The 121,896-nt window shown below is 49.3% G+C and overlaps 8 protein-coding genes and 2 non-coding genes across 32 annotated transcripts in view; 4 read left to right on the top strand and 6 right to left on the bottom strand.

The window, feature by feature from the left end:
• Window positions 1-1,211: 1,211 nt before the first annotated feature.
• Window positions 1,212-34,173, bottom strand: VAMP1 (vesicle associated membrane protein 1). Of its 9 annotated transcripts, none has more exons than XM_041410929.1 (6): window positions 34,117-34,173; window positions 33,329-33,488; window positions 32,353-32,511; window positions 32,053-32,104; window positions 28,918-29,023; window positions 24,548-27,837 (listed from the first exon to the last, which is right to left on the bottom strand). In XM_041410929.1, coding segments are annotated over exons 1-5 (468 nt in total). In that variant the 5' UTR covers window positions 34,119-34,173; the 3' UTR covers window positions 24,548-27,837; window positions 28,918-28,928. The 9 variants fall into 9 exon arrangements, with proteins under 9 accessions (XP_041266861.1, XP_041266867.1, XP_041266864.1 ...); XM_041410935.1 differs by lacking the exons at window positions 24,548-27,837; window positions 28,918-29,023 and adding exons at window positions 29,393-31,063; window positions 31,471-31,496; XM_041410927.1 differs by lacking the exons at window positions 24,548-27,837; window positions 28,918-29,023 and adding an exon at window positions 1,212-1,754.
• SCNN1A (sodium channel epithelial 1 subunit alpha) lies at window positions 16,752-24,178 on the top strand. Of its 2 annotated transcripts, none has more exons than XM_041410925.1 (13): window positions 16,752-17,102; window positions 17,689-18,059; window positions 18,457-18,712; window positions 19,567-19,751; window positions 20,521-20,621; window positions 21,298-21,461; window positions 21,769-21,867; window positions 22,029-22,146; window positions 22,380-22,458; window positions 22,779-22,836; window positions 22,964-23,019; window positions 23,554-23,629; window positions 23,852-24,178. In XM_041410925.1, the coding sequence occupies exons 1-13, from the start codon at window positions 16,767-16,769 to the stop codon at window positions 24,176-24,178; spliced, it is 2,226 nt and encodes a 741-aa protein (XP_041266859.1). In that variant the 5' UTR covers window positions 16,752-16,766. The 2 variants fall into 2 exon arrangements, with proteins under 2 accessions (XP_041266859.1, XP_041266860.1); XM_041410926.1 differs by lacking the exon at window positions 16,752-17,102 and adding an exon at window positions 17,275-17,435.
• A 2,250-nt stretch (window positions 34,174-36,423) lies between the features above and the next one.
• On the bottom strand, window positions 36,424-37,419 carry MRPL51 (mitochondrial ribosomal protein L51). The gene is made up of 2 exons (XM_041410887.1): window positions 36,858-37,419; window positions 36,424-36,694 (listed from the first exon to the last, which is right to left on the bottom strand). Exons 1-2 carry the CDS (start codon window positions 37,417-37,419, stop codon window positions 36,498-36,500), a joined length of 759 nt encoding a protein of 252 aa, XP_041266821.1. The 3' UTR covers window positions 36,424-36,497.
• NCAPD2 (non-SMC condensin I complex subunit D2) lies at window positions 37,386-61,126 on the top strand. 2 transcript variants are annotated; one of them, XM_041410883.1, is made up of 31 exons: window positions 37,386-37,519; window positions 37,612-37,687; window positions 37,785-37,843; window positions 38,287-38,468; window positions 38,935-39,074; window positions 39,391-39,518; window positions 39,599-39,722; window positions 39,804-39,951; window positions 40,625-40,822; window positions 41,330-41,464; window positions 42,023-42,107; window positions 42,705-42,879; window positions 43,086-43,207; window positions 44,151-44,360; window positions 46,349-46,523; window positions 48,026-48,110; window positions 48,246-48,379; window positions 49,357-49,489; window positions 51,006-51,090; window positions 51,195-51,356; window positions 51,599-51,810; window positions 53,476-53,587; window positions 53,899-54,022; window positions 54,222-54,377; window positions 54,587-54,764; window positions 55,804-55,898; window positions 57,930-58,010; window positions 59,994-60,180; window positions 60,408-60,534; window positions 60,667-60,825; window positions 60,993-61,126. In XM_041410883.1, the coding sequence occupies exons 1-31, from the start codon at window positions 37,396-37,398 to the stop codon at window positions 61,073-61,075; spliced, it is 4,194 nt and encodes a 1,397-aa protein (XP_041266817.1). In that variant the 5' UTR covers window positions 37,386-37,395; the 3' UTR covers window positions 61,076-61,126. The 2 variants fall into 2 exon arrangements, with proteins under 2 accessions (XP_041266817.1, XP_041266816.1); XM_041410882.1 differs by having other exon boundaries at window positions 42,702-42,879.
• On the top strand, window positions 37,890-38,212 carry LOC121339375. Its single transcript, XR_005953173.1, has one exon. It is a non-coding gene; the product is annotated as a small nucleolar RNA U85 (small nucleolar RNA).
• A 7,708-nt stretch (window positions 61,127-68,834) lies between the features above and the next one.
• Window positions 68,835-73,997, top strand: GAPDH (glyceraldehyde-3-phosphate dehydrogenase). 3 transcript variants are annotated; one of them, XM_041410886.1, is made up of 13 exons: window positions 68,835-68,871; window positions 69,914-70,452; window positions 70,856-70,899; window positions 71,401-71,500; window positions 71,636-71,742; window positions 71,828-71,918; window positions 72,087-72,202; window positions 72,319-72,400; window positions 72,546-72,697; window positions 72,799-72,877; window positions 73,107-73,190; window positions 73,342-73,439; window positions 73,694-73,997. In XM_041410886.1, exons 1-13 carry the CDS (start codon window positions 68,850-68,852, stop codon window positions 73,761-73,763), a joined length of 1,584 nt encoding a protein of 527 aa, XP_041266820.1. In that variant the 5' UTR covers window positions 68,835-68,849; the 3' UTR covers window positions 73,764-73,997. The 3 variants fall into 3 exon arrangements, with proteins under 3 accessions (XP_041266820.1, XP_041266819.1, XP_041266818.1); XM_041410885.1 differs by lacking the exon at window positions 68,835-68,871 and adding an exon at window positions 69,616-69,796; XM_041410884.1 differs by lacking the exon at window positions 68,835-68,871 and having other exon boundaries at window positions 69,853-70,452.
• An 11,336-nt stretch (window positions 73,998-85,333) lies between these two features.
• IFFO1 (intermediate filament family orphan 1) lies at window positions 85,334-95,624 on the bottom strand. Of its 8 annotated transcripts, XM_041410903.1 has the most exons (10): window positions 94,927-95,624; window positions 90,053-90,113; window positions 89,873-89,968; window positions 89,493-89,633; window positions 88,978-89,040; window positions 88,400-88,560; window positions 87,806-87,926; window positions 87,019-87,114; window positions 86,705-86,835; window positions 85,334-86,103 (listed from the first exon to the last, which is right to left on the bottom strand). In XM_041410903.1, exons 1-10 carry the CDS (start codon window positions 95,607-95,609, stop codon window positions 86,001-86,003), a joined length of 1,656 nt encoding a protein of 551 aa, XP_041266837.1. In that variant the 5' UTR covers window positions 95,610-95,624; the 3' UTR covers window positions 85,334-86,000. The 8 variants fall into 8 exon arrangements, with proteins under 8 accessions (XP_041266837.1, XP_041266831.1, XP_041266832.1 ...); XM_041410897.1 differs by having other exon boundaries at window positions 89,873-90,113; XM_041410898.1 differs by having other exon boundaries at window positions 87,019-87,111; window positions 89,873-90,113.
• A 6,552-nt stretch (window positions 95,625-102,176) lies between these two features.
• On the bottom strand, window positions 102,177-108,127 carry NOP2 (NOP2 nucleolar protein). The gene is made up of 16 exons (XM_041411052.1): window positions 108,014-108,127; window positions 107,894-107,939; window positions 107,733-107,818; window positions 106,387-106,649; window positions 106,052-106,095; window positions 105,766-105,938; window positions 104,788-104,987; window positions 104,596-104,685; window positions 104,429-104,516; window positions 104,193-104,333; window positions 103,885-104,024; window positions 103,532-103,621; window positions 103,139-103,261; window positions 102,955-103,052; window positions 102,727-102,857; window positions 102,177-102,619 (listed from the first exon to the last, which is right to left on the bottom strand). Exons 1-16 carry the CDS (start codon window positions 108,117-108,119, stop codon window positions 102,360-102,362), a joined length of 2,079 nt encoding a protein of 692 aa, XP_041266986.1. The 5' UTR covers window positions 108,120-108,127; the 3' UTR covers window positions 102,177-102,359.
• Window positions 108,128-108,596: 469 nt separating this feature from the next.
• The window catches only part of CHD4 (chromodomain helicase DNA binding protein 4), a 21,461-nt gene continuing 8,161 nt past the window's right edge, over window positions 108,597-121,896 (bottom strand). Inside the window, exons 15-40 of one of the 4 annotated variants that reach the window (XM_041410836.1) lie at window positions 121,424-121,615; window positions 121,136-121,336; window positions 120,050-120,187; window positions 118,012-118,133; window positions 117,728-117,901; window positions 117,287-117,428; window positions 116,695-116,826; window positions 116,464-116,581; window positions 116,127-116,251; window positions 115,597-115,834; window positions 115,304-115,476; window positions 114,959-115,139; window positions 114,772-114,882; window positions 114,518-114,606; window positions 114,299-114,432; window positions 113,664-113,808; window positions 113,305-113,470; window positions 112,837-112,946; window positions 112,487-112,619; window positions 112,262-112,339; window positions 112,009-112,146; window positions 111,806-111,914; window positions 111,343-111,475; window positions 109,554-109,749; window positions 109,277-109,452; window positions 108,597-109,165 (exon numbers count right to left, since the gene is read on the bottom strand). In XM_041410836.1, the coding sequence (XP_041266770.1) occupies window positions 109,148-109,165; window positions 109,277-109,452; window positions 109,554-109,749; window positions 111,343-111,475; window positions 111,806-111,914; window positions 112,009-112,146; window positions 112,262-112,339; window positions 112,487-112,619; window positions 112,837-112,946; window positions 113,305-113,470; window positions 113,664-113,808; window positions 114,299-114,432; window positions 114,518-114,606; window positions 114,772-114,882; window positions 114,959-115,139; window positions 115,304-115,476; window positions 115,597-115,834; window positions 116,127-116,251; window positions 116,464-116,581; window positions 116,695-116,826; window positions 117,287-117,428; window positions 117,728-117,901; window positions 118,012-118,133; window positions 120,050-120,187; window positions 121,136-121,336; window positions 121,424-121,615 (3,672 nt within the window). In that variant the 3' untranslated portion in view covers window positions 108,597-109,147. The remainder of the gene's footprint in view (window positions 109,166-109,276; window positions 109,453-109,553; window positions 109,750-111,342; window positions 111,476-111,805; window positions 111,915-112,008; window positions 112,147-112,261; window positions 112,340-112,486; window positions 112,620-112,836; window positions 112,947-113,304; window positions 113,471-113,663; window positions 113,809-114,298; window positions 114,433-114,517; window positions 114,607-114,771; window positions 114,883-114,958; window positions 115,140-115,303; window positions 115,477-115,596; window positions 115,835-116,126; window positions 116,252-116,463; window positions 116,582-116,694; window positions 116,827-117,286; window positions 117,429-117,727; window positions 117,902-118,011; window positions 118,134-120,049; window positions 120,188-121,135; window positions 121,337-121,423; window positions 121,616-121,896) is intronic. The other 3 variants (XM_041410837.1, XM_041410838.1, XM_041410839.1) reach the window with 3 other exon arrangements.
• LOC121339374 lies at window positions 113,139-113,277 on the bottom strand. The gene has a single exon (XR_005953172.1).

Here is a 121,896-nt window from a genome sequence, read left to right as displayed (position 1 = left end):
GGGAGGGCAGCCTGGACAGCCTCAGCTCTGTGCTGCATGGCTGTCTTACAGGGAACAGGCACACACTTTTCTTTTTCTCTTGTTTCAGAGAAAAATACATCGCATACAGGTGTGTTTGTATGCCTGCATACATGCATGTATGATGTGGAAATGCAGGTACAGGCATGTATGTGTACATGTTGTAAGTAGATATACAACATGTATGTAGATGTGTACCTGTAGATGTATAGAAGTACATTACAAGGCATTAACCAAGATCTTTATGTATTTATGCATTTCATGGGTGAAGCTGAGCATATATGTAGGCAAAAATTGGTATTTCAAAATGGTAAGTCCTCAAGCAGGGGAAGTTATGGGTTAAACTGATGGCAAATCAAGCAATCAAAAAAAGAGGACTCCCCAGGTGAAAGCTGCAATAAAATTTTTATTTTCATTTCACTGCTGGGAATTTACAAGATGAAGAAGATCTGTGTCTCTGTAGTTGTGAAAAAAAAGACAGACACAATGCAGCCCTTTAGCCCTTTTCTGACCTAACAGGGAATTTGAAGGTTAACACTTAGAAATCTTGTATAAAACCAACAGGGGGGGAAAAAAAGCAGAAGGAAAGGGTATGGAAAGAAGGTACATGGCACACAATAAAAGTGAGAATTTATGAAGCATACAAGGTGATAAGGAGCGTTCAAAATAATCTGGAAAAACTGGATTGCTGCAAGTGCTAACGGCACTTGGAAGCAGCTTTTTTCAAAATATATTGAAAACTAAGAAAAAGCACTGAGAGCCTAGGCTCTTACTGGGGGTCTACAGGTAAAACTGTTGATAGTGGTGACTTTTGATGGAGGCTTCTTGATACAGAAAAGTTAGTCATTTGCATACAAAAATAAATGGATTTGTGTATTCACACTATAAGAGGATCATAAAAATCTTCTTCATCTTTCTGCAAACTAAGGAAATTTTAACAGCATCTATCAAGCATAAGTATTTTCACATCAGTATTTGAAGCAAATTTGCTTCTCAAAATCATAGAAGTATTTGACTGAGGAGGCATCTGGCCCAATGGAGTTTTGTATACTAGAGAAATTTAAAAGTCCTGGTGTACTAGAGAAATCCCAAGGTCTTGGAAAAACATGTGCCAGTGTCCAGAGACATAAAGTGAGATGACACCTGACTGTTAGATGGTTCTGTTTTAATAATCATAGGTAAGAGAGGGTGAAGTTATTACAAGTTAGCTAGCAGATGCTCCAACAATTAAAATAATTTTCATAATTTAGTATTAAAAAAAAAAAAGTTGTGAGAAACAAACCTGACTTCATTCTTTGACAAAATAATACATTTGGTTGATGAAATCACTGGTGCAAACAAATCAAGAAACTTGTAAATTCTGAAGAAAAAAAAAGGATAGCATCTGTATACATCACAATTTGCATTACATGGATTAATTAGCAGCTAACAGGCAGAACTTCATTGTCCAAAAAGAAGCACCAATCACTGCTGAAAATGTGTGTCTCTCTGCAAGAACTGTGCTGTTCAATAATTGCAACAGGAGATACAACTGTAAAAATCATTGTTGATAAAATTCGCAAATATCAAGGTCAGTAGCTAAAGGAGATGGAGTCCTTCAGATGTGCACGAGTCACCTGGCCAGGTGAACATCCACAGCCAAGACAGGATGCTCAGGGGTGTTAGTGGAGTCTCTTCAGGTCCTGCACCACCACGGTCCCTCAATTCAATCCTCGAATCCCTCTGAGTTGTCTGACCTGTGGGAACACCTAAGAGTGACCAGGGGCACAGTGCAGCTGCTGGTGGAAGCGGTTTTTGCTCATATCCTTTCCTCTTCACTTTTGGTGCTGCTGTTCTGGCTCAGGACTCACGGGAGCTTCGTGGATGGCCCGCTGGGCTCGGACAGCCCCGGACACCCCCAGGTGGGAGGTGACCGCTGGCTGCTGTGCAGACAGCGAGGAAGGACAAGCTGCCAAGAGCAGGAGCCTCGCTGGCAGCCACTGGAGAAGCCACGGTCACCTGTGACCGACAGTGCAGAGCTGAAAGCCCAGCAGAGGCTGAAGCTGCAGCACCCACCCACACAGCAGCCGCCCACACGGCTCTTCATTATCCTGAAAGCCTGGAGAGGGTCCAGAGCAAAATGACAGGAGCAATCGGGAAGGTCAGACAATGCCTGACAGGGGACACTCTCTGAGCCATTGCTCTGGTCTAGCTAAATCAGCATCTCTCAGTCACAGCACAGAAAACACAGAGTGCTGGTTGGTGGCACCGTCACCTGCACGGCAAGGCACGGTGAGAATCAACCACAGCCAGTTTTGTGCAGGCACGCTCAGAGCAGAGTAAGACATCACACCCCCAGCAGTGAGGATGACTCTCCTAGCTAGCAGTCAGCCAAAGGGGTACACTGTCTTTCAAGGTATTCAAATAAAGGTCAGGATAATTTTTTCGAGCTGTCCTTTCATAACAACAGTAAAATTTTTAAAAAATTAATTACATCATTGAAAAGAGGCACTGGGTAAAATTCCAAGGCCTGTATTACACCGGAAATGAGAGCTGGCAGTTTGTCTGCCTTTTTGGCCCATAAACTGACTTGGAAGGAAGGAAAAATAATGGAGATATGGAAGAAATGCATTAGGAGTGGCCGTATTCCTCATAAGGAGAAATATACCATGGCATTTGATTTTGTTTGACTACCTGCTCTCTGATACTCCCCACTGCAATTACTGTATCCCTGAAGGTCTCAAGCTGGATTTAAATCACAAAAACAAGTGAAGTAGATACTCTGAAGCAGAAAAAAGTAATACTCACTGATAAACAAGGTGACCTTGTGCTTAACAGCAATATTCATTTAATTTTAAATATAAAACACTTATTACATAAAATGTCACTGAGACTAAGAGTGCATCAAATATAAAGTTGATTGCATTAAGAAGACAGGGATAAATAATATTAGTCCTTCTGCTTCTCTGGGAGACAGCCACGCTGCCTTCCAAGGTCAAATGTGCCGTGGCCAAGTGCCACATGGCATCACTGCCTGGCCACGTGGATCATGGGGCAGGAATCTGGTCATCATCTGATTAGCTGCTGGGCACACCAGCCCATTGTAAGGCACACTGTGTCAATGCAAATAAATATTAAATGTAGGCCTTTAAAACTAACTCCTTAGTAGAATTGTTGGATATAGGATACAAAATTTTATACATGTTTTGTCAACCTGCAAAACAAAAGATTAAGTTCTTTGCACTCAAGCCAACAAAGATTACTTGGAGGCTGTGGCTGCATTGTTTTGTGGATATGGACAAGCCAGAACATCTAAGGTGGTATTAAAAGAGTAGATATTTTTCAAAGAGTAAAGCAAAGCTCAAGATTATATTTTCCCCATAGGTTCCATGTGTTTGATTATGCCTCTGCTCATTCAATTTTAGTCAGCAAAATATATTCAGCAGTTTAACTACATTGGTTTAGAAGCACTTTATGAACAGAACTGAAGCTCAGCTGCCTCCAAGAAAGCATACACTGAGCAGAGGTAAATAATTTAAATAAACTGTGTTTGCTTCAACCTCACATTATATCACAACCACACATTCTGCAGTGCTTCCAAAGCCGTGGGCAGCACAGCTATGGCAGCACAGGCACCGAGTTCAGCCAAAGCCCTTTTCTGGAACTTGGCAGACACAAGAAGAAACAGGAGAGGCCACTCCCAGCCCTCCAGGTCAGTGTGCTGGCCCCCACCAGCCACGCACCTGCCACCTCTGTGACACTGGAATTCAGTGTACGTGCACCACAGGAAAGACAGGGCTCACCAAGGATTGCTTTTTAAGCCATAGAGATGTCACTCCAGAAACACCTGAGAGTGCTGGATGGAGCTCTGAGCAACATGGCCCAGTGAAAGGTGACCCTGCCCAATGGGTTGGGACTTTAAGGTCCCTGACAACCCAAACCATTCTCTGATTCTTGGCATCTCTGAAAATGCCAGAAGCCTTGAGAGTTGTGCTCACCCTCACATGTAACTGCGGTGAACATGCCAAGTTCACCGCAGACCAGACTGCAAAGAACCCTTTATTGGGTCTGAAGGGTTACAAGGATACAACTCCCTGAAGAGAACAGAATTCTGACCAAAGACATGTCCTCACTAGTGCTGTGTGCTTGCTTCTCCTAGTGACACCAATCTTCTGCATTGAACACTTTCTCTGACGTGTCCTTCACCTGGACTTCAGTAACATGAGCAGTGACAAGCTACAATGGACAACAAAGTGCCTGTAACATTTCATATTCTCTGCCTCTCAAAAAACCCACAGACAAACAGAAACCACAGACCAAAAAAAAAAAAAAAAAAAAAAAAAAAAAGAAAAGGATCAGTCTTTTTATTTCTCAAGGCCTCCAGCTCTGAATTGTGTCCCGGACAAAACACAGGACTCATGCTTCCCTCCAGAGCATGATATATAACATTAAGTCAGTCCAGCTCCCACCCACTGCAAAAACATGCTGCTCCTCCAAGGTCAGTTGAAAATTCCACTTCTCCCAGCACACCCAGGTGGGTTCCCATGCTTTTCCTTCAATGAGAGATGAGCAGATGCTGAAAAATGGCAGATATTCTCTCCGGATTAAAAATTAACCAAGAAGTTCAAAAAGCCTGTCTGGAGTGGAGAGGGCTGATTTCAGGTTCCAGGAGCAGCAGCAGTTGGCAGCAGCCCCTGGTGAGGAGAGACAGCAGAGCAATGGGGAACATCCTCACCCATGTCCTCAGGAAGATTGCAGCATTGGGAGCTCCTTCTTCTGAGTCAGGAAAGGAGAAAGGAGAGGAAAGAGACACAAACACATCCCTCTGTCACTGCTGCTGTCCCCTTCACCAGGAGCTGGGTCAAAGCCCCTGGACCACCACATCTCTTTTGTCCTGCAGCGAGAGCCAACCACTCCACAAGTCCTGTCAGGCTCCAGTACCACAGGCAGCATTCATCCAAGCATGCATCCAAACCTTCAGGAGTGGACCAGAGCACACATACTGTCAAGTTGGCAGAGGACAGTATGGATGTCCTGCTGGGGACATAAGCACCATGGAGTAGTGTGCCAGGCTGCTCCAGACTCTCAGTCTCTAGCTGTACTAATCTCTCACTTTTTTATTCATCTGGAGCCCAAACAAGCCCCAGAAACTGTTCCACCACCTGCCCCTGGCCAAACTGGGGCATCACATTCGGCCCTCTCCCCTCCTGAGGCACCACGCTGGGGGTGGACACTGGCTTACACACTGCTCGGAGCAGTTTCAGCCATTTTACTCCAGAGATCCTTTAAGACTCTTGGACAAGTGCCATTGCTCCCAGCAAGTTGTTACTGTTTGCTTTGTCAGTGTGTAGAACAGCCTTTTCCGGCAGCCGCTTCAGTTTCAGACACGTTGGCTGGCAAACTCCACCCTGCTGAAGAATGGGTTCTGCCACCCTGATCTCATCACTCAGCGCTTCACACAGGCTGCAGAGGTGTCTGGGATGGCCTTATCTCCCCTGGGCACTCCCTGCACAGCCTGATCACTGTTTTGCCCTTCAGAACATCTGGCAGGTGCCTGATGCGTTTCAAGAGAGATCTGTTAGTTTTGATTCCTTTTCCTAGCTGTTCCTTGTTTGACCCAGCTTACTGCCTTTCTATATGCAACATTGCAATGTTTCTCTAGTTTTCCAGTTGTGGACAACCCCAGATGCTTTTTGGAACTTCCCTTACCCAGTGGACAATTGTTTCTGTAGCCCACAAGCAAGTGTTCTCCCCATTTTTCAGCCCATGAGCATGCCCAGTGACTGAGGATGGCAAAATGTGGCAGGATTGAACTCAGGTGGTGAAAATGTGAAAGGGGTGACACTTTTGGACACGCAGCAGAAAACAGCTGGGGCATCAGTGCTGTTATAGGTCATCAGTGCTGGGCGCTGGAATGTCAGAGAGAGGGTGAGAGAGGAGTAAGAGGGAACAGCAACCCTGCACCAGCAGGTAGTGGTGTGGTGACAAGAGGAGGCAAAAGGGCTCAGGGACAAATGAAGGGCAGTGGCAGGGGGCTCTGTGGGGTGGTAACACTGATTTCCCACCATATCCAGGTGCAGCTTGCAGAGAAGGAGGGCACAACTTTCTTCTCTTTTTGAGTTAGTTCACTACTGTTCTTGCCATTCAGCTCCCTCTCCTTCCCTTGTTTTCAATCCTACTTTTTGTAATTTTCTTTTCCATTTTTAAAACAGTTCTGAACCCTGTGTTCATTTAGTATTGGTTTCTTTACAAATTTCTGGTTTTTCCTTCTTTAATATTTCTGTACATACCTAAATCATCCTCATAGACCCATCCTCCCATGAAATACCATCAACATTTTATTAAGTCCTTAGCATGAGAGATCAATTCCCTCAGCTGATAAACATGCACATCCTCATACCAGGAGCAAATATTTTGAGATGCTTTACTGGCAGGGGATATGAAAGACAAAAAGCCTGAGACCCCTTGAAGTGGACCATTTTTCAAGGTACAGAGGAAGATTCTTTCTCTAAAAAAACAACCTATGTGTCTCACTTAATGCAAATCCCTTCCCAACCCCAAAATTCACCAAGGTGTACAAATGTCTCAGTACATGAGATGTACCTGAGGCAGCTGAAATCTTGATAGAGTTAAAAGAAGAAATGACAGAATGGAAGAGTGATTATAATGAAGAAATGTCACTCTTCTCACTATCACTAGAAGACAACACCAAAGAGTATCTTGTTACCTAATGCTTCACTTGAATTTATCAAGCTACAGCTTGAACAAAATTTAGGTTCTTTGCCTCCTGGGCCATTCCAGACCTTTCAGACCATTTCCAGACCATTGCGTCACTGCTGGCCTGAGATCTTGCAAGGGAAGACATAAAACCTCTCAAGCAGAAGAATGAATTGAACATTGGAACAAATAAAAGGGAGACTGGAAAATGGGGGTGATGCCTTCTGCTCCTCCTTTTGAGAAGGGTGTGGTGGGAGGGGCTCCCTTGGGCCATTTGGCTATGAAATCTGGCCTTGCCCAGAAAAGAATCAGGATTTACAGATTGACTTTTCTTCTTAAGGGCTTAATTACATTTGGATTCCCTTTTCAAGGGTATAGGTTTTGGCTTGTATTCCAGAGGAGAGATCACCATCAGCAGAGCCGAGAAGCAGAAGCAACATGAAACCACTGGGATGGGAGTGCCTGGGGAGGGCATTTGGAGAATCACATGAGGCAGTGTCAAAAATCAAGCTGAACATAAGCAAGGCTGTCCTGTACCCAGCTCTGGTAAAGCTGCAGGCAGGCAGCAGGGAGTACCTGTGTCCACCAAGCTGTGCAGAGGCAGCTGCTGCCTCGGGCTCGCAGGGGACCAGCCCCAGCCCTGCCATCTCTGCTGGCTGGGGAGCAGCAGCTGCCGGATGAAAAACTGGTCTGAGGTGGCTCCTTCTGCCTCTGATCTCCAGGAACAGGCAGGAGAGATCAGGAAAGGGGTGGGGACAGAGAGCCAAGGAGTCAGGTGGCTGTGATAATGGTTATATTGTTCGGGCTGGAATGAGGAAATTGAAGATTTCACCTGGGGAGAGCAGGGGAGGGTGGGGGGACGTCAAAGAGGCTCCATCTTGATTGCCCACTTATTAATTGCCCCTCAGGACAAGGCAGATGCAGAACCAGTCCTATAGGTTTGCTGGCTGCTGTTCCAGCCTGGACTGTCCACCCAGCTTCCAGATGTGCGTTAGCTTAGCTGCGCCACTGGGTGGGAATTTTGATCTGGCCATTCCCACACTTGGTCCCATAGCAGCAGGACTGGAGTGAGATCGGTGTCTGGGAAGCTGTGGATCTGGCTGGGACATCCTCCATGAGAGGATGTGCAGCAGAGGTAGAGTTTGGTGACTCTGATTCTCTCGTGCAGGGTCACAAGTAATGAAGATGGCAGCTGGCTTGGACACAGAGTTGTGTGGCTAAAGAGTCTGGGTCGCTGGGCTTCTTCAGCACCCTGCCTCATACACCATTTCCAAGAAACAATATCCCTTACCCTGAAATATATATGACAGATGGGAGTCAGCTACATTTTTCAGAAGCTAATTCAGGTTTGCCAGATAAGTCTTCTGGGGTCCACTCACCTTGACTTCATTCTCCTAGGAAGAGAGACTGGGTTCCCTCCACCCAGTCTCCAGCAGGACTTTCTCAGTCCTACAATATTTTATTTTCATGATTCTGCCCAGTAGTCTCCCGTCTTTCATGCTGAAAGGTACAGATAACACACAGAGCTTCAATTTTCCCCTGGGGCTCCCTTTTGCTTCACCAGAGTGGTTCTCTGCAGCCAAGCTGATCCTACAAGGTACAAATGCACTGAGAATCAGCCTCCTGGGGACATGAAAGAGAGGAATTGTGTACATGGACATGCTCTTGCTGCTTATTTGGGACAGACACCACTGCTGCCTGGCAAGTTACATCAGTAGCAAGAGAGAAGGCATTCAACACCCCGGTAGAGTGGTCTGCAAATCCCTGATGGCTTTTTAACACTGACCCTCTTTGGAAATCACCACCTCTGCCCCCAGGGAGCCCCTGCACCCCTAGGGAAACACCTCCCTGCTGAAGACAGCAGCCTTTGGATGTGCAGCCTCACATCCACCCATCTTTGCCACCTACTGTGCTGGGGCTTCTTTGGCCAAACAAACTTACAGCAACATCCATGATGCTATTCCTTGACTATTCAGATCACTAGTTTTAATGCAGAAAAAATATAAGCAGTGCAGGTCATCCAGAAATAATCCCAAAATAATCACTGGCTTTTGCTTTGTTGCAGAAGGAAAGTACAATTGAATTTACAGATATATGAAAGAATTAAATGGATCAAAGGTCTTACAAGCAGCTCAAAAACATGTATAATTTGTTACACTTGGAATCCATACCAGAAAGGGAAAGATTTTTCTTTGGGTTTTTTGTTTTTTGGTTGTTTTTTGTTTTGTTTTTTTTTTTTTTTTTCCCATGACAGCAGGGACAGTAGCAGTGTGTAGAAAACAAGCTTGTTCTATTTTAAAATGTTATGTGCACTACAGATCATTATCAAATTCCTACCTGGGCAGATAATCTACGTAGCTGGTAAGGAAACATTTCAAATTTGGTGCCATAAAGAGTGATTCATGTTTACTCAAAGGTTGTTCAGTAGCAATAAAAAGCAATCATGCATTCAGAGCTTGTGAAGATGAAATATACAGAAGCACTGCCCAGAACAACAGGGCGCTTCCCATTTCACAAGAAAAGGAACTAGTGACAAGGATCTTCTCAGCATAAAGCTCCTTGGATTTAAAATGTTGTTAGAGGTGGAGCAAATATGATGAACAAAAACTTCCAAAGATGATTTGTAGTGCCTGATGGAAGATCTTTCATTCTGTTGCAAGACTTGGGATTTCAGAAGACAAATTATCCCATAATTGCTGAGCCTGAATAGCAGTGAGGGTAATAACCATCACTGTCAAAACCAGTTCCATCAGGTGTGACTCACCTTGATAGGTCAATACCTCTGGATGGAAATATCCAGAAAGTTGTGGATGGGCAAAATGCTCAGAAGACTCTTGTGTGAGGAAAGCTTGAGGGAGGGGTGAACCCAATCACCCAAATGATCAACAGGAGTTGCTTTTGCAAACTGCACCAATAACTCCTTACCACTGACTTCTGTTTCAGTGCGGTGTGCCTGAGGAAAATGGTACCATTTATGACCGACAAGCTGGGTCAGAAAATGGTCACTTCTGTGATCTACTTCATGTACACACTACGAAAAAAAAATAAATAAACCAGCACAAAAACTGGGAAGATGCAAGTAACAATTGAAAAAACCCAAGCCTGAAGAGTTAGCAAATTCTGATCTTCTTCTGATGGAGACTGAGACTGGCAGCCGAGCTGGCAACAGGAGACTTGTCTGCATTGACTCTAAAGTATTTGAGGAATCAAGTGATAATTGTGTTTGTAGCAATGTTAAAGATAAATTTTTGGTCCCTTTGTGCATTGGCAGTCGATCTGCAGCACACCTGTGCGACCATGGGGACACAGGCACTTTTACAGAGCCACGGCCAAAGGTGATATTCGCACGGCTGGAAGTCACCTCAGGGCTGGTACCTGCTCCAAGGTGTGCCCCAGCAGCAGATAACGCACAGCAGCCAAGCAGCACACCGGGGGGACAAAGAGGGAAAGGGGAATTGCTCAGAGCACAGCTGTCACGGCCACTGGAAATGGTCAAAGGGCCAGTAAATGACTTTTCAGTTCTTAAAAAACCCCAAACAACACATGGGTAAAGTCTTCTGAAAAATAGATTTAGATGTGTATGTGTACGGAGAGATGCACAGATACATGGGCATTATCATTATCTGCTATTCTTGTCCAAATCTGGTCAAAGGCCAAAAGTTCTCCCAAACAACATGGTGATGGAAATTGTCAGCTATGACAAAATGCTGGGAAAATTGTTTTAGACTGTAATTTGAATACAGCAAATCAGTCCAGATGTCTGAGGTCTTAATTATTCCTCACCTCAAAAGAAAACAAAAAATGTAAGTTACCTTTGTCTCAAACCAACAAAGAGGACCATATTTCTGAAGTAATTTGCAAAGATCAGTTGAAGACAATTTAAAGTCCTTTTACATACTATGGAAATCAGAGAATGCCTACAGGTCACCAAATTTGTCTGTAGTTGCTAGGTGGGTCCTGTTAACTTAAATGAGTATAAAAGATACTCATTCATAAAAGGCATTTTCAGGGGCAAAATAACTTTTGTTACTCCAGTTACTCTGGAGTAACTTTTGTTACTCCAGAGTCACACACACAATTCCACTAAGAGAGGTGGTACTGGAAGATTAGTCCATTAGTGTAACAGTAATTTCAGGAAATTGTGATAATAAAAGTCACACAAGTTTCTCTCTGTGAAGCGACTGGATTAGAGCTCCATAGGTTCCACTGGCAATTGTAAGCAGCAATGCTGCATAATTCCCAGTCTCCAGGTCTGTCTGAGCACATGAAACGTGCAAGTGGCACCAGCCAGAAGAGCTCACATTCCTCCTCTAAGTGACATTTCCTGCTGGCACTGCCCAAGATGGGGCACTAACGGTGGACACAAGACTGACGCTGAAGATGGTGGCAAGCATCAAAAGCCCACTTTATTGCAAAAAAACCATACTTTTCTGGCAGTTAGCTGGTTATCAGTTTACACAGTTTTAAGGCACAACAAGCCCAAGTCAGCCAATCACCATACACCACGATGTGGACATGCAGCAGTCTCTGCAGCATGTGTCTCCCACATTCCCATACCCCTATTCCAGGTGAGTCCCTCTCCCACAGTCCTCTTCTACTTAGCCGAAGTAGCAGGCCTGAGCCATGATTTCACAAGGGCAACAAGGCCCTTATTTCATCAGGCTTCAACTAAACAATTCCCCCTTTTCTGTTTTCTATGCAAAGGGTTTGTGTACCCTGACGTTAAAACAGTTTGCACTTGTAAGGCCATTACCTTATTAAGAGTATTATTGGTCATCTGCTGGACACAGGATAAGATACATGGAATACAGATCACAATCAATAAAAACCCATTGAATACAACCATGCCACTGATAAAGAGACTCACAGTATAGAAGAACAAAAGGATAATGTCCAAGATCTCCTAGGAAGTGGCAATAAATGGCTACTGTTCTAAAGTTCATATGGTTGGAGTTCAGGGGCCATGCTGTTTAGGCAGGAGGAAGTCCATTAGCTGGAAATGTTGACTTTGACATCACTGCCTGTCTGGAAGCCTGGAACAGGGAATGACTGCAGAAGGTTAGTAGGAACACAACAGCATGACGATGACATAAGGCCTCTGTTGGCAGGCGGCCCCTGTAAGTCTCCAGACACAGCCATGATTTGGCACTCCTGCCTTGGCCAAAGAGCTGGATGCTGATTAGGTCACTTTTCTTGTCACTGGGCCTCATCCTCTGGGAGGCAATCAATGTTTGTCCAGACGAGCAGGCAGCCACCTTCGACCTGTTGGAATGGAACACATGCACACCTTCTCCCCTAGGTTAGTAAATCAGCTGGGCCTTGCCGTTGCACACCCAACTGGGAATCTTTAAGTAGAAGCTTTTAGAAATTTGTTCTATACATGTAAATCCTCAGAGCAGTATCGCTCTGCTGGGGACTAAATTTGATGATTTATTTTCAAAACTTCTAGTGTAAATATTGCATTATCTAAATGTTCTTGAAGAGCCGTATGCCTTTTTTGGGTTTTTATTTTTTTGCAACATGCACGTTTCCCACTATGAACATGAAGGCAACATGAAAGTAAAACAATACACACGGTAAAGCAACAAACTCACACTAAGCAGACATAGGCAAGGAAATACACTAAATCAGTAGCACACGAGAGAGAGGATGGTAATTAAAAATGATACATTATCAATTCCTTAAATACCATACTATCACCCAGAGGTTGCAACAGCTGACAAGCCTCATTTTTAGCGAGGACATGGAGAGCCATTCCCAGGTAAGGTTTCCAAGTTCACTTTAAAAGAAGTGTCCTGAGTCCAAATGGGCAAATCAAAGTGACTGGAGTATTTTTTTCATGCAAAAAACACCTGGCTTTGTCAGAGTGCTGCCCGACCAGGTAGAGCCATGGCTTGGCCACAGCCAAGGCCTTAACTGGAAGGGTTTCCTTAACATACCTTAAAAACAAGCCTCTCCTTAACAGCAGCTAGGAAAATTTCCTAAAATGGTGGATGTTTTGCAAATAGTTATACAAAGATATGTTAAAGCTCGTAAAGCAGCTAGCTTTGTCATTTAAACTCAGTTAAACAGTATCTTATGGACAATACCTGTCATAAGAATTCAGTGAATTCATGTTATGACATTAAAACAGAATAAAAGTTAAAGAAAGAAACTACTAAACTGCTTACAACTAAGAGCAGTCATAATCTGGAGTTGTTACTCATTCTTCAGTGTTACCTATGGAAGATAAAACAGCAGCGATGGTTAAAAATAATTATGTCAATTAATCAGTGTGAAACATTTACACTCACAAAATCCTTGATGAAATTAAGGATTTAAGAAACCGTTTCTTCACATATTTTACACAACTTATTATCTTATATTTTTAACAGGTGGCTACTAATGTTTCATCAGTTATTTCAGTTGGTTTTATCTTATCTCTATAACAAAATAACTGTATCTTGTAATTCAAATGAGCAGACATTAACAGAAATTAATCTTAACAGAAATTAGCAGACCTTAAATTTAACAGAATCTTAACCTGCCAGAACTTAAATATAACAGAACCTCAAACTTACAACATGCAAGCAAACAATTGCTTCGTAACTGAAATAGCAGTAACATGGATTTACTGGAGAGATTATAAAGGTGTGCCAAATATGTTGTGATTTTATGCATTCATAGAGAAGATTTGTCTGGTGTAAGTAACTCTTTGCTAGAGTTTTGGTTTTTGTTTTTGTTTTGTTTTGTTTTTAGAGTGCAGCTTTACTCAGAAAAATGACAACAGTGTAGTTTTTGGCAAATTGCCCTGCAAACCTGCAGCTTTTTGAGATTGCCTGTACAATAGATTTGAGCTTGGCCTTATAAAGGTCAATGGGGTATAAATATTCAAGGCTAAAACAATAAGAACTTAGTTATATAATGCCATGAGTTTTACACAAGTAACTTGGTTACTTTAGTGGGTGTGTAAGACTGATAAACTGTTTTGATACCAAAAGATTCACAATAAAATTACCTTGTTAAAGCTGCGAGGTAAAAAGCAAGTGAACTGGCAAAGCTGGGGTAAGTTTGTCTGCCTTTGCAGAGGAATTTCACATTGTAATTATAACTAAGTCTCGAAGAGCTACTGCAGATAAAGTTCAAGGTTTGCCTGGAATGTGAGCAAAAGAATGTCTAATTTACGACTTGTGCCAACTGCAGTCTTGAAAGTTAATTGCTGTTCCGTTAACATCGACCTAAAATATTTGCAAGGAGGGATCCCCGAATTTTCTAAGAAGGCACTGTATCTTACAAATATGAACCTTCTTGTCCACAAACTGAAATATTATCCATTTGCAAATATTTTTCCAGGTATGTAAGTTTTTAATTACCATGGTAATAGCTAACACCATTATAAATTGGCAAAGAATCAGTGTAAATTCAGTTCAATCAGACCTCAAATCAAAATTCCTGAAAAGGGAGCACACACTCCACAGGGCAAGATGCACCAATCATGCAAAATGCAGGGCCTGATGCTAATGTGGGGCTGCACCATGGGCAGGGGGATCAACCCATTCCCAGATTCTTGTCCTGGATCCATACCCAGAGTCATTATCTGTATCTGTCTAGGATTCCCTGCTGCAGCTGCACACAGGAGTTTTTAACATCAAGGTTTCTCTCATCTAGGAAAAAGGTACATGGTTTTCTAACCTGTAATAAAAGCTGCTCCAATGTGGAGAAATGACTGTAATATCAGTAAGGGTCTGGCTTGCCAAGCCACTGTCCATCCTGTCTTTGCAACTTAGCATCCCGGTGCTTTGGGGCTTTGTTGTCGGCCCCAGACCTCTTCCTCACAGTAATCCTACCTCCTGTCGTTTGTAGGCAGAGGAAGCTAGAACAAGTTTTGGAAGGGGGGGTATTAAACAGAGGAGCTCTCATGAGTTGGGCAGCGACGACAGCAGCAGCAACCGCTGCCTCTCTATCGACTTTTAATTGCAGCAATGAGTCCCAAATCAAGTCCCACATCGTTAGCCGTCTTCTGGCTATTCCATCCCCCTTTGTAGCTGCTTCCCATAACACTTGCCCTGCTTCCTCTCATGTTTTGACAAAAAAGGCAGTCTGTACATCAGTCTGCACATCCACTCTTACCCATTTCTCTTGCACCAAATGAGCAAAGTGCATAGCGCCCGCTTCTCATATTTAATACCTCTCTTGTGTAATATTCACAAAAGAATGCTCAAAACAGATTTTCCTTCTGTTGATATTTGAGCCCCCATGTCTCTGATCACAGTTGCTCACCTGGAGTCAGGTGTGTCTCTGCTTTCTTAAATCATCCAGACTTTCAGGCTCTCAGGTCCGCCTGTTTTGCTTGACTGAGCTCCATCGCTGGCTGCTCTCAGGTCCACAGCCCTGACCCTAACACGTCCAGGGTCACCATTTAGTGGTGGACACAAAACGGACGCTGAAGATGGTATCAAGCAGCAAAAGCCCACTTTATTGCAAAAAACAGACTTTTCTAGCAGTTAGCTGGTTATCAGTTTACACAGTTTTAAGGCACAACAAGCCCAAGTCAGCCAATCACCATACACCACGATGTGGACATGCAGCAGTCTCTGCAGCACGACTCTCACATCTCCATATCCCTATTCCAGGTGAGTCCCTCTCCCACAGTCCTCTTCTACTTAGCCGAAGTAGCAGGCCTGAGCCATGACTTCACAAGGGCAACAAGACCCTTATTTCATCAGGCTTCATCTATATACAACAGGGTATGGACCTGCACGGATGGTCGGCCCAACCCAGGATACTTCTAATCATGGAATGGTTTGGGTTGGAAGGCACCTTAAAGGTCATCCAGTTCCAACCCCCTTGCCACGGGCAGGGACATCTTCCACTAGATCAGGTTGCTCAAAGCCCCGTCCAGCCCGGCCTTGAACGCTTCCAGGGATGTGGCATCTACAGTTTGTCCGGGAAACCTGTTCCAGTGCCTCGCCAATCTCACAGTGAAAAATTTCTCCCCAACATCTGATCTAAACCTATCCTCTTTCAGTTTGAAGGCATTCCGCCTTGTCCTATCACGACATGTCCTGATAAACAGTCCCTTCCCAGGTCTCCCACAGCCCTGTTAGATACTGGAAGGCTGCAGCAAGCTTTCTCTCCAGGCCTCACTTCTCCAACTGAACACCCCCAACTCTCTCCCTGCAGCCTGCCTTCACAGGAGAGGTGCTCCAGCCCTCTGATCATCTTCGTGGCCTCCTCTGGACTCTATCCAAAAGGACCATGTCCTTCCTGAGCTGGGGGCCCCAGAAGTGGATGCAGAGGAAGCTGCATTTTAATAAGCATTTGACAATATTAGTCCATTCACCTCACACCACCCACTTTTTGCAAGTTTTATCTTGATGAAAGTTCAAAATCAATTTACTGGAGATACAATTAAGTTTAGATCTGCAGGGGGAAACGACGCTTTTGTTTGGCATTGCTCTTTGTCACGGGACAGAGCTAGCGGAACGCTGCAAATTGTGGCTGTAGGTTTATAACAAGCACCTGTCACAAGGCTGTTTCTGGCACGCTGACACTTAACTGCTGGCCTCAAAAGTGTACTGCTTGCCATTTTCAAGCATGGGATTTTGCAATATGAAGAGGTGAAAGTGGCTGAGTATTTTGAGTCACTAACCAAACCACAGCTAACTCAACAAGGATCAAAATTCAGTAACCAAAGACTCCGAACAAGGACTTATCTGAAGGAGGTAACCAGAAAGAGAAGAAATAAGTGAAAACTTCAGAGACAGCCAGTTTAAAAGAAAATCATTGGGAGAAAAGATTGGTAAAGGAGTTTCACAGTTTTAATGATGGGAAAGTGTTTGGGACTTTTGGTCACATTTTGCTAAAGGTGCTCATTTCCGTGGTCCAAGGAAACACTGGAAGGTTTTGGGTAATGCCGGGAGGCCTTGATTTCCCGGGCACAGCTCAGCGAAACAAGTTCCCACTCATGGTTGGGCCAGGCAGCTACGGACACAAAAGATTTCTTTAGTTAAGGCACCAGCAAAGGCGATGCGGTAACTGAGGTGTATCACTGACTTCTCTGTCCCAGCTTCATGCCCCTCGCAGATCTCACCCCAAACTTTGCCCTTGGAAAGCACAATTTGGCGGTGACAGCCAGGCCCTCTCCGCCGGTCGGTGGCAGGGCAGGGTGCCGGCGGGGACGGACCGTGGGGCTTCCCGGCCGGCCGGCGCTGCCCGCCTCGGGGACCAGCGCTGCCAACTTTCTTTCTGCATCGCCTGGGCTCGCTGGGACGCCGCGTCCCCGCCGGAGGGGATGGGAGGAGGAGGCTGGGGCTGTTCGGCGGCCGTACCTGGCGGGGCCGGGCTCCCCTCGGGGCCGGGGGGCCCCGCTGCCCCGGGAGCGCCTTGACCCCGCCGGCACCGCCAAGGTCACCGCCCCGACGTGTCCCCCGTCCCCCGGCCGCCGCTGCCCCGCCGCCGACACTTGAGAGTTTAAAGAGGCTTTTCTTCCCCGGGAGCGGCGCCTGAGGGAAGGGGAAGGGGCAGGAGGGGGCAGGCAGGAGGGACAGGCGGGAGGGGCGGGGAGAGGCTGGCAGGGCAGGAGCCGGGCGGGGTGCTGGCTCCAACTGGAAAGGAACCGGTCCCAGCCCAGCCGGGGAGGCTGCGGGAGAGCCGGCAGCGCTGGGCAGAGCACGCCGGCCCCGGTCCCGGCCCCGGTCCCGGCCCGAGCAGCGCCGCCCGCCATGGGCACCGCGCCCCCCGTCAGTGCCGCGGCCCCCGGGGCGGGCGGGGGAGCAGCCGCGGGAGGGACCGGGGGTCTTGGCGCGGGAGGATCGAGCCCGCGTCAAATGTGGGACGGGAGGACTCGGAGGGGGACCTGCAGCCTGGGTGGGGGTCAGGGAGGAGAGGGTGAGAGCAGCGGGGCTTGGGGAGGATGGTGATGGTTTGCGCAGCGGGCATGGCTTCCCGGAGCCACAGTCCTGCTGGGAGACTAATTCTGAGTTTGTGCTGTAGAGTGGGTCTGTGAAGGCAGGGAAGATGCCAGAAGGAGAGAAAATGGGACAATGTAAGCAAGAAGAGGAGCAGCAACAGAAAGAGGAGCAGGAGGGTCTGATCGAATTCTACAGTTCCTACCAGGAGCTATTCCAGTTCTTCTGCAGCAACACGACCATCCACGGGGCTATCCGCCTGGTGTGCTCCAAAAAGAATAAGATGAAGACAGCCTTCTGGTCCGTCCTCTTCTTTCTCACCTTCGGCTTAATGTACTGGCAGTTCGGGATCCTCTACAGGGAGTACTTCAGCTACCCTGTCAACCTCAACCTCAACCTGAACTCCGACAGGCTGACTTTCCCGGCCGTGACGCTGTGCACCCTCAATCCGTACAGGTAAGAAATAGACTCGCAGAGATGTTGACTGCCTTGACTTTGATGGGTGCAGGATAAAGGCACCTACTCTGGTTCTCCTTGTGGTCCTCGAGTGCCCGCTGTTGTCGCTGTGCCGGTGGGAAGGATGCTTGTCAGAGGCCTTTGCTGCTGCTGCGGGCACTCACAGTAAGGCGTGAGAGCTTAGGCAGCTCTGCTTGCTGGTGTACAGCAGGCTGCGATATAAACTGCCACAGGGCTAGAGCAGATTTACTTCTCTCCTGCAAGATAGCCTCCAGCAAGTGGTTAGATTTACAGCTGTGGCAGGAATCACCCCAGCAAACTCTGCTGCCTGTCTTATTCAGAGCTGTTTGTGTGCATCCAGCCCTAAAGCTGCTGCTCTTCTGTCCCCCCTGTACAGATACAGCGCCATCCGTAAGCAGCTGGATAAGCTGGACCAAATCACCCAGCAGACACTGCTAGACCTCTATGACTACAACATGTCTCTGCCACAGGAAGACTGGTCCACATCGTCCTCACAAAAGCGTAGCTCAAGGAGCCTGCTTCATCACGTCCAGCGCCATCCTTTGCGGAGGCAGAAGCGGGACAACATAGTCAACTTGCCAGAGAACAGTCCCTCAGTGGACAAGAATGACTGGAAAATTGGCTTTGTTCTGGTGAGATCTCTAGGTACCCCATGCCCTACCCACTCCAATCTGCCTGGCTACTTTTGTCTTGTTAGAACCTTGGCCATGCCTTTCCTTATGTAGAAGTCTGATTAATCTCCACTGGTTTTTGCTAATGACAGATGAAGGTAGAGCTGAACCCTTTGCTCCATACAATCCTGCTCCCCAAATTCTATCCATGTTCATGCAGGCCCCAGGGGACATGTCCAAGTCAGTGTACATCTCTTCCCAAGAGCAGGAAAACTTTGTCCTTGCTGAGGGTACATCAGCCTTGCAGTTGCCTTTGAGAGCAGTTTATCAGCATCAGCTGCTGCATTGCCCAGTAATAGCTAAGGAGAATGTATTTGATGGTCCTGGGCCACCTGAAAGGTGATCACGGTTGCAATTGCTCCTAGCTAGCAGCTTCCTCGCCCTAGGGTATCTGTGTTTGCATTTAAAAAGGCACTGAAGGACTGAAGCTAATCGCTCAGCAGTTAACTGGGGTTCCCACAGGATCACAAAAGTTTTTCTGGACACACCCTGAAGGAAGGGCTCCCCATGCAAGAATTTAAAGCTCTTGGTTTTATACCAGGTAGAATTTATGTGCATATTACCCTGTACACCTTGCTGCCTCCTGGGTCTTACTCAGCCTCGCTTATTCATCTGGCGTTGCCCTTCCACCCAGGAGCTGCGCTGGGTTTTTTTCCATCTGATCACCTGTTGGTCACACTCAGGAATCCTGGAACTCTTCACTTCCTCGGTCATCCGCCTGTGCTGAGGGAGCACAGCTTATCCACGGGCAGAGCCTTGTCTCCTGGATGAGAAGACTTCTCTGACACAGCTCTTCTTCTTCTTCTTCTCAACAGTGCAATGAAAACAACGACTGCTTCCATCAGGCGTACTCCTCGGGAGTGGATGCCGTGCGGGAGTGGTACAGCTTTCACTACATCAATATCCTGGCACAGGTGCCTGATGCAAAAGCCCTGGACGAGTCTGACTTTGAGAATTTCATCTATGCTTGCCGCTTCAATGAGGCAACGTGTGACAAGGCGTAAGTAGTGGCAACACCCCTGAAAACACCTACTTTGTGCCTGGGCTCGAGGGGAATCAAGGAACCCACCTTAGAGAACCTCTTTTCTGAGGTGGGATCGTTCCTTGTTCAGTTCCCATTTGAAAGGTCAAATGATCTTTCTTGAGTCTTTCCTGTGGGTTTTGCATGTCAGGGCCACAGGTTCTGTGGCCTGGAAGTATGAAAGGATGGTTTTGCCTTTTTCTGGGTTTCACACAAATGAAATAATTATGCTGGTACAAACACCAGAGAGGGCACAGATGTACAGCGTAGAAGTATTTATATTCTACCCTCCACAGTGGTAAAGTACATATCAGCCCACAGAATAAGAGAAGAGAGGGTCACAAAAAGACAGTAAAAATATGTTGCACTTTTCTCCTGCCATTATTGGTCAAAAAGCCCCAGGGAGGTAGTGGAATGAAAACGATCTGCAAGGAAGGAAAAGCGGTAGGAAAATCTAAGAGGTTCATCGGTATTAGGAAGATAATACAGTAATTGCTAGCACTGCTAAAACCCATTTGGGCTCTGAAAAGCAGCATGAAAAACCTCGTGTAAAAACCTGTCCAGCTCCAGGACATTTTTTACAGCACATTTTAATTGCTTTTCCCTGTTCATGAGAGTTTACATAACAAATACTGCCCATCTGTTGTAAGCCCCTGTCCCTGCTGATGGAAAACAGAGTTGTTCCTTTCAGAAAGCCCTTCCCCTTGGTTTCACAGCCCATCTCACTTTGTTTCTGTTCCCCTGTCAGGAACTACACGCACTTCCACCATCCCTTGTATGGCAACTGCTACACCTTTAACGACAACAGCAGCAGCGTGTGGACATCCTCGATGCCTGGGATCAATAATGGTGGGTGAGAGGCACTCTTTGGTGAGTAAGGAGAACAGCTCAGCTCTGTTTTCCCTAGGAGTTATTATGGGCATCCTGCTGTGATTAGTACTGGTGGTGGCAAATTGCAGCCCTGCTCTGTCTCGCCCAAGCTGCTTTCACCCATCTGGAGACAGCTGTCTCATGGACATGACTGCCCCTCACCGCTGCCCACTGAACTCTCTCTCCCTCATCAGTGCCTGATCCTTATGCTCTTTGTGTCCTCTGGACTTGTGCTGGCCCTTCCTGAAGTCCTCTGCTGAGCCATAGTGCTCCTGGTCTTCACCTTCCCCATTTGCCCCTTCAAGAAACTGACCTGTTTGTGTTCCTAAACCCCCTGAAACCTATCCAGACCAAATCTTCAGGCTTTTCTTCCATCTGGCTTCAGGTTTATCTATTAAATCTCTCTCAGTTGCCAGTTCTGTTTTTTCTAAGCCACAGTGATTAAATTGAGTTTTCACTGGCCTCTTCTGGAGTGTCCAGCTTTTTCTCTGGCCTCCCTCCAACCATCCTCTGTTGCTGCCAGGCTTTGGTGCAGCCCTGGGTGATGTCTGTCTTTCCTTTGTCTCTTTCAGACTTCCTTCTAAGCATCCTGCTCCCCCTTCTGTGCTGCACCACAGCTGGCCATGACCTCCCTGGCTCTCTGATGTTCCCGCAGGTCTCTCTCTGGTGGTGCGCACCGAGCAGAACGATTTCATCCCTCTGCTGTCCACGGTGACAGGAGCCAGGGTCATGGTCCACGATCAGAATGAGCCAGCCTTCATGGACGATGGGGGTTTCAACGTTCGCCCTGGCATCGAGACCTCCATCAGCATGAGAAAGGTGAGCAAGCAGAAGGGGGAGAGCTGTGGATAGGAGGTTTAACTCGGTGGACCTGCAGTGTGTGTTTAAGGGAAGGGACTAATCGCATGGAGTGAAGGGAGAGGAAGAAGAACAGCTCGCTGGACTAGATGAGAGGCATTTGGCTACAGTTTATCAGCGAACAATGAAATGGAGGCAAGCAGGGGGAGCTGGCATCCCGAGGAAAGCATAAAGAGCAGATACTGAGGGATGAGCAGTGTGTGGTGTGGGAGAGTGGGAAGAGGAGAGCAGTGGAGGTGTTGTGTGCAGCGAGCATCTGCTGTTGCAGGAGATGACCATGCGCCTCGGGGGCAGTTACAGCGACTGCACAGAGGATGGCAGTGACGTGCCGGTGCAAAACCTGTACTCGTCCCGCTACACCGAGCAGGTAGCTCACAGTCACCCCTCCTTGTTTCTCCACTTTCCTGACATGCTTCAGCCCGCTAATGGCCACGCCTTTCCTTGGGCTCTGTTAATAGTGTGATGTGATACAGGCAGCAGTGGGTTTGGTTCCCTTGATCAGCCTTTTCCACCTCATGTGCCTCCCAGGTCTGCATTCGCTCCTGCTTTCAGCTCAACATGGTAGAACGCTGTGGCTGTGCATATTACTTCTATCCCTTGCCCCACGGAGCAGAGTACTGTGACTACACGAAGCACAAAGCCTGGGGTAAGTGGGCAGCAGGGACAGCAGGGCTCATGCCCACCTGAACCTGTTTGGTCCAGCCCACGTCCCATCATCTTCAATGAGCTTCCTGTGGGAGACATCTAAATGACAGTCTTGCCTTGAATGATTAGCCCCTTGTGGAAGGAAACCTCTTCTGGGTTCCCCCTGCTGTCACACACCACCTTTTGTCTAAAGATGCTGTGAGCTTACCTGGATTTACTTTCTTTGCTGTTCAGGCTACTGCTATTACAAACTCCTGGCTGAATTCAAAGCTGACGTGCTGGGCTGTTTCCGCAAGTGTCGGAAACCTTGCAAGTAAGTTGATCATCAGTCAGGCAGGAAGATTGGAATGTATTCCCAGAAGTGTTGGGAAGCATTCACTGATGGGCAAAAGCTTGAGTCAATAGCTGAGCCCCAGCCTGAAATGGTATTTCTCCCGTCAGAAAGCCAAAATGGCTGAGGAGCGTGTGGGTTGGCTTGGGGGTGAGCTCCCAAGGACTGTGCATTCCACATGGTGGGAAGTGGGTTCAACTTCAGCATGGGAGGGAATCTCCAGGTGTCCCTGAGGGTGGTGAGACCTGGCCCTGTGGCTCCTAGAGCTTCAGCAGCTAACACAGCCTGCTCTTGCCTTGCAGAATGACAGAATACCAGTTGTCAGCTGGATACTCCCGCTGGCCTTCTGCTGTCTCAGAGGTAAGGAGGGGGTGTCCTGGCTTCCCAGCATTGCTCTCACTTCCTATTTAGTCCTTCCTCAACGGGTACTAAACCTGCAGGAGGTGACTGTGATCATGTGACACAATTTGTTGCACTTTCATTTCAGGACTGGGTTTTCTATATGCTTTCACAACAGAACAAATACAATATCACATCCAAGAGGTGAGTGCCCCTAAACAGAGACTGTGTCCAAACCAGAAACCATCCCAATGGAATGTGTGTATTGGAAATGTCAGAGTTAAGATTAAATCACTGATGGGAAGAGATCAGGCATGGGACCTGTGGACAAGGGCAGTGGATTTGAGTCAGAGTAGATACATAGTGAGACTTCAGCAAGGACTGGGGACTCAAGTGAAAAATTTTGAAAGAGGTCAGATGCTGATATGAAAATAGTAAGCCCCAGCACTTGCTGTGTGTTCTGGAGTCACAGTAAGTCTTTGTGGAAAAGTGGGAAGGAGAGCTGTGCCAGAGCTTTTGCCACAAACATTGGGTTTTACAGTAGAGTGTCAGAAGTGCACTGTAAGTACCAAAGACTGTATTTAGTGCAGAATGAGAGCTGCAGAGATGGGAGAAAGCCTCTGGGCAGTATGTGTGGGAGAAGGAGAGGGGGCAGAAGGGGACAGAGGCAATTAGGCTTGGTGAAGAAATGCAGGGATTGAGGAGTTGGGGTTACTGAGCATCATGTCTCATTCACAGGAACGGAGTTGCCAAAGTGAATATCTTTTTTAAGGAGTGGAACTACAAGACCAATCTGGAGTCTCCAGCCTTCACGGTACATACACACTTTACTACAATGTCTTCTCTGGCCACCCATTCCCCCACGACGTCCCTCCACTGTGGCAAGCTTTTGTTCCAGCAGCATTGCTGGATATTGTCTCTTTTCCTTGGGCAGAGTGAGGGGAACCCCCCCAGCCCCACAGGGAAGAGGGAACAGGCAGGGAGGCAAAGTCCCAGATGAGGGCTGTTGTCACTGCTCTTTCTCCATCTCCTGCAGGTAGTGACTCTGCTGTCCCAGCTTGGGAACCAGTGGAGTCTCTGGTTCGGATCCTCTGTCCTGTCTGTGATGGAGCTTGCAGAGCTGGTTCTGGATTTCATTGCCATCACCTTTATCCTGGGCTTCCGCTGGTTCCGCTCTCGGCAGAAGCTACCTCCGCCGATACCCGCTCTGAGCAGCCAGGATAACGCTGCTTTCCAGGATGAGGCACCAGCTCTCCATGCTCCACATCGCTTCACTGTTGAGGCTGTAGTGACCACGCTGCCACCCTACAACAGCCTGGAACCACGTGGGCCGAGCAGGGATGGTGAGGAGGGACACGAGTGAGGCAGCAGCTTCTCCCACCGTTCAGATGGCTGGCAGCTGGAGCAGAGCTGCTCTCTTTGTCTGTGGGGCCTGCTTTTCCTTCTTTCTTCATGGACCATGGCAAAAGACTGCTCCATGGTTGGCCTGGGCTCATTGCTTTCACTCCTGTAGGCACATTCTTCAGTCTGATAAAATACTATTGCTGTGGGATCACCAGGGATGAGAGATGATCTAGTGTATGTGTGGGGGAGACATCCTCTTGATTTCCTTATGCTCTGTGCATACACGTGCAGGCATGCTTTCTTTTCCCTCAAGAAGGATGCTGCCACAGTTCTGGTCTGTCATTAATTAAAGAGGTTTGGCAGGTGTGACTGGCCTCCTCTGTGGTGTGACAAGGAACAGGAATGGAGTCTTAGCTGGAGTACAAATGTCTCAACAGGCTGAGCTTCGTTAAGCTTTCCCTAAACTGGTTGCTCTTTCCTCATTCTTCATGAGCTCTGATCTCAAGACTGTGTCACCTACCCTCTCCTCTCCTCAAGGACAGGCTACTTGAGACAAGAGCCATTGGCACGATCTTAATCTGTATTACACACAGTGCTCTGGAGAGGTGCTTGCTGCCACTCCCAGGTCAGGGACAAAACACCCCTGGCAAAGTAAAGGCTCCCTTTTCAAGCTGCCTTTGTGCCATTGGTAGATCTTGGGTGTCCCCCTTCCTTGGGATGCACATACATGTGTACATCCAGCTATTCGATTGTTTGATTTGTCCCAGGGCTGTTGGCAATCTCTACAACTGCTTGACCCTCCCTGCTTTCTTCCTGAGGGAAACAAAGAGAGTTTGGCAGGATTATGAACACTCTCCAAAAATCCCAAATGTAACCTCTGCTGCAATGGGATCCTGCAAGAGAGGCTCAGAGCAGCGCAGGTCATGCAGTGCATGTTCTGCTCCTCCCAGCCCTTGTCTGGTCCACCCACAGAAATTCTGCTGAGCCTCTTGTTCCTGAGGGAAGCACAGGAAAGTACTGCAGGCTCTAATCAAAAGTGTTTCCAAGGAAAACTTTAGCCTATTTGATTGGACCACACGGGCAAAAATGGTCCTCTTCTCAGGAACTAACATGAGGACCTTTGTATGAGAAGAGGTTTCTTGCAGTGAGCTTGCCATAGTCTTTTCTTACAAATACTCAGACTTCTGCTGCAATGGTGTTTGCTCTGCACTTTATGGGGTATCAAGAGAGCAAGGGTGATGTCCTTAAAAAACAGGATTATCCACTTCACAGGACAAACAGAGATACCAGAATTTAAGCAGTTTAGGCAAAGACCTGTGGAACCCTGTAACCAGTCACACTGTGAACAGCCACTTTTGAATTTAAAAACTAGTTAATCATAACAAAAGAAAAACTCAAGCTATTTTAAAGTTTAAGGTAGAGGCACTGCCCTTGGGAAGTTGGAGGAGTTTACTGCAGTGTCTAAACTATTGCCTAATTTTTCCCTTTGAGATGCTAAACACATGCTGGTTGTACTGCTCTTGCCTTGATTACCTAAAAGCATTTTCCTGTTCCCATTAGAGAGTGATTTTATTCTTCTTCACACACACACACAAATGCTATGTTCTTTATTGCACAAATATTCCTGGTTTTACAAATTTTATCCCAGTGTTCAGTTGATAACTCTTGTTTGAAAGTGAAGATAATGTTTCTGCTAGGAAGAGAAGCTAGTAATTTGGGAGGTGTCCTTCAGTAAGGGTGGCAGCCCAGCAGGAGGGAGGAGCCTGCAACAAGCACTTACAGGTGTGGAAACATGAATTCCTCCTTGGAGGCCCACATTAGAAAAAAAAAAACCCCAGAGCTTCTGCAAACATGAAAAAAATCCATTTTCTAAATGAAGTAAAAAAGAGTGAGCAATGAATGAAATCTCAAAATCTCAAAGTACCTCTGTGAAGGTAGTTTCATGTTCTGTAAAAACACTGCCCAAGAGGCAGAGGTAAAAGCTAGGTTTAGTTGCTGAAAGTAGCTTTGGCCACAATTAAAATACAAAAGGCAGGCAGATAGAGGAGCTAGGATGCTGCACCCAGTTCTTGGTCACAAATTCAGTACTGCAGACTGATGCCTTGGGTGTTTTCTAGCACATGAATGAGCAAAAACCTGACACTGGACACAAAGCTGTTTGCTTCACAAAGCCACCTTCAAATTAAGAAAGGATAAAGAGCAGGTGCAACACCTTAAAACAGTCTTTGTATGCCATAAACATACAGTGATTCATATGGTAAGCATATTTCCTCAGTAACCAAAGAGAAAGACACGATTCTTCACATCACAGAACCACAAATAACCTTGTAATAACCATAAAATTGATGAGACCTGCTGCATCATGCATAGTCAAGTGGGTGATTAAAGCAAGATTAATCAGAGGCATAACTACTTGAAACAGTAAGTCCTCTTCATCAGTAAAGAAATACAGCTGCAGAAGGTGGTGATGTATTCCCTGGGGGAAGTTTGAGCCATATCCTCTCTGTTCCATAAAAGTGTTAAAATGGAAAAAAAATGGGCTTTGACTGATGAACTCAAAGCAATGGCACCATTCAGGACAGCTGTAAATCCAGAGTTAAAAGCCTGTACAAATGTGAAGAAGCAGTTACACAAGCTGGCAAATAGATGAGCCCTCCCCGTCCTGTGAATCAGTGCAAAAATTGCCACCTTGGGAGAAATCAGGCTCCAGAAATAATCCCTACATTTATTGTAGGCTGGCAAGACCACAAGTGAGCTCAGCAGATGTATAGTGAGCTTGGTCTGGCTGAAAATAAGAGGCAAGGCCAGCAGTGCTGGAGTAAGAGACCAAAAAACAGGAGTGTTTCACTGAGAATGTGAAAAATTGAAGAAAGTGCCTTCAGCTTCCAAGTCATGCTTAAAAGCAATGCACTAAAAAGAGCTTATAATCTTTATTAAATTCTTAATACGTTTATGGCAAATTTAGTTTTAAAAAATAGTACAAAGGCTTTTGGAAAAGAAGCCTCTGAGGGAAGAGCATGAAGTGTCATGTAGCCCTCTGCAGAAATTATCTAGTGGGTCTGTGCACAGAAGGATGTTATGAAGCTGCCCATATTTGAAATCTGGGTGCTCTGAGTAAGTGTTGCACTCTATCTCTGGCCAAAAATAGGTCAAATAGTATCAGGAGTGTGGAGGCTCAGGTATCCAGCAGACAGGGCTGAGCTGCCTATTTGTAAAACCTATATCCTTATCTGTTACATCTCTCAGAGCAATCATTTGTTTAGAGGTCAGAACAAAGACAAAACCTCCCCTTTATTACCTCTCTTCACCAAGTTAAGGCTTCCAGCCCCAGTGGATACCTCAGAGCAGGGACCTCTGTCACTTCCCAAGGAAGCCAGGCTCATTAAAGTGTTGATGCTGCATTCCAGGTCTGAAGAAAATCTGTCTTCCCCACCATCATTTGGTTGCTTTCCAGCTGAGACAACAAGCCCCACCACTGACGAGAGCCTGCACTGGCTTTGAGCAGCACAGAGACACCCCAGGAAAGGCCAGAACGATGCCCCAGGCATCTACAAATACGAAGGTTCAGGGTACATCCACTCAGGAGCAGTACAGCTGAGGCTTTTCTTCCACCACAGCTGAAGAAGTCAGGATGAAGCAGTTGATATGGGAGCTGCATTTTGCACGGAATGGTTTGAGCTGGAAGAGACGTTAAAAATCATCTCAGCTCCAACTCCTTGCCACAGACAGGGACACCTTCCACTAGACCACGCTGCTCAAAGCCCCAACCAACCCAGCCCTGGACACTTCCAGAGATGGGGCATCCACAGCTTCTCTGGGCAACCTGTTCCAGCTCCAAGGCATGTTAAACATGTTCCATGTTTAAAGGCAGAGCTTGACTTTTTAATTAGACATACAAAGAACTACACTCCCAAAGCCTTGGCCTTGCTTTTGGAGCACATTTAAACTCTTGTTTTGTCTGGGATAAGAGAGTGCAGGAGCAGCAGAAATGCTGATGCAGGTAAGGATGGCACCTCAGAAGAGCTTCCAGTAGAAGATGGTATTTTCAATGCCTAACAGAGGATTTATGGCTAGATATGCAAGTCTTTGCAAACAGCCACAACATGACTCATGAACTGGGCTCAACCCTGGGGCAACTTTCAGCAGTATGTTCAGCCCCAGCTCTGTACTCCAGAGCAGCTGCCAGCTTTGGAAAATGAGCATTCAGTGCCCAGCTTTGGCTAGGGACTTGGACACTGCATCATCAACAGTCCAAAAGTGCATCTGTCCTAGGAAAACATCTTCCCTACTTCCCTACATGAGTGAGGCTGAGAACTGACAGGAACACAACACAAAACTTGGCAGGAATTGTAGCTTGACTCGTTTGTTCAGGTTGTGCAGGCCTGAACTGTGTGGAATTTTAGACTGTACATGCTGCTTTAATCCACCAGCCAGTCCAGACACCCTCCTTTCCCAGGAGGGCTTCCATCTTTGAAGAATTAGTCCAGCTGCCTTCTTCCAAATTCACCACTGAGAGTTGTTCCAGTGTGTTCACTGTTCTGGTGTGGATTTTGGTGATGTTTAAGACTGGACAAAGATTGATCATGAGGGAGCCAGATGCCACACGGAAGACTGTTTTACAACCTAGCTTTTGTAGCAATAAGGGCAGATAAGGGCACAAGTGCCTAATTTTAAAAGAAGTCTGCACTGGACAAAGCTCTGTCATTTCCTTTTAATGAGTTTCAAATGTACAGTGAAGCAAAAGAAAGGGGCACTTACCTTTATTCCAGTCATGCTCCAAGATACATTGTGAACAGCATCATACTCTTGGAGGTCTTCATTTGGGTCCTGAACTTATATTCCAGCACCAATGGAGAATTGTTTGCTGGGTTTAAGGATCTGAGGTTACTGAAATCTAAAGGCAGCACAGCCTGAGAGCCAGAGCTGCCACTAACACAGTAATGCACAGAAGATAGTTCCCTGAGCAGGACAGTGGCTGGACATTCAGAGGCTGAAAGCAGACTTGGCTGGGCAGCCTCTTCCCCCAGAGCTGCTGGTTCCCACATCTTGTTAGAGACTTAACAGAGCCAGTCCAGCACAACTGGAACTACCATCATTTACAATGGAAAACCAGCCACTGCTTTGAGGGACAGAACTTCAGGTATGTGCACGCTATGGAAGTCAAAAAAAAAATTTCCAAAAGTTTGGCATCCCAACCCCTTCCCGCTCACTGACAGACCAGACAGACTCAGTAAGGTGGTGAATTGTGTTTCTTAGAGACCATTAAAAGTACATGAGCTGATTTCTAGAACATGCCAGAGGAGATTACAGTTGTGTTTATAGCGGAAGTAAATAAACTGCACGTGCATGAGTGGCTGTGATGCCGTGGGCAGCAGAGTCCCTTGCTTTTACTAAGAGGGCCTTGGTGATTTGTTTTGCCCATGCACAGAGACACAAAGGAGGGGAAAGGGAGCAGAGGAGGAGGCAACATACAACATCTAAGAGAAAGAAATGAAAGAGACAGCCTAGGGGGACCTCAGCTCCCAGACAGACAGGAGGAATGGGACACCAAAGGCTTGTTTAGAAGAGTTTGAGAGAATTGCTGGTCTGGGGGCCTCGAGCTTGTAAAAGCCTACCCCCCAAAATGAGAGCAGTAGGTGGCACAAGCAGGCCCTAGGTGGCTCCTCTTCAGCAGATGCACTTCTGACCGTCCATCCCATCTCAGTTCCACAGGGAATTAGGGAAGTGCTCAGGGGATGAGGGCTGCTTCACTCCAGATCTTCATCTCTGCCCTCCCCCAAGGCGGAGAGGAATGGAATTGCAGGGAGATGAACTCAAATGAAAATGCTGGGGCATGGAAGTGAGCATGCAAAACCTAGCCCCTTGCCAGGGGTCCTGGGAGGCAGAAAGGGGCTCCCCCAGCACAGCCAGTGAAACAAAAAGCATCTGCTTCTGCCATCTTTTGTACTTTGCTCCTATCTGGGAACTCCAGTGACGTTCTCCCTGCCTCCTCTTAGGCCAAAACAGATCCCAGTGCATTCTAGAACAGAGGCAGAGCTTTCTAAATTAAAGGAGTACCCTCTTTCCAGTCTGGATTACAGGCTACAGCTCAGCTTGTTACAAAAAGTTAAAAGACAAGACACACATTCCTCGGAATACTTTACAGAGACAGGGCAGCTCATTTAACCCACGTCCAACAACACATTCAAACAACTCACAGCTCCTGTTACTTTTGATGGAGAAGAACAAGGGAATTGCCCACAGAAAGCCACAGCCACAAGTTTACCTGGACCTAAAATTCACGAGAACCCATAGCAAGTAGGAGGATTCAGTTTGGTCAGCAAGATCTCTAGAGGCGTAAGTTGCCAAACTGGAACATCTGATGTCACTTTGCAATATCCATGCCCAGAGTACCATTCCCCTTTGAATCCCCAGCTAACCATTTCAAGTGTTTTCTAACTCCTGCTGAAAGCTAGGGCTTTGTGGCAGCAGAAACAGAGCAGATATTCTTCATCAGAAAGCTGTGCAGCTCATTCAGTCTCATCTGCAATACCTCCAGGCCCCTTCACCTCTATCTGCTATGGCAGTGAGCTTCCTCAACGTTCAACCCAGCCACACAAAAGCAAAACACCAATTCCCAGTCTGCCACTACTCCAAAGTCTTCCTTCTGGAAAGCTACAATTCAGTAGGAAGCTACAGGGTCCTGGCTTGTGTGTGCATAGATGAAAGGCATATTTGACACTCCCCACCAGACTAATTGTCGTTCATTTGTTCCTTGTGGAGAGAGACTTGACTCCCACACATGCCTTTTAGATAGTAGCAATGCCCCTTTCACTTAACTGTGTTTAGCCTCTTGCACTTGACTGAGGTAATCAGGTAGGCCCTCCTTTATGAAAACTGAAATGGCCATTGAATGGCAAGTCATCTGGAAATAAGGACAGGCAGAAAAAAATCATTTCTTCAAGTGCTCACCTCTCCATGGCTACATCACTACGTGTAGCTTAGATGGCTCACAGCCACTGGCCAACACAAACCAGCTTTTATTTCAGAAGCTCAATGAAAAGCTCAAGTCATGCTGCCACTCTTTTTAGGCAGAACACTAAAGGCTCTCACATGCTGAAGTCCTCCATCCCAAAAGGCACTGTGTTAAGGCATTCTTATTTTGCTAGAGTTCACACAGGCACTATTTGACAAGCTTACACCCAAAAATAAAACACAAAAAGTTCTCTGCAGAAGAGCAGGAGCAAATAGCTACCCACTCTTCCTCAACTTCCCTTTCCTCTAAACTTAGAGGACACTCCCCAAAGCTGCAGCAGCTATTGAAAAATCTACCTTTGTTTAGTAAGCGGCTCAGAGTCCTATACAGGAGATAAATTGAAACCAATAAGGAAATTAATGAAGAAGCTAGGTGAAAGGGAAGGAAAGGAAAAATTCAGAGGCAAGAAGAGACAGGCAAGGTAACAGGGGACAGGAGGTTGCAGACTGAAGGAGCTACATTTAAGTAAAAAAGTAGACTGGAGACAAAGCAATAGAAAAAAGAAAAAAGGAAAGAACAAAAGGGCAAGTTACACCAAAGGTCCCTCAGAGAACTCCAAATCACCCACCAGGGAAGGAAGTTGCCAACCCACCCACACCAGGGTAAACAACCCTCATACTTACAGGATTGTCTGACCTGGCAGGCAGAATTTCCCATTTCTACAATGATGGCATTCCCCATTCCTCATATTACTAGGTAAAGCACACCATTTCCACACTAAGTGAGGGAGTTCCAGCACTTCTACCTCCCTATCCCAAAGACTGGAGTTGACACTTATGCAACTAAGACCCTCAAGATCTCAAAACAAAAAGAAAAAGTTTAAAGTACTCTAGAGCCGGTGTCTCCTCACCTTTGAGCCTGAGGTTTTTGGTACTTACTTGCAATCACCACCACCACGAGGGCACCAATCACTCCCATCATGATCATCATCTGAAAAAAAAAAAGATTGTCCAAGAGCAATACTCAGAACAGATTGACAAGCTCCCATTCTTCCTGACAGCCAAGGAACCTGAGCCAGGCCCAAAGGCACGGCAGCCAAGGCCTCAAAGCCTTCCCACAGTGAAAGAATCGTAAACATCTGAAATCGTTAGTAAGCCCCAGCTATACTTGAAAGCTCTGCAGGAGAGGAGGAGCCCAGTCCCCTCCTGACAAGGAGATGGTGGCACTGGGGCACTCACCTTGCAGTTCTTCCACCAGTACTTCCTTTTGAGTTTGGCTGCGCTGCTTTCAAACACCGAGGCGCCGGCCTGCAGTGCGTCTGCCCGGTCATCCAGCTCCGACAGCTTCTCGTCTCGCTGCAGCACCTTGTCTACGTTTACACACATGATATCAACCACCTGCAGAAGGAGAACAGCGGGAGCAGTTCTGTTGGTAAAGACAGCTGAAAAGGTAAGAGGAGTTACTTAGCCAATAACTGATGTGGCAATACTAAGGAACAAAAAGCATGAACAAGGGGGAGGGGAAAGGATCGGCGTAAGAAAGAAGTAATTTCAAGTCACTGCCTACTTTGGAATGAAAAAAAAAAAATAAATCGGAGAGTCACTGTTAAAACATCACTTCAAGTACACTTCAACCGGGTCCTCAGCCTCACATTCTCATCTGCTTCTAAGAGCTCTCGGTTCCAGCAGCAAGCCAAAGCCACCCTCGCTACGAGGGGAGTCATGCGCTCCCTCACTCCCCGAGAGCTGCGGAATTACCGGATCGCCTTCCAGCTGCTGCCCCGCTGAGGCACACGGGCGCTACTGCGCGCCAGCAGCCAAGCCAGCGGCTCTGATCCCGGGAAGCCAGGCAAGGGTTCCCTCACATCCCTGCACACAGCGTTCCCTTGAAGCAGCCCGCAGGGATTAAGAGCTGTCCTGGATGCTGTACAGCTTTGTTCCCACAAGAGATGCACGAGGTACCAAAAGAATCTGGCAAGCCTGGTTCTTGGAAGTCATATCTAGAATTAAGAGGCTTTTAAACATAAAGCAATCTCTCCTCCAGCCTCTTTAATAGGTTTGCCACTCTATTTTTGAGTATTGAGCATTAACTAATTTCTGGCTTTGGCATGACAAAAGGAGCCACCCCCTCAGCGACAGACACGGGTGAAGAGCATCGCTGCTGCAGAGCAGCGGGAGCGGAGTCCAGGCATCCCCCGGGCTGGCAGCTACTGACCTCCTGCACCTGGGCCTGCGTCTGCTGCAGCCGGCGATTGCTCGTCAGGTTGGGGGGAGCCCCGGGGGGACCCCCACCGGGGGCTGCCCCTTCGGGAGCGCCTCCTTCGGGAGCCCCTCCTTCGGGAGCGCCGGGAGCAGGCTGCTGAGCTGGGTCAGACCTAAGGGAACACACACATGAGCGAAGAGAAAACTCAGCCGCTCCAGAGAGAACCCCCAAATCTACACGAACCCCAGCGTCCCCAGGCTGCAGCAGCCTCGGGAGCCTGCAGCCTCGCTGGATCCCGCCGGACCGGGAACGGACGGGCTCGTGGCAGAGCCTGAAGCAGGGGCAAGCCCGGGGGGCAGCGGGAACGGAACAAGCCGCTCGTCGAAGGAGCTTGCGGGTGCGGTCGCGCCAAGCACGGCGGCCTCCCGGGGGAGCAGCGACCTGGCCGCACGGGCATGACCAGGAGACGGGGAAGGAAGGCGGGGCAAGAGGGACAGGGAGGCAGCGCGAGGCACCCCGGGGGGACCGGGCAGCCACCGGCCAGGCTGGCTCCAGCTGGGGCCCCGCACATCACCCCTGGGGCCCGGCCCACGCACCCACTCGCCCACGCCCCCAGCGGGGGAGCAGGACCGCCCGGGGGCGGTGCGGGCAAGCCCTGCCCGCGGCTGCTGCAATGCGCCACCCGACCCCACCGCCGCCGGCCAGGACGCGGGTTCCGCACTGACCCCCGTCCCTCACGCTGCAGCACCGCCCCCGCGCCGCGCCCACCGCCGCTCGCCCACGGCCGGGCGGACACTCACATGGCCGGGCCGGAGGGAACGGCGGGACACCGAGCACCGAGCTCCGCACCGACAGCCCGCGCCCCCGGACCCCGCACTTATACCAGCGGGGCCCCGCCCACAGAGCCAGCAGCCAATCAAAAGTTGCTCCCCTGAGAGCCGCAGCTCGGCACCGCCCCTGGGTTCCTCCTCAGCCAATCAGCGCTCCGCACCCTGCGGGGAAAAGACAGGCAGTTAGCCCCGCCTCCAGACAAGCCCCGCCCTGTCGTAGAACTGTCCAATGGGAGCAGCGCCCTGCGCCCCGCCCCCGACCTGGCCCCGCCCCTGCGGAGATCCCGCGGTGCCCGGTCCGGGGGTGCCCGGCGCTCCCTGCGCCCCCGGCCCCGCTCCCGACCCGCGGCCCCGACAGCCCTGACGGGTCCGCCGCGCTCCGCGTAGGTCACGCAGGGCCTGATCGTGGTCACCTGCCCCGTTCGGTTTTCCTTTTGGAGCCCAGCCCGGCTGGCGCCGCTGTGGTGGGGGCTGCGGAGCGCTCCCGAAATCCCCCCTCCGCAGTGTCTGTTGGCTCTGGTTAAGCCGCTGTCCTTGCAATTAAGAGATGGTGTCGCTGGCCCGCTTCCAGCATAGAGCACGTCATGAAAGCGAAGCTGAACAAGAGCCGATCGAGCTTCTGCAGCCTGCTGGGAGAAATGAGGCTCGCACAGCTGCCCTAAGAACGGCAATGTGTTTGGGGTTTTTCCATCTAAATATCTGGAGAAGCCTGCTGGATCAGAAGGGAAGATTCTCCAACTCAGGACAAAAAAGGGGGCAGGAGCATACTGGAACAAGAAGACTCTTCATACAGAATTCTGTGTGGTGAGTAGAGAGTGACAAGCGTAGGCTCACATTTACACTACCTTTTCCTTCCATAAGGTGATGCAGGACGTTCACGTAAGTTTTTAGTGTCAGATCTCACAGATTATCAGGCACACAAGACAGGTATGTTACAGATTACAGCACGGTAACTACAAGCTCATGGTTACAAGGTGAAGAATAATGCAGCATTGTGACTAGAGACAGGTGATTTGCAGATAGGAGCAGTCTAGCACTGACCTCAGAACTCCAGGTTTTTACACTCTGCCTTCAGACGGAAGGCACAAGTTGAGGAAGAAGCTGCTGTAGCCTGGCAGCCTTTCCACTGCAGTCTGAGGACCGTTCCAATAACCACTGCAAATAAGTTTGAGCTTATGGAATTGGTGGCCACGGAGTTTCTGCCAGGTTGGTGCTTAGGGATGAAGAGATGACAAAGGGTACAAGATACATTCTCTGATACTTTTCCAGTTTCTGACATATTTTCAGTCAAGGACTTGCTATACCTGCTCAGTCTCCACTTGGATCTGTACAAGCTTCCTGAATCCACACCTTTTGGCAAGTCCCACAGGTCTGTCACCCTGCCACTGAAAACGTGGACTTCAGCTGTTCAGACAGAATTTGCCTTCACTTTCCTCAGGCTTAGGCCCAAAGAAAGTTCTTTCCATTCATCCCCTGCCACTTCCAACCAAATGCTTTTGAGAGACAGAGCAGCATTGCTCTGTAGCAAGATACATCAACTCAGCAGATAACTCCCTGATTACTTAGCAGCTATATTAACAACTAAGGCGAATTGGTATGCAAATGCCTGCTCATCTAATGGATTTTTCCCAAGCGTACAGTGGTGTGATGTTGGACTAGAGGGATGCCAGCTATGATTCACTGTAACTTCTCCTCTAAAGGAACTGGCTTCTAGTTATGGAAAACTAGAAGCTAGAATTTTTAAAAATATTTACATACCCGAATTACTTTTGCAAATCCTGCCTAAATTATAAACAAAAGGCCATTTGGTCATGAGGTGTCATTAGCAGGGGATAAAGTCATAATGACTGTGGAATGAGATAAATCCCATTCTGAAGAAGTTTTGATGCATTTCAGCTAACATTTGGATTAGTCACACTTAACCACAGACGAGTGGAGGGCAAAGGGAAAGCCATGAGCAGGAGGATATATTAGCAGGACCTTGTGGCACTAATTTGAAAAATTTGACTATGAGGAAAAATCTAAGCTGGAGAAGACTGGAATCGTCATGTGAGATGTGTGAACCTGGGGCTCAGAGACTGAAAGGATGCTAGAAGCCCGGCCAAAAAAACAGAGGAGCAGAGGGTCACGTTCAGGGATGCAGGCTGGAACAGATGCCTGCAAGATGTCAGAAATGACTGAGGGGGCACAGAGGAGCTCAGGCCCGGAACAGTGGCAGGACCTTGAGACTTGAGTAGAAGCATGCAGCAAAGGCTGTAGAAAGCACTGGGAACTCAATCGTGTGGAAGCTGGCTTTATTCCGACTGCAATGCACAAAACTACACTCCACGGGCTGAAGCCACTGCTGTTCCCTAGCGGTGCTTTCCGGTGCGATTGAAGCGCTTGTACAAGTACCGGATCCTCTTGTTGAGTTTGTCATAGTCCTCTGCAAACATCCGATCGCCCACCATCTGCTTCTTGCGGATGCACCTCTGCAGCTCGTTCCCCCGCCAGCCCCGCAGCCAAGTGGGCCCCATGATGAGACTCTTCGGGTGGATCTGGAAGCCGCCTGACAACAGGAGAGCAGAGACAGATGAAGGCAGGCACTGGAGAGGGCTGTTCCCAGGGGGCCGGCCCCAGTTACCCCCGCGCTGTGGCTGCCATCCCGCAGCTGAGTGCAGCCCCGGGCCGCTCCTGCCGCGGGCCACAGCGCCGGGGCGTGCGTGTCTTACCCAGGATCCCCACGTTATCATACACCCCGAACAAGGCCCGCTTCTTCGTCCACCGATCTACCGGCTTGCGCTTGGGCGGCTCCTTGATGCGGATGGGCCGGGAGAGCCCAGCCAGGGGCGAGGACAGCGGCACGGGGAGGCCGGGCCGCACGGGCGCCCAGCGCGCCCCGCCGCAGTCGCTAAAGCTCCGCTCGGCGCAGGGCAGGGGAGCGGCACGGCCCAGCAGGGCCCGGCCCGCCGCTCGCAGCAGCACCGTTGCCGCCGCTGCCGCCATGGGGGTGACCCCCGGTGCCCCGGGACGGGACGGGACGGGAAGAGCGGCGGTGCCGCCGGGCCACCCCTTCCGCCGCGGAGCGCAGAGGCGCGCGGGTGACGTTGCGCCAACGGTCGGGAGGGCAGGGGAGCCGGCGATTGGGCGAGGGCTCGGCGCGCGGCGCAGCCGCCGGGTGCTGATAGGGCCGTGGCGGGAAGGGGCGGGGCGAGCGCGGTCCGCGCGCGCTGTTTCGAGCGCCCGGGGCCGTGCGGGGCTGTGGCGGCCATGGCGGCGGCCCCGGAGTTCCATCTGCCCCTCGCTGCCGCCGATCTGCTGCGGGATGGCGGCCCCGGGCGCTACGTGGTGCAGGAGGTGCTGGCCGCCCGCGATGTGCCGCCCGCGCTCGCAGGTAAGGTGTCCCTACGCCCCCCTCCCGGCTGGGCCCGGTCGTGCCGCCGGCTCACGGGCATCCCCCCCGCCTCTCTCCGTGTTTTGCCGCAGCTTTCCGGGCCGCCTTCCGAGCGCGGGGCGCGCTGGCCGTGCTGCAGCACTTCGACTGCGTGTACAGCGTGCTGCAGTGAGTACGGGGCAGGGACGGGCCGGAGGGGCGGGCGCTCGCCCCTCTGCCAGGCGCTCTTTGCTCGCCGCCCTTACGCCCTGTGTTTGTCCCGCAGCCACTTCCGAAGCGCGGGCGCGGCTGTCAAGGAGGACGCCCTGGAGCTGATGATGCACGGTGGGTACCCGCTGGGGCTGACGCCCCACTAACAGAGAGGTTGGCGGCTCAATGATGATATAAAGGCTAATGTGACTCGGCCAGCTGGGCTGCACCCTCAGCCCGCTCCTGTCATACGGGTCTGTAATCTTGGTGGACGATGCTGAGTTGTGCATGTTCGCTGTAAGGGCAGACCGACAGAAAATCCTCGTGCCCGTGTCCCTGGAAAATAGGTCTGTGGGATGTATCAGCTCAGAGCGAGTGTTTCTCTGAGCTGACTGAGGGCTGTGGGGATAGGACAAGACAGCATGCCCAAGGTCTGGGCTGCAGGGGGCAGTCCGTGTTACAGCTGGTGAGATGTGAGCACACATCTTTGGTAATCTGATGGCTGCTCTAGGCCTCCCAAGGAGAGGATGGCTGAGGGACCTGGCAAGGAGTGCTCATGACTTTCTGCTTCTCCTCAGTGGTGTCCCATCATTCCAATGAACTTCCCACTATCTTGAGCGACTCTGGGCTGAGCCATGCAGACCGCGCTGCTCACCTCAATGCTCTTAAGATGAACTGCTATTTGCTGACTGGCCTGATGGATGCCTTTGAAATGGAAACCTGCAAGAACAGTTGTTTGGAGGCAGATCCTGGTAGGAAGGTAGGTGAAGACACTGGAAGAAAAATGATAAAAGTCAGAATAAAATTTTAAGCTTGCTGAACTCTCTAGTATCTGTCAGATTTTATAGCTGAGTTTATACAGACATGATGCCAGCAAGAGCAGTCCATGATGTGGAGCACTGGTGCTTCTGTGAAACTGTGCATGGAAAACAGCAAAGGGACTGTCGTGTGTCTAAATATCAGAAGGGACTTGGATGCCCAGACCTTTCTATTTCATTCTTGAGTTTCTGGCTGGAACTTAGTGTGCCAGTATTTCCTCAAGATTTCCATTCTGTGACGGCAGTGGATGCAGGTGTAATCCTTAAACCACAGAAGACACTGGTGCTGGCTTGAGCTGAGAGAGAAAGAACTGGGGGGAAAAAAGCCCCTGTGATCTCACACTTCTTGCTGGTGTTTTGTCTGTTGTGAAGCTGCTGATATATCTCACTGTGTAATCTCCTTTCTAGAGCAGGAAGAACCATGCCAAGACTTCTGGATCCTTGTGGGAAGAGGAGAGGGAAAAGCTTTTACGGCTGCTTACACAGCTGCTGCAGCTGGATCTCCGTCAGCTTTGGGGTGGTTTAGCAGTGGAAGAAGAGTTTGTCAGGTATGCTTTGGAGTGGGTGTATTGGTGGAATGAGTGACTGGTTCTGAGGGATGAAAGGTTAAATGATAGACTACCAAGGAGATGGTATTAGCCCTCTGTGGGGTGCAGATCATTGGGAAGCTGAGGAAACAGCTTGAGGCAAAAGTGATGTGTATAGGAGCCATTTCCTCTCCTCACATAGGCCACAAAAATTCAGATGCTTGCTAATTTTTAGAGGACATTAGAGAATCTCTCTAACAGAAATGTGTGGTGTGCTAGAATGATGTTTGTGCAAGTTATGACAGTGAGGTTTGCTGTCTGTCTTCTGTGGGTTTAGCTTAATGACAGGAAGCTGCTACCGTATCCTGGAGAATCCAAGTATCGGCCTTCAGAGGTACCGGGTCACACGGGAGGCTGTGACACATCTGCTTGCTGCAGCTCTGATTCACTGTGACCACATGTTCAGTGAGTTCATGCTCTTCTGCCTTCTTCCTGAAGCCATTCCCAGTTACTTTCCCTGACCTCTTTCTTCTCACGTGTTAAAGGTGCCACTCTGAAGATCACGCAGATGCTGCAGCACTTTGAACATGTAGCCCCTGTGTTTGCACAGGCCGTGAGCCTCTGGGCTAAAGAGTATGGTCTAAAAAGCCTGGTGGGTGAACTGCTAAGGTGAGACAAATACTTGGAGGCTTGTCCTTTTATTCCTAGCAATTTGAGGCACCCCATTTCTTGTTTCATCTTTCTGTTCAGGGAAATTGGACAGAAATGTCCCCAGGATTTGGCTCGTGAGGCTTCTGGAGTCAAGGGTTATGCTACTTTTATAAGTGAACTGGCTGAACAGATTCCAGCTCTGGTGCTCTCCAACATGAGTGTTCTCCTGCCTCACTTGGATGGGGAGGTACGTTTCTGCAAAGTCACCTGTCCAGAAAAGTCAAACAGTCGAGATGCTGCTATCCAGTTTTTCTGTCTGAAACAGAACCAGTTTCACAGAGCTCAAGTATCCAAAACCTGCACTACTGGAATAGAGTCTGCCCTTATCTAAAAGATGCAAAGGGAACAGAAACCACGGCATCTCCTGTCTGGTTGTCACTATCAGATGTCAGAGAACAGGAGCCCCATCCAACCTGGCCTTGAACAGTTCTAGGGATGGGGCATCCACAGCTTCTCTGGACAACCTGTTCAAATATCTCACCACACTCTCAGTAAAGAATTTGTTCCTCATATGTAATCTAAACCTACCTTCACTTTGAGGCCATTCTCTCTTGCCCTATCACTGAATGCCCTGGTAAAAAGTCCCTCTCCAGCTCTCTCACAGCCCCCTTTAGGTACTGGAAGGTGCCTCCCCAGAGCCTTCTCTTCTGCAGGCTGAACAAGACCAACTCTCAGCCTGTCTTCATAGCAAAGGTTATTGTGTCTTGCACGCACAGCTATGTTCACCCAAACTTAATACAATATCCATACTGAAAAACTTCACTTAGGGCTGGAGCCTGGGATTTTGAAGGCCCAAACTCTGGGCATATCAAATCGTGTCTTTTGGTCCGTTCCTTGTTCAACAACCCCTGTCTTGGCAGAGTTACACGATGCGAAACGCCATTCTGGCGGCTATGGCAGAAGTGCTGGTGCAGGTGCTGAATGGTGACCAGCTGGAGGAATCTGCCCGTGGTACTCGGGACAAGTTCCTGGATATGCTGCAGGCCCACGTGTGTGACGTCCATAGCTTTGTTCGCAGCCGCGTGCTGCAGCTCTTCACTCGCATCGTGCAGTGCAAGGCAAGTCTGTGCTGGGCAAATGGCGTTGCCTCAGTCATCTCTTCCCATCTTGTGTGTTCTGAGGGAATTTCTGCCACCCTGCTTTTTGTTCGCAGAGATTGAAGTTTTAACAGAGCAATGTGCTGTCCCTGTGTACTGTGGGGTCTGCAGTTTCTTCCAAGAGACCAAAGATCCCAAGGGTGGGGGAACTGGGGGTGGAAATTAGATGCTGCTCATTCTTACCAGGACAAACTAGAAGAAAGAGCACAGCATCTTTTCACACACTGGTGTGGGAGAGCATTGCAATTACCAGATATACTAAGACTCAACTCAGCAGGATCCTGGATAACCTAAATCCTTGCTTTCAGCGGAGGCTGGACCAGAATATATCCAGAGGTCTTTTGAGCCCTAGACTTTTCTGTAAATCTATAATCTGTGCTTTTTAGTACATGAATATGTCTGCAGCAAACTTTTCCCAAGTCTCTGAGCCTTCTTGATAAGTTTATCTGTGCTCTTGTTGTGTTCTAGGCCCTGCCTTTGACTCAGTTTCAGTCTGTGGTGTCGCTGGCTGTTGGGCGGCTCAAAGACAAATCTGTCTTAGTGGTTAAGAATGCAATCCAGCTCCTGGCTGCGTTTTTGTCCAATAACCCCTTCTCCAGCAAGGTAATTTTGATTAATATGGTGGATATATTAGATGTCTCTTTGCAGGCTAAATATCTGCAGTGTGCTGTAGCCAGGGCAGTTGCATTTCTGTGTCTTGTGGAAGGAATGGTGTAGCCTTTGAATTCTGCAGGTGGCAGCTTTCTGGTCTTCCCAGGTTCAGATTGAGTTCTTGGACTCATCCCTCTCTTGGTGAATTCATAGCTATGCTGAAGGCCAGGAGGGATGTGATTGAGGTAAAAACCTGCAGCAGTTTTGAGTCCACCGTGAGGTTTCTCTCCTTAGGATCAAAATTAGTTGTTTAGAATATTCTTCATGGATCTGCAGTTCTTTGTGTTTAGCTGCACCTTCTCCTGAGTTTCTGAGCCTTAGATGGGCAACTTAGGGCAGTTCTCATTCTAGGATCAGGGCCAGAGTCTACTCTTCCACTTTCCCAAAACAGGGTTGTTATCCATGGGGATTGACAATTAAAGCAGGGAGTGGAAGAGAGAGGAGAATTCTGGCATTTCAGGAAAAGGAGGATAACTAACATATTTCTTCTTCTCTTCCTGACATCTTCAGCTAAGCTGGACTGACTTGAATGAGCCACTGAAGAAAGAAGTGCAGAAACTGAAAGAAATGAGGGATCGTAGCAGACCCACAGCAGGTAATTTTCTTTCTTCTTTCCACTTCCTAGGACAGTCCAAAATGTGCTTTTCCTCATATTAAATTTGCTCCCAGCTTGTGACAGCTTTTGTCTCAGATCTTACCTGTGTGAGATGGTGAGACCAGATAACTGGGATTAAACTCACAACAGTTTTCCTTATGGTGGTGTTATAAAAGGATAATATTAATATCCATGTCTAAATCAACAGTCCTTATAGCTATATATCCTATTTTTGGGGTAAGAATTGAAAATGTCTATGAACACCCTCCCAGGTTTCTCTTTTCTACCACTCAAGGACTGCTTGAGTCATGATTTTGATCAGATGTTATTTAAACTTGATTTGTGGGCAGCACCAAAGTCCAAGGCTAAACAAATGATGGTTTTCTTACCTGTCTTTTTTTTCTACCTTCAGTAGTTAATTTGTTTTAGTCAGAGTTCTTGTCTTATTCTCACTGCAGTCTGGGTGGGATCAGCAATGGGAACAGTGCCTGCCTGGGGATGGTGTAGGGGAAGTTCCTAAGTTCCAGATGAGATTTTCCTTCCCATTAAAGGTGTCACCTGAGTCTGTGTTCTTCAATCCCTCTGGTTTTTAAGTAGTTCCAGTGATCCCCCCAGAGGAAGAGTGGGAAGCGATGCTGCCAGAAGTGAGGGCTGCCACACAGCAGCTCTTCCAACCACTGCAGGAAGAGGAAGAGGAGGTGCTGGAAGTTGAAGAAACAGTGGAGAGGACAGTGGAGCAAATCACTGGGCTGTTGAAGAAGCTGCATTACAAGTAAGAAGGCTCTGCAATTTGACAATGTTTATCCCAAGGGGTGATTTCCAGTAACATTACTCTGTAGGAAGAGATTGATGTGGGCACCCAGAACAAGATGCTGATAGGAGCTGCTATCCCAGGTGTTCAGAGCAAAGTTGGATGGTTTCCCTTATGTTCTGCTCTGATGTGTTGCTGATACTCTCTTGGGCAATGTCATTGTCCAGGAGCGCAGCCCGCCTTACGCAGAAGGCCCTGTGTCGCTTCCAGGGAAAAGAGCCTTTCATTGGCCCTGGGGAAGAAAATGAGGAGGCAACAATCCTGGATGTTCTGAAGAGACTTTACACAGGTAACTGTATCACTCTATGTCTGTTCCCCAAGTGCAAGATAATGCCAGAGCCAGACTAAAACCCTCTGGAATGCTCTGTCCCTCCCTCTGACCTATGGGGCTCAGTCTGCATGTATGGCTCCCAGAGCTGCAGCATCTCTGCATTGTTTGTTCCTTGTTTGTCCAAGTACCTTGGCATTTTAGCTGGATCATATTGATCTTAATTTTTGGTTGGAACAGTTCCATGGTCCCACTAGAAGTGCATTTCTGGTGCGTTAACTCACATATCTGAGGGAAGTGAAGCCCCTGTTGCCACTCACATCCTTCTGCCCTGTTTGAATTTGTCAGGAGTTCTGCTTCCTGAACAGGTGGTGGCACATAATGCTTACCCCCAGCAGCCTTGAGCAAGTATCTGATTCAAGCAGAATCTTGTTATCTGGGGCCTGAGCCTCTTGGGTGTATTTTAAGACTTCACACACTTTGTCTGGTGCTTGTTTCAGCATAAGGTTGCTTAGCCAATCACATTGAGCATCTTGCTGTTGGAAGTCTATTGTCTAAAAATCTTAACTTTGTGAACTCGCTACACTTGCACAGACTTTGCTAGGGAGTAGTAGTGTTTGCCTTCTCCCTTGTTCCCTTTTAGGGCCCTCATCTGTCTTTGGGGAAATACCAAGTTCAGATTAACCTCATCAGCATTTTAATGGCATTTACCCCAACTGGACCATGCCTTTCTCTTCCCTTTTACCAATCTGCCAGTTCTCTGGAACATCACACTGTAGTACTGGAACTTGCTCCACAGCATGCTGAGATTTTGTAGCTAGGTCTGATTGCAGAATTTGGATTTTTGTATCCTGGCTCTTGGAAGGTGTCACTGTGGGATGGAGTAAGGAGGGTTAAATTGCCCTGAACTGTGCCTGTTTCTCTTGTATCTTCAGTACTGCTCACAAACAAGTGTGCTGTGTAGGTTCATGCCCAGGTGAGAACAGTGAGGATCCTCCACGTGACAGCAGCAGTGATGAGATTGCAGAAGTTGTACAGGAAGAGCAGCCTCAAACAGAGCTGGTCAAACAGGAGATGTTGGTGCACTATCTGCAAGATGCTTACAACTTCTCAGTGAAAATCACAGAAGCTCTGAACTTGATCAGCAAGATGATGTACGAAAATTCTGTCTCAGGTATGTGAAATAACCATGTGAAATAACCTTTTTTTCCCTATTCAGCATTTCTAGATCTTTCCTTGCTTGAGAAAAAATGTTGGAGTGGTAGAGCTCCAGGAGAAGGAGAACAGATTAAAGGAGCTGCTCTTCATTGAGCAGATGTCATAGACACTTGCAAGGTATTGGAAAAGTGAGCCATCTAAATGAGTGTCATGAAGGGGTTGAATAGGGCATGAACAGGCTTTTAAGGAATATTTATTTATTTAATGTCTATTCATATTTTAAATACCAAGGTTGAAAAGGATTTTTTAATATGTTTAAAACTGGTTTTTAAAAACATATGAAATAAAATGTATTTGAACTTTGTGAAATAAAAACATTTAAAAAAAAACTAGCCAGGTACCAAAGTGAATTCAGTTGTGGAAGCTACCCTGCCTCATGTGGGTGGGATGGCTGTTCATCATCTCAGGTGAGGTTCTCCCAGAGTAAGCCTGGCCAGTGAAGCTGGGTTTGGTTATGTGCTCAGTGCCCTGACACAGCTTCAGCTGTTATGGTGGCCACAAGAGGGGAACGAAGCAGCTGGTCTCATCTAACTCACCTTTCCTCAAACTTTATTCTCTAGTTAGACATGAGCCTGATCAACAGGTTCTGTGGCTGGTCCTCTTCAGTGCTGTAGAGAAAGGTGGTGAACAGAAGGCCTTTGAGTTAATTCAGCTGCTCATATTTAATATTAGAACTGCTGTAATCACTCAGACTTTTTTGTAGCGTTTATCAGAAATTGGCATTTCCAAGGGATGAGGGGCACAAGTCTCACTGCCATCCTCTCCAGCACATCCACTTGCACAGATCTGGGGTATGGATGGGTGTGGGCCCTGCAGTGGCCCAGACTTCATGCAGACACTTCTGAGGCTTCATCTCTGTCGAGGGCTCATGTTAATTGCGATAAGCACGTGGGCTTCCCCAGCAGGGTTTGGTGTCATTAGCTATTTGCACACGTGGAAATGAACTCCTGGCTTCAGTGTCTTTACAGGTCCTTTGAAGTTCAAGGCCAAGAAATTGCCCTACCTGGTACTTAAACACCTGGGGTTTGATTGTGGGGGTGATTTTTTTTTAATGGATGCACAAATTTTAATCACTTTTCATCTCCCTGTTGTCCTGTGCTGTAGTATAAGGACGGCAAATTCAGTGTATGAACAGCAGAGGTGTTTTGAGACATTGTCTCCATTTGGAGAGAGTATGCTGCTGGGTTAGGAAGGGACTGGTGTGTGCTAAGGGATGTGTGTGCTCAGATTGAGCTTTTCTTAATTAAAGATTTAATATTTGAAGATTTAAATTTTTTTTCTGTTGCAAATTTATGTATTCTGGTGTGACTGGAGACAGGGAAAGCATACCAGCTCACCAGTTAGATATTCTTAATTCTGATTTGTAAGGGCTTATACTGGTAAAAACTCTTACTTAACCAGAGGTCAGACTCTGTGAAGTGTTTGTTGCAGCACAACTCCTCTGATCACAGCTGTGAATGTCTTGTGATGTGCTCTAACTTAATGGGCTTTGGTTTTTTGTTTTTTTTTTTTTTGTCTTATGAGAAGACTGGGCAGTCTATTTCAGGAGAAGTCAAGCTGGAACCAAACACAGTATTCCTTACCCCATTTGTACATCAAATAGCTTAGTTCCTCTGGTTATATCATTGCACTGGAGCTTATATTCAGCTGTCTGCTGCAACTATGCTTTTTCCCTAAGGTAGTGTTTCCCAGGAGAGAATTTTGTTCTTCCTCAAAGATAGTCTCTGTACTCTTTCCCTAACCATATCACATTGGATTTAGCTGTAATATTGTTAATTTGTGTCTTTTTTCTGGGACATCTACATCTTTGTACTAGTGATCCCGTTCTGACTCAAACCCTCTGTAAAGCTTGCTGTGAGACCAGTACTCCTATGAATTTGTTTTAATGGCCTCTTTAATGGGAACTGGGGAAGAACTGCACTGTCACAGCTGTTCTCTCTGCAGTGGTGCAGGAAGCCATTGAGTTCTTCGTGACAGTCTCACAGTTTGGCGTGCCCCAGGCACTGCTTGGAGTCCGCAGGATGCTGCCCCTCATATGGTCAAAGGAGCCTGGAATTAAGGAGGCTGTGCTGAATGCCTACAGACAGCTCTATCTGAGCTCCAGCGAGGATTCAGAGAGGTACGGATCTCCCTAATCCAATTTTTTTTTTTCTTTCCCTCCCTCCATTCCCTTTCTGCTGTTGGGAATGGGGTATGGACAGGAAGAGAACTGAGAGTTGCCATGCTTCATGCTGAGCTGAAATGTAAGGTTATTATCTGAGTATCCCAGTCTTCCTGCAGGACCTACTGCTGAGCTTCTGTTCTTGGTTTGTCATAGAGCTCACGTGTAGGAAATTCATGCAGCAAAACTCTGTGAGACCTTGCAAAGCAGATGCTGAGAATTATTTGAAGTTAAACTATTTTCAGGCACTAATATTTATTCTCATACATTTCACTTTCATACAAAACATTGCCTAAGTAGTCTTGGTAGGGTCCCTATCTGATAGGGAACAAGAAGAATGTTTCTTTTGCCAGCAGGTTCTTGATTGGCAACAATGGATTTCAGCCCATTAGGAGTCACCTGTTGATATGGAGTCATCCCATGTCCAGGAGTCTTACATACTTCACTCTGTGGGAAAAATTGTTGGCCAATGTCAGTTGTCCCATTTTGAGTTCCTTATAACTGTAGTTGTTCATCCTGCTGGGATAATAAGAGGAACAGTGTGGTCTAAAGTTGAAACTATATTTCTGTTACTAAACATCAGGTTTTTTTTCTGACAAGTCATACATGCTGGGGCCTTGATCACATGTAGGCATTCGTCTTCTGATGTACAAACACATTCCCCATTTCTTTATCCTTCACACTATACAAGGTTGGTTCTTTTTTGGGTGCTTTCACTTGTATTTCTGTTTATATTTCAGTCAGACCAATCTTAAATATTTTTCTAACAATTTCTACATGCCTTGATATTAGGGATGTTAAGATGGGAGGGTGTTAAAGGGTCTTTGTTGTTTATCCTTCTTGAGGATTTGGTGATGGGAGCTGGCTACCACTTGCAAGTTTGCTTCTTCCATACTAGAAAAGAGCTGTGTCTCCTCTCTGCTGTGGCACTTGCTCTTTTTTAGTGCTTACCCACTTGTAAATCCTGTTGAATATTCGTGCAGTAAGATAAGTGTGATTCCTGGTGAGATGCACCATAACTCACCCTCATTTGTACCATCAGGGCAATAAAGAGCACCTGCTGCTTCCTGTTTCTTCCTGATAATATTGCCTGGAAACAGCACTTCTACAGTTTGTGCTCTGTCCTCTTTCTTCATAGAGAGATTTTCAGTTTCTAGGGAATTGTACTTTGACTTGTGGTTGAGAGCAAACTGGGAAGTGGCTGCTTAGTGCCTCTGATTGGATCTTTAAGCACCAGAAGGAGCACCAGTGCACAAGGCAATGGACGTACAAGCCCACGTCATGGTTATTAGCACTTGTGTGACTTTGAGAACTCAAGCTTGTTGCGAGAGTTTTCCTGATCCTGTGGATCATCTCTGTTATCCAACAGATGTTTTCAGCTCTTTCAATAGGGCAGTAATTGTGACAGTTCCTTTTTCTTTACGTTTCAGTATTTTATTCTTATTTTTCCCCTTTTGAAGGGCCAAGGCACAGGCCCTGGTGCACTCTCTCTCCCTCATCATGGTGGATGCATCACTGGGAACGATACAGTGCTTAGAGGAAATAGTGAGTATTTGCCTTGCCTGGGTTTGGGTTGTGTATCTGTTTTATTCCAGTGGTAGTCACTGCAGATTACATCTTTACTTTGAAGTTCATTTTCCTTTGCCTCTCTGTAATTTTTTAATTGCATTCCTTTTGCAGATCTCAGAGTTTGTGCAGAAAGATGAAATAAAGCCTGCTGTGACCCAGCTGCTCTGGGAGCGATTCACGGAAAAATCTCCATGCTCATCGCTGGAACGCCGCGCTGCTGTGATGCTGCTGGGAATGATGGCACGGTGAGCCTGGGGCCAGGTCAAAGCCTGTGAGTGGAAGGATGTACAGGGAGTCAATTTTTATTGAAGAATTGTGGGTGCTGCATCAGCTGACTCTTTGGCTCTAGCTTCAAAAATAGTAACCCTGTCATGGGGTAATGAAGCCTGGAACTAAGCATGGTTGTGCTGGATCCCACCAACACGGCCTCTGAATGATTATGATGAAATTATTTTCCTTGTGTGAATGCCCATCCCTTCCCAGAGTTTACAGTGTCACAACTCTGCAGCTTTGTCTGTGTTTGGATAAGAACAGTGAGAAGCTGATGAGTAGAGATGTCTGGAGCCTTTAGCATGAAGAAAAATTAATCTTTTTCACTTTCTGGGGGCAAAAAAAATGTGTCTGCACTAAAAGGTTTTCACTTGCTCAGTTTCCCAGCCCAGTACCCTTTGGCATTCAACTTAACTTGCTCTTCTTGCTGTCCTTACTTCAGTCCTTCATAAGTCAGAAACAGATCTGCATAATGATGATCCTAAAGTTTTCACAGACAGAAAGGGGAACGGGTGGGTGTGGATTTGGGATTGGCTTTTCTTGGATAAATGTTGGTTTGGTTCCCACAGTAGAGGAAGGAATGGTATATGTCACAAGTCCTGAGCTCCTCTACTCTTTCCTACTTTCCAACAATTTTGTTTTTGTTACCCCTGTAAGTTTTGGTCCTTCCTGATAGGAAAGAGGAGTCAAGAATTTTCTTTCTTTACAAAGAGGCTGTTGATCACTTTGGAGAAACTCATCTCCTAGTGGGGAGTGGATTACACTGGCTTCTGTGGAATACTGCTTGCTGCTCCTCCAGCTGTTTCTTGAGTCGTTTGGATGGGTTTTATTTTTTCCCCTCTTACTCAAACCACTCCCACAAGGCACAAGGAGTATTTCTCTTGGTTATCCATACTTCTGTAAACTTTCAGCAGCACCTCATTGTGATATCCCCATCCCTTCCATTCCACAGAGGAAAGCCAGAGATCATAGGTAGCAACCTGGACATCTTGGTGACAATGGGGCTGTCTGAGAAGGCATGTGAAGACTATAGGCTGCCTCAAGAAGTATGCAATGTTATCTCCAAGCTTGCTGGTAACCCTAAGGTAAGGCTATGGGTTTGTTCTTGAGGTCATCCAGAAACAAAAAAGGGGGGAAATTGTTTGCATGGAAGAAAAGAGAGAGGTAATTAATTTTTTACAGATTTTGAAATTAAATAGGTTGAGACCATTCAGCAGCACTCTCTGGAAAGCTTAGCACACATCAGTGAATATGTAATAAAAGAATTTTCATTAGGCAACAGGCTGAATTCAATTAGCAAAGAGTTCAGTGCACAAGAAAATATGTTTTCCTTTCAATTCTCTTCTTCAGACTCCCAATTCTAAACTGATTTGTGTTTTCTCAACCATGAAGCCCTTTCCTCTACTGATGTTTTCTGGTGGTGTGATTCTTTTGCCCTCCCTATTAATTGATATTCAGGAGTTGTCAGCTGTACAGCAGAATATAAAACATGAAAGGCTTTCAAACCTGTCCATGTTGTACTTAGAACAACATGATGGTTGATGGCTTCTTTCCCTGGGAAACAATTTATGCTTCTTTTTTTAATACACTTGGAAAAAAAATATTGTTTTTTGACTCAGTCATTTGGGGCATTTTGGTTCAGGAGTTCTATCAAAAGCAGTCCTCCTTTACAGAGCCGCATCATTCTGTGACAGCCCCTTCCACTGGGGATGTTGCTGCATGAACTTCATGAGTTAATGTGTATCACAACATTCTTAAGTGTTCTAAAGATGGCTGTAATTCAATTTTTGGTTGACTTAAGTCTGCAGTTAAGCTTGTATATGAAAAAGGGACTGAACTGAAAATATTTGGCTGACTGACTGACTGGCAATAGCTCTTCTGCCCCCACCCATCCTTCCAACCAGAATTCAGTACAGAGGACAGGATTGTGGTGAATCAGGAGTTCTTGTTTCAAGCTACTGAAAGCTGGTAAATCCTCAAGTAAATTCTGTTTTGTTCAAGTATATATTCATCATGCAGACACAGGTGTGCTGGGACACCTCAGGTATTCTCATACTTGATTTAGTAGTTCTCTAGGTTATCTTATTCCCAACCTAAAAGGTGGTGTGACTGATACAGAAAAAATGCAACAACCTAAGTGTGAGGTAGTCTTGGATCCAGACCTATCCTGTGTTATTTCCACTGATGATATTTTGCTTTTAAACAATCCTATATGGTTCTGGCATATCCCAAGGCAAGTTGACTTACTGTTGGTGACTCTAAGATGCCCCAGAGGTTTCCCTCTTTATTCATTGCAGAGAGTGAGTAAATAATGTCAGATTTTAAATTAATCCTTTTGACATTTCAAAAGAGTTACTTTGATTCAAGGTGAGAACTGTCTGGGTTGGCCTGTGATCATCATTTGGTCAAGCTTTAAATCTACCAATGTATTCACCATACTGTCACAAGTGACAGTAATGTCCCTGCTGCATGAGCAGGACTGGATGTCCCTGGCATGGGTTTGATTAACATTGTGCACACAGGAAGGTTGAGTACTGGGAAGGGCATTGGGGGATCTCATGTGGTGCTCCCAGGGGAGTAACTCACCTGTTGTCTCTGCAGCCAGCACTGGAGAAGAACAGTGCCCCTTTTCGACTGCCACAGAACCACATGCTCTTTGGTTGCCTGAGTGAGACCGTGAGTAAAGGTGAGCCCAGATCAGCAGGAGGGTTGGAGGAGATGGGGTTGGGCTGCCAGACCTCCTGTGTTATCATTGGTATGTGTGGGTACATTGCTCCCTCTTCTCATCAGGCTTTGCCCAGCCAAGCAGTCACTGGATCCCCTTCATGGAGGCAGCTGTAACACTCATCTACCAGCTGGCAGAAGGGGCAGAGGAGATCTGTGCTGACATCCTGCATGTGTGCAGTCAGCAAGCTCTGGAGAAGCTGCAGGAGGCTGATGAGCAGAAAGCTGGTGAGGGAAAAAAGCTGATGAAGGAAATCTGTACCTATGGTTTCCAGTGCTGCTTTGGGTGGCCTTGAGTAATTGCAGGAGAACAGAGCTGAGAGGCTGGTGGAAGTGTTGGAATGGGAGTGCACAAGTGCTGTGCAGGAGTCTGTGGAGATGGGTTATACAGTGAGACTTGGCACTAACAGGGAAGAGGTCTACATCAACACTGAACTGGGGCCATTTTTCTCTTTATTTTTCTCTTTTAGATGCAGGGGATTCTCCACACAGAGTCTCTGATGGTTCTGGCAGTCTCTCCACATTCCTGCTGCTGCACCTGGTAGCCCTTGTGGGACAGGTGGCACTACAGCAGGTAGCATATTTGGAAGTGTCAGTGAGCGCAGAGCTACGCAGGCGCCGTCTCCTCAAAGAGGAGAAGACCAAGAAGCAAGCTGACACCAGCTCAAAGAAGAGACCCCAGGTGAGAGCCAAGGGCTTTTTTTCCTATGGGCAGCTCTTCTGGTGTCCCAGCTACAGCAAACTTCTCAAGAATGCAATCCTGAGGCTGCATGAGGTACAGGGCAATGTGTGCTTCAGGAATAGAAACAGACATGTATTGGTCAGGATTGACAGGGAGAGCTGAGGTCCTTGAATGACCCTATTCACTAAAACTCCCACACTGGTCTTGAGCTTTGAAGAGGCAGAGGGGAGGGAGTGAAGGGTGATGTCCTGGCCATGCTTATCCTCCCGCTTCAGGCAAACATTCCCATGTCTCGCATCACCTTTTTTCTTACCAGTGCAGTCTTTTGCAACTGATGCAGTAGTGGTGAAGAAACATCCATTTGTGCCCTGAGTTCTGGAAAAAGGCTTCCTAGAACCTCGGTCCAGAAGATTTGAGAGTCTTGTCCTCTGTTAGGTAGAATGATGAAGGATTAACAGTAGCCTTTCTAATGTGTTTTGGAGGCTACAAATGCCCTGTTTGGTTAGGTCTACCTTGGAACACTTTCCAGCGTGTAAAGAGGCTGACTTTCCTGGGAAAGAATAGAGAAAAACATTGTGTCCATCTAGGTATCCAGTCTCTATTAGGTGCTTATATTGCTAAGTCTGCAGAGAACTTCATAGTTCATTTCCTCATCCACCTGCTTATCAGTGTCAGTACAATTTTCCACGGAGGAGGAGGTAATTATCAGATTTTCAAAAAAGTAGCAGTTGGATACAGATTTGGTCCCCATTGCAATGCCCATGTCTCCTTTCTTCCCTTGTGTTGCTTTTTATTTGCTATAAGGTTTCCCATAATCTTGCTGACAAAACCAACAATTCAAAGGCTGCTTTGAGCTTCTTGCTTTTAGTATTTGAATGTCCCTTAAGTTATGCAGGACTCACACACTGATGCTGGATGTCTCCTAGGTCTGTTTTGTCTTAGTAGTGTCAGTAGTTTAAGCTTTCTTTACATTCTGGGCTCCTCATTGCAAGAGAGACATGGAGCTCCTGGAGCAGGTCCAGTGGAGGGCAATAAAGATGATTAAGGGACTGGAGTATCTCTTAGAATGAAAGGCTGAGGGAACTGGGCCTCTTACAGCCCTCAACACTGAGAGGGGACCTCAGCAATGTCCGTAACTATTTGAAGAGGGGGGTGCCAAGAGGATGGAGCCAGACTGTTCTTGGTGGTGCCAAGCACTAGGACATGAGGCAGTGGACAGAAATTGATGCACAGGAAGTTCCACCTGATTATGAGGATGAACTTCTTTACTGTGGGGATGACCAAGCACTAGAACAGGTTGCCCAGAGAGGTTGTGGAGTCTCTATCACTTGAGTTACTCAAGAACTATCTGGACACAGTCCTGTGCAATGTGTTCTAGGAAGACCCTGCTGAGCAGATGATCCACTGTGGTCCCATCCAACCTAACTATATGTGATCCTGTGATTGGTGTTCTGTAGCATATAGACTGGCAAATCCCAGACTACCCTTCACAGCTTCATTCAGTTCTTGGGGGAAAGAGGGTTATTACACTCTGTGTCAGTCTGTTCTCCACTGTAGTTGTGCACCTGGTAACATGCATATACCTCACGCCTGAGAGAAGAGAACCCTGTGAAGAAAGAAGTTATTGTTGCCTGACACCTTTCTTACAGTCTCCTCTCTGCACAGAGCACAGGGAATGAGACCACTATGGAGGAGGAGCTGGGCCTCGTGGGAGCCACGGCTGATGACACCGAGGCCGAGCTCATCCGCAGTATTTGTGAGGCAGAACTTCTAGATGGTAAGTGTGGCTGCCACCGAGGAATACTGGCTGTCTGCCCGTGTGACAGAGCAGGTACAGTGGGTAACAGGTCCTGAAGGAGGAAGGAATTGTTTCCTTGGGAAGGAAGCACTGCCATTTTCCATGGTGTCAGTTTCCATGTAGGCTGTCTGTTTCTTGGCTCTGCCTTTCTGGAGGTGGCTGTTCAGCGGTGAAAATGAGTCAACCAGTTACTGCAGTTTGCAGCAGCTCTGAGATAAATGGAGTAATTGTTCTTAAAGCTCAATGCACAAACGGTGCTCTCATGCTCACTGTCTTTATCCCCACTCTAGGGAAGCACCTGTTCTTTGCCTTTGTTCCACTGGTGCTGAAGATCTGCAACAACCCTGGACTCTACAGTGACTCGGCGCTGTCAGCTGCTGCAGCCCTCACTCTTGGCAAACTCTGCATGATCAGGTACTGCTGAGCCACGCCAGAGCTCTTTTCCCAGCCTTCCTAGTACTGAAGCACAAGCAAATGTTGCAGTTCCTTTCCCAAGGAATGAACAAACACAGTGTTCATAGATCGCTTTTTTTTAAACTGTTTTTTTTTCTCTGCTCTCTGAGAGATGGAATTTTGCTATCTATCCCTTCTTTCCTGTACCCTGTCTTGTTAGCTCTGAGTTCTGTGACTCCCACTTGCGTCTGCTGTTCACGATGATGGAGAAGTCCACCCTGCCTGATGTGAGATCCAACCTCATTATTGCAGCAGGAGATCTAGCCATCCGCTTCCCCAACCTGGTGGAGCCTTGGACATCACATCTCTATGCCAGGTAATGCTATGCTCATTGTTGGGAGAGGACATGTGACAAAAACCCTGTGGAAGGGTGACACTGGGCCTCCAGAAGGTGAGAATGACCCAAGAAAGCAAATCTGAAGATGCTGGTGCAGGGAGACCACCAGGGCTTTGGGCTGTCACGAATACCAATAACTCAGAGACACTCCCTTGCTGCTCTCTGCAGTGACTGTTTGCTCCTGTCAGGTTGCGGGACCCCTGCCCGAGTGTGAGGCAGACAGCTGGGCTGGTGATGACCCACCTCATCCTCAAAGACATGGTAAAGGTGAAGGGCCAAGTGAGTGAAATGGCAACTCTGCTCATAGACCCAGAGGAGGCAATCGTGACAGTGGCTCAGAACTTCTTTGGTGAACTGGCCAACAAGGCAAGTGGATGCTCAGAGACCTTATTGCACAAGAGTGGGCAAGGGCTGTTGGAGGCTGGATCAATTACATGAGCCCTGGAGAAGGTGTGTTAATGGTGTAGAGCTTTTGGTCTGTCTTTCTGTGGCCTAAATAAGGGTAGCTAAAAGAAATTTTGCAATACAAGTTTTGTTTCCTCCTTGCTTGGTGTTGCTGAATTTGACCTCATCCATTCACACTGGAAGGCAGGCTCCAAACCACTGCCCTTTCCCTTTGCTTGCTTGTATATGCCCAGCACGGGGTTAGGAGCAGTTTTCTGTAGCTCACCTTTAGGCCTTACAGCAGAGTTCCCTGACCTTATGGCTCAGGCAGTGCACCTTCTCTGAAACCTTTCTGAGTTGTTCTTGGCTGTGGGACACTGAGATATTTAAACTGTAGCAGTTTCTGCCCAAGCAGGTGAGAACAGGAGCAGTGTCACCGCCACTGTTCAGTCCATGTGCAGCCTCACGTGGGCCCTTCAGAGTCTGAGATTTAGTGCCTGAGAGGCTGCAGTGACACTGAGGCTTTTCTGTCTTGGTTTGCTTTGTTAAAGCAGGGCTGGCCACCTGACTGCACTCACTTCCTATCTCTGCAGCATGTATGACAAAGCTGTGTATAAAGCTGTGGGAAAGCAGTGGGAAAGAGAATATGGATTGGACCGTTTCAGGCAAGAAAATGGGAAGCAGTTCCATGAACTGAAGAGCTGTTTCCTTTATCAGGAAGCTTTTTTTTGTTGGGTTGTGGCAAGGTTGGAAGGCAAAGAAAGTGCATCCAAGTCTGCCAAAGAGCAGAGCTGGGGTGCAGTGTTTAGCGTCTTGGTTGGCTGGGTTTTTTCCCCCCCCAGCCAGATAGTCCTGGATAGGTTTGGCTGGCTGTGTAAGCTCATTTCAAAAAGCTGATGCTTTCAGTCAGTAGATTTGGGGTGGAGAAAAGGAGGTCATTTTAAGTGGGCAGCTTATTTGGCTTAACTCAAATTATCCTTCATAATTCCGTATCTCATGTGGAAACTTGTGTTCTGCACAGGGTAATGCTGTCTATAACCTGCTTCCAGACATCATCAGTCATCTCTCGGATCCTAACAGCGGCATAGAGGAGGAATCCTTCCACACTATCATGAGGTATTCTAAGGTTAAATAAATCTTATTGCCAGGACTGTGTTTATGCAAAAGGGGTGCCATATCAAGGGAAGAAAAACTACACTGGCATGTACAAAACGCTTTTTCAGTTGTTCTCTTTGATCTGACTTTTTCAGTCTGTACTGGAAATGGAGTCACGCTGAGGGGAATTGATTTTAAAGCCACACAATTGGGAGTGAGGAGAGACTCTACAAAGAGTAACCACTAACTCAAAATTACTTTCCCTCTAGAAAAGGAAAATAGTTGTTTTTACGCATGGAAACATGGATATGCCTCGCTAGGAAAACACAACAGGTTTTAAAGACTGATGCCTTTGCCATTTTGGTGGCTGCTGGAGTTTTGTAAGCAGTTTTAGTAAAGCTGTAGTTACAGTATCAGGTTTGGGTCTGGGTTGGCTTTCTGGTGGTTTGTTTTGTGTGGGGGTTTATTGGGTTTTTTTTCTTGTTTGGTTTCAGTTTTTTTCAAGAAAGCCTTACTCTGGAGTATAGAGATCTTGGAATATTTCAGTCTGAGGTTATTGGTTGCTCATAGACAGCACTAATAATGTCTTTATTGGTACAGACATTTTCATGTCATTTCTGAAACTAAGCCACATGAGGGTTTTTCTGAGTCATTTGAATCCCTATGGCTTATAGAGGGGGGTGTTAGACAAAAGTGTTGCTGTTGCTGAAGAGAAGAACAATAAAATCTCCTGTGATTTTTCAAGTAGTCTTTCTGTCTATGAGAATCCAGTGCATTTAGGAAGAGGGATGGGATTTTGGATAGGTAGGAATTGCAAGACACAGAAAAGGTCTATTAGTGAGGGTGTCATTGAAACTAAAATTAATTTATGGTGGTAAAAGTAGATGGATATCTTTGCTTCAGCTTTAATTAAGGAGGGTAATGTGAAATACTGGCAATTATGGCTTGTGGTTCCTGACAGCACAGGTAGAAGTGGAAGTTAATGCCTGAAGTGAAACAAACCGTCACAGGTAGACAAGAGGCAGCATGTAAAAAAAAATCCAAATAATTTTGGAATTTTCAATACTGTTTTTAATTAATATCAAACTGAAGGTGTTACCACAGACATAGAGCATAACTGTAGCAATTGCATTAAAGTGTGATTGGTGGGGTTAAGACAGGTATAGGATGGACTTTTTACTTCCAACAACATACGTGGAGAAAACTGGAGGTGTCTGGCAAGAGAAGAGGCAGTATTGATTTAACAATGTAGACAGGCATCAAATTAGCATCAGGATAATTAATTTTAAAGACCTGATCATCAGTTAACACACCACATATCCTTTATATAGGAAAATAAGGGAATTAGTAGTTAAAGATTAAATGATGCTGGGAAAAATGCAAAGGGAGGACTCTTGAGATGCTGTTTCTGTTATGTATCTTAGAAAAGCAGCTTGGTGTGGTGGTTGTAGACATAACAAAGACTGAACAAGGAAGTGCTTTAGAAAAACTACATCAAGGCCAGTGGCAACCTGACTGAGTTAAAGTTAACAGAAGTGTTGGTACAAGAAATAGGGAGAGCAGCAGGACCTTCTTAATAAATAGAAGTTATTCAGTGATTTCTAAGAGGACATAGTGCAAAATGCACAAGTACTTAACCGTGCTAAAGTCCAGGTGTCTCTATTCCTCAAGAAGCTAATGGATTAAGTTAGCATTTAAATTCTGTTAGACTTTGTTCCCATTTTAGTGCAAGGTACTGCTCACTTCTGCATTGATCCAAAATGCAGCAACACACTTTCAGCAAATTAATAGCGAAAAAGTCACAAGCATGGTTTTGAGGAGGGAAAAGGCTGCATGCCACAATGCTCCTCTCAAGGTTTGCTTGTCAGACAAACTAGTCAGTCAGTGCAACTTGTGAAGCGAGGAGATTGTCTGGAGGTGCTGCATGCTCTTAAAACTGGATGGAAGGAGCAGAGAAGAAGTCAGCACTGCAGCCTTTTCAGCACCCCTACTACCTGAAATGGGGATTCCTCTGTGGGCTCTAATCTTTTGCACTTTTTTTTCCCCTTGCAGACATCTGTTCTCATATATTACAAAAGACAAACAAACAGAGAGCTTGGTGGAGAAACTTTGTCAGAGATTCCGGACTGCCAGGTGGGTTGTAATCTTAATTTTCCTGCCAAACGCTTCTGCTTCTCAGGATTTTTCAGAATAAATGAGTTTGTATGTGGTGGTTGTAAAAGGTTCCCATTATATTCTTCACACAGCAAAGTGACAAATGCAACATAATTTGATTTAGGTCCCCTTTTTTTTTTTTTAACTACCTTCTCCTAAAAATACATGAATATTTGTAAATTAAGGTTTTTGTATTATGCAGTGATTGACCCCCTCTTCCTTTCTTTTTTAAGGAAAAAGTTTTAGTCTAGATCTAGATCTGCATTATAGCTGAGCACATGTGGAGACATCCCACTTGTGGATTTTACATACCTTTGTGATCCTTCTCCATGGGCTATTCCCTTGCAGCTCAGCCAGAAAGTTAGTGTGTTCAGCTGAGAAGTTGGGATCTTTCCAGCAGTCCTCTCTGGGGTGATCTCAACTATCAAGCTGATAGTTGTCTGTCCCAAGTCTGCGCCTGGGACTCTGTTCTATGTTTTTTATTATTATTATTTTACCTAAGGGCTTGTGCCATCATACACTTTGGCTTTTGCTCTGCTCCATCTCCAAGATGTGCATTGCTGATTACAGAGTATAGAGTGCAGGACCCACACTGTGAATCTGGGATATCATTTTTCTTTCTGGGTTTTGGGGCTTTTTTGCTGCTTTTCTCCTTGCTTTTCTCCCCGAGCTGTAACTTCACTGACCCAGGCATACACTTTTGTTTCCTTCCAAGAAGAATAATAATAGAAATTTATCTCTTTCCATTCCAGTGAGATATCTTCATTTTAACTTCCACTGGCTTTGATGTACCCTGTTTCCCTCCATTCCTGTGGTTTTCCTTCTCCATTGTTGTGGCTTTGCCCTTGAGATTCAAGCTGTCTGCTTATCTTGGCCATTTGTGCACAGTGCCTGGGCATGTGACCTGCTCAGCTGCCTCAGAGAGTTGCATATTTCCCAAAATATTTGGATTTTGTTTCCCCGAGCAAGAGTGGAGAGTGGTCCCTCTCTCCAAAGTTGCCTCCCAGGAGCACTGGTGATCTCTTCATGCCACATTTGTAATTAACTGTCTGTGTTTATGTTGTGTCTCGTCTTTAGTAGAATGTCCTGATACTTCTGTACCACCAAGGTGATCAGCTTGCTGCACACTAGTGGTACTGCTAGAGCAAGACTCTCTCTCCAGGCTAAAACAGGAGCTTATCAGAGAAGATTTGCAGCCACCATCACTCTCCTCAGCATTTCTGGAGTTCTAAACATAGCAACTTGCCAGGTGTCATTCAGACTGTAAAGGTGGAAACACCTGGATGCTGCAGCTTTGTTCTCCATCTGTCTGGGTTTGAGCAGGGCATCCTGAGACAGCATGTGCTGGACAGACTTGAGGCCCTCACTTAGTGTATATTAAAATAGAGGCTTTGGCCTTGCTTTTTCCCTTCGCATTCCATCACAGTGATCTACATTAGGGATGTTAGTTTGTGCTTTTGTTTTTCTTTCCCTTTGGTTTTATTCCAATAACTTTTTGTGGAATTTGAATGGAATCATTCTCTGATACAGCATTTGTTATTTGTTGACTTTATAACTTAATGAATATGACCTTCTTTATGTAACTAACCAGGAAAAGGAGAGAGAACATCAAATACAGCTTCTGCTTCAGATCATCTCAAACATGCAAAAATGAACAGCCAGGGGGGTTTGTTATGTGGTTGAAATAGGGCCCTTCAAGAGAAGTCCTGACCTCACTGAGTCTTTTCCTCCTGGACAGCAGTAACTTCTGACACTTTTCAAACAAGTGACTGTGTTCTTTAGCAGTGGTGGTTATCTGTGGTATGGCACAGCACCCTGACACTGACCTGTAACAGAACAACGTGAATCTCATGTTCTCCAGGGCAGAAGCACCTGCAGGGAATGCTGGTAGTTCTGGGTGAGATGTGCTCATCCTCACACACCCTTTTTGGAGGAGCTCATGGTGATCTTTGTCTTTGCCAGGACTGAGCGTCAGTATCGGGATCTGTCCCACTGCCTTGCTCTGCTTCCAGTCTCGGAACGGGGCCTTCACAAGCTGCAGGACAACTATGACTGCTTTGCAGACAAGCTCCAAGATCCAGCTGTCTACAATTGTTTCCAAACTGTGCTGGCTCGATTCCGCAGAGCAGGCATCAAACCTGAGACTAAAGTAAGGGTGTGGGACAAGGGTCCAGGCCAGAAAAACAATTGCTTTTTACATACAGGGACAGGAAAGCCCTGCAGTTTTTCATTTTAAGCAGACTATTCCTCACCCCTAACAATTTATCAGTTTATTTATTTAACTTGATGGCAATTCTGCTCTGGATGTAATACTTCTCTCCCCTCACCTTCTCTTCTTTTTTTTTCCCCTCCACTGCTGTTTTACGTCTCCATCAGGCTCTAGCTGAAGAGCTGGAGCAGAAGCTGTCTGCCTCCCATAACCGAGGACTGGATTCCACAGAGACATGCCAGGATGGTAGTCAGACTCCAATGCCAGCGCCAGCCAAGCGGAAACCAATAGGAAGTATGTTCCTTTTTGTGAGATTCCAGCCTTCCCCTGATCCTGCAGTCCAGCAGAAACACCTAAGAACTTCTCCTCACCCTTACAGACAGAAGTTTGCTGCCTTTCTCTACTTTTTTCCCTTTTTCTTGACAGGTTCACGCCGCCAGCCCCTCAGCCCAGCCAACACAGATAACGATTTTGTCACACCCCCATCCCGCACCCTCCGAAATCATAAGCGTGCCCAAAAGCGCCCTCCACGCAAAAAAGCCATCATTACCTTCTCCAGCGACGAGGAGAACAACTCTGAGGATGGTAAGGCACTGCACACGTGTGCTCTAAGGGGGGAGGGACCGCAGATTGGGCCCAACAGGGATGTATGTCCCTTGGTCATGGGCTTCAGACCACTGTGGAGGTTGTCTGTAGATTTCTCTGCTCAAGGCAGTGGAGTGCTCATTATTGACACGTTTTACTCTCTTTAGAGCTATTGGCAGAATTAAGAGAGGAAGAAACCCCCACCAAAACAACTCCCATCACCAGATCTTCAGCCCGACGGCGGCGCTGAAGGAACCATCTGCCACTGCCTTCAACTAAAAATAAAACTCCCTTTATGTAACCGTTGCCTTCTCTTGTCTGAACTACAAAATGGAAGTTAACACCAGGCTAAAGCAAGTCCAACCCTTTCTTCTGATATCTCCACAGAGAAAGGCAGTGATGGTGAACACAGTTGCCACTTGGACTGATTTTTGCCCTGACTTTGCAGATGAGAATAAGCTGCTTTTTTTTTTTTTTTTTTTTAAATCTTTGGAAGAAAGTCTTTCTAAGAAGAGCCAAACTACCCACAGAGTACAAAATGCTCATTCCTTTCTTGTTTTGTATGTGCTTTATACTACACTATTCACTGCTATCACAAGACCAATGCAGTGGTGCTAGGTTTAGGCCCTTTTATATTTCATGCTTTCTAAGGCTCTTATCCTGTAAATCCAAGCCAAGGGTTTTGAGGTGAAGGCACCTGCATCTTTTTCTTGTGCATATCTCATCAAAGTGTACAGGGATTGGGGTGTGAGGAGAAAGAGAGAGAAATGCTGACTTTGATTAGAGCACTTGAATAAACAATAGGTAAAGTCCATAGGAAAAAATACATCTTTTAAAAGCTAAAAAACCAAAATTAAAACTTTAGAAGTAACTTGTAATAATGCTAATTTGATAAGTTACTAAGTATACTGATACCCTTGATTGTCTTACTGCTTTCTGGAATGTATTTGCTGCAAATCCAATTATGTTTCAAGTAAAATTGGCACTTGGGTTTTTTTCATTTCACAAATGCCACATCAGTTTTCAAGTCAGTTCTGGCACTCCTTAAACTGCCCTGTGAACATGAAGTGCCCTAAATTAGATTCTGTGTTAATCACATAAGTAACCTTTAACCTTCTGTCTAGAGGCAAGTTGGCATTTGTCCCAGAGCTCTTACTACAGAAATGTTTCCTCTTACCTTGTCAGCTGCCTAGAAAGCAGACTAGTCACTAGCTGGGCAGGAATGGGAAGAGCACTCCTCCATTGCTTCCCGCAGATCTGCAGTCTCTGTCTGAGGCTCTACCACCTTCCCACAGTCGTGCTCGCCCTGGGTTCTCCCAGCAAGTAGAGCATGCTGATCAGTTCCCTTCTGCTCTGGCTGCAGAACTAGCTGCTGCAGCTTATTTTGATCCCTATTTAAAAAAAAACAAAAACAATAATTAGGAAGTGCATAGCTTTGCACTAACCTGAGCATACCTGAATGGACATAATCATGTTAAATGCTTCCAGAAACAAGTAAAGTGGGGAATGATGGGGTAACAGGTGTATTTATAAACACCCCACTTGAGTTCCCATGACTCAGTGAAAATACCTGCCCACTTGCCTCCAGACTAGAATAGCCAAATACCAATATAGATATGCTCCAGCTCCAGAGCACGCCAGTAGCCTCAGGACAATCACATGAAATACAAAGATCAGAAAGCTACAGCAATGTTGTCCTTCTCCCCTCCTTCCTGATAAAATATTCAGGAGGGCTCCAGGAGGCAAAGGTAGCAGCTACAGCATTGACAGTAAATACAGCACAGAGTCATGCACACCATACGTGATTCCCTCACCACCCACAGGGTATGACACTCACATACAGGAATAAAAAAAGAAAAGGACAGCATATATGGATGTGTGCCCAGGCTCAAAGTTTTACAAGGAATAATTTCATGCAGATGTGAGATAATATGTTGGTAATGCTTCAGTAGGGGAGATATGAATGGGTGGATAGAGGAAGTGAGGTGGCCATAAAACACCTAAGCATTGGCTCACCTTCAGGCCATACTTTTTCGCTAGAAGTGGTTGAACTTTTTCCTTCAGGAGATCCACAGAGTCACCCTTCTGGAAGGAGGGTTTGGCAATCAGTGACTGGACTGATATGCTGGCTCCTTCACTGCTTTGCTCCCTGTCCTTTGCTCAGGACACTCAGACACTGCTGCCTGGCAGGTAAGAGTGAGAAGTCCGTGGGTGGGAGCTCTGATTGATCCCTTTCTGCAGGCTGTTCAGGTGGAGCACCCTCCTCTCCTGATACCAGAAGAATTAGCAGTCCTGTGTCATGGACAAAGGAGTCCTGAAGAAAGATGAGGCAAAACCCAAGAGGGGTTTGGGTAGCTACACAGTGGCTACAGCCTTAAGTAGATCTTTGCTGCTCTTCTGTTCCTCACAAACATATATTTTGGTGGCTGCCACAATGACCATAAATCACTGCTGAAGGAGTAATCCCACTCCCCTGCTCCTGGGGCAGTGGGATTACTCAGTGCCAAGACCAATGGTGTTTCCATTCTCTAGGGACTCCTGACCATGGTTGCTCTGAACTCCTACAAATGGTACCAGTGAAATAATGTGAATATTTTACATTTCTAGAGCCTGCAGCAACCATCATCCCTTTCTATCGCCTTGGGCCAAGGGGTGTCCCCTCAGGGTACTTTGCTCAGATCCCAGATCTCCCAGTCTCCAGTTGCCCTGCTCCTTTCCTATATGAGCAACTGTTTGTAGAAGGCTGATTGTGATTCAGCAGCAGACCACTTTTCTGGTCTTGCAAGCTCTAGAGTCAGTGCCCCAGCATCCAAGGGGGAAGGGTTTTTATAAAGGAAACTTGTTAGCATCAGAGAGGAAAAAAGGACAATAACCTATTTGAGTCTGAGAAAACTGGGGCAATCGAGGACTTGTCTGCCAAAGCCTTTTCACTTCACAGTCACTGCCAGGACATGTCAGAGTAACTATTCAGTTCTACTGCAGTCCCAGCAAGGATCTGGGACGCAGAGCAGCTGCAGCATCACGGCACCTGAGTCACTGAGCACCTGCATTTTATCCAGGCTTTGCTGGATTTACAAGACTCTGCAAGAAAATTTGCAAATTTTCTGCAGTCTCTGAAGTTTCTTGCTTCATATGGGAGGGTGAGATTTTTTCCCTCTTGCCAGCGCCAGCTCTTGCTGAACCCAAGGAGGGCACTTGTCATTTGAGTTCTCAGAGCCTGCCCACCCCTGCAGGGCTGTCTTTGTGCAAGTGGACTGGAATTTTGGAGCAGTTGCAAACACATTTCTGGCATTCTTGCAGTATGGGGGCCACCCCATTCAAGGGATACCAGATCAAACTGCTGCTACATTTCATATCCAAACCAAAGCGCTGTTGCTTTTGCACTTACCTTTCCCTCAGGAAAGGACTGACTGACTCATGTAACCGGGCGGAGCTGCTCCTGCTCGCAGCAGGAGTGCTCCAGCACACTGACTCAGCTCTTTCTGGACGGCCACATGTGACTGGGAAGTACGGAACAGCATCCTCTGGGACACCTTGCATGCAGCATGAACATGTGCTCACTTCCTGTCCTTCCTTTCTTTTCCATCCCTCTGGAACTTTCTCACCACAGGGCTCCTTACACTACCGCATCCAGCACAAGGAGGGGCTGGCTGTGCACACACATCCCTGTACCCCGTTTGTGCCCAGGCACCCCATCCTAATGCCCACGTGGGGTGCGTGTCCTGTGACTGTCCAGCAGTCCCCTGTGCTTTGCAGATTCACAAGTTGGTATGAAAGCAATCCTGTTTCCCACAAAATGTCTTGGTGGGACCTTGGGAGCCCCTCCATGTGCTGGCCCAGGTGACAGGGTGACAGGAATGCCAGACAGGATCACTAGAGTATCACATTGCTCTGGACACAGCACCAACCATGGGTTGCAGCCATCGGCTGGAGGTAACAAAATTGGATGTTCACAGCTGTGCAAAGTGCTGCTTCCAGCATCAGTGCCCCACACTGAAGGCACACACTCAGTTCTCAAGGACTGGATACAAAAGGTTTGTAAAACTTTCTGTCCCCTTGGCAGAGAAGAAATGGACCCACAAACCTGCATCTGCAAGTGGAAAATGTCTGGAAGGAAGAAAGGGAGGGAACGAGGGAAAGAGAGGCAGAGCAAATATCTGAACTGTGCCTTTTGTTATCTCTTTTGTTATGAAGACCTTTTTCTAATTTTCTTCTTTCTTTGAAAAAAATAAACAAAAGCAGGCAGAAGAACATGTTCTGTCAAGTTCTGGCCTGTTTTGTGCAACAGTACTGAACAAAGGGAAGTTCAGGGTGTTGTTAAACTCTCCCAGCACACCCACTGCTAATCCTGTACTGGGGTACAGTCCCCCCAATTCCTCTCCCCTGACAAACTTTGCTGATTAGTTTCTGTCTCCATACCCAGGCTGACTTCTGCACCCTGATCTCTAAACAGTGACCTCATTGCCTTGTTCGGCTGGTGAGAAACTACAGTAAAATGAAGGAGGTAAACAAAGTGGGGGGAACTAATGGCCAGAAGATTTAGGAGGTAGAAATCTGCTCCTTGCTATCCTGCTCCCATTGTGTGCCTGAGCTTGACAAAGTGCAAGCCGAGTCTTGACAAGCTCTTTTCTGTGACGGTTCCTCTGGAAACTCAGCCCAGTCCTCCAGATGGTGACTTGGGACAGACAGCCCGCAAATTATATGCTAATAGTACTAGACCCACGCTCCTGTCACTGCTACAAATTCAGTATAGTACTGGAATTCACCCACCTCCTGCAGCAGGAGTTCTTCATTACCAGCCCAACTGTCTCACCAAGATATAAATATTAAAAACATAAGCCTGTGTTGTCACAGAGCTGAATTTGTGTCCACTCTGTGCAGCCAGAATTGTTCCTACCTCTAACTGAGCTGCAGTTCATGCTCACACTGATCAGAGAAATAACATTAACAGCACTCTGCCTGTGAGGAGTATGTTCAATAGTCCTACACAATGCAGCCTTCAATATCCTCCTTTTGGGGCATGTTTTGAAGTGTCACCCCATCCCTGACCCTGAGAGACACCTCCAGGTCCTGGCCAGCAGCAGCTCAACTCACATTTGTCTTCCCAGACACTCAGTAAACACCTTTGTGTCCTTTTTCTTTAGAGGAAGGGGTCTTGCTGAGCTCACCCTGAAATATATCACCCTGGACAAAAGGGCTGAAAGGTTAAGGAGCTCCAGGGGGTGGTTCAGCAGGGAGCTGGGGCCAGTTGTCTGCCAGAACCAAAGCTATAAAGGCAGAGAGGGGTTAGGGACCACATCCGACACAGATGCTGCGAGTCCTGCCTTGCCTTCCACCAGCCCTGGGATAAGAAGATGCTGGGGCTTCGATCATGGCCTTGCTGCTCATTTTTCCTCTTCTTGATCCTGCTCTCTGCCAGCGTTCAGACTGTGTCCTTACCAGGACAGAGGCTACAGGTAGGAGGGAGTGGGAGAGAGCTGAGGTTGATTTCAGGAGGGGAGGAGGAGGAGGGAGGTTGCGTTTGAACCTTGAACAAGAGGCGGTCCCAAATTCCAGCTACAAGAAGGCTGCTGTCTATGCTTGTTGCACTCTCCCCTTCAGCAGCCTCAGCTCCAGGGTGACCTTATAATTCAGCCCCTAAGGAGCAGCAGCATTTCAAGACAGGAAACAGACAAAAGCTTTTTAGTGCTCTGCAAAAGCTTTTAACAGTGAAAAAACCTTTTAACAGGTCCTTTCTAAGCCCACTCTGTGTCAGCAGCCACCAGATATTACAGTCATGTCTCTCATCATGGTTCTGGTCTGGTTATTTCAGAGGGAAGATGCATCCTGTTAGGCCAGGAGTTTTGCTCCTAAACTCAGTATTACCCCCATTAAAGACCCTCTTTAAGGCCAAGAGCCCTGTTAGGATACCAACTAAGAGCTTCTTCGCTTGAGTAAATCTTTATCCTCTGCAATTACAGCAAAAATATTTTTGACTTTCCAATCCAGCCAGCTCCCTCTTACCCAAACGTTAACCTGAGCCCCAGCACCTTGCCTTTACGTCACCCTTGGAAAGCCACAGGGAAATAGTCAGGACATGAACTAAAATCACAAGACTGATCCTGCTATGACTCACCAATTTCACTCCTCACTGAGGATGCCTGTGTCCGCTTCAGTTAACTTGCTACCACAAAGAGCTGCACAAAGGCATCCTCAGCCTTAGCTCAGCATCCATGTGAGAGACAGATGTAGAACGGCTCCTGCAGGCTGCTTCTGTGGGCAGCAATGCCATGCTTCCACTGCACCCAACACACCCCCAAACCATTGTCTCCCAGCAGTGCTGAGGGCTTACAGTCAGCACAGCCAGCCTAGAGGATTCCCAGCAGATGGGGAGTCCCTCTTTCTCACACCTGCTCTGCTCCTACCTCTCCCTCATCTTTATCAGGTATTTGAGGCAGGATCATCCTTCCCAACAGCCCTCTGGAAAAATGAAATAGTAACACAGCAGCCTGAGCACACAGAGATGCTCAGCATCCACAAAAGGAGCAAGGACTGAAGTGTTACCTTCCAAATCTGGGGCAGGGCAGGACGTGTGTATGGTTTCACAAGCGCAGGGCAATCTGCCTGCAGGCAGAGGTCATAGCAGCTGTGTGCCTGCTGTTCTGGATAACAAAGTCATTTCAGACAGTGGGAGCTGCTGGCTTCCCTGTGTCTGGATGCAATGTCACAGGCACGGTGCTGTAAGCAGGCATCACTTCAATGTCTTGCCTGAGCCCACAGGAAGGTATGGGCAGTGGGTACCAGGGGGTACCAGGCTTATCACCAGAAGCACAGGCATCACCCCTGTCTCCTCCGTTTATCCCAGATGCTCCTTTCACGATTGCTGCCCCTGGAGCCCGAGTCCACGCTGACCGAAGAGGACACGAAGGAGGGGTCCAGCTTCGGTCCTCAGCTGCTCTCCTCCATTCTCCCCTTCCACCCGTCTGGGGCTAGAGCTGCCCGTCCATCCCTCTGGCACAAGAACCTCGCCAGTCGCAAGTGGGCACTGCCTGGAGATTGGGCCTGGAAGGCCATGCCCAGGGGCTGCTTCGGGCTGAAACTGGACCGAATCGGGACCTTCAGTGGTTTGGGGTGCTAGCTTTGGAGGGCCTCCGAGGTGAGAGGGCCAAGAGTGTGGGCTCCAGCAAGCGGGCAGGGAAGAAGTTCAGGGCAGAGCTGAGCGCACGGACAGCGGGGGGATGGGGCAGCGGGGCAGGCTGCGGGGCCACCACCTGCCAGCCGCCGGGGCAAAGGCCGGGACCGGGGACGGCCCGTGCTGCCGGCGCGGTGCTGGGGCCCGGCCGGGGCGAGAGCAGGCGGGCGGGACGCCGCTGGGCGGCTCACCAGGCCCGCTTCTCCGCAGCCGGAGGGCACCCAGCCTCGGCAACCTGCACGGCTCGGGAACCAGCACCGGCTCGGGAACCTGCACGGCGCAGCGCTGCGCGAAGCCCTGAAGCTCCCGCCCCGAAAACGGGAGGCTGCGGCAGCGAGGAAGCGGCGCGGCGGTACGAGGAGGAGCTGCCCGGCTCCGCAGGTGCCCCGCGGCCGCTGAGCCCCTCTCCGCCGGCAGCACCCTCCCTGCTCCCCGTGCCTGAGGACTCGCTCATTAAACAAGCTGTACTAATTTGCCGCGTCCGCGCTCGGCGGTGGCTGTCCCCGGCCGGGGTCGGGCGGGAGGCGGTGGCAGAGCCCGCCCGGCGCCCCCGGCCCCACGCGCGGGGCCGTGCCGGGCCCTGCCGGCGCCGCCGCCATTCCGCGTGGGGCGTGCGGCACGCGCGGCTGCGGCGCGGTGCGGCCGGGGGGGCGGACACGGGTGAGGCATCGACCGGGCACAAGGGCCGCGCTGCTCACCCCGGCCGCACTCTGCCCCCGCCAGAACAAACACCGGGGCCTCCTGTTTGCGCTGAAGCTTCCCCCGAGAGCCCGCCTCGGTGGGCTGCGGCTGGGGCACCACCGGCCCCGGCACGAGCTCGTAGCCCTGCTGCTGTGCCCCGCGAGCCATCACCATGTCCTGGCCTTTAAGAAAAGGTTGTAACCTCAGCTGGGTCTAAACTTAGCCACCAACCCCTCAGCAGCACCGGGAATAGCAGTGGTTTAAGGAGAGTAGGGTTACGTTTGAGCTGCATGACCCCTCTCTTGTTCCCCACCCCAGTACCTGCGTGGTTCCCCCAGCTTGCCCACCCCCTCCCTTATCCTCAAAGCCCTGCTCAGCCGAGCAGCCGGAGGGACATTCCAGCTCCCACCACCCCCTCCCGCTCTGACAGTCCAGATTTCCATTCCCACACCTTCCTCTGGGATGGGATATTTGGGATTTGTGCGTGCTCTGGGCGTTGTACCTAAAGCGGGTGTGTCCCGCCGCACCTGCCCCGCATAGGGATGGAGGCGGCAGGGCTCGGTGAGGGAGCCCAGCATGGGGGGCGGGGAACCGGGCAGCGGCCATGCCAGGAGCGCTTCCTCCTCGCAGGCAGCCAGGGAAGGCGGGCCGAGGCGGCAGACGAGCAGGATTTCCGCCGTCACGTCCCGCGGGCAGCGGCAGCAGTGCCGCAGTGCCTCATTAAGATGGTGCTCACGCTGCCGCCCGTGGCCTGCTGGGGCAGCGCCCGGCCAGGGGCCCCGTCCAGAGCACGCGTGGATAAACCCACCCAGACGGGGGGGGGGCCCAGCCTGGAGGCGGGAGAACTCCCAGACAGTACCTCCCGATAGTGCCGGGGGCAGTGGGGTGACCCGAGCATCCCTTCAGTCCCTTTAGCCTTGCAACCACAGAATCGTGGAATGTTAGGGGTTGGAATGGACCTTAAAGATTATCCGGTTCCAACCCCCCTGCCACGTGCACGGACGCCTCCCACTAGAGCAGGTTGCTCAAGGCCTTATCCAGCCTGGCTTGGAACACTGCCATGGTTGGGGCATCACAGCCTCCCTGGGCAACGTGTTACAGTACCTCATCACCCTCACAGTAAAGAACTTCTTCCTAATATCCATCCTAAATTTCCTCCCTTTCAATTTGTACCCATTACTCCTTTTCCCATGACTACAGCTCCTGACGAACAGTCCCTCTCCGGCTTCCCTGTAGGTCCCTTCGGATACTGGATACTACTCCATCCAATTGGGCAAAGGCTGCAGCCGGGGCGGGTGGCTACCTGCCCTTCGTTATCAGGTGAAAACAGCGCATACCATCCTCCGGAGCAGCAGCGAGCCCGGCAGCAGCAGCCCCTCACCGGCTATCACCCTCCCTGCCTCCTCTGGCAGGGCTGCAGCCGCCCATCCCCGCTCTGGGGACACCTCCCCGTAAGGACCGGTGCATTTTTCACCACCGCCACCAGCACCACCAACCCCCTTGGGGTAGCTCGACGGGAGGGTGATCGCTACGGACCCTGCGTTTCCAGAGCGGGGCCTTTGTTAACGGGGGGCGGCGGGGCGGGGGAAACAGGGGGGATCTTCAGCTGCCGTACCCGCAGCACGGGCGCACGTAGCCCGGTCCGGCCCCAGCGCTGCCATTCGACGGCGTCGCGGCGGGGCGGGCCTCCGCCCTACCCTCACGCGGCTATAAAGGGCGGCGGAGAGGCGCTGCGCCACCTTCTCACTGCGCGCCGGGCGGTTCGGAGGCAGCAGGTAACGGGGGCGGGGGAGATGCGCGGGGGGAGAAAGCGGCGGCGGGGGGTGGGCGTGCGAGAGCCCTCTCCCCACACACGCGCACCGCCCACCGGCAGGGGGTGCGGCAGCCCCCGGGCGGAGCGGGGCCGCGTGGCGGCGGGGCCCACGGGCACAAAGGCGGCGCGGCGCAAAATGGCGGGGGCGGCGTGAAGGGGGGCGGTGAGGCGAGGAGGGATCGGGGCGGGGGTGGGGCTAGCTCGGAGCGCGGGCCCCCCTTGCCCGCTGTCCCCGTCCCCCCCCCGCCATGCCCGCTCGCCCCTCGGCGCGGGCGAGACGTTAACGGCGCCGGGTGTGGGCGCGACTGCCCAGGGTGGTTGTTGCCGGTTCCCCTCATGCCCCTACCGGTGGTTTCTGCCCGCAGGAACATCCCGAAGCGGTAAAGATGGTGAAAGTCGGAGTCAATGGGTGAGTGCCGCTGCCGACGGGAGGGGAGGGTTGAATCCCGCCGGTCCCGCTCCGCCGGCGCCCCCCGGGGCAGAGAGCGATGCTGCTGACTCATTTCTCCTCGGATTCGGGGTGACTCACTCCGGAAGGGGTTGCCGTTGCTCGGCTGCCCCAGTTTCCCTCTCCATTCCCGGGGATCCCTGTAGCCCCCCACCAAAAGGTCTCTCGGTGGATCGTGTGTCGATGGCGGCCCCGGGGATGTGACCTTCTCGTGCCGGGCCGAGGAGTAACCGGATCCCCGGGGCTCTCAGTAAATTTAGCGATTGACCTTTCTGGGGCGGGGGTCGCTCTTAATCTTTAACCGGGGTGCCTTGGCCTTTGGACGAGCTGCAGGGCTCCCTCCCGCCCTACTGGGCAGGGAGCAGCGGATGATCCCGAGGGAACGCTGCCAAGGACTGCCTCCCATGCCCAGCTGGGCTGGTTCTGTGTTGCACCTCCTCACCCATGTCTTTTTCTCTCCAGATTTGGCCGTATCGGCCGCCTGGTTACCCGGGCTGCCGTCCTCTCTGGCAAAGTCCAAGTGGTGGCCATCAACGATCCCTTCATTGATCTGAACTACATGGTGAGTTGCTTTGCAGTGCCCCCTCTGGGCCTTTCTGAGTAGGGCTTCTCTGGATCTGTTCTGGTACCTTCCCAGGGTGTTAGAGGATGATGGCAGCCTGGGTGCCTGACCTTCCACTCCCCCTCTCTTTATTAGGTTTACATGTTCAAATATGACTCTACTCATGGCCACTTCCGGGGCACTGTCAAGGCTGAGAATGGGAAACTTGTCATCAATGGGAATGCTATCACCATCTTCCAGGAGTAAGTATCTCTTTCCCAATTGCCCCTGTGGAGGTTGAAAGCGGGTGTCTCATGGAGCAGCTTGTAAAATTTCATCCCTCCTTAGGCGTGACCCCAGCAACATCAAGTGGGCAGATGCTGGTGCTGAATATGTTGTGGAGTCTACTGGTGTCTTCACCACCATGGAGAAAGCTGGGGTGAGTATGCCACAGAGGCACAGGAGAGAAGGGATTGTGCTGCTTCCTGCCTGTGGGGCATGCCACCATGTACAGAGCTGCTCAGGATGGGGCTGTGAAGCAGAAGAGATCTGAAGAAGCAAGCTTGGAAGGATCCTGAGTTATGTAATCTCTTATCTCTCTCTCCAGGCTCACCTGAAGGGTGGTGCCAAGCGTGTGATCATCTCTGCCCCCTCTGCTGATGCTCCCATGTTCGTGATGGGCGTCAACCATGAGAAGTATGACAACTCTCTGAAAATTGTCAGGTAAGGAGAGAGGAGCTTGCTTTCTGGCCTGGAGCTCTCACCAGCTGCCAGGGGTCTCACTTCACCTCAGTGGAAGTGTTGCCTCTGGCTGATGTGCCTTTATCTCTCTACCCCAGCAATGCTTCCTGCACTACTAACTGCCTGGCGCCCTTGGCCAAGGTCATCCATGACAACTTTGGCATTGTGGAGGGTCTCATGGTAGGTCTGCAGCTTGGTGCTGAGGAGGGTGACCTACCACAGATCCCCTCGTGTGAGAGGGAAAGCATCTGTACTCCCTGTGTCACCTGGGATGCTCTTTCTGGAAAGTATTGGCTGTGTTCTTATGGCTGTGCTCTTTCTTCAGACCACTGTCCATGCCATCACAGCCACACAGAAGACAGTGGATGGGCCCTCTGGAAAGCTCTGGAGGGATGGCAGAGGTGCTGCTCAGAACATTATCCCAGCATCTACTGGAGCTGCTAAGGCTGTGGGAAAAGTCATTCCTGAGCTCAATGGGTGAGTGTTGCCCCTTCTCAGGTGTCAGGAGGAGGCCAAACAGTCCCAGGCTGGCAGAGGAGTGCCAGATGCTGTCCCTTACTGACTCATGTCTCTCACAGGAAACTTACTGGAATGGCTTTCCGTGTGCCAACCCCTAATGTGTCTGTTGTGGACCTGACTTGCCGTCTGGAAAAGCCAGTAAGTGTTGTGGATGAGGTCCTAACAGCTTCCAGATGTGCCCCTGCTTCCTCTAAGCTCTGTATTGCACCTGGAATTGCCCTCTCTGCATCCATATTGTCCTGAAGATACGATCTTTGTGAAAAGAGCACCTGCCTGGGGTGTTCCCGTGGTGTCTCCTCCCTCCCTGTCCCCAGTGGACATTTTGTGTCAGTTGGGATCTGATCATCTTGGATCTGTCTCTCCTCAGGCCAAGTACGATGACATCAAGAGGGTAGTGAAGGCTGCTGCTGATGGGCCCCTGAAGGGCATCCTGGCATACACAGAGGACCAGGTGAGGAACGCCTGCTCTCTCACCCTGCAGTTACTGGCTCTTGCCTCATTCTTCTAAAAGGCTGTTGTCAGCAGCTTCGCCAGGATCCTGGTTTGGGCACTTGGAGTAGAGATGGTGGCAGCCATATGCATTACAATTCCTTGTGTTTCAGGTTGTCTCCTGTGACTTCAATGGTGATAGCCATTCCTCCACCTTTGATGCGGGCGCTGGCATTGCACTGAACGACCATTTTGTCAAGCTGGTTTCCTGGTAGGTGCAGCCCTGGGGGACTGGCACAGACAAGTTACAGACTTGGGTGTTCTGTTGGTTACCACTGGTGATCCAGGTGGATACAAATAGCTCCAATCTCACGGTGGAGTGAGATTGCTTCTTACCTGAAATTACTATAGCTACCTCCTTGCCCCCAGAGGGTAGACGAGAGTTCAGTTGTGTGGGATGGGGCAGAGAAGCAGGAAGAATGGAAGAAATGGGTCAGCCCTGACACGCTTGTTTTCTGTCCCCAGGTATGATAATGAATATGGATACAGCAACCGCGTTGTGGACTTGATGGTCCACATGGCATCCAAGGAGTAAGCTGAGCACACAGCCCCCCCCTGCTGCCTAGGGAAGCAGGACTCTCCTTGTTGGAGCCCCTGCCCTTGTTCACCACCGCTTAGCTCTGCATCCTGCAGTGAGAGGCCAGTTCTGTTCCCTTGTCTCCCCCACTCCTCCAACTTCTCCCCGAGCCTGGGGGAGGTGGAGAGGCTGATAGAAACTGATCTGTTTGTGTACCACCTTACATCAATAAAAGTGATCACCATCTGAAAAGCCTTGTCTGTCTGTCAGGGGGAGATGGGAGGAGGGGGCATGTATGTATTGAGCAGCTGCAGGCGCCTGCATGGCACAGTCTGTGCCAGCTGCAGTGAGAAGCTGGGGAGTGCGGCCTGCTGAGCTGCTTGTTCCACGTGGGAGAGCCCGGAGTCCAGCCCGTGAGCCAAAACAAGGTGTAGTGCAGGGCCGTGCTCCACAGCAGGACTGTGTGGTACGATGGCAAGCGGCTCTGTGGCTCCAGCCACCAAGCTCTGGGTTTGCTTGTCTGATGAGTGCATGCAGAATAAAAAGTACTGAGCAGATGACTCGTGCATTTGGTTTGGTAAAGGGGCACAAGAAACAAATCAATTCTCCTTTGCCTGCCTCAGTGGGGGACAAGGAAGAGGCTCCAGCCACCAAGCTCTGGGTTTGCTTGTCTGATGAGTGCATGCAGAATAAAAAGTACTGAGCAGATGACTCGTGCATTTGGTTTGGTAAAGGGGCACAAGAAATCAATTCTCCTTCGCCTGCCTCAGTGGGGGACAAGGAAGCTATTTCCTGGTGTTACAAGGTGGGCATTTCACTTGCTTTTACTTTTTAAAATGAATTGGCTTAGCCCCAGAGGAAATGGCTGCCTAGGGACGTGTTGGAGGCCATCGTCGGCATGGTGGTGGCCAGTCTTAATTCTGGCTTAATTCTGTGCGTAAGGAGGGTCAGTTGCAGTTAAGCTGCTGAGCAGCAAATCTCTGCAAGGTGAGTGTCAGCCCTCTGCCTCCCTGCATTAATTCTGGAAGCATGAATGCCGCTGGGCAGCGAGGGAGCCTTCCATGACCTGTGAGCACCAGGACAGATAAGCAATGCACTGCACAAAATCACGTGGACCTCCATTTTTAGCAGCTTAATTTAGCATCTCAGGGCTGATGTGTTCTCTCCCTGGCAGGCATGGTTGGAGCTGTTGCCCGGACCCCAACTGCTTTAGACCCTGATCTGGATGCTGCAAGGACGTAAGCTGGAGGATTTAAACTCTCAGGATCAAGGTATGCGGGACATGGTTTCCCAGAGCCGCTTATCTCCAGCAGCTGGGCTGTGTAAGAATTAAATGTTTGCTGGACTAGAGGGCGATGACTCAAAGTTATTTTGCAAAGAGAAGAGGTTAAATAACCTGCCTCTGGATAGGAACTGGGATTCTTGTTAGCCCTGGAGCTCTGAGACAGCAGAAATGCTTGGATTGCATCACAAATGGCCCCGTCATTGGAACTTTAGGTAACTCTGGCGTCAAATGGGAGCAGCCTGGTGCTGGAGCTCACTGGAGGCAGCTCTCCCGTGGAGCTGGGTTTCTGCTGGGGGGGCTGTGTAGCCTGGAGACCTGTCAAGATTACAAATGAGTCTTGGGTTGGTCCCATCCTGTCCTTGATTGCTGTGCTCGGGTGCTTTGAATGGCTGTGCAGTGTGCTGCTGCCTGCACACTGTGTATGTGCCAGTCAGCACCTTGCTTGATAATCTGGAAGGGCAGAGAGGCTACTGAAACATCTAAAGGGGAGGGGAGGATAGAGGTCCTGTTTTCCCATGTAAAACATATCTTGAACTAGGTTAAAAGCTGGAACATTTATGTGAGTCAAATCTCCTAAAAAGCCTTATGTTTCCTAAATTAGGTAAGACTACCTGAAAATTCTAGAGCAAAGAATTCTTGTTATTTAACAAGCTTGAACCCTATCCAACCTGAGATCAAATTGCTCTGGGAATGAGCAAAGTCATACAGCCTCGGGGTGGAGGAAGAGTACGTGCTCTCAGACCAACAGCTGGGAATCTCTTGAATAAAGGTTCACTCTGTTTTCAAATACTATTTCAACTGGTTTACCATCTCATCTCTCCTAGAAAGATTATATGGTATTGAGGCGAGGAAAGCCAGGAATCACAGCATTTAAAACATGGTTGGTCTTGTATGGAAACAGGGAGAGTGAGTGTGGCAAACTAGTCATGCAGCTTTTGGACTGCCTGGAGGCCTTGGTTTCCTCTCTCTAATATAACCTCCCTAAAATGCACAGCTCTTCCAAATCCTTATTTTGCATCCAGACACTGTGCCTACAGATGGCACCACAGCAAGGCCCCTCTGGACAGATGGAAAAACTAGCTCAGTGACCAGCCTGTCTGAGAACTGCAACCCTGACCTAAAAAACCCCCTGTAATTTTTAGTTTTTCCATCAGTTTGCAAAATTGACATATATGACTGTGGATGGCATTGAAATAAAGATGAGAGATCTGTGGCAGCTCCTTCTGTCTCTGGAGAGGAGCTTTTCCCCCAGGTAGGGGAGCTCTAGGTTTGCTGACTGTTTTCATGGAAAGCAGACAGAAATGCTTGGTCAGGCAAGGCAGGTGCTCAGGCAGACATAAAGAGGCTCTCATCAGCAAGACAGTGAGAAGCGATCGTGCCACTTTGCTGGGACAAACCAACTCCAAGAGCAGGAGCCACAAGCCAGAGTCCATCCTGGTTTGTGAGCACCTTGCAAGGGGAAGGTACAGAAAGACACTGATCCTGGCTAAGGGCTGACTCTGCCTTCCTAGGCTGGCCAGGCACCAGGGCTCACTGTGCAGAGCCATGCAGGAGAGGGATGCACCTGGGAAAGCTCTCTGGCTGACCCAAGACACAGCTTCTCTGATGGGCAGACAACTGTTTCTAGGGGTGGTAAGCTCTACGTTTTATTCTCCTTTTTTTAAGAGAGCTAAGAGTAACTAGCAGTGGTGTTACAGAAAATTTAGTTTTATGATAACTTTGAACATTTAGAGAAACTTTTATACTTCCTTGGCATTTGCACAGACTACTACACATGCATTGCTTCCCCAAGAAAGGTCCTCAGACCACCTTCATGTTGAGATGTCAGCATGAAACCTCAGCATTAAGGAAGATGCCAAGTAGTGAAAACCAGCTTGAGCAGAGGTGGAAAATAATTAAGTTCACTTGAAAAATCACTCCAAAACATAACAAAATGTTGTAACTGTGTAAGCACAGTAAAAAAAGGTCTTGGACATTTAAAACATCCTGTATCCACTTTTAAAGTAAATCAGTATTTAAGCAAAGCAATTGGCAAGACCAGGGCAAGGAAGAGGAGATACAGGTCTCTGAAAGACTTATGACACAGTTACAAAAGACAAACATCTTAAAGGATGATGTTTCAACCTCCTTCATAACTGATGCCATTCACAAAATGCAGGTTCATGACTAAGGGTATGCAAATACCCTGCAGGCTCCAGCAGTGCTCACATTTCATCAAAACCAAGCTGCCTACCTTTGGGCAATCACAATGTGTACATGCTGCAAAAACAAGTAATTTGTTACTTAGTCTTCTGAGCTGAATGTAATCTCTTACTCTAGGACAGCTGACTTACCTCCATAAATTACCTTACTACAGAAGTATCATCTTCTTGAGGGAGTTAATTAAGTGTTCCCTGGAAGGAACAGTAGTTCTGGGTTATACTTCACAGCGTAAGATTTGAAAAGGCAGCTGTCAAAAAGCAGAAGCTGTAGTCAAATGAAAACAAAAGAAAAACCCATAAATACTAGTAAATGAGACTTAGTAACTGTAAAGGGGGGGAAAAAAAAAGGATATTCTGTGACAAATAGAAAAGGAAGGCTGAAAACCTCTTTCAAATGCATCTTGGAGATAAGAAAGCTGCCAAAAAGCTGTAAGATGGTGTGGGAGTGATTAGGGAAGCTTAAGTCCAGAATAAAAAGTAAAGTTGATGTTTTTGCTGTCAGAGGAGCTTTGAGGTGTTGCCAGACAGGAGATTTCCCTCAGCAGCAATGAGATGGAGTCTCCACTGAAAACTGAAGCATCAAGACTCGAGAACATGTCTGTGACATGAAGGGCAGCAAATCACACGTGAGACTCAAGTGGTCTCCAGCATGAAATGGATGATCTGTGATGAAAGTAACTCACCACTCACCTCAGCACCTCCATGATGAAAAGCAATGGAATTTAGGAAAAAACAGGCTGGCAAAACCTTTCAAAGAACTGCCTGAGGACAGGGAAGACCAGCCTCTCCAGGCTGAAAACTTGTGGCAAGGCTGGTTGCAACTGAGAGATGTGAGTGGCCAGCATCTGAGGGCATGTGCCCCACCAATCAACACTTTCAGAAAAATGTGGAGCACAGGGTGCAAGGTGTGTTGATTATGCAAAATGACCCAAAGCATTCAGCCCTGAATGAGCCTGTGGAAAGGTGCAGAAGGATCTTGTGACTGAGTGACTGGGTTATTAAAATGCTGGATGAAATTCAAGGTTGCCAAGTGAGAAATACTACATGCAGGCCTCAAAGCCCTCTTTTGACATTGCCCAAACCTCCAACAAACAAGTGAGCAACTTTTGTTGACCCTGGTCTGAGTCCTGTGACAGAAGGGGAAAATTAAAAAAAAAAAGGTGTGTAATCTCTGCAATCTCCAGTTTTTTGCTGCCAGGCTGGATACTGGTTTAGATGCTGGACACCAAGTACCAAATCTCACATGGCCTCCAGTTCCCCATCTCCTCAGAATCCTCATATGCCTTTATCAGCCTGACTAAACTGCCATCTAGACCAACATCATGAAGTGACTTCAGGCACTGTGTGAAAATGCTCACTTGCCTTTCTTTTTAGGAGCAAAGTAACTGAACTTTTCACTTTCAAAACATTTTTTTCCAGGCTGGAATCATGGTTAGGAGTCTTTGGTCCATCTCTTCCAATTTCTGATGCAAAGCAGGACAAAGGACACCAATGTCACATGTGGATAAAAGATGTTTAAAGACATCCTCAGTGTCTGGCTGAGAACTTGCACATGACTGCACGTGAGCCCTGCTCCCTAGGTCTTCCCAACCCTTCTGTTCTCCCAGGCAAGGTCAGTCACTATTTCTTGCTCTTGGATATATCTATGCATGGCTATGGCAACAGAACTTCTCTTCTCACCCTATTCAGAAATATTCTGCAATGCTTCTTGGCACTTTTGACAAAGATATTTAGCTCTTTTCAGAGTCTGTATCACTTCTACATATCAAAAATGGTATCAGTTTTGTCTGTCAATTCCTTGTCCTTCTATAAATATTACTTAAACTGCAGATTTTTTCCATTCCTTTGTGATTTCTCTCCTCCTCCCCCCTCCACTGGTTTCTCACTGGCTTTCATCCATGCCCTGTCAGACTAAGCACTGACGTCATTTGCTTGCCCATCCACCCAGGCTTTTCTTTAAATGACTTCCCTGATGCTTTTAAAAACTGACCTCGGCAAACCATGGATTTCAGCAGCCAGTGCTTTTTTCTCAGGGTGGAGAAAAAAATTCCGTGCAAACACCGTTGGCAGGAACGCAGCGGCAGCACCGTGCTTTGCTTTCAGCACTGCTCACTCCAACTCCCCAGGCAGCCTCAGGCTCTGTGTGGGGGATTGCCATCCCCAGAGCACCCCATGCACCCACAGGTTAGTGTGCTCCAGCTCATCTGTGCCTGGAGCTGCAACAGTGCTCAGCTGGCGATCCTGTCAAGGATCTTCCTTACTGCTAACTGCCTGGAAAGTGCTTCATCATTCCCTTCTGAGCACATTCTGCATTTTCCATATACAGAGCAGACTTAGCTGGTGAGTGCTTCTCTTTTTTTGCCTTCTTTTGATTCTTTTCCTGATTTCAGCCAATAAAAAGAAAACATTACTGTTAGGATTGATTTTTCTTTAAATATAACTAGAACAGCATGTTAGTTCCTTAAACATTCAAGTGTTGTTATTTTTCTCTGAGGTGATATGAGCAGCTGAAGACCTTTTTTTCAGACAGCTGAATTATTCTCTTGTCCCTCTATTCCTTTTCTCCTAACCACAGTTACTGTAGTTGTTACAAGGATTATTTTTTGTTAATGTAAGTTAAGCTTTATTATTATTTCTATTAGTTATTCTTATTTCTAAGTACTTTTGTCACATGGTCACTTACTCAAGGAAGTTCACTCACTGAAAGTTATCTTATGTTACAAAAGCACAGCTTTTTGAAAAACTGGAAAAATACTGCTCTTTCCACGATCTGCAAGTTCACTTATTTCACTCTAAGGAGAAGTTACAGGACAACACACAGCTCTCAGCCGTGACATTTTGTCCTGGCTGATGTCTCAATTTGTTTCTCTGTTGATCCCTTGTCCTTAGGCAACCATCAATCTTTACCCAATCTTCATCTGTCATGAGGACATCTAAAATCATTGCCTTAGTTGGGCATTCCATCACTTGTAAATTGATGAGAAATTCCCCCCTGGCACAGCATATTCTTTGGTATCCCAAGCTAAAGTCTCCTATTGACAACACAATTTTTCTTTAAGCAAAGCAGGGAGATACTTAAAAAATAAATCAACATGTTTTTTGGGAGGATTCAGGAGCATTTATCAAAGACCCTTCAATGCCTTGATGAATTGTATGTCAGAGTGTGTTTGGCTAACAGCTCTAGAGTGAATATGACTTTTAACATCACTTGTAAACCAAATTCATAATGGCTCTTGCCTATTCCCTTATCCAACAGGTCAGACTGATCTAGCAGTTCTACCATATGGCTGTGACCCTTAAAAACATCAGTTAGCTACATTTCTTCCTACCCTGATGATTTCTATTTCCTCTTGCACTTTGCCCAGATGCAGTCTGCTCTCGAAGCTGGAAATGCTGCCTCTTCCCATCTGTTGCAACATTTGTCCAGCTTGATCGTGATGGCTTTACCATCACTCCTAGCATTAATCATGCTGTGCAGCAGCTTGCCAGATGTTTTCAGGAGTGTGTCCCTGCATCATCCAGGTGTATTTCCAATGAGACAGAGTCTCCACCGTGTTTTGCATTAATTCTGACCTCTCCTCTTGAAAGGAATCTTCTTCCCTGTAGCCACAGTACTTGACCTACTTGGTCATCACCTGTGAGTTCTGGGGCACCCTGTGTCACCGGTACCTGAGACACAGCAACCATAAATGTATAAAGAGTATGGCCAAAGGTAAAAGGCTTAGGAAAGTCAAGCTTCTGGATCAAACTGAGAAACAAGAACACCTTTCTATGCAGCTTTGTCCTCTCCTAACTCTTGATAAGAAGCGTGATAAATAAAATAATAAAACAGGTTAGCTGGAATCCAAAGGCGTTCTGGTGAAGGCTGTCAGCATCCCATTTGGGTCCATGCAAGGAATCCTGATATGGGGAAAGGTAACTCACACCACCACAAGTCATGCGGGATGTGTAACAAAGTCCCTCCAGCAGAAGGGAGCTGGGTGGAAAACACAGGACCTTGACTGACTCGACAGACAAGTCAGACTCTTCCAGTGATAGGATCTAAAAGAGATGGGATCCAGGAATCAGTGAAGGGAGGGTAACGCAAGGAAGAAGATGTAGGCTACTTAGTGGTTAGGTTTCCTGAACCCACTGAAGCAAGTGAAGCACCATCCCACACTTGTGTGGTCAGGTGCAAGGAAAGTGATGCTCCCCACCCTCTCTGTGTGAACATCTGCTAGTATTCATCAAGAAATTTAGTGGGCCTGGTCAGAATCCCAGAATGGGTAAGGGTGGAAGGGACTACCACTGGAGTAATCTGGTCTCAACCCCTCTCCTCAAGCAGAGTCATCCCAAAGATATGGCACAGGATTGCCTCCAGATGGTTCTGGAATATCTGCAGTGAGGGAGACGCCACAACCTCTCTGGGCAATCTGCTCCAGTGCTCAGACACCTGCACAGTAAAGAAGTTCTTCCTTTGTTCAGGTGGAACTTCCTGTGTTCCAGTTTTTGCCCGTTGTCTCATGTCTTCTTGGCACCACCAAGAACAGGAGCCTGGCTCCTTCCTCTGACACCCAGCCTGCAGACACTCATAGACATTGATGAGGTCCCCTCTCAGACATCTCTTACCAAGCCTGAACAGGCCCAGCTCCCTCAGCCTTTCCTCATGAGGCACTTCCTCACCTAATAATCTTCATACCCCTTTGCTAGACCTGCTCCAGGAGCTCCATGTCTCTCTTGGATGGAAGAGCCCAGAACTGGACACAGCACTCCAGATTCCTCTCACCAGAGCTGAGTGGAGCCTCACCTCCCTTGCTCTGCTGGCAATGCTCCGCCTAATGCATCCCAGGACACCACTTGGACACCAGGAAGAACTGCTGGGTCATGGGGAGCTTCTTGTCCACCAGCACCCCCAGGTCCTTCTCTGAAGAGCTGCTCACCAGCAGGTCAGCCCCCAACCTGTGCTGGTACACAGGGTTATTTTTCCACACATGTAGGACTCTGCATTTGCCTTTGCTGAATTTTAGAAGGTTCCTCTCTGCCCATCTCTCCAACCTGTCCTTCCACAGGGCTGCACAACACTGGAGTACTGGCCACTCCTCCCAGCTTGGTGTCATCAATGAACATGATGAGGAAGCATCTACCCTTCATCCAAGTCATTGATGAGTAAGTTAAACAAGGATGGGCCTGGTACTGAACCTTGTGGGACACCACCAGTGACAGGCTTTCAGCCAGACCCTGTGCCACTGACTATGATCCTCTGGGATCTGCTGTTCAGCCAGTTCCCAATCCGCCTCACTGTCCACTCATTCAGTCCACACTTCCTAAGTTTGTCTATGAGGATCTTGTGAGAGAGAGTATTGAAAGCCTTGCTGAGGTTGAGGTAGACAATATCCCCTGCTCTGCCCTCATCCATGCAGGCAGTTGTCTCATGGTAGAAGACAATCATGTTGGGCAACCATAATTTGTCTTTAGTGAAGTCAAGCCCACTCTCCTGATCACCTTCCCGTATTCCACATGCTTAGAGAAAACCTCCAGAATGAAGTGCTCCATCAGTTTGGATTGAGGTGAGGCTGACTGGTTTGCTGGGTCCTCCTTCTTGGCCTCTTTGAAGAGTGGGGTGACATTTGCTTTCTTCCAGGCCTCAGGCCCCTCTCCTGATGTCAGACTCTTCAAAGATGACTGCTGTGGTGTTCACCAGCTCCTCAGCACTGTGGATGCATCCCTACAAGGGCCATGGATTTGTGGATATCCCATTTCCCTAGGGGATCTCTAACCCTGTCCAAGGGAGAATCTTCCTTCCAACATTCCTGAGGGGTAAGAAGCTGATGAACCAGTCTGCCTAAATATTCAGTGAGAAGACCTTACTGCCAGCCCAGAGATACAATCCTAAAAGGATGGTCTTGGGCAAATGTTCAAGAGGTCAGCACTCAGCAGCCACAGTCCTGAGCTGAATGCTGGCAGAGGGACTGCCCAGATGCATCCTGCCATGGAACCCCACCCAGTCTGTGCTCAGACTGTTCTTGGGTATAAAACGCTCACATTAATGCACCGACACTGAGCTAGACAGGACTTTATATTGCTTCTTGAGCAGGCACTGCCGAGAGGTGTCCTGGAACAGAGGTGACTCTAGGGACTCAAGAAGCAACACAGCACTGTGCAGTTCCTGGACATCACAGTTCCAGCATGTGGAGAAAAGCAGGCTCGATACTCCCCAAAGAAGGAAAAGGAGCACACAGAGAAGAACTCAGTAGATGGAGGGACCACATCTCATTTCAGCATCAAAAATGTGGGGTCACCACAGCTAGACAGGTAGGTGGCCCAGATAACACCAGCGGTCTTGGGCTGTGCTTCCCATACCGAGGAATTGCTGAGGCAAAGGATCCATGCCGCATATCCTGCCAGAGAGATCTTGGAGGCCGTCAGACTGGTGGGGGAACAGAGCCCCTTGCTGGTGATACAATTCACCAGGGAACAGCATCTTGCACACGTGGGGGGCAGCAATTTTGGTTTCACTGCAAACAGAGTCCTGGCAGGCAGTGTGGGACCAGGGTCACCGTGTGTCCTGGGACATGGGTGTCTGTCACCTGCTGCTCCTCTGGGCAATGACTGCTCGAGGCAGAGATGTCAGTCCTCCTGTGCTTCATGCCTGAAATCTCTCAGGATATCTACTCTGCAGTCTTGTGGGTTCCCTAAGCAGTACCAAGGCAAAGGTATGCATGTCCTGGATTATGCATGGGGGAAGCCAGAAGTTGTCAGCCACTCACAGAACTCTCCTCAGGAGAAAGAGAAGAAAACACTGCAAAGATGCCTACAGGAAAGGGGATTTGCATGAAACTGAAGATCCTCCAGACAGGATAGGAAGTAATCCCTGATCTACTGTGTGTGTGAGTCATCATCACTTGAAAGTAGAAAACTGAAATAGCAAAATATTTTCTCTGGCTTCAGCTCTTTTAGGTAGAAAAATAGAGGGAAGAGGGAAAGAAACGGAAACAATTGAACAAGGTGGCATAGAGGTGAGGGCCACAGCAGGCACTGAGGCACGCACCTCCCATCTACCCACACACCCACAGGCAGCCAGGGCTTCTGCTGCTTCCCAGCACCCTGCTGCTCCCGTGAAACACTTTCCCAACCTCCTGCAAGAAGTGAAGACAGCAGTCAGGAGCCGCAGCAGACCACAGCCTGAGGAACTGCCATTCCCCAGCACCAACAGTGCTCCACCTGCTCCCTTATTTCCTGCTCAATTCTTCTGCCATTTGCAGGGACTCGCCTCCCTGCCTGCTCCAACCAGCTCAATCCCTGCTGAAATGCCAACACATGGGGCAGGCACGGGCAGAGCACCTCACCCTGCCTGAACACGGACACTGTGCTGCGGTGCATGGATGCCACAGCGCTCCCAGCTCAAGCACCCAGCAGCATCAGCCAGCCAGGCCACAGCTACAGAGAGACTCTTGCATCCCTCAGCCCCCATTTTATCTTCCATACCTAATCTCAGTGATGATCCAAAAACTCTACTGCCATGTACTTTCTCTTCCCTTCAGTACCTTTAGTGGGAAGCATTTTTTCTCCAGAGCTTCACCTGCCTTGGCTGTGCAGGCTGTGTCCACTTCTCAGTGACCACACTGCCCTTCAGATCACACTGCCTCTCTGGAGGCTGCTCACTCCCTCCTGCCACCCTGCAGGCCCCAGCCTCCCATCACCAGAGGAGCAGGTGCTGCAGCCAGCCAGGAAAATGCCACAGGCGATGGTGGGACAGGGGACCCCTCACTGTGGTTACACTGAGGTGGGATATGGAACTGAGGGCAGGCAGGAAGGTGCTCTGGCTGCCCTGGTGTGGCAGAAGAGGCCAGGAAACAGGAAGAGGTTCACAAGCCAGGATCAGTTCCATTTTCAATCCTTCAGCCTCTGCATTGGTGACACTCCAGGTTGAAAACAAGGCAGCCCATGCAGCACCAGTGCCTGCTGAGGGCCAGTGGCTCTCAGAACAGGGATCTCACTGCTGTCCCACCTGGGATTGCCACGGGGAGACCCACTGATGCGGGTTTGGGGTCTGATGGACACAGCCCCGCCTCAAGGCACGCGTCGCCAGCGGCAGCACAGGGAGAGCCCACACCCAGGCGAGCTGTAGAAAAGGAAATTGTCCCATTTAATGACCTCGCCCCCGTAACACAGACGTGAGCGCATCGCCGACGGGCGGCAAAGCAAAGTGCACAGTGAGCGGGACTCGGCCCCCGCCCTGGAGAAGGCGTGGGAGGGCTCGGGGTGCCCGGCACGGCGTGGGCACCAGCCAGGCGCCCGGCCAGCAGCAAGGACAGGGAGAGCCCCGGGCTCGGTCCAGTTGGCACCAGTGTCAGGTCCAGTTTGCAGGGAGGTACGGCTCTCGTTCGGCTCCGTGCAGTGCAGGGAGGGCAGGGGCAGGTCAAGAGTACCAGGACGGAGGCCAGAGGAGGTGGGTCTGGGGGCGCCTGGGAACAGGTCCTGCAGAACGCCACCATGGCAGGTTTGGAGCCTCCCTGCCCGAACCACAGTTTAACCAAAGCAGGGAAAGGGAATAGAGAAGGGGCTGAAGGCAGAGCAGCCCAGGCAAGGGCCTTCGGGTCTATCTAGCTATTCCCATTTGCAAGGTATCCGGTGAGGGGGTGTGTGGGATCTGCCAAGCACCCCGAAACGGGAGTGAGCCTGGGCGACAGACGTTTACCAGCAGTTCCACGTCCCTGACAGTCTCTCCCAGGTGTGACTCAGGCAACCCCGTGCCAGGAAGGGGGTCCGAGGGAGCCGGGCCTCCCCTCATTATCTGATGGAAGCATCGCTGGGGGGATCACGGTCAGATTCCTCGCTCTCCTCATTCGGGGCTGACTCGCTGTTGGAGGTCGGGGTGAAGGCAGGAGACTTTCTGCAGAGAACAGTAAAGGGCAGCAGTCACAGCATCGCCCAGCGGGAGGGAAAGGACTCACTTTGGTGTGGGCAGGGGTCACCAGAGCAAGGACAGAAACTGAAGTGCCCCTTAGGGCATGTGTGTGTCTGCAGGAATCCCTGGGTGTTTGGGAGGGTGTTCCAGAGGACACCATTCCAGAGCATGAAGCAGAGCTGGGGGAGATGCTGGAGGGTCCTACCCGAGCAGGACCTTGACAAGGTATGTAAGGCTAGGGGTCTGTGGAAGTCCACCACAGGCGTCCCCAGCCTGGAGCCACCCTGGCTCCAAAGCTTTGGGGACTTACACGATGTCCCTGCACAATGGCAGCTCCTCTCTCCATCGGGGGGGTCTTGCCTTCATGTGTCAAAAGTGACTCCTGTGTGTCTCCTACCTTCTGCAGAGGCAGCACCATGACCTATGTGGAGGCCAGCAAGGAGTCCAACAGCCTCTGGGAACTGCCCTCTCTCCACAGCCCAAGAGGGCAGGGCAGGAGTTCTACCATGTCCTTCAGCTCCCTCTCAGCACCACCCTGGCTTCAGGCCCAGGGCACAGGTGTCCCGGCTCTCCTGCTGAAGCTCACCTGTCCCCAGACTGGGTGATGAGCCGCCGGCAAGTCTCCATCTGCACATCCAAGCCTCGCTTCATGCTGCACATTTCCATGTACTCGTGGAGGTGCCGGTTCATGTCATTTTTGGCTGTGGCCAGTTCCAGCTGCTCAAGGGAAACGGTGCAGAGATTATCTCGGGGCATGTGGTGCAGGGCAGCAGGCATGGCCAGACCAAGGGCTGTCACCCACATTACCAGTGACCTGCTCCAGCATCCCTCCCCCAGGGACCCACTCCTCTATTTCACACCCTTCTGTGCCATGGTTCCCCCATTTCCTCCTCCTCCCACCTCTATTTGGTCGATGGTTTCCTGGTATTCCTTCTCACGGCTCTTGAACAGCGACTCCGTGTCCTTAATCACCTTTTCCAGGCTGTCATCCTGCTGCTGAGGAGAGCAGACAGCAGGTTTAGAGGCAGGGAAGCGTCCAACATGAGGAACCAAAGGCCAGAGAGAGACAAATCAGAGAAAGAACTGGCAGCACAGGGAAAAGAGGAAGAAATATATACAGTGTAGTACAAATAAGACAGGAGTCAGCTCGTCAACATGGACTCGAGAGACTCAGGACTCGCCACACCGGGCAGTGACCACATCAGCCCAAACAAGCCCAGCACTGCACTGAAGATCTGGAGAGCACAAACTATTCCTGAGCATCCCCAGGGGACTGCCAAGGGCCAAAGATTTGGGATGACAAGGGCTTTGGCCAGACACCAAGGCCCCTCTTCGGGCAGTTTTGCTGCACAGTGGGTAGGTGGGCTGGAGAACATGAGCAAGGATCACCAGAGACCAATCCAGCCAGAGGAAGTGTTCTGCTCTGGATGGGCTGTGGCTCTTCCCACATGTGGGCACCCCGCCCTCAGCACACCCCTCAGGCTACACGTCCCTGGCCTGTCTCTAAAAAGGAGATCTCAACAGGGATGCTGTAAGGTATTCATGCAGAAAAGGCAGGAGAGCATCTTGTACAGGCCTGCAGAGGGAAAGGGGCTGAAATCTGGTCTTTGAGAGAGCGTCTTCCCAGGCTGAGGCAGGATGAAGCATCCAACCCAACAAGACCTCAGGGCCCTGACACCACCGTTACCTCCCCCTGCACCTCTGCGGCTGCAATGGCGTATCCAGAGAAGTCCTCCCAGAGGAGCAGCGTTTCTTCTGTCTCCTCCCATGTGAGGCTGTCACAATCATCCTCAAAGTCATACTCCCTCCTGGGCACAAGGGAACAGCACGTCAGCATCCAGCAGGAGAGCAAAGCAGGCAGGGGGCTGTATTGGTGCCAAAGCCTTGCACCCACTCATGGGCAGGGCTGCAGCTCTTGGGGGTCTGGCCAGGTGAACTCAAGTGTGCCCAAACCCAACAGCTGATGGGAAAGGGGCTGGTTTTATGGTCAGGAGCTCCAGCAAATCCAAATTCCCAAAAGGCAGGAAGCAGGATGAGAGAAGGGGAGCTGAACCAGCTCCCACTCTGGGCATAGGTGGGCTCAGGTCTCCCAGGGGGTCAGTCCCACTGTGCCACAGAGCACAGGGTGACCATTCTCCACAGCAGCACCTCTCATCTCGCCCTCACCCGGGAAGGGAAGCCACAGACCACCCTTGCCCTCCCCATCCCAGGACCAGCAGGGAGCCTGCTGCTGGAGCCTGGCTGGACACCATGGGCAGAAGTGCACAGCAGCTGCACTCACAGCTGGTTCAGCATCCTCTGCATTTCCTCATTGATACTCATGGCCGTGGTCTCGTCCTCCTCCTCCTCGTCAGGTTTTCGGGAGGCATCGCTCTCCGACAGCGAGGTGTCCTCGTCGCTGACCTGCTTGCGCTCCCGCTTCCGCCCCACCGAGGCTGGGACCTTAACGGGAGACAAGTGCAGAGACTACAGAAACGAGGCCGGGTCCGAGGTCAGGAGCAGGTAGTGGGGAGGAGATGGAGGGGAAAGGAATGGTGGAGGGACAGAAAGGCAGGGAAAGAGAGAAAGACAGAAAGGAAGGAAGAAAAGAAAGAGAGAGAGAGAGAGAGATGGGCTCGTTATGATCAGGTTAAAGATGGGTGCAATGGATAAAACATGGTGTTAGCATTTTCTAAAATTAAAACTAAGCAACTAAAGATGGAATCTATGAATTTGATGAGAAAAAAACAATGTGGTTTTACTGCAGAAAAACTCAAATCACCCACCACCCCAGTCCAGAAACAGGGAAACACAGTGACAGAAACAGGAAAAAAGAGACAGTCTGAAAAAGGTGAAATATGTCAATATTTATAGGCCGACCTTTTTTAAAGAAAGTTTAGAATTTTTTAAATTTCTCAACTGAATGGAACTAACCAGTTGCTTCTGTAGGGACAAAGAGCGAGACAGAAAGGCAGCAACATCCAGAAAGAGAAAAGAGACAGAGACAGAGAAGAGAGACAGAGAGAAGATGACGGAGAGGGGAAGGGAAAGGAGAGAGATGGAGTTAGAGACAGACACTCAAGCACCTTGTCTCCCTCCTGCAGCTGTTCCCCTAGCACTGTGGGGTCCCCGGGCCCAACACAACAGGTCAGCAAGAGCCTGAGGGAACTCTTGATGTCCAAAGCAACATCTGGAGCTTTCCACCTCCACTCTGTGCCCTTTAGCCTGGTCCTCCCAAGAGAGACAGAAAGCAAGGGACCAGAAGGAGCAAGGGCGAGGGTGACCAAGCGTCTCCCATGGCAGGGGGCTGGTGTTGTCTCTTCTACCTCCTCTTTTGGGATCTCTCCTCCCCAGAGCTGGTGGCTGAGTCGGGAGCAGCAGCGGGCGCTTCTCACCTGAAACATCTTGATCATGTCCTCGCAGTTCCGCTGCTGTGCCACATCACACAGCTTGGCAGTGATGTCGATGCGACGGCAGATGTCCATGTCCACCTTCATGGCCTTCTCCTGGATCTTGGTGTCCAGCTCCGTGATGTTCTGAACCCACGGCACCACAGGAAGGGGACAAGGGAGGAATATTAGGCAAGAGAGATGGCAATTGGTGCCCCCACGTTCCCCCTCATGCAGGACTGCTCCCTCATCCCTGCTTTGCTCACTGTGCCCCAGACCAACCCTGCCAGTGCTGGACGGGCCCCACCATGAAAACTGCTTTTCAACACAGCTGCACCACGTGGGTAGGACACTGCCGTGGGGTTGGAGAGGGATTAGGGACTCACATTGCTCATCAGTCCCTTGAAGACAACAAGCTCTGCCTTGAGCTGCTCCACCTTCATGGCCAGCTCTTCCTGGCAAGCTTCAGCCTCCTGGGCTTCCTGCGCCAGGGCGAGAGAGATGTGCAAATCAGCACCAGTGTGGGGCAGCCGGGGTGCAGGGAAAGGGGGAACAGCAAGGCTCACCTCCTGCAGCTCAGTCACCCGATCCTGAAGCTGGACACGCACCGTGTACTCCTCTTCCCATCTAGGGAGACAAACGCCAGTCAGATCCCATCGGCCTCGCCTCGCTGGCTGCCAAAGGGAGAGGACGGAGCGGCAGCTGCTCACCCCAACGCTATCCGAGAGGGGGGGACAGCAGCACCGGGGCGGGAAGGAGAACGTGCCCAGGAATGCAAGGCCTCTTGTTTTCAGGCCATGGCAGCTGCCGAGCCCATCGGCCCCCCTGGCCACAAACGCTGCCCCAGCACGGCCATGGGGGGAGCTGGGGACACCGGCCGCAGGCTCTGCACGGCAGCTGGGCCGCGCGGCCTGCCCATGGCCGTCACAGCCCACCGGCCTCTCCCTCCGGCCCTGAGGGCTCCGACCCTCAACAACAGCTCTGCGGATGGATTGCAGAGTTGCCCCCATCTGCACGGTTTTTTGCTTCTGTGTGTCTGCGGCGCCGCAGTTTGGGCTGTCCAGAAGCACAAACCCCGATCCTGACAGCAGACCCCCTCACAGTGTGAGTGACCACGACGTGCACCGAGGGCTGCTCTTCTGCCTGGCCCAGTGCAGAGGGCTGCCCTGGGCCAGGCCACGCTGCCTGGCCAGGGGCACAAGATCCTCGGCTCTACTGCTGCGTGACAGGTTGGATTAAAGAACACTGTGTCATCCCACAAGGAAGCAGGATGGATTGTGCCACTTCATGCCGGGATGTCCGGTGTGTATTGGGCTCTGCAGCTTTGCAAAAAGCAGAGCTGCAAGGCGCCCAGCCTTGCTGTGCAAAGACACATCCCCTAGCAATTATTATATTATATTTCACTGCATGAGATCAACCTCTTGGGTCTTGCTGCAGTGCTGGCCCAGCCCACGGTCTGCTGGGAGGCCATCAAGCCGTGCTGCTCTTGGCCAAATGATGATCCCATAGAGCAGGGGGGGTGCCATGTGCTGCGGTGCGGCGTGGGGCAGGGCTGCTGCATTCTTACCCAGCTCCTGGCTCTTCTGGAAGAGCCAGGTTTTTCTGAAAAAGTGAGATCATTCTGGGATAGCAACCAGAGCTGAGCTCTTCCTGGTGATGTGAGGTCTGGTTTCTATTTAATGCCTGCAAGCACCAACACAGACACTCCGACTCTGCACAAGGATGTGAAAAATCTCTCCTCTCACTTACCCACACCAAGTTTGAACAATAAATTCTAAGGTCTAGGAGGCCAGAAAGCATATGAAAAGCCCTCACATTTGTTATCTCGAGGTATCTGGACAATCTGACGACGTGGGAGAGCACTGGCTTGTGAATTTCTAAGCTCTTAAAGCTAGCAATGCTGCTCCTTACTCAAACAAGGATAAAAGTGTGCACTCCTTGTGCTGGTGTTGGATCCGTACCACAGCTTCAGAAGGGGAATCAAAGAGTGTTCCCATCCCTTTGGGGAAAGGGACATGAAGGGAAAAGAAAGGAGAAAGTTAAAAGGTAGAATTGCCCTTATATGGGAACTGCTCAAACAAAGCCTCCCTCCCTAGGGACAAAAAATGCCTTCCACCAGAATAAAAAAATTTCAGCATCTTTCTTGGTGTGGCACTGCCTCTTTTTTGGTCCCCGCCTCCCTCTGGGTCCCTATAAAGCCCAGACTCACTGGGGACATAAAGCATAGCTGCAAATCCTGAGTTCATTTCACACCAATGCTGTGGAAGACGAGTGCAGGTCACATACACACCGGCTTAAAAGGCAGGAGAAAACAGCAATTCACCCTACCAGGGACAAATCCACGCACCCATGCACTGCAAACCTCTCTCCTGCCTGGCTCCTTCTCCCCTGCTCCCTCCTGCAATGCACCACTCCTAATAATAGGAGTGGTGCAGCACTGCGTCCGCAGCCGCCGCCAGGTCGCTGCCAGCTGGAAGCAAGGCTGCCCCGCACAACCCCACGGCCACCGGTGTGCCAGGGGGAGAGGGAAGGTCCTCCCTGCACTGCTGCAAAGCAACAGCCTGCCCAGAGGCAGACAGCGAGGGCAGGAGGGTCCCAGCTGCATGCAGACCTGACCATCTCCTTGCCAGCTAGGGGACAGCTCAACCAAAGCCAGAGGTGTGGAAAGATGCAGTGCTGTCCCTGCCAGGTGTGTCCCTTCAACAAGTTCACTTAGAAAAATCAACAATTCCCCCATTTTTAAAAATCCTGCTCACTGCCACAGGCACTGGGGTGCTTTACCCCATCCTGCAGGGTCAGTGCACACTGGGGCTTTGGGCTGCTCGGGGCCTTATCCTCAGGAAAGCTCCATTTATTCCCCCTCCTGCCACATCTGAACTATGCTGGAGCTCACGTCAATGGGGATGGCCCTGCAGCCTGGCACAGCTCCTCAGAGGGCAATTACAACAACAAAAAACCTTCCTGAAGCACTTTAATAAACAAGGGGCCTTATAAGAATGGAACGACTTTGTACCAGACCTTTTGCCTGCAGTGACAAGAGGTGATGTTTTAAACTGAAAGAAGGTAAGTTTACACTGGACATAAGGAACAATTTTTTATGATGGTGGTGAGATACTGGAGCAGGTTGCCCAGAGAAGTTGTGGATGGCCTATCACTGGAAATGTTCAAGGTCAGCACTTTGAGCAACCTGATCTAGTGAAACCTCACAGCAGGGAGACAGGAGTGGGTAAACCCCTAAAGGTCTTCTCCAACCCAAACCATTCTGACTCTAACACACCGTGCTGTAGCACTGCTCACTCCACACCTCCAGTGTGTCCTTGCAACATCCATAACTACTTGTGGATACAAGGAGTAGGTGTAGCAGACAGCACAAACCTGATGAGACTCTCAGATCCCCAGCACTTAGCAGATCTGTGTGATACTCACAGGCATCCTTTGCCCCTATCCAGGCCACCCAATTTCAATCTGCTCCTCTCAAGTGCAGCTCCTGTGAGCCTCCTTCCTGCTGCTCCAAGTATTCTCATACCTCTCCACAGCCCTCCTGGATCCCTGACTTGAATTCTGGCCCTGTGTATCCAGAGAGAAGCTCCTGCTGCACTGCTCCAAGTGCTGTGGGGCGCACAGAAGCAATGCTGTCCTGATAAAAGCTCAAAAGCTTCAGCACCCAAGCCATGGGTAAGAGAACTGGGAAGTCCTGTGTTAATATGGCCTCTTCCATCTGTCTCCAGGCAGGTGGCAAATGCATGACACCAGCTGCACTGTCCCCATGGCAGATCACAACCCACTGTGGCAGGGAACTCTCAGCTCCCAAGGGATGTTGGTGTCAGCCCACAGCATGGAGAAGGGTGTGGAAATGGAATCCTTCTGTCCCATTCCCCTGTTTGGGACCTGGCTGTACCCGTCAGAAAGTTCCCAGTCCTGGATAGGGTCCGGGGTGGGGTCTGCTTTCCCCCAGCTCCTGGTAACACACTCCAAAAATAGATCCCACCAATAACATTGGCTGATAGCAGCTTGTGGTGCCCCCCCATCTCACCCACAGCAGTCCCTCTGTCACCCCCTCTGCAGCCTTCCCTGAAGCTCACTTGCCAGAGCAGGAAAACCCTGCAAAGCTCTCCATTCCCCCCAAGTTTCAGCAGCACCAACAAACCCAACTTGGTCCTCTCTGGCTGACCCACTTTGAGGCTCAAGCTTTCCTGGCCAAAAAACTGGCTCCAGCTTCCCACTCTCTGATCTGAAAATGCAATGCAAGGAGTGCTGCTCTCCTCTGAAGAAAGAGCCTGACCACTGGCTTAATAACAAAAGGCCTTAGGTACATGCAGCAGTAGGTGGCAAAGAAGAGATGCCAAGTCTTCCTTTCCACGTGCCTTGCTCAGTGCCTCCACAGCATCTGACAGGCAAGTTTGCTCAGCCTAAGCCTTATAAAGCCAAAAACATAAGGTGTCATCTTGGACCCCAGCCTCGATCCTGGCACTGGAGCCCATGGCTGTGCAGAACCAGTCAGTGGCATAGCTCCTATGGGGAGTTGGCTGTGGAATCACAAACTTTCTAAAGCGTCATAGCGTGACTTCTGAAAAAACCCCAAAGCAGTGGCTCGGGTGGTGTCAGTCGCCAGTGACGCTCTCGCCCGGCCCTGTGCTCTGACCCCACAATGCCAGCCCAGCCTGATCTCATCCTACGTGCGGATCCGGGAGAGGCCTCGGAAACTGGCCTGACACAAAGCAAGGGGCGAGAGCAGCGGCCACCCTGCACGGGAAAGAAGAACCGGCCAAGAGATTAGCTTTGCATTCTGCTTCACCCTTCTCCTAGGCACATGCCAAGCCACAGCTATTTTGGGTCGGGAGGAAAGCCCCCGAGGAGTGGGGTGTCCTGCCTCGGCTCTCTGCTGCTGAGGGCCAGCTGGAGAGCACTGGCCAGGGAAAGGGCCTAGGAGAGGCCAGCCACGCTGCTGAGGGGCTTCTCGACACCTTCCGACACATCCAGAGAACTCCTTCCTTCCCAGCAGCCTTCTCCAATCCAAACCCGCTCACTGCTGCATGTCCACCTTCCTCACCTACTTTCAGGCTGCTCCTCCTTCCTGAGAATTCCCAGATCCCCTTGGCTTTAAAACACAGCTCCTGGAGTTATTCCTTCCCTGCCTGGAAAAGCATTTCTAGTCCCTCACGCCAGGTTGGTAAGATGGAGAAAGGCTCAACAAACATCCCGAGAGGATTCGCACACCGGCTGGCAAGGGAGGAGACCCAGGCACAAACAAATGCTTTCAGGGGTGCACATTTTTCCTCATGCTGCCTGCAGCCCGAGAAGTCTGGCGAGGACCGTCGCCTTCCCTCCCTGCTTCCCCCTCACATCGCGCACCGGGCAGAGCCCTGCAGCCTCCCCGGCGACAGTTTCGGTGTCCCGGGGAATGCCGCTGGTGCCCGTCGCTCCCGCCGCCCCTTCTCACCTGCGCTTGTACTCGTCGCGCTCCCTCTTCACCTTGGCCAGCACGTTGTAGAGCGCTCGGATCTCGGGGGTGATGGTGTCGATCTGCACACCCACCCCGTCGGGATGGACCCAGGAGACGCCCGGTCCCTGCACCAGGGTGGTCTCGGGCCCCGGGCCGAGCCGCCGCGCTTGCGAGAAGGACCAGATGGTGCCGGGCATGAAGCGGGAGCCGGCCGAGTAGGCGGAGGGCTGCCCGGGACCGCCGGGGCGGGAGCCGGGGGACCCCAGCGCCCGGGCCGAGCCCAGCCCCAGTCCCGGCCCCAGCCCCAGCCCCAGGGTGCGGATGGGACCCACGAAGCCGGTCTGCACCGCCTGGTCCCGGCGCGGGGGTCCGCGGCCGCGGCCGCCCGCCCCCTCCTCCAGCGCCTGCTGCAGCTGCTTCTCCAGCTGCCGGTTGCGCCGCTCGAGCTCGTGGACCTTGGCCAGGAAGCAGCGGAACCGCAGGTTCAGCGTCTTGAGGACGCTGATGTTGGAGCCCAGGTCGTTGCGGAGGGCCATGGCGGCGGGCGGCGCGGGGAAGGGGCCGGCGGGCGGCTCCCCGGACAGGGGCTCGGCGGCGGGCGGCGGCGGCAGCTCGGGGCCCGCCAGCCCCTGCTGCTCCTGCGGCAGGAGGAAGAGGTTGGGGCCGAAGAGCGGGTTCATGGCGGCGGCGGGACGGGGCGGGGGGATGCGGCGGCGGAGCCGAGAGCCGCCGCCGGCCCCGGGCGGAGCGAGCAGAAGAGGGGACGCGGCAGAACCTCCCTTTCCTCTGCCGGCTCCCGCCTCTCCCCCCGTCGAGGGGCGGCTCGGCCTCCCCGGGGGGTTTCGGGGCGCCCCGGGGCGAAGGGACGCGGCCCGGTCCAGCAGGATTCCCCGGAGGGAAGTCCCTCTCCGGCACCGCTAGCTGAAGCCCCGCCTGTTACTGATTTCCGTAACTAGCCCAGCTGCAACACAGTGTGCTTCTGCCTCCTTTTAATTTTTTTTTTTTCCATAGAATTTAGTGCTGCCCCCCTTAAAGAAGGCATAAGTTCGCCTCTGCACCCCAAACCCTGTCGTTGTCCTCTCTGGAGCCCCCCAGGACGGCCCTGCCCCTGCTGTGCCCCCAGCCCGCCTACGGGCTGGACAATGGCGAGCCAGCGGGCCGAGGAGGCTGTGTGGAGGCAGCCTCTCAGATACCGTGCTCGGCTTGCAGCCGGCCTCCTCCTTCCTTGTTCACAAAGCAGCCTCGGGTCTTGCTCCATGTCCCTTCTTTTAGCCTTCTTTAGGTCATTGCCTCTTACCCCGTGACCCCGACCCCAGGTGAATTCTGCAGAAAGCGCTGGCGTCGCCCCTCACCCCATTATCCGGTGGGAGGAGACTGCGCACAAATCGATCGCTACGTAAATATTTTATGGATGTGGACACCTGTGTTCCCTTGCTGTCTGCGTGCTCCTAGCCCGTTCCCCCAGGACTTGAGGAGCTGAGCCGAGTGTGGCACTTGCGCAAAGCGGCCTCGGATGTCTCACTGAGCCATCGGCAAGGGGTGAGCGAGCAGTGGGTTGGAATTCAGAGAGATGCTCAGCACCACACTGTGCTGAGCTCTCTGGAAGGAGCTGGGCATGCTCCAGTGGGGCAGTGTGCTACAGCCCTTCCCTTGGGATCAAAGGCATGGCTCAATCCACAGTGCCAGGAACTTGCCGGCTCCACTGAGGATGGCCAGCTTTGTGAGTCTTGACTGAGAGTCTGCCTATTTTATGTTCCCTGCTGCTTCTTCTCCAGGGCTACAGGTCTCCTCCATCCCTCCATTACTCTTCTGCCATCCTGACCCGGGAGAAGTCCAAATCAAATCTGTTCCTCTCTCGGGCCTTGCTGTGTCCAGCATCAGTTATATCCTGTGGCCTATATCCCCTGTCCTGCCCACGACGCAAGGCTCCCCAGAGCAGCCCCCAAGTGCATTTATAATACTTCCTCTCCCACCAGTAACCATCTGCATCCTCCCTGGCACACCCATGACCACTGAAGCTCAACTGGATTTCAGTCCCTCCAAGATGGGCTTGGTTTGGGGAAGAAGTGAGCTTTTCTGTCACCTCCTTTTTAATGCTTTTCCTCTTCTCAAGCAGATGTTCCTTTGCTCTTCCTCTGACTAGGGAGTCTGAGCAGTGGCAAGCAGTGCTTTTCTCCAGGGAGTGGAGGGCAGGAAGGTTGTCCTCATGGGCAGGCAGAAGAGATTCCCATCTTCCAAAAATCAGTGCTGCAACAGCAGCTGGTAGGGAGCAATGTGCCTGGCAGCAATGCCACCAAATAAACACCCAGGGAAAAGAGAAGGACAGATGGACAAGAGGGATCCCAGTCAAGAAGCTTGTTTTGAAGCAGCAGTGACAGTTCCAGCTCAGAAACCTCCCAGCATGTGACTTTCAGCCACTGCTGACTCCCTCCTTCCTGCTGCCACGTCCTGTCACCCGTCCCCCACGCTGCCACAGCCTGCCTGCTTGCCTGGCAACCCGTGCCTTCTGCCACATCCTCCCCTCTCACACACTCCTGGTTTTACTCCTCCATACCCTTGCACCTGGGAAAGCAAGGTCAGACTGGGGGGATCTGCTGCTGCAGTGGAGAGCATGGGCAACACCACAAACTGTGCAGCAAGTGCTTTCCTGAGCTCTGCCTCTGTCCGGCTGGGGAAACCCAGCAAGTGGAGCTGATTAATGAAATGCCAGTGGAGGAAGGCATTGCCATCCATCAGGAAAAGCTTTTTTTACCAGCAGGCCAGCACAGCACTGGAGCAGGTGGTGGGATCTCTCTTTGTGGTGGTTCTTGGGGCTCAGCTGTGCAAATCCAGTGATGTGACCTAGTGCCAGGACAGCCCTGCTTACAGCAGGGACTGGGCTACAGACCTCCAGCACCTCTTCCCACCAGCTCTCCTGCTGCCTCCGGGACAGGAGGCAACGTGGAGCCTCCTTTTTTCTCTAACTTCGTTTGCTTAGGATACTTGCTGGAGTAAAGGATTCCTACTGATGCAGAAGATTACTGGGGCAAAGGGACAAATTATTCTACTTATTCCCGCAGAAGCCCAGAAGCTGGAGACAATCCTGGTACCCAGAGCACTCCTCCTCTGGGCCTCAATCTCACTACGGCTCACAACAGCTCCTGCTCCTCATCTTCCCCTCTTGGGTCACCTAACACCTGCCACCTCTCCAGACCCTCCCACTGCTCCTGCTCCCTCTTTATCAGCTCACGGTCAGCAGTGGCACTGCTGGACTGCAGCTGCTGACATGCAGAGCTGCTTGTTACAGCCCTTAAAATCATTCCTGTAGCCAGTGTGAAAATAGACACTTGCAAACGTAGTATTTATCTTCCATGGATTTTAAGGCCAAGGAAGAAGCACTGCATTTTCTGACCCTGTGCAAAACAGACAGTGCAAATTCCTGTAGTTCAGATCAGGTACTCCTGTGGGACTCTGTCTCTAATTGCTGACAGTGCAGTGAAAAGAGATTAAGCCTCTACCACTATCCTCCATGGGCAAATCAAGGTAGGTTTCCCAGCTGCAAACCTCTATTAAAGTCACCTGTCGCCTTTGCATTTGCCCAGCTGTAACATCCATTACCAGGCTGAGATGCTCCTCCTCTCCCAGATCTCAGAAGCTCTTGGTAGCTAGCACACCCTCCTTGCAAAGGTACTTCATAGGTGAAACCTGTCCAGATCAGCTCCACAGCTTTCACAGAGGCTCGTTTTGGAAGGCATAGGTCTCCTTGGTGTGTCTGTACCCCATCTCCCCGCCCCCCTTTTCCCCATGTACCTCAGTGGTACCTCCTCCCTTGCTCAACACTGCCAAAGTATTTCTGTGTAAACTCTCAAGTCTTCCAGCTTCCAAGATTCTTCACTAAAACTGATCCATAAAATTGTTTCTATCCATAACCAGAGGGAGGTGTTGCAATGCACACACGACTTTTGGGCCTAGCAAAGTCACCAGCCCAGTCAGCTGCCTGGATTTGAGTGCAGATGTGGAGAAATGGGTGCAGAGGAGCAGTTGCCAGCAGCAGCTAGGTGATCGCCACACGTAACACACAGAAATGTTCCTGTCTAACAGCAAAGGAGGGCATGCATTTTCTTCTAAAAATACACAAACAACAGTCCAGGAGGGAGTTTTGAAGCCAGGTTTTCATGAGAAGGCAGCTCTAGGCAGTACTAGAGCCTGGGACCCAACAGATTTTACCTTCTCAGTGGTACTCCAGACTCCATCAGGCAAGTGGGACTTGCAGACATCCTCCTCAGGAGCTCTCCACACCTCCCTAGCAGGGATGGACAGCTGGGGGAGCAAGATCCACTGATGGCTCTTGGGCCATTTGTGGATTCAGCCCCTACAAAGGTGTCTGTATCTCTGGGTGTTACGTGCAATGCAGTGTGTGCACGACGATCCAGATTTCATACCCTAGTCCCTGAACAGTGCAGGGCAGGATTTCAGCCCCTTGCTCAGGATACAGGCGGACATGAGGCAACGCAGCCAGAGCAGACATTACAGCACATGACATCACTGGAGTCAGTGACTGACCCTGTCACCGCTGCAGTCTCTTCTCTTTCCATTACACACTCCTGTCCCCAGAAGTCTTCACTTTCCTTCCTGCAGCACCCCAAGGTTGCAGAGCCTCTCCCTCCCGGTGTGCAGAGGGGAGCTGCTGGAGCCTGCAAGGCAGGAGCTGCCAGCTGGCTGTCTTCGTTGTGCCCTGATAAGGCTTCTCCAACAGACTCCCAGTCTGGGGAGAAGGACGGCACGCAGCACAGTGGAACAGATATCACGACTGCTCTCAACAAGCTTTTAATCTGTGACAGCATTTTTGCCCCTCAGATCTGCTTTCAATCCTTGCTCTGCCTCAGTTCTTGCTTTGCTCTGTCTCAGCTCCCGCAAGCCTCGTTATCAGCAGCTTTCAGATATTAAAACACATTAAAGGAAGGTACTGAAAGATGATCCAGCAGTCACATTCTCCAGAAATCTCAGCTTTCAGGTAACAAAAGATTCCCAGAGTAAGGAGGTGGCTGCAAGCACAAGCCTAATGTGACCACAGCCTGGTACCAGAATGCAGAGGAAACCACCAAGCTTTGTCCCCAGCTGCTGCATCCCCAGTACCGCCTCTGAAGCTCAATGGTGGCATTTCAATGTCACACTCAACATTATCTCTCTGAACAGCAATAACTGCAACAGCTGAAATCAAGAGCAGGAGATCAAACCACCAAAGAGAGATGAAAATTTATCCCATCTCTTCCCAGCTATAACAAAAGGTTTGCAGGCATGCCAAGTGATTGGAACAACGCTCAGCAAGAGAGAAATTTTCTTGACACACTTAAAGCAGTGGTTATTCCTGCATTTCAGGGCTGAAATTCCACCATAATTTGGACATTTGCTGGAAAACAGACAGTTAACTTGGGATTCCAGCCAGGAAAACTCCATCCCTGCTGATGGGGTTATCAGGATGAACTGGATCTCAAGCTGAGGCTGCACACTCACATGGTTACCTCAGCAGGCAGCAACAACACGGGACAGATCCGCATTGCTCCCGAAAGGACAGGCCCAGGGCTTAAAGAGGCTCTCGCTGCTTTTCTCACTAAAACTTACGGTGCATTTGTCTTCTCTGAACATTTCCCAGTTTACAGCGTTTATGCAGATGGGGGGTACTAAAAAATGCAATATTGAATCAGTAATTCTTTCCCTTGGGTGCTGTTGCACCTAGCATTTATTTAATTATTCTGAAAGACGTCGAAAATCTTCCCTTGGGTCCTCTGTAACCAACAATCCAGACCTCCACACACAAACCCAAAGTGAGACAGTTGCATTCAGAGGCTCCTCCCTGACCTAATTCACATGGGGAAGGAAGCATGGGGAAAAAGTTAATTTTCAACTTGGAAGATATTTGTTTAATGGCTATTCAACACAAAATGATAAAGTCAGTTCCCCTCTCCACTCCAAACAGGGTTATAGTAAACAAAACAAACAGATAGATAAGCCCTAAAAAGCAGAAGATAACAAGGTCTGTAACAAAGACCAGGACTCCTGAGACACTGAACCCATTACAGGAATTACACAAGTGCAACCATGAAGAGCTCCAGCCAGAAATTTCACAACTGATAAAAAAGCATTATCATGGGCTTCGTGGGAAAGAGCAGATCTGTGATGGGATGTTTGAGAGAAACTGCAGGAGCGTGTAAAGTTTATTATGCAATGTTTTAAGGAAGATTATGGGAGCAAAACTTACTATGGGTTGTTGAGGATCAAGGGAGGCATCGAGCTAAATCAGGGAGAATTGAGCATAGGAAATGGAGAAAGGAATAAATAGGAGCCAGTCACACGGAGAGTGGCTGCGGGTCGGTGTGCCTGTGTGGCTGAGCCCTGCTCCCAATTACCACCATCTGTCCTGGCCTGGCATTAAGCTAATCCCAGCTGTTTTCCCTGCATGCATGCACGCTGCTGGCCCGTTAGCTAACTGCAAGCTGGGCTAGCCTGCAAGCAGGAAAGAGGCCTAAGAACCAGGCAGCAGACAGATCACAAGCCCGAGGACCAGCTGCCAGAGACCCAGCAAAGCGTGGGCAGACTATCCACCAGCATGGTCCAGGTTTGATGGGCCAGGGAGCAAGAACAGGATCAGGCCTTTTTTGTTCATGTTTTTTAAGTGCTGTTTTGTGTTTCCCTGGGCACTCACCACAGCAGGTTCCCTCAGTTTCTGCTGATCGCTCTGTGCCTGGTGGCATCGATAGGGTGGAAAGCTGCAGCCTCACACGTAGCAGACCAGGACATTTAAATAGAAACAGCCCAGATCGCTGCTTGCTGTCTCTTAGGAGGAGCAGCTGCAGCTGGGTGACCATAAAGGCAGAGATCTTCACTGTACAGCTCCACAAACCAAAAGCAATCCCTGCTCAAGTCTGGAGGCCAAGAACTGAGACACTGCTGGAGACCAGAAAAATGGTGAAATGGGGACAGTCACAAGAGTGAACTAAGTGACAACGGAACTGCGGAAGCACTGGGCTAGAGCCTTGCCCAGACAAAGCACTCAGCTGACAGCTCCACACAATACAGCCTTCATGCAGGCAGCAAGGGTTTCAGCTCCCACTGCTTCTGCACAAACATCCCTGTTGTAGGGAATGAGGACAGACACCAGAAATGCCAGAGCATCAGCTGGGAGTAAGAGGGGTTTCTGCTGCAAAGGAATAAGGGGACACAGCAGAATTCTGTATTTAATGTTCCAAGAAAAAAGAACAAGACTTGAGCAAGAGTATAAAACTTTTAATGGGTCAGTGCATCAGTCCTTGATGCAAAGGGGGCTATCATTGTCCCAGGCGCTCAGAGCTGCAGGGATGATCTGCACAGAGCAGCAGAGTGGGGGTACACAGAGAGCTGCAGCAGCCTTTGCTCTCCAAGGAAGGGACCAACATGTGGAAAAGCAGTTCCTCTCACTGTCCATTTGCTTTCACTCTATGCTTCTTCTTCCTGGTAGGGACTTTAGGCCGCATCATTTTGGGAGAAGGCCGGACAGACTTCAAGGGTCTCCTCTGGGCTTGCAATGAACGTTTCTTCTTCAAAGCGGGATGGGGCAGCTTCTGCTCTTTGTCAGCTTTTGATCCCTCAAGTTTCTTCTTTTTGGGGGGAGGCTCCGTGATGATGGTATCAGGAACAGCGGACGGAGCTGCCGCTTCCACAGCAGGCTCTTCATCTGAAAGGAGAGAAAGGCGCTGTGAGAAGAACCGCGTGGCTTCTGCAGGGTTAGCAGCCTGCGAGGGCAGGCCCAGCCAGCTCAGCTGAGCTCCAGCACTACGTCACCTTTCTGTGCCTGCGGGATGGCATTGGAGAACTTCTTGAGCTTGGCGATGAAGAACCCGTCCATATTGTGCGTGTGGGGGTAGAAACGCCGCGTAGACTTGAGGGACGGGTGGAAGCGACGGTCCTTGAACCTGGAGGAGGAAGTGGGGTGAGGAGCGATACAGCACCTCTGCTCAAGCCTGGCCACCAAGGAGCAGTCACATGTGCAGCTTGTGACCCGGCACGCACCTGGTGAAGCCTTCCTTGCCAAAGTCCAGGCCTGTGGCCACCAAACGGACGTTGCGTTTCTTCAGGGCATAATCCACAACCCACTCGTTCTCCTCCACCTGCCAGAGGCTAAGCGTTAGGATCCAAACCCCAGCATCTCCTGAGGAGGAGGTGACCACAGCAGATGATGGTAGGAGGCACGTACCATGATGGAGCAAGTGCAGTAGACAATGTAGCCCCCTGTCTCTGAGGCAGCATTGACCGAATCTATGGCGCTAAGAATCAGCTCCTTCTGCAGGTGGGCACAACGCAGGATATCCTTCTCATCCTGAGGGAGAATGAAAGGTTAGGATGCCACAGGCACAGGGAAGCACCCCATGCCTCTGCTGTGGATGAGGGAATGACAGGAGAGCAGAGCACACATAATGTAAAAGAGTCTGGAGTCTTCTGCAGAAGTAATACCAAGAAACCAGCCCTGGTACAACACACACAATAGGAAAGAAAAGGAAAAAAATATTGTAGGTATCTCTCAAGAACAAAGCTGCCCCCAAAGGCCTTCCTCTCATGACTCATACTTGAGTCTGCACTTGCCACCCACCTTGTTGGTTTTGACAGCAGGATCCTTGGAAATGACACCTGTTCCACTACAAGGAGCATCAAGCAAGACACGGTCGAACCCTCCAAGCACCTGCAGGCAGATGTAGATTTGGAATTGCACTCACAGGTGGGGACTCAAAACAAGGCCAAGACTAGAAGAGGAACCAGAAGGCTGGGAAGGCAGGAAAAACTCCTTCTCCCTCTTCCCTGTCCACCTTCCTGCCTCTGTATCATGTAACAAACACACTCCCCAGCAGCTCTGCTCATCCTGCTGTGACAGGTGACTCTGGAGAGCACAGCTTCACCAAGGGACAGCAGAGCAGCTCTGGGCAAGCACTGTAAGCAGGAACGTACCTTGGGGAACTGGCGTCCATCGCAGTTACTCACAACAGCATTGGTGACTCCCAGGCGGTGCAAATTCCCTACCACGCTACGTAGCCGCTCGGCACTGCTGTCATTAGCCAGGATCATCCCTGTGTTCTTCATAAGCTGAGCTGCCAGAGGGCAAAGCACACCAGCAAGGGGCTGAAAACCTCATGTGCCTTCATCTCCAGTGCCAGCCACCCCCTCCTGTCCTCGAGTTCAGTCCCCCTCCATTCCCCCTTTCTGTGTGGGAACTCCTCACTTGACAGAGCATCCCTCCCAAGGCCCCAGGATGGTACCTATGTAGCTGGTCTTGCCTCCTGGGGCACAGCACATATCCAGGATGCGCTCATTCTCCTGTGGAGCCAGCGCCATGACAGGGAGAAGACTGGAGGCTCCTTGCAGCATGTAGTGTCCGGCCAGATACTCCGGGGTGGCACCTGGGCAGGGAAGGCAGAACAGAAGGAGGTGACACGTGAAAGAAAGGGGAGCAGGAGCGGGTGAGCTCAGCCCTGTAGGGTAAAGGCGATCTCACCGATGGGCACAGTGGAGTCATAAATAACCAGCCCCGTTTTCGACCACTTCCCCAGGGGGTCAAGGTTCACGCCACGGTTGATGAGAGCCTGCAGGACAAGGAGAAGGGACTGAGCCACCACTCTGGGGGACAGGCAGCTCAGGACACGGCCACCGGCTCCTGCTCACCTGTGCCAGGTCCCGCCGCCGCGTCTTCAGCGTGTTGGTGCGAATGGTGACGGGGCGCGGAACCTCGTTAGCCTCCAGGAAGTTTATCAGCTGCACGGAAGAAGGGACAGAGAACAGAGACAGAAATGAATTCTCAGGGATGCAGCCAAACCCCCGTCAGTCAGCACAGCTACGGGCAGGGCAGGATCCCACCTCAGGGAGAGGGAAGATGTCCATGAGCTTGGTGAGCAGGAAGTCGCTGTAGGAGTAGTAGGCGGCCATGTCCCGGCGCAGCAGCGCCAGGTATTCCTGCCGGGAGCGCCCCTCCTCCCGCTTCACCCCGAAGTCCTGCAGCACCTCCATGTTGCCCTGGATGCGCTGGTGAATGACGTGCAGGTCAGGGGGCTCAGCAGGTGGGAACACAGTCAAGGAATGACCAACAGCCAAGGAACTCGCACAGGGATTCTTCACAAGTACAATCAGCCGCGCCGGACGCGCGCGCCACAACAGAGCCTGCTCCAGAAAGGCTCTGCTGGAATACTGCTTCCATCAGAGCTCAGCAGATGCAGGACTCAAAGGATTAAACTGGACAAAAAAAGTCCACAAAGCAGAACTAGAGGGTGTTTAAAAGAATTACTTTAGATAAATAGAGAAATTTTCTTTCTATTGAAAAAACAAAAAAAACCTAAAGAAGTGTTTTAATACAGAAAGCATTACCTGCAGCAGAAAAAGAGACCAGCAATTCTCCAAGGGCAACCAAGCAGTACAGAGGAGTGTAAGAAGGGAGGCAGGAAATGAAAATCACCAAAGTCCAGAAGCAAGCACTTTGGATGCTAGAATTGCTGTCATCAGAAACTCTGGGAATGGGTAATGCAAACACCCACCAGGAAAATCAGGGTAGAGAGGAACAAACCACATAATAAATCATCCATATGTATTTAGGACTAGAAAGGAAATTAGGGCAGGTTCCAAGCCCCATACAGGGCGTCACAGATTTCCTAACTGTGCTATACAGATGCACAGCATTATACACTATCTATTAGGACAGCTCAGCTAAAAATACCTTGCCATGCACAGACACTTTTGCTAAGCAATATGCATGATAAAGTCCAAGTGAAGCTCTCTGGTTGTATCCAGGCCCCGTGCTGCATCACGCACATGGCTTCTGGATGTCACAGATAAAAAGGATATCCTCCTTCTCAATCTCTTCACTAGTTGGCAGTTTAAATGGCTCATCTATATCCAGGATGAGCTGCAGATCTGGGCCCTCTTCTTCCTTCTGTCCCATTTTCTGCTTGCTTGCCTCCTCTGCTTCCTCTTCCTCCTCCTCTTCTTCTTCGCTGTCATCTTCACTGAGGGCTTCCCTAAGGACCAAGAACACAGATGCTTTTCAACTACCACTTCTTAGTTGGCACAAAAGACAGAAGAATAACAACACAGGCTCCTCATCTACCCAGGAAAGGCTCTACACACTCACCTCTCAGGCTTCTGCTTCAGGGCAGCTTTTTCAATAGGCAGCAGCTAAACAGAGACAAAAGATTAATCAAAAAACATCCACAGTCGTCCCCTTGCTTCCCACCATCTGTGAAACTTACTTGCTCTGTTTAAAAGGGACAACAAACAAAAGCACTGAATGTTACGCTGGAATCAGCTGCTAAACTTGAAATCATTCTTGTGAAGAAAAGAAGGGAAAGCTCTCCACCATCTCTCCACCCCCTGCCATCAAAGCCATCCCTTCCCCCAGGCCCGAGGGGTCCTTTCAGCCAACAAAATCACGTGTTTCTTGCGTACTCAAGGGCAAGAAGTTCCTACCTCTTCTTCCTCTGATGATGAAGCACCATAATCGTCCACCATCTCCTCGCTGCTCCCATCCTCATCCTCCTCCATCTCCCAGCCCTCTTCCAGCTCACCATCACTGGATAATTCCACATGGTTTCCTTTTGGCTGGGTTTTCTTGGCTTTGGCTGGAGCCAGCCACTTGGAATTGCTATCACTGAAGCCAGAACGGCCACGGGCAGTTTGTCCTGCTGCCTTTACAGCACGTTTGTCCTTCTGTGGGGACAGCTGCTCTTCAGCTACAGAAAAAGCAGTTAAAAGTTAGAAGTATTTCAAAATCAGCTGCTCTGCTTTTTCAGTTGTTACATAAGAAGGCCTTAGTTGGAGTGCTGAGCTGCCTGTCCAGAGGGAGGGACTGCTTGCTCTCTACATCTCATGAAGTCCTGGGCATATTCTCACCTGTCCCTCAGTGGACCTTGCAGGAGATCTAACTAGAATTCCAAATTACAACACTGCCACAAAACTCTTATGGTACCTGCTCTGACATATTGCAGTACCCTCTGTCCCAAGTCTTTGTCTATCCTCCCTTCTTTCTACTTTAAAAATTTCCTGGGCTACACAAGATGTAACACAAAGACTTAAAAGCCTCAGCTATAAAGGCAGCCTGCAACAACCGTGCTGTGAATGGAGGAGAAGTAAAAAATGGATTTAACATGCAGAAGAGAGACCTTTGACTAGCTCTTCAGACAACACTGCCTCCTGGCATGGCAGCCACCAGAAATCAGATAAAATTGTTGTTATCTGTTACAGAGAACCCAAAAGAGGGCCAAGATGATGAAGGGTCTGGAGAGGAAGCTGAGGTCACTTGGTCTGTTCAGCCTGGAGAGGAGGAGACTGAGGGGAGAGCTCACTGCAGGCTGCAACCTTCTGATGAGGGGAAGAGGAGGGGCAGGCACCGATCTCCTCTGTGGTGACCCGTGACAGGACCAGGGTACGGCAATCAAAGTTGTGTCAGGGGAGGTTTAGGTTGGATATCAGAAAAAGATTCTTCACCCAGAGGGTGGCTGGGCACTGGAACAAGTTCCCAAGGAAGCGATCACAGCACCAAGTCCGTCTGAGTTTAAGAAGCGTTTGGACAACGCCTTCAGGCACACGGTGTGACTCTTGGGATGGTGCTGTGCAGGGCCAGGAGCTGACCCAACCATCCTTGTGGGTCCCCTCCAACTCAGGATCTCTAGGATTCTGTGATTTAAAAGAACGAAATTCCACGTGTCCTTTGCCTGGAAAACGACGCTAGAAAAGGACGGTGGCGGCAGCGCCCGGGGGAAGCAGGACGGGGGAGCAGCGGCCCGCCATCCCGGTTCGCACCCGCTCGCACTCACCTCGGGGCTCCCGCTCCGCTCCTGCTCCTCCCGCGGGCCTCCTCCCCGCCGGGCCGCCGCCCGCTCCCAGCCGCCTCTTCGCAGCCCTGCACCGGGAGGGGAAGCGCCGATCAGCCCCGGCCCGGCCCGGCCGCCCCGGCCCGCCGAACCGCCCCGCTCACCTCCTTCTGCCGTGACTGGAGAGCTTCTTCCTGCCGGCCTCGGGCTCTGCGGGAAGACACGCGGCGGTCAGACGGCCGCGGGCGGGCGCCGCGGGGCGGGCCGGTGCAGGCCGCACTTACCTGGCGGCAGGAAGCGGGCCAGCTCCACCTCGGCCCCGCGCTGCTTGCGGGCCTTGCGCCCGGGGCCGCGCTTCTCTTTCCTGCTGGGGTCGAGCTTCCGCCCCATGGCCGCGCCGCGGGCGGCAACGTCAGCGGCGCGGGCCGCCCGGCCCCGGAACGCGAGGGGCCGCGGGCCCGCCCCGCCGCGGGAACGGCGGCACCGGGAGGGGCCTGCCGGCACTCGGGCGGGTCCTGCAGCCGGGGCAGGGGGTAAACAGCGCAAGGCAGGCAGCAGAGAAAGGCGTGGTGCAGGGGGAAAGGAGTCACAGAATCAGAGACTGTTACGGTGGGGGTGCAGAGGTTTAAAGATCATCTAGCCCAACATCCATGGATGTGAGGGACACCGCTCCTGAGACCAAGGTCCTCAAGCCTTATAGAGCCTGGCCTTAAACACTGCCAGGGTTGGGGCAGCTACTGCCCTCCTCAGAGGTGTAGGGCACCCCAAAAGCTGCTCTGATGCAGCAAAAAGACATGACTACATCTTCTTTCAACGCTGAGACCACATACTTACCCCAGTACACTCATGATACTAGAGACAACAAAATAAAATACAAGGAAACTTTATTTTTTTCAGTTTTATCAACGTTTTGCTCTGTTTTTTGTTGGTTTTTCGTTGTTGTTTGCTTTTGTCTTCAAGCTGCTTAGTAGTTGACAAGTCCGGTCAGTTTTTGTATTAAAAAGGATTTTGATGGAGGTAGCTTTGTCTCTGTCCTGGCTTTTGCTTGGTCTTGCCTGCGCACTTGTCTCAGTAAACAAACTCAAAATAAAATTAAGAACGAAAACTGGAATTCCAGGCGGAGGCAACGAGCAATGCAGCCAGGTTCTCCATGTAACAGACATGGCGCTGGGGCCTCCAGTCACTATATACAGAGTCCATCATACATCCATCCCCCTCTCTCCTAAACACACTCCTTGCTCCAACGGGCTGGCTGCAGAGGAAGGAGTTTCTTCTCCTTCCAGAGACCTGAGCAGCAGCTTCCATGGAGGGAAACAGCACCCAGTCAGGAATGTCAGGCAGAGGGGTAGAGTGTGAAGGGGTGGGCTAGGGGAGTCACTTCAGCTTGGCCGAAAGGTCAACAGCACTGGGCCAGGAATTCACTGCTGCTGGGCCACCTGCAGGGCGAGAGGAGGACCTGAGACTCAGGGGCTGTCACCAGAGCCCAGGCTGGCCCAGGGAGGCCCCCTCCCCGCAGAGCTCCCTCACTGACCAGAGCGGGTACGTACTTGTTGGGGAGGGGGCGGCGGCGGGGGCTCGCTGCTGCGGTTGGCCAGGCGGCTGAGGATGTTGCGCTCCGACATCTGGAGGCGCACTGCCACGGGTGGGATGCGGGCAATGGTGGCGGGCAGGCGGGTCACATCTGCCTTCATGTCACTCAAAAGCTCCTCCAGCTGCTTCAGAACTACAAGAGAAAGGGACATCTGTTCGGACGGGAAAGGGACACCCCAGAGGGGACAGCACTGCTGAACACTTATCCCACCCCTGTTTAACACACCGCATTACCTTTGTGCAGCACAGCATTGGCTGGTTTATTCCCAGCCATTGATTCCTTGGATAGGTGCTGGTGGCTCTCAGCCAGGCATTCCACCTCTGCAAAACGTGTGTTCAGAGCCATGGATGGGTGGGATGGGTCTTCGGACATGTTCAGGTAGGCAGCTCGCCGCAACTGTTCCTCGATCACCAGCGCTTGCTCCAGGAGCTGCAAGGTGGGGCAGGAATGAGTCTTTCAGCAGCTGCCTGAGAGGGAGCCTTGTCTGTACTCCCAGTCTCTCCTGATCCAATTCCCCACCCGTGAGACTCTGTAGCTGAATCTCCTTTCACCAGCTGGTTTTACCGAGTAGCCCAAAACAACAAGGGCTTCATGAAAGCAAAGTCAGATACACAAGACAACCCGGGTACATTTGGTTTAACAGACTACTACAACTCCTCTACCTCCTCTTGATTCTTTTTACACATTCTTTACGAGGCAAATGGGACAGAACCCAAGGGAAAAGTATTCCATCCTATTTATAGAAAGAGTCTAAAATCTTGTAAGGATTTGGAGAAATCAGCTGGAATCCTGTCAGTGCAGAACTTATCATTCAGTCTATAGTCAATCAGTGTTTTGCCCCAAGACTGAGACCTACATGGCTTTTACCTGATCGTAAATCACTCCCACAACTAAGCTATGCTCACTCCTAAAGAGGATGAAGTAGAGACTGAAGGCAGCCCTTTAAGCAACCAGAGTTCCGTTCAGGCACACGGAGGGGGTTGTAGCAGACGGAGCAGTAAACATTTGGATAGAGCACTGAACCAAGCTCCCCAGTACCACTTCCAGAAAAAAGGGAGCTCCTATTGTGGAGCAACAGCATGATCCTGAGATATAGTGCTTTTTTATTACCCCTAAAACAAAAGGCATTGCATACATCTTTCACTTTCTCGGTGGAAACTCAGAACTGCAAGAACCTGTTCTTAGAGATCCAGGCAGTTATCACACTAAAGAGAAACCCTTACCTTAAATCTCCTTGCCAAAAACTTATTCTTTATTTCCAGGAAGTTACCCCTGTTCATCTCACCCTTGAAGGGCTCATTGAGGATGGCGTAACGTGGATCATTCTGAATATCCTGCCAACGGGCATAGCCATGACTGACACGGAGGGGGTTGTAGCAGACGGAGCAGAAGCTGTGACTGTAACAGCCACTTGAACCTTAAGCCTCTTCCTCACCAGTTATTAGGCAAATGGGACAGAACCCAAGGGAAAAGTATTCCATCCTATTTATAGAAAGAGTCTAAAATCTTGTAAGGATTTGGAGCTGGAATCCTGTCAGTGCAGAACTTATCATTCAGTCTATAGTCAATCAGTGTTTTGCCCCAAGACTGAGACCTACATGGCTTTTACCTGATCATAAATCATTCTCACAACTAAGCTATGCTCACTCCTGAAGAGGATGAAGTAGAGACTGAAGGCAGCCCTTTAAGCAACCAGAGTTCCGTTCAGGCACACGGAGGGGGTTGTAGCAGACGGAGCAGAAGCTGTGACTGTAACAGCCACTTGAACCTTAAGCCTCTTCCTCACCAGTTATTCAGTAAACATTTGGATAGAGCACTGAACCAAGCTCCCCAGTACCACTTCCAGAAAAAAGGGAGCTCCTATTGTGGAGCAACAGCATGATCCTGAGATATAGTGCTTTTTTATTACCCCTAAAACAAAAGGCATTGCATACATCTTTCACTTTCTTGGTGGAAACTCAGAACTGCAAGAACCTGTTCTTAGAGATCCAGGCAGTTATCACACTAAAGAGAAACCCTTACCTTAAATCTCCTTGCCAAAAACTTATTCTTTATTTCCAGGAAGTTACCCCTGTTCATCTCACCCTTGAAGGGCTCATTGAGGATGGCGTAACGTGGATCATTCTGAATATCCTGCCAACGGGCATAGCCATGACTGAGATGGGATGAGCTCAGGCAAACAAAGGCAGTGAAAACAAGGGAATACACAGCCCAGGCAATACTGTTCTCCAGAGGGTTCTCCAGAGGGAGTGGGGAAATGGGGTACAGAGAGGGGACGAACACGAACCAGGAAAGGGGAATGAGAACTATGTCCTGTTAAGTTTTAACTACGCTGCAGGAAACTCCCCCTCCCACCATCACGTTCACTCTTGTGAAGATAAAGCACTCTCTCACTTAACCTATGCCAGTCAGATCCAGAACAGTCACTTTCACCGTGACAAATTATGTACAAGGTGGGAGAATGTGTGTGTCATGGCAAGGATACTTGATAATCCCAGCTAGGAGCCAGTAGTCGTGACGCCGATGCCAGATCTCATAGGTCTTCTTGGTGACAGTGGCAGCCCGCTCTTCATTCTGCCACAGGGAGTGTAGCTCTGCAAAGGCAAGAGACACCAGAACAGTTGGAAGTTATTTCACAAACATAAGCAGGAGCTTATAAACAAGTTCAAGCAGATAAAGATCACATACCAGTGAAACCACCATCTGCTATGTTGAACATGAAGCGCTGCTTTACTGCCTTCTTGTGCCTTTCATCTACTGACTCTTTCAGCATCTCTCCGTTCTGCAGCATCACCACATCTCTCTTATCATCGTCCTTTTTCTCATCTGTACACACAGGAAATTATTAATACAAACATGGCAGACAGTGCAACAAGTTGGACCCACAATGAATCCTTGCAGAAGAAGGGTTAAGGAAGAGAAGGGAGCCATAATGCCTCACCTTTCTCATCCAGAGTGATTACAGGAGGGTCAGGGGGATTTTCAGTAGCTGCTCTGTCTTCCACTTTCTCCACATCAGCTGCAGGAAAGAAGGGGAACATGAGATGCACAGACTATAACAAGTCCACAGTTTTGTTGTTCAACCAGTAAAACCCAATACTATACTGTAACTTCCCACTGATTTTCTACATTCAAGCCTATTTCTTTAGGATTCAGTGCTTTGTACCTTTGCTTTCTACTTCCATTGGTTCATCTGATCTTTCCTTCACTTCTGTTTCCTCTACTTTTTTTTCATCTGCTTCTGTGGAGTTCACTGGGGATTTTGCTTCCTGGGGCGGTGTCTCCACAGGCTGAGCACACTGCAGAGGACAGCAAACAGTGAGACACAAAGTACAGCAGTGCACGACAATAGAACACAGTCACAGTCATTTGAAAAGCAAAGACAAAACTGTGAGGCCAATTCTGAGGACCAGAGAATTATCTTCAAGTATCACTATAAAAACTCATCTCTGCCTCAGCTGAAATGAAGAGGAAGCAGAAGTAGAGAAATTACAAGGCAAGAAAGCCAAAACTCACCTCCATAGGGGCCTCTGTTTCAGCAGCAGAGGCACCGAGCTCCTTCTCTGGTTCAGAAGGCTCTCCTTGCTCCTTAGCACTAGCTCCTTCTTCTACTTTTACTCCATCTTCTGTGTATTCCCCATGCCAGAGCAGCACAGCAGACAAAAGAGAAGCAAATCAGTAAGGTCTTCCCTACTACCAAGACCACTTCTTTGCTCCCAGACATCAGGCCCATCAAAATGGAACTAACATGACCCCTCTTCCTGCCCACTACAAATATGCCAGGCTTCTCACTGCTGTCAGCTCATCCCAGGAAAGCCAGTGTCCTCTCTTGCCTTTAAGGGCTTGCACATGTCTTTGGCAGCCCTCCTAACATGAGAGTAAGTTGATCTGCGTCCACCCCCAGGCCCCACCACCACAGTTCCGGTGAGGGGAACAGCCAGGCTAAGGTCAGGACGCAGGGCTGTGCAAGAGGGGAGCCCTCACCAGGTGGAGGAACGGGGGCTGGTGTGTTCGGCTGCGTATCCCCTGGTGTCGAAGGAGTTGGAGTTTTGGGGGAGGGTGAGCTGGGCTGTGAAAGTTTCTTGTTCTCCTCTATCTCTGCCAGTTCTGGCATACTCCAGCGGCCGTTCACGTGCTCAAATTCCTGCACCTGCACAAGAGGAAGAGAAAGACGTATCACTGGAGGAGTCATACAAAACCCATCCTTACACCTGCAGAGGCAGACCACTGAGCACACAACAAAGGCAGGTGTGAAAGAAGAGCTAACCCTCCAACTCAAGACCCTGGTGACTACAGCTGTATGCATGGCCAGCAAAGGCCACATTGCTCCGCCAGGCACCTACCTTTTTGCGTATAAGTGACATGACCCCAATGCGAGTAAGGACATGCTGTCGAGAAAGACCTTCCCGTGGGACCCCATCTGCAAAGGTCTCTGCACCATCAGCTCCAGGTTCACATAAATGGCGCATGAACAGCGAGACATAGGCCCTGCAGCGATGGAGAGACAAGCCATCTGTCCATAAACTGCATTAGCTGGAGACATGCCTTGTCAGACCCCTTCCAGCACAAAAGGGAAATTACCCCAAGACTCTTAACTCATGGTAAGAAGTTCTGGGGCTCCAGGCTCCTTCAAGGGAGAATTTCCTAACAGAATCACTACATAAATAGAGGACATACAGCTAACTCAAGAGTCCTGAGCCAGAAGCAATCATAAAATCAAGGAAGACTCTGGGAGAGTATTTATTACATGCTTGCAGAGCTATGCTACTCCTATAAAAGCATTTACTTTTGGTAAATGACTGAAGAGTCAGATCCAAGCAAGAAAGTTCACAACAATGCCAGCTTATACTTCATTCTCCCATAAAGAATCAACCAATACATTAAGGAAACGAAGTCTCCAAGAAAAGGCCCAATTCTCATTCTTCCCCAACAGGCCTAGCTGCTGTCATTCTCCCATTCCTGACTACTGCAAACTCACTTGAACTCTTTCTCTGACTTGCCACGGAGGTCCCGAACAAGCCACTGAGTGGTGAAGGCATCCTGAGGAGGCATTCCATAGCGCATGATAGCATTGAGGAAGGCTTTCCGCTGGCGAGCGTTGAAACCCAACACCTAGAATGAAGGAGCAGACAGAGGGATATATCAAGAGGAACACAGGAGCAGCTGGGATGCAAATGCCTTCCCTGGTACAACTTACCTCGATGTTCCCTCCCACACGGGCCAGTAAGGGTGGCAGAGGCTTATCCTTATCGTTTCTCAGGCCCTTGCGGCTAGGCCGACGAGCTGCTGAAGAGAGAAACGCAGCTAAGTAAAGAGACAATGCACAGCACCTTGCTGTGTGAATACTGCCCCAGCAGCAGAGCACCACAAAACGTATAAATCGCCCAAATCAAGTCCCAGTTGTTTCCGCACTCAAAGCGACCCAGGAACTCTGACTCCAGTAGAACTTACCTTCAGATCTCTCATCAAAGTCCTCGTCCCCTTCTTCAGAAGCAACTGAATAGTCTGACTGATTATCTGACTGGTCGTCCTGCCAGTCTGAAAGAAAAACAGCACGTGAGCCTGAGACGCTACTCCGTTACTTCCCAGCAACATATACTTACACCCGTTTTTCCCTCAGGGTCCTGTGGATTTGTACCTCTATCCTCCTGCGAGCCGTCGTTGTAGTTAACTTGCTTGCGAATACGTTTGCCCTTGCCCAGATTCCTGGCCAGATCCTCCTGCTGTTGCTCATAATGGTGACGGAGCAGTTTCTCCCAGTAATCAGGATCTACTGATTCCTCCTGCTTAATAATTTCCCGTTCAACCTCCTCTTCCTCCTGCCAGAGAGGCAACAAACTTAGGGCCCTATGCTCCAAGTCCCAGCCTGTCATAGCAGATATATGCCTGCCTGCTTAGCCTTAAAAGCTTCAGAGCTCAATTAACTTAATTGATCCTCCATCACTCAGGAGATTGTATTAGCTGACATCCACCTCATACTCACCCCCATCTCCTCCTCACGAACCACATACTGGGCCACCTTGAAGGAGCTGAGATATTCATTCATGCCCTGAAGTTCAGTATCTTCTGTTTCATCCTGGTTCCGATCCAAGAGACGCTCAATTGCTTTGTCATCATAGTGGATGACACTACTGTCCTCACCTTCTTTGTTATCCCCTGAAAAAAGAGCACAGGCACTGTTGCTGTATGGATCTCACTGGACTATGAAAGGGAACGCCACCACAGACCCTCTCTGTAGAGCTATAATCAGCACTGTGTCTACAGTCTCGCACTCACCCCCCTCAGTAGCTTCATCCTTGAAGAGCTCTTCAGTGCCAAATTTGAGAATGTCATCAAGTTCCTGTTTGGACATGGAGCCTGTCTTGGAGCCCAACCCTGGTCTCACTACGAGGTGAGTCAGCATCATCTTCTTCTTGGCCACCTGAGTGATACGCTCCTCCACTGAGGCCCTTGTCACAAAGCGGTAGATCATCACTTTCTTGTTCTGTCCAATTCTGTGTGCACGGCTGAAGGCCTAGAAAAGAGATGTGCTCAGAACAATCTAGAGCTGCACACGCAGCAGGTCTGATATACCCCTCCTCCCTCCACAAGCCTCCCACCTGCCTTCACATTCGCTCTTAGCATTAGTGAAGGCTGTACTCTAGAAGATTCCTCTACTATTTCACTTCCCATCTTTACCCATCCTCACTGTTCTAATTTTGCATATTTCTAGAGGGGAAGTTTCACACTACTTCACTCTTTCTGATGATTTAATGTCTCCTCTTCCTCAGGATTACTCCATAACGAGTGATCCCATTCAGACTCACCTGGATATCATTGTGGGGGTTCCAGTCTGAATCATAGATAATCACAGTATCTGCTGTGGCCAAGTTAATACCAAGACCCCCAGCTCGAGTTGAAAGCAGAAAGCAGAACTGCTGAGCTCCAGGAGCTTAGATTAAAAAAAAAAAGAGAACAAAAGTAATCAAGAGTGTGCAGTATTGAAAGAAGGATTTGCAATTGACCCACATCACCTGACAGGGAATTGCTAATTTAAGATTCCAGGAAAGCAATAGAAGACTTGGGGCCCAACAACCCCATGATGAGTATTAAGCACATACAAGGCAAGCTTTCATTTTACAGAAAAAGCAGGCTACTATATACCATTGAAGCGATCAATAGCCTCCTGACGCATGTTCCCTGTGATTCCCCCATCAATCCGCTCATATTTGTATCCTTCGTGTTCCAAAAAGTCTTCTAGAAGGTCCAACATTTTAGTCATCTGCATACAAGAAAAACACCACCACAGAAGAGTGAGGGACACGTGGATACCAGATCAACAGACTTCTTCCTCAGAAAAAGTATTCCAAGGCCTAAAGGTTTTTCTCCATATACCTGAGAGAATATGAGCACTCTGTGACCTCCTTCCTTCAGGTTCTTTAACATCTTCTGGAGCAGCAACAGCTTTCCAGAGGCTCGAATAAGTGCACTACCATCATACATGCCATTTGGCATTTTTGGAGCTTCCTAAAAAGAAAAAGGGAAAGAGGGAATAAGGTGCAAGGGACAAAAACAGCTTCAAGGGATGTAACTTGGCCTTAGTCCTCACCTGATGTTGGCTCCACTGACCTTGGCACAACCACAAGGTACAGCACTGCCTGTATGAAACATCAGTGCTACCCTGTCCCTGTTCTCTTGCAATTTGACTCCTACATACCCTCCCCTCTTTTCTTACTTAGTCCCTACTCTTACAGTCTTCACCACCTCACATGAATCAAAAGATAGCTCCCCTACTGATCACATAAATGTGCTGGAAAAGAAATGGCCTTCCAGCATGTTGGGTCTAAATAAAGACAGGATGAAAAAAACACATAGAAGCAAAAGGAGAGAAATGGGAACCTCTCCATGCCTCACCTAGGGAGCTAACTGGCTTCCTGATAACAGCCAGCAGGGAATTTGCTTATACAGAATAAATGACTGGACATACCATAGCAGCCACAGGGAAGAGGTAGGGGTGGTTACAGCACTTCTTCAGATCCATAACAACATTGAGCAATGAGACTTGGTTACCGCCACCTCGTGCATTCAGTGCCTCAAAGTTTCTTGTCAAAATGTATTTATAATATTTCCTGAAAACAAAAAAAAATAAAACAACTCAGACAGTTGTCATGAGAATGACTAACCTACTCTTCTCTTGCTAAACTCTGCTCAGCTTCTGGCATTACTACCTAGGCTCTGCCAGTGGCACTCACTATCTCTTTATCCCTTACACCAGAGCACACAATTAGTCCTTCCTCTGCTCTAGCAGCAGCCCACTATGCAGAAAACCCTGTAGAGTAAGGATAAGGCTGTTGCAGCATCCTCTTTAAAATGCAGAGCAGAGAAACAGTAGCTCAACAGCAGGTGCTCTCTTCATCCCCACACTCACTTCTGCATGGGACTCAGCTCCACTCTGACAATGAGTTCAGTCTTAGATGGCATATTCTTGAAAACATCAGCCTTGAGACGCCTCAGCATATGTGGGCCCAGCATGTCATGCAGCTTCTTGATCTGATCCTCCTTGGCAATATCCGCAAACTCTTCTAGGAAGCCCTCCAAGTTACTGCAGGGAAACAGACACTCAGCAAACAGCACAAAGGAAAAAGAGCAAAAGAGCAAGTGAGGGGAAAGGAATGACAAGACAGGCAGGCTGACTGGCACTGCAAGACATACTGGAATCTCTCGGGCGTCAGGAAGTTCAGCAGGTGGAACAGTTCCTCCAGGTTGTTCTGCAGGGGAGTTCCCGTAAGCAGCAGCTTGTGCTGGAGGGAGTAACCATTCAGCACACGGAAGAACTGGAAAGGAGAGAGCAGGGAAGAAAGTGGGAAAATAAACCAAAACACACACAAATACATCAAAGGCTTATTAAGTCATAGGCTTATAAAAAAAAAAAAAACTAGAAAGTTGACACCAATCTAGGGTTCAATTTAGATCACATCAGCTGTTTGGACAAGAGTTCCAAGTAGTTCACATTCCAGTCAGGGTTACTAGACTGATCTTATTTGGATCATTGTTCTGCATAGCTAAACCATGACTCCAGCAAATCCTCTGAGCCATCAGGTGCGAGTAGGTTTCCTCTGCTCTTACAAGTTACAATGTCTTTCAGACCACAAATCATTTCTAGACTGCTGTACTATGTATTTTTTCTTGTTAAATTAGTGTTCCACATTCCTACAACTACTCTGCCTTGAGAATTCTAGAAATAACTAAGTCACTCTTCTTATTCATATCACTCCTGGCAGTGTTCCAGAGCCCAGAACAAGCAGGGGAGAAAAAGAGCTAAGGGTTTGCCAAGGTGTCTTGAAGGTAATTTGCACTGGTTTTGACAAAAATGAAGTAATTCCAGACAGATGCAGTAAGCACTTAAAGTACTGCACTGAGAAGCACAAGTGTACCATGCTCACCTGCACAAATTGACAGTAAAGCAGTAATTTATTTACCAGTTTGGCCATTTCTTTGCTTATCTTACACTTTAGCACGATACAAGGTCAAACTTAATGAAAGGAACTGTACTAGATGGCAAACAAAAAACAAATCACTTGTGTTTTGGTTATTGCACCAGAAAAGCACTTCTAGTGGCCTCCACAGGGATTTATCTATGTAGTTATAGTTAAAATATTTTTATTTTGGAATCAAATGTGGAAGCTACTCATTATATCTGCAAAACTTTGGGAGATGACCCAAATTTGTCAAGAAGCATCTGACCTATCTATCTTGCAGCCAAACACCTATAAGCTGTTCTTATAGGACAGGAAACTGCTGTAGAAAAAGATTTAATGGTTCTGCATAGTGTCATAGTGTGACCTTGAGCCTTTACATCCTCTTTCAATTAATGAATATTAATAGTAAGCATTCATTCCTACTTCCAGTGGCTTCAATGCTAAGCATAGAATGGCATGCAGTCTTAGTGCCTACAATAAAATAAGATCTAGAAACTGAACTGCAAGCACAGCTGTGATGTCTCAGGAAGATACCTCATGCCAAGATCCAAAACACTAAAGCCATTTAAACAAAACAAACAAAAAAAGAAATCAAGCAGCAATTTTCTCTTAGTCTCCAAGAACCTCTAAAACCGGCTTTCCAATAATAATTTTTGGCATACTGAGCGCTAGAATCCAGCTGAAGACAGACAAATCAATACCAGAATTAAGGCACAAGGCCTAGGGAGGGGCTGGATTAACAAAGTACAGTCAAGTCTACTCAATTCAAACAAGCTTAGTTAAGGTGCAGCCTCATATTAAAGCAGTAATATGGCTTTCTGCACCTACCTAGGCATTTTTAAACACCTCTGCCCATGTTCAGTTTCTGTAACATCTAATTAGTTCTGCTACAAAGCCAGATAAACACAGAGAGCAAGCCCACTCTGGAAGCAGGGTAATTCTGCTCATGGAGCATGGTAAACCTTTACAGAATTGAGGTGGTGCAGGTATGCAATGCTTTCAGAGAAATAATTTTATATTTGAAAGCAACAACCACATCCAGGTTTTTCTGTTTTTCAGTCCAGACCAACTGCCCATTCACCTGGAAAGAAAGCTGTTTTAACCAGTGATGTGTGTAAAGCTGTTGCCAATGATGATTGATCTCCAAATGCAAGCTGTTGATTTTTCTTTTTATTAACACATCAAATTTACTACTGAACAAATAGACTAAGAGCTGTCTCTCTCCCCTGCAACATATGCCATGCCCATGAACCACCTATGCTTCCCTGTACCTTAGACTGGTTGTTCTTCAGTCTGTGAGCTTCATCCACAATGAGACAGGCCCAGTCAATAGAGCCTAGTATGGCCATATCAATTGTGATCAATTCATAGGAGGTGAGAAGCACATGGAACTTGACAGCAGCCTCCTTCTGCAAAGGAAAAGGATGAAGATGTAATGGGATAGAGGATGTAGTGTTCCTCCATAAAGTCATCCTGATGAGCTGTGGTCAACAGCACATCAAAAACTTTCATATCCGCAGTCTCCTGTCACAAGACCCAAAATGCTGCCCCAACCATTTTAGCCTTTTAATTCCTTATTGCTCTCAACACATGTAAGTCTCCTCAACCCCCTCAGTACCTGCTATTTTTGGACAGATGCCAAATACTCTAAGATAGATGTTTAACAAGTAAGTAGTGAGTAGAGGCATGTTAGAGGATTCAGATTTTGAGATTTGGAGAAGAGTGGCTCATCAGAAAGCTAAGACTTCAAAAAATAAATAGTTTACCATGGAATTTTAAATTACTATTAGTACTTAAGGCTGTTCCATTTCAAAGGAAGGAAATGAGTCTATCCGCCTCTGCCACTGAAAATGCTTTAGCTTCCATCTTGGTTTTACTAGGAAGACTTCAGTTCTACAAGAAGTAGCCACCTAGGTCAGGGTCTTCCTTCCTGTCTGGGCACAAATTGCAATTTCTCACGTCTGGGTATGGCCTGTCAGCCAATTCCTCAGGATGAAAAGGTTCATACTTTTTTTGTATATATGTCTTTTACACACAGTGGCAATTCCAACATCAACTTTTATCTGTAGAAAAGATGCACAACTTAAGTAAGGGAAGACAGAGGGACTTGCCTAGGGCCAGTATTACCTTAGTCAACTATCTTTCTCCAGTACTAAATCAGTTCAGACTAGCAAGAGTGTTTAAAACAGTCTGTATCAAGAGTCTAAATGTCCACTTGTCATCAATTTGCAGTTATTGCCCCTTGGAAACTACAAGCATAATCAGTCCTCACGGACAGCAGAGTATCTGAATCTCAGCTGCTGAACGTCAGTTGAATGCATCTCAATTCAGGCTTGTGTTAAAGCAGAGTTCTGTACCTTCATTCTGGATGCTTTTTTGCCTCCACGTATGGCATTATCCTCAAAAGTGAACTCGTTCTCACGGATGATGGCCCGGCTGTCTTTGTCCCCGACGTAAGTCACTACATACATATCTGGGGCCCACATCTCAAATTCTCGTTCCCAGTTGATGATTGTGGACAGTGGTGCACTCACCAAGAAGGGACCCTTCGAGTGCCCCTACAAACAGAGGCAGTAGGAGCATGAGAAGGCTGCAATCACTAACACAGGCAGACTCTCCCTGGGCAGTGACCTCCCAGCACTCACCTCTTTGTATAAGGAATAGAGGAACACTGCTGTCTGCACAGTCTTTCCCAGACCCATTTCATCAGCCAAGATTGTATCTGTGCCCTGGGCCCAGGAGAAGCGGAGCCAATTCAGCCCTTCCAGTTGGTAGGGATGCAAAGTCCCCCCTGTCACATCGAGGTACTCCGGTTGCCGGTCATATTTCACTGTTGGCTGTAGTGGAAAGAAGGAAGAGTTGGAATCCTTTCACTCATTGAGATAACTAACAAGAGTCCTTTCTTAGCCACCCTTATATTCACCAGTACAAATGAGGCTTCACAGATGACAACCGGCCTAGCATCAAACCCAGTTTCCAAATGGCCAAAGGCATCCAACAAGAAGCCATTTCTTTTTGTAAAATCCTTTCAGCAAGAGCTAGGGAGTCTGACCCAATGGACACTGTGGACCTTTGTCTGAAGGCTCTCCAATGCCATTTATTCTTTGGGCTATGAGGG

This window comes from Onychostruthus taczanowskii, unplaced genomic scaffold, assembly GCF_017590055.1.
Source record: "Onychostruthus taczanowskii isolate IOZ18803 unplaced genomic scaffold, ASM1759005v1 scaffold34, whole genome shotgun sequence".
Lineage (NCBI taxonomy): Eukaryota > Metazoa > Chordata > Aves > Passeriformes > Passeridae > Onychostruthus > Onychostruthus taczanowskii.
This window is presented reverse-complemented; position numbering and strand designations above follow the sequence as displayed.

What these genes read in the sequence shown, in the direction of transcription:
- GAPDH (XM_041410885.1), top strand. Translation starts at nt 69,616, where the DNA reads ATGTTAGGGGTTGGAATGGACCTTAAAGATTATCCGGTTCCAACCCCC. An exon ending in AGTACCTCATCACCCTCACA is followed by an intron (nt 69,797 to 69,913) that starts GTAAAGAACTTC and finishes GCTTCCCTGTAG; the next exon opens with GTCCCTTCGGATACTGGATA. An exon ending in TTTGTCAAGCTGGTTTCCTG is followed by an intron (nt 73,440 to 73,693) that starts GTAGGTGCAGCC and finishes TTCTGTCCCCAG; the next exon opens with GTATGATAATGAATATGGAT.
- MRPL51 (XM_041410887.1), bottom strand. Translation starts at nt 37,419, where the DNA reads ATGGAACTCCGGGGCCGCCGCCATGGCCGCCACAGCCCCGCACGGCCC. An exon ending in TGATAACGTGGGGATCCTGG is followed by an intron (nt 36,695 to 36,857) that starts GTAAGACACGCA and finishes TCCTGTTGTCAG; the next exon opens with GCGGCTTCCAGATCCACCCG.
- VAMP1 (XM_041410927.1), bottom strand. An exon ending in CGCAGGCCCAGGTGCAGGAG is followed by an intron (nt 32,512 to 33,328) that starts GTCAGTAGCTGC and finishes CTCCTTCTGCAG; the next exon opens with GTGGTTGATATCATGTGTGT. An exon ending in CGTGGTGGTGGTGATTGCAA is followed by an intron (nt 1,755 to 32,052) that starts GTAAGTACCAAA and finishes GTGTTCCCACAG; the next exon opens with GTCAGACAACTCAGAGGGAT.
- NCAPD2 (XM_041410882.1), top strand. Translation starts at nt 37,396, where the DNA reads ATGGCGGCGGCCCCGGAGTTCCATCTGCCCCTCGCTGCCGCCGATCTG. An exon ending in TGCGTGTACAGCGTGCTGCA is followed by an intron (nt 37,688 to 37,784) that starts GTGAGTACGGGG and finishes TTTGTCCCGCAG; the next exon opens with CCACTTCCGAAGCGCGGGCG. An exon ending in GGCTGATGAGCAGAAAGCTG is followed by an intron (nt 51,357 to 51,598) that starts GTGAGGGAAAAA and finishes TTTCTCTTTTAG; the next exon opens with ATGCAGGGGATTCTCCACAC.
- NOP2 (XM_041411052.1), bottom strand. Translation starts at nt 108,119, where the DNA reads ATGGGGCGGAAGCTCGACCCCAGCAGGAAAGAGAAGCGCGGCCCCGGG. An exon ending in GGCCCGCTTCCTGCCGCCAG is followed by an intron (nt 107,940 to 108,013) that starts GTAAGTGCGGCC and finishes GTCTTCCCGCAG; the next exon opens with AGCCCGAGGCCGGCAGGAAG. An exon ending in AGCGGAGCGGGAGCCCCGAG is followed by an intron (nt 106,650 to 107,732) that starts GTGAGTGCGAGC and finishes CTTTTTCTGTAG; the next exon opens with CTGAAGAGCAGCTGTCCCCA.
- SCNN1A (XM_041410925.1), top strand. Translation starts at nt 16,767, where the DNA reads ATGCCCCTCGCAGATCTCACCCCAAACTTTGCCCTTGGAAAGCACAAT. An exon ending in ACCCCGCCGGCACCGCCAAG is followed by an intron (nt 17,103 to 17,688) that starts GTCACCGCCCCG and finishes TTTGTGCTGTAG; the next exon opens with AGTGGGTCTGTGAAGGCAGG. An exon ending in GGAAAATTGGCTTTGTTCTG is followed by an intron (nt 18,713 to 19,566) that starts GTGAGATCTCTA and finishes TCTTCTCAACAG; the next exon opens with TGCAATGAAAACAACGACTG.
- IFFO1 (XM_041410897.1), bottom strand. Translation starts at nt 95,609, where the DNA reads ATGAACCCGCTCTTCGGCCCCAACCTCTTCCTCCTGCCGCAGGAGCAG. An exon ending in TCAAGGGACTGATGAGCAAT is followed by an intron (nt 89,634 to 89,872) that starts GTGAGTCCCTAA and finishes CCGTGGGTTCAG; the next exon opens with AACATCACGGAGCTGGACAC. An exon ending in CTAAACTTTCTTTAAAAAAG is followed by an intron (nt 88,561 to 88,977) that starts GTCGGCCTATAA and finishes TCTCCCGTTAAG; the next exon opens with GTCCCAGCCTCGGTGGGGCG.